Source organism: Impatiens glandulifera, chromosome 1 (assembly GCF_907164915.1).
Source record: "Impatiens glandulifera chromosome 1, dImpGla2.1, whole genome shotgun sequence".
Taxonomy (NCBI): Eukaryota; Viridiplantae; Streptophyta; class Magnoliopsida; order Ericales; family Balsaminaceae; genus Impatiens; species Impatiens glandulifera.
In genome coordinates, this window is record NC_061862.1 from 77,543,874 (window position 1) to 77,688,052 (window position 144,179).

General features: G+C 31.2%; 9 protein-coding genes, 1 long non-coding RNA gene and 1 pseudogene across 10 annotated transcripts; 6 read left to right on the forward strand and 5 right to left on the reverse strand.

Annotated features, from left to right (window-relative positions):
* The first annotated feature begins 16,350 nt into the window (after positions 1-16,350).
* LOC124918981 (probable xyloglucan endotransglucosylase/hydrolase protein 30) lies at positions 16,351-19,328 on the forward strand. The gene is made up of 4 exons (XM_047459069.1): positions 16,351-16,664; positions 16,880-16,980; positions 17,060-17,268; positions 18,621-19,328. Exons 1-4 carry the CDS (start codon positions 16,454-16,456, stop codon positions 19,150-19,152), a joined length of 1,053 nt encoding a protein of 350 aa, XP_047315025.1. The 5' UTR covers positions 16,351-16,453; the 3' UTR covers positions 19,153-19,328.
* Positions 19,329-21,839: 2,511 nt separating this feature from the next.
* LOC124921860 lies at positions 21,840-25,733 on the forward strand. Its single transcript, XR_007097722.1, has 3 exons — positions 21,840-21,976; positions 23,507-23,592; positions 25,198-25,733. It is a non-coding gene; the product is annotated as an uncharacterized LOC124921860 (long non-coding RNA).
* A 4,056-nt stretch (positions 25,734-29,789) lies between these two features.
* Positions 29,790-30,980, forward strand: LOC124933175 (uncharacterized mitochondrial protein AtMg00810-like). Its single transcript, XM_047473824.1, has 3 exons — positions 29,790-30,015; positions 30,328-30,603; positions 30,718-30,980. Exons 1-3 carry the CDS (start codon positions 29,790-29,792, stop codon positions 30,978-30,980), a joined length of 765 nt encoding a protein of 254 aa, XP_047329780.1.
* A 12,523-nt stretch (positions 30,981-43,503) lies between these two features.
* LOC124921704 (transcription factor bHLH10-like) lies at positions 43,504-45,660 on the forward strand. Its single transcript, XM_047462393.1, has 4 exons — positions 43,504-43,614; positions 43,833-44,798; positions 44,885-45,313; positions 45,398-45,660. The coding sequence occupies exons 2-4, from the start codon at positions 43,896-43,898 to the stop codon at positions 45,497-45,499; spliced, it is 1,434 nt and encodes a 477-aa protein (XP_047318349.1). The 5' UTR covers positions 43,504-43,614; positions 43,833-43,895; the 3' UTR covers positions 45,500-45,660.
* Positions 45,661-62,886: 17,226 nt separating this feature from the next.
* LOC124933191 lies at positions 62,887-64,995 on the reverse strand (annotated as a pseudogene).
* An 869-nt stretch (positions 64,996-65,864) lies between these two features.
* On the reverse strand, positions 65,865-66,592 carry LOC124933207. The gene is made up of 2 exons (XM_047473826.1): positions 66,050-66,592; positions 65,865-65,987 (listed from the first exon to the last, which is right to left on the reverse strand). Exons 1-2 carry the CDS (start codon positions 66,590-66,592, stop codon positions 65,865-65,867), a joined length of 666 nt encoding a protein of 221 aa, XP_047329782.1.
* A 5,276-nt stretch (positions 66,593-71,868) lies between these two features.
* On the reverse strand, positions 71,869-72,477 carry LOC124933223 (uncharacterized mitochondrial protein AtMg00810-like). The gene is made up of 2 exons (XM_047473827.1): positions 72,200-72,477; positions 71,869-72,082 (listed from the first exon to the last, which is right to left on the reverse strand). The coding sequence occupies exons 1-2, from the start codon at positions 72,475-72,477 to the stop codon at positions 71,869-71,871; spliced, it is 492 nt and encodes a 163-aa protein (XP_047329783.1).
* An 8,669-nt stretch (positions 72,478-81,146) lies between these two features.
* Positions 81,147-82,942, forward strand: LOC124921706. The gene is made up of 5 exons (XM_047462396.1): positions 81,147-81,268; positions 81,366-81,432; positions 81,591-81,717; positions 81,791-81,863; positions 82,528-82,942. Exons 2-5 carry the CDS (start codon positions 81,405-81,407, stop codon positions 82,795-82,797), a joined length of 498 nt encoding a protein of 165 aa, XP_047318352.1. The 5' UTR covers positions 81,147-81,268; positions 81,366-81,404; the 3' UTR covers positions 82,798-82,942.
* A 749-nt stretch (positions 82,943-83,691) lies between these two features.
* LOC124933239 lies at positions 83,692-84,087 on the forward strand. The gene has a single exon (XM_047473828.1). The coding sequence runs from the start codon at positions 83,692-83,694 to the stop codon at positions 84,085-84,087; it is 396 nt and encodes a 131-aa protein (XP_047329784.1).
* A 26,673-nt stretch (positions 84,088-110,760) lies between these two features.
* LOC124933285 (aspartic proteinase CDR1-like) lies at positions 110,761-112,068 on the reverse strand. Its single transcript, XM_047473829.1, has one exon. The coding sequence runs from the start codon at positions 112,066-112,068 to the stop codon at positions 110,761-110,763; it is 1,308 nt and encodes a 435-aa protein (XP_047329785.1).
* A 15,498-nt stretch (positions 112,069-127,566) lies between these two features.
* Positions 127,567-128,772, reverse strand: LOC124933302 (aspartic proteinase CDR1-like). The gene has a single exon (XM_047473830.1). It carries the CDS (start codon positions 128,770-128,772, stop codon positions 127,567-127,569), a length of 1,206 nt encoding a protein of 401 aa, XP_047329786.1.
* Between the last annotated feature and the right edge of the window lie 15,407 nt (positions 128,773-144,179).

A 144,179-nucleotide genomic window follows, 5' to 3' on the forward strand; every position in this document is an offset into this window, starting at 1 on the left:
GGTGTGTTTTAATTTAAAAGTACTGTTGCTAATCTTAGCACGTAACAATTACACGTAAATATTATATGAATACAATAGAATATATACAATAGATTATTTAATGAAATGAAGAAAAGTCTTCTCTTTTTCTCTAAGGCCTGTGAAATCACAGTTCCCTTAAAACAGTTTCACTATCTCCCGTTTGTGCTAGAGAGTTTCGTCGGTGACTACTTCTCAGGGTACAACAGAACCTACAATGATTTAGCACAGAAAACCACTACAACAATGAACTAGATAAAAGTACATAAATCACAATCATCGGGTTTCGTACAGAAATGTTCAAGTCAAAAACTCAAAGAACGCTCACAAAGAACATTAAGGACTTTTGGAATTCTAGAGTGAAAAATTGTAAGATAATGTGTAAAGAGGAATATATTTATAGTTGAAAATAAAAATCTAAAATCATTAATCAATTCTTTAATCCAATGACCACTAATCCACCATTCATCTCTTCAATGGTCATCCTTGCTCTCATTTTCAATATCCTTGCAAGTTACATCCATCAATAAGTATTTTGTAGTTACAATTACAATTACAATTAAAAACATTTGTTAATTGTCTCATTCAAGACATTAATGTTAATTATAACAATTAACAAATTCATTTTTATTTGGATCAATTTCACCTTAATTCACATTTGAATTTGGTGTGAATTTTATTTGAGTTAATTTTACCTTAATTCACATTTGAATTTAGTGTGAATTTTATTTGGATTAAATTTCACAATTAATTCATATTTGAATTTGGTGTGAATTTTATTTGGATAAAATTTCACCAATAATTCACATTTGAATTTAGTATGAATTTCATTTGCCCAAATATCATTTCCACTCAATTAGTGGAATTAGTTTAAATCCAACAAGTTCAACATATGAGCTTTATTTGTTAGTGATATTATTAATCACTCAAAATATTGAGATTCGATTATTTTACATGTACTGTTAGGTAAGAAAGTCACAAATTGTATTCTTAAATCCTAATATGTGTTTTGGGATCATGTGTTAGGTTTATATGTAATGGAAATTCTAATAGAGTGTATTCAGTGAGTTTTGGATATAGTTTTGCATTCAAAATCCATAACTCTTCTAGATCAAGACCCTTCATCATCATCTCAATTGCAAGGTTATTTGGAGTCTTAGATGTCCATAAAAAGTTAAGAATTTCCTTTGAAAAACTTGTCATGCATAATGCCCTCTCAACCTTTCAAAAAAAATTTCGACCACGAATCTCGTCATCCCCTATCTGTCCTAGGTGTTCTTTCAATAGTGAAACTGTTAAAAACTGATTGTTACTATGCCAAAAAAAAATCTTACTACATGAATAGATTTGACACATGGTTACTTGAGACTATTGATTGAAACTGCATTACCTTAAATGTTTGTTTTAACAATAATCTTATTGCCACATTATGTTTTCGGAATCTATGAAAAAACAAAAATCATTCTTTGTTTGATAAATCACATTATGAATCCATGGAAAAACAGAAACTACTCTTTGTTTGATGATCAAAATTCTTGACTTTAGTGTATCATCATAGTTTAAATAGTGTTTGAGACTATTTTAATTACAAGAATGATGTAGGCGTTTATCAATCTAAGACTTCCCCAAGATTTGTTGTGTGTTGGACACCGTCGGACGTTGGCAAGATAAACCTCTTTTTTTAAGATGGATCAAATGCGTCTTTTGGAATCATCATTCAAGATCATATGTGCAACATTGTTAGAGTCTTTGGTCATAATTTTAAATGTCTTATCTTTATTGTGGCCGAGGCCATAGCTATTCGTCAAGCAATGTGGTGTGTTATGGACAATCAATGACACAATGTCATTTTCGAGTCAAACATTAAAAATGTAGTCTCTATCATTCTTGATGCACCAAAATGCACCAAAAGAAGTAATTGCAACTTCAAACATCTTATACGAGATATTAAATAAATTATGTCTTGTCATCACCACTTTACAATCTCGTAGTGCTAATGAACCCACAAATTAGGTAACAAAACACTTTTGAAAATTTTACTTTTTGCTATAGTTTTTTCTTTTTTATTAGAGAACCACTGAAAATACATATTTATAATGACATTATACTTTCTTAAACTATTAGAAATAATTTATACATTTTTTTAATAATATCAAGTGTGAATTTTATATTTGCATATTCACAAATTCAAATTAGTATGATTATATATATATATATGGTTATATATATATATATATATTAGTATTATTGTCTTTAAATAAAGAGAAAAAAATATATATACATATAATGTTACAAATAAATTAAATAAAATTAATATATGAAGAAGAATGAAATCACCAAATAAAATGTTTATTCGAGACATGTGCTTAGTACATTTTCTTTAAAACAGTTTCACCGTCTCCCCTTGTGCTGGAGCTTATCACAGATGAGTGTCTTCTAAAATACAACGAATCTAGTAGTGATTAAGCACCGGAATCACTACGCAGCGAACTTGATAAAGTACCTGAACTATCATCGAGTTTCAACTGTGAGCAAAAACTCAAAGAACACTCACAAAATAAGAAGAGGACTTTTGGAATTCTATAATGAGAAAATATAAGAGGATAAAGTGAAGTTTTAGATTAGAGATGAATGATTTTATATCGTTGAAAAATAAAATCATCAATTGATCCAACGGTTGACATTGTTTGCCTCTTCATTTACCTTAACGCTTTCTCTTCATTATGGAGTAATTGTTTGCCAAAAATAATTAAGTCATTTATAATTTAATACTAACATTACATGATTTTACAATTTATTAATAATAATATTAAATTATCATAACAATTGATAATAATAATAAACTCAGGTAAGTTACAATATAATTAACAATATTTTGTGAATTGATTATCAAGACATTTTCAAATTATATATTTGGATCAAATTTCACAAATTAATTCACGTTTGAATTTTATGTAAATTTGATTTGATTTGATTTTATTATTCATATCCTAATTTCAATTAAAAGAATTTATAAAGTTAGTTTAATTCAAAATTCTAACAATATATATTGAGCATAATTTATCAGCTTTTATTATATCAAAACTTTATATATGACTATATATTTGGTGAATCATATATTTTCTATTTGGATTAGATAAATATAACGGATAAACTGTTCACTTGATTCAAATGTTCTTCTAATTTGAGCAATCAAATAAAATGAACACTTTAAAACACAACTCAGCCTTTAGCGTAAAACATTTGGCTCGAATAAGTTGAATGAAACTAATTGATATTACAAATTTATATACATGCATATTGTATTTTTTTTTTTAAATCTTAATATTTATAGTATATCTCATTCATATCTAGATTAAAATTTATTTTATTTTATTTTACAATGCATAAATTAATTAAAAACGAAATATTATGTCTCAAGGTAAATTGGTCAAGCTCTATGGTCTTTTTGGAAGTAAATGGCCACCATTACCTTTGACATTTTGCATATGCATTAAAATAATATCATGTTTGTGGTAACTTGTTTGATTTAACAGTATCATAAAATTTATCCTTTTAATAATCAAATACACAAATTATCAATAAAAATGTCAAATTATCCTTATTCATTAAGGTATTTATTATTTATAACAATGCTATTTAGTTGTCATAGCAAATATCTTAAAATATTTAAAATAAGTATTTGAATCCCTTCAATTGAGGCATATATATTAACAATGATTTATTTATCCCTTCATTGATATTTTTATATCAATAGACGGGTTTTAAGATTATTTGTTAACGATGAGAAACATATTGTTTTTTTTAATTAAGTAGAACTAGTACTGCTTTAACTTAAAATACTTTCAGATAAAATCGAACATAAAATCGAACATGTGACATTTTATTGTAGTAATATACTTTGTCTAACTATTAAAATTAACAATCAAATCAAGTGTGACATTTTATTGTAGTAATATACTTTGTCTAACTATTAAAATTAACAATCAAATCAAGTTAATCGAATCAAAGTCAATTAGACCGTTACAACATAATTTTAAACAAAAATAATTGATCATTATAAACTACCCTAAATATATGCCATACATTATTTTAATCGGGAAATTTGATTAAATAACCTCAAAGATGAGGTTATTTGATCTGGTGGTGAGTTGTTAATTTTATTGCGCTCGTGGTTCTATATTTTTTTTTAGACGATATTGTCCTTGTCGCGAAACGCTAAGTCACTTAGCGTTTCGCGAAGTGGATTAGGGTTAGTATAAATACTCTAATATTTTCATTTCCTTAGTTTTCTTTCTCTCTCTTCTCTTGTTCTCTCTTTCACGACGGCCGGCGGCGACGGAGGTTGCGGGTGGGGCGGCGGTTCAAATCTGTACAGATCTATACAGATTTATAGGGAGATCTTCTAACCTAATCCATTTATATTTTTATCTATACAGATTTACAAGATCTATATAGAACTAACCCTAAATCTATGGGAATTGCATGCAGGTCTCCGATTCTAGGGTTTATGGTATGCAAGTCACCGATTCTAAGGATTTGAAGGTCGAAAAAGATGTTCATTTCAAAATCTAATTCGAGTTAAGTTCATGTTTACATTTTCTTCATTTAAAAAACCTTTTCATATTTCGTTCATATTTGGTTCATATTTGGTCATATTTGTGGATTCTTATTTGTTATTTGGTTCATATTGGTTCATGTTTGAGCATTTCGTTAGGTTCTTATTTGTTATTGGTTCATATTTGCAGAAAATCTCTGATCATATGTGTTTCCGTTTCAGGGAAGATTTTCTAAACGTTTCGCTACGGACTTACCGTTTCGCTACGGACTTACCGTTTCGCGAAGTAGTACCTCGCGATTCGCTAAGTGTCAAGATTTTTTGTTATTTATAGTTAATAATGAACTTCATTTGACAAGGTATCTACTTCACTTCATGGTTATGAAGAGAAGTTGTGTTAGTAAAATAAACTTTATCTTTTTACATTAATGGAAACATTTAGATTCTTCAGAAAAGGCCATTTAAGAATCCATCATTGAGCTCCAGATAAGCAAAGATTGGCTAACTTTGATTTCGTTAGTCATTAAGTTAAAGAAATAAATTTCAAACAATTTTCTCTTAGCTGGAGCTCAATGATCGATTCTTCAAAGGCCTTTTCTGAAGAATCTAAATGTTTCCATGTAAAATTATAAGGTTTATTTTACTAACACAGCTTTTCTTCAAAACCATGACTTTGTTGTTGATACCTTTTCAAACGAGATAGATTACCTATGAAACCAATAAAATTTTTTGTACTTCACGATTCGCTAAGTACTACGAGCTCCAGCTAAGAGAATGGTTTGAATTCGGTTTCGTTATTAAACAAATATACTAACGAAATTGTATTCAAACCATCCTCTCTTAGTTGGAGCTCATCGACCTCGCAATTCGCTAAGTACCTCGCGATTCGCTAAGTACCTCGCGATTCGCTAAGTACCTCCCGACTCACTAAGTACCTCCCGACTCGCTACGGAAGTTAAAGACGCGCGCGTATGCACACACGCTATACCTTATATATTAAAAAATTTCAGAACATTTCATTTCAACCGCCCGACTCTCTCTCTCTCTAACCCATTGTCTCTTCACTGAATCTTGTCAAGGCCGATCATTTCTGCTCGTCGTCGGTTCTTTCTTCTCGTTCGTCATTAAGAAGGTTGGTTTATTCTTCTCCCTGCCGATCATTTTCTGCCTTTTTGTTTATGAGTTTTGGTTTTGCATGTTAAGGGTAAATGCATGTTAAGTGTTTTTGCATGTTAAGTGTTTCTTGTCTATTTCCTTGTTTTTATTAGTTTATGAAACGCATGGTCCATTTTTGCTGTCTTCTGTTCAGTAAATTTTTTCGGTATTAGGGTTTCGCTAGGTACCTCTCGATTCGCTAAGTACCTCCCGATTTGCTAAGTACTTAGCGATTCGCTAAATACCTAGTTGTGGCCGATCATTTTCTGGTTTTTTGTTTATGGATTTTGGTTTTTGCATGTTAAGTTTTAGTGTTTGTTTCTGATTTTTTGTTTAAGGTTTTTTCGCTAAATACCTAGGTACCCCCCGATTCGTTAGGTACCTCCCGATTCGCGAAGTACCTAGCGATTCGCTAAGTACCTAGCGATTCACTAAGTTCCTAGTGATTCGCTAAGTACTTATGGTGTATGTGTTTGTTCTTACATTTTTGATGATGTTGTTCTTTTTGTAGATGGTAAAAACAACAGTTATTGAGTTTCCTGGTCGGATTTCGTGGAAAAGTGCCCTCAGCCTGAAGAAGATTGTTAATAAGTTTGAGGAAATTGATCTTTTGGAGAGTGTTTACAATACCCAGTTCAGATCATTATTCACAGTCTCAGTCTTGCAGTTCTCAGAAACTATTGTACATCATATGTTGATGAGGAGGGTAAGCTCAAACTCCAAGGAGATAACTTTCATGGTGAATGGGCAAAACCTTGTATTTGGTATGAAAGAGTATGCGTTTGTTACCGGCCTAGGTTTCAACATTTTTCCTGAGTTGGACCAAGAAAAATTGCGTGGTTGTCCACCTCTCTCGGTGAAATATTTTAAAGGGAGCATGAGTGTGAAAATGTGCGAGTTGGAGAAAGCTTTTTTGAAATGTAAAGACAAGGAAGATGCATTCAAGATGGGGCTGGTATGCCTGATTTGCCAGTACCTATTTACATTTGACCCAAAAAGAGTGATATTTCCAAAAATACTCCACATGGTGGAAGACAATGACACTTTCCTCCAATATCCATGGGGGAAGGTCACCTTTAGAGCCACCCTCAAGGGTTTAAACAAGAACATGAAACATCTCAGTAGCTCATATTTTGAGAAGAAGGAGAAGGTTGAAGATCCTTATGCTCCTTTTGCATATAACATATATGGGTTCGCACTGGCACTTCAAGTGTGGACGTATGAGGTCATCGAAAACTTTATCTCTAAATTCGCCAGAAGGAATCAGATTAATGACCCTCTACGCCCAAGGTTGTTACTCTATCATTCCAACAGGAAAAACACCTCGATCGAGGTAAAGTCTGTCCTTGAGACCACAGATGTGACTGAGATGGAAGAGTCTTCCATTGAGAAGAGGTTATACAGTGGTGAGGAATTTGAACAAATCGACGAGACAAGTGATGATTTTTTTGAGGGATTTACTGATGGGAAGGTAATAAAAGATGATTTTGATGAAGATGAAGAAAGTGAACATGAAGAATGTACTCACAATCCCTCCAAACCTGCCACCAGGAAGAGAAAGGCTGAAGCTACTCTTAAAGAAGCAGTCAACTTGAAGAAGAAGCTTGCTTATAAATCAATTCCGGCCCGCATTCTTATTCCCCTCTCCGCGACCTCAAGTCCTCGGGCTCAGACACCTCCTCCTCGGGCTCAGACACCTTCTCCTCGGGCTCCAACACCTTCTGTTGGATGTAAATGTAATGAGATGAAGGAGGAGCTGAAAATAGAGTTGAAAGAGGAGCTGAAAGAGCTGAAAACAAAGCTCATCAAAGAGCTGAAAATCACAATCAAAGAAACTCAGCAAACTCACCTTGAGTTGTTCAAGAAGATGGTTTTTAGTATGTCCCAACAGTTGTTAGATAAATCCAACAAAAAGATGTCCATATTATTAACCAGATTAGATGATATGGAGGAGAATATAAAGAAGAAGAAGAAGAGCAAGAAGAAGGATTCTAAGAAGGATGTGAAGGTCGAAGATGAGAAGACTACTGAGGTATGAAGATATTGAATTTTGCACTTTACATTTCATTTCGCTAAGTACATATCTGATCTGATCAGTACCTATTTTGCAGGTTAAGAATTCTAAGAAGGACGTCGAAGAGGAGAAGAGAAAGGTTGAACTGAAGGAGGAGGAGAAAATAGAGGTAAGAGTTTCGCCAAGTACTTATCGTTTCGCAAAGTACTTGTCGTTTCGCCAAGTGCTATTTTCGACTAGTACCCAGCGATTCGCTAAGTACTAATCGTTTCGACAAGTACTTATCGTTTCGCCAAGTACTCATCGTTTCGCTAAATATCACTAGTTAAGTTCATTTCTGACCCTGACCAGAATGTTGCTATTTTGTAGGAGATGATAGCGATGCAGGGGACTGTGGGGGATGATGAGAAGGTGAATGATGTAAAGAAAGATGATGTGGCTGCGGGAGATGATGTTGCTAAGGTGGAGGATGATGAGAAGGTGGAGGACGTAAAGGTGGATGATGAGAAGGTGGAGGATGATGTGGCTAAGGTGGATGATGTGGAGGATGATATGAAAGTGAAGGTGAAGGATCTGAAAGTGAAGGTGAAGGATGAGGAGAGTGTGGGTGTGGATGTGAAGGATGTGCAATAAGGAATTCAGAATAAGAAGGTTGAAGATGACAATGATGATTTCCAGTTATACAATACTCCTCCTAAAGCGAATTTTGGGAGGAGAGTGAGGAAGCCGAAAAAATATGAATCGTACACCAACCCTTCTTTGTCAAAAATGTCAAAGACAAATGATCCGATGAAAATTAATCCCCTTCAAAAATTTGAAGATGAGCTGCTGGATAAAGTAAAAGATTGGTTGGATGATCCAAAAACAAATGATGCGAAAAAGGATGTATCGACTTGTGAAGTGGGGAAGGATATGTTTGTTAGAGTTCTAACAAGGTTGACATGGCTTGAAGACACTGTAAGTCGTGCAATTCATTATTAATGTACTTCGCAAAAATTTAAGTACCTAGCGAATCGCGAAGTATTTAGCGATTCGCTAAGTACCTAGCGAATCGCGATGTACGGTTCAATGTTGTTTGACATATACTTAATGTATTCCCATTGTACAGGAAATGGATGCATTCTGCTACCTTTTGCGAAAAAGGATTGCAAAATATCCCAAGACGTATAAAAAGTCTAAAGTCGCAATAGGGGACTACCTTTTGACCGATAGAATCAGGCGAGAGTACAAGAAATTCAGTAAAAATATTGCAAATTATCCAGTCGATGAATTCAAAGACTACTACATGGGTGCACCTCATAGAAACATGCCTGAATGGTCAGAAATCAACGATATTTACTTGCCCGTCAATATAAACCAGAAGCATTGGATTATGTGTGTTGCACGTCTTTAGAAGTATCGAATTGACGTCTATGACTGCGATGCATATCTTTATAAGAACCTGGATCCTTTTTTGAAACCGTTGTGCGAGATGATTCCACACATATTTGTACTCAATAACTGACGGTGAGAGGAAAAGGTATCCTGACTTCAACTTTAGAGACCCCATTAAACCCATGACATACAAAAGGTTCCACACCCCAAAGTCAAAATCGTAGTAGCGAAGATAAGGGAGGTCCCAAGAGCATCCGAAAGTGGGGACTGCGGTGTATTCACGTTGATGTACATGGAATATCTGACTGCTAATCTAAGAGTGCAGAATGTGACATCAGATAACATGGGGTTTTTTAGACAGAAGATGGCGGTTAGGTTATTCCATCAAGTTATCGAACCTTAATGCAGAACATGGAATATTGTAATGAAATTGTAAAATGTAAAATGTATATTATTAACTTTGGTAAAATGTTAACTTTGGTGAAATGTTAAAATATTAAGAGTTAATATTGGTTCATATTTGTGCATTTCGTTTCGCTAATTACTTGAAGATAACCTTTGAAGTTGTAAAAACAAGTGTTAACTTTGGAAAAATGTAAAAACAAGTGTTAACTTTGGTGCATTTCGTTTCGCTTGGTACTTCGCGAGTCGCTAGGTACTTCGCGAATCGCTAGGTACTTCGCGATTCGCTAAGTGCTTTCCAAACAAACTGAATGAACATCATATACAACAACATATCCCAAACAACCTGAATGTGAACAACACATACTTCAACTGACTAGTACCACCATAATTCAATTCAATTAACAACATATATTACAAACATAATAATCTTTCAAGCAAAGTATCACCACAATCAATCAATCTAAAGGCTCATACTGTTGAGATGATGGTTGTTGAGAAGATGACTCATGCTACTTAGATGATGATGCTCTTGCAGTAGATGGTGCAGGCATCACTGCTTTGCATGTTGCCCTATTATGTCCTAGTCCAGCACATGAGCTGCATCGTCTTGGGACCTTACGGACCTCACCCTATGATGACCTACGCTTTGTTTGTGGCCGGCCTTTCTTAACCTTGACATTTAGTTTAAGACACGAACGTTGCTTGATATGTTCGGGAACATCCCAATTTTCTTCATCACTAGGAGGATAAAATGTCTCCGCATATGAATTTATCCAACATTCAGTTGTGTAATACCTGTGTGCATGGAAAATATAACGATTGATCAATTGGTTAAACAAATTGAACATATGATATCTTGAACAAAAGTCATAAGAAACCAAATTCCGACTATGGGCAGCAGCCATTGCATGCGTACAAGGAAGACCCGAAACTTCAAATACTCTACAAGTGCAGTTCATTTCTTTCAAATTGACTTTGAAATGGGACTGATTGTCATGCACATAAAACTCGAATCGGTTAAGCGATTGGACTGTATAGAATCTGGCCTTCTCGAATCCCTCACGTAACACCTTCTCATAATTTGGAGATAAAACTTCTTCGTGATTTGACGCTTTTTCTCTTCTATCGTTAAACCAATGTTGTATTGTGAATCTTAAATACTCAGCTATTTCTGAAGTGGGATACTTTCTAGCTTCCCTGCTCTGACTATTGAAACTCTCAGCATAATTACTTGTGAGTTGATTGTATCGTTTATCGGGAAAAAATGTTCTACTCCATCTTTGAAACCCAATTTCTTCCAAATAGGAAGCAATCCTATGATCTTTAATCTTAATCTTGTCAAAAAACCGATTAAATTCGTGGACAGTGTACGCCTTAGAAGCCGAATCAAACTCCGCATGACACTTATCACTTTTGAATTTGTCCACAATATTCATCTTTATGTGATATGTGCACGCACCGTGGTATGCTTCTAGAAAAACAGCACAAGGCATTGGCGATGCTTGGGTGTCTGTCGGATACGAAGACGAGATCATCAACTAATCCAATTGTGTCTCTCAGTTTTTGCATAAAATAAGTCCAGGAGTTATTATTCTCTGAATCAACAACGCCGAATGCGATAGGATATAGTTTCTCATTCGCATCCAATGCAATAGCCACCAATAATTGAACACCCACCTTGTGCTTAAGAAACTAGCATCAACACATAATACAGGACGGCAAAAGGATTTGAAACCCCTAATTGAGAGGCCTAGGGACATGAACATATACTTGAAGTGGCCGAGCTCGTCTGTCTGGATGTCAATTATGGTACCAGGATTACACTTCTCCAACATGTAAAGGTATGATGGCAGTATTCCATAGGAATCCTCTACCGTTCCTCGCACCGCTATTAAAGCATTTTCCCTTTCCCTCCATGCCTTATTATAAGTCAAAAATATCCCATAAGTTGTCTGCATGTCTTCAATTATTTTCTTAGGAAAGTGGTTATGGTGATGATCCATGTACTTGCTCTTCACGCACTGCCCAATAACCCATGCTGGTGTTTGCATTTTTTTCTTGGGCCTCGACAAAACTAAGCATGAGTGTTGTTGCTCAAATTTCCGGATCTCAAACATCTCAGAAAACTTACCTTTCACAGCCCGCAAGCTCCCATTTGAGTTCTCAAAGATGTTTTCTTGATTTCTCCACTTTGAATTCAAAATGATTGGTCATTGCATATTTATATAGAGCAAGTTGAAGTTCTTTTTTATTTTCAAACAACGAACCGACTTCTAATACGGTTCACTAGTTAATGCCATCGCAAATGAGGGGTCTGGCGGTGATGTGTCTGTCGGGTCTGTCAATGGTGTACCCATTGAATATCTTCTTGCACTAGATGGTGTACCCATTGAATATCTTCTTGCACTAGATGGTGTACCCATTGATGATCTTCTTGTACTAGATGGTGTACCCATTGATGTCTTTCAACAAAGAATTCCGAGGGTACAACGGGTGGTACAAAATTTTGAGTAAGTTGTGGTGGTAGTATACTTTCTTGAGTTGTGTATGTAAGTAGTGGTATATTTTCTTTAGTAAATGCTGACTTTTCTACTACAGATACACACAATGGTGACACGGTTCGACCCAAAATCAAGCGTGATAAATATGTGTTCAAATCCCCATCATTATCAATAAAAACGGGTTTTGGATTTCTGATATTCGGAATATCATACTTGACTTGGAGCACTAAATCGTATGTAGATTTCTGCACATTAAGTCTATCGTAAAGTATATCAAGTAATTCAGCATAACGAGTACTTTGGGGTAAATCAAATGTTTTGGTTGAAGATGCATCAAAATACAGTATTCCATCAGCATCAAGTTTCCACTCTCCATTATAGAAAACGAAAACTTCAGCTGCAATAAAAAACACAATTTGATTTAGAAACGGATAAACCGAACATCAATAAAACATGCTTAAAATAAACATACCAATTGGAACAGTGCTCGTGCTCGTCGTGGAGCTCATAGTGGATTTTGACCCGTCGCCGCCGAGATCGCCGCCGCCGGAGTTTAGAGAGAAGGAGGAGAAGAGCGGGAAGAGAGAGAAGGAGAAGAAAAGAAATGAAAAAAATAAGAGAGGTTATATTAAATAGTAAGGGTAATCTGGACATTTCACACATTGTCACTTTGCGAAACGCTAAGTCACTTAGCGTTTCGCGACAAAAGCAATTTCGTCCAAAAAAATAAAAAGTCCACGAGCGCAATTAAATTATAAAATCACCATCAGATCAAATAACCTCATATTTGAGGTTATTTAATCAAATTCCCCTTTTAATCTACTTACAATATTCACATTATATACAACCAACTTTCAATGAAGAAACAAATATTAATTAAAACTTCAAAATTATAATTTTTTTTTTTATAGGTGGAGAATATCAGATATCTCATTTTACATCAAGACAAAAAGGAAAAAAACAAAGTTGCATGACAACTGGAATTAAAAACAGAAATAGTAGGCATTTCCTTCAATTTAGGGTAAAATGCAAAAATACATAAATGTAGCAATAATGAATTAGATATTAGTAATCTTCAAATACACATTAAGACACAAACAGACCTTTCAAAACCCATGGGTAGTTTCCAAAACTTATCAATTTCTTTTATTTTTTATAATTGTTTTTTCTATTTTGTTTTTGGACATGCCAAGTTGCATCCAATCACAGTCTTGACAAGTGGACATATTATTGCCACAAAAATTACCTCCTAAAGTCAGCTAGCTTCTCCCTGATTTATAATTATTTTTCATAGCAAAGTTCTATTTTCTTCTTTTATTTATTTCTTGTAGACATTGTATTGTTATTATTATAATTGGTTTTATTGCACAAAACAACACACTAATTTATTGTCACAATCATTAAGATGATTCAAATGAAAAAAAAATCCAATCCTCCAAACACATTACTTTAATTATAATTAAAGTATCCAAATTGAATAAAGTTGTATAGTTTATTTTATTTTTGTGTTTTATTGATTTAAGGGAAAAATATAATTTTAGTATAAATAAAAAATATTAAATCTATTTAGATTAAGATATATTAATATTGAAGAAAAATGTTATTGGATTCGCAATAAACAACTATTAAAAACAAAATAATACTTTATTTGAAACTTAAGCAAAGATTAGTGAACCTAAATAATAACTAAAACAAAAATAAACCACTTTATATAAAACTATGGAAGAAAACTAATCAAATCTTTAAAATTGAATCCAATTGTCCAGAACCGAATCAATGACTCATGATTTTTGAAACCGTTGAATCGTACTCAATAGTTCGGTTCGTAGGTTTAATAGCCGATCATAATTAATTTTAAAATATATATAATTTGATTATAGTAAAAGTCAAAACTTAAGTTATTTGAAATAGATCAATAATAATAATAGAAAATATTCCTTTTTTGGAAAATAAAATAAATAGATTTATTACCCGTTTATTATTATTATTATTATTATTATTATTATTATTATTATTATATTGGTGCTATTTTTTTTCTTTTAAAACAGATTTTTTGTTTGATTTTATTATTTAACAATGATTCACCGACCTTAATAGTTTAATTGTGCTTTCCGTGTATACATCAACTTAATCAAACAATTTATACTCTTATTTGAAATTAATAAAATATACAACTATTAGAACCATAAAATTAATTGTGATTACAAATAATAGCTCAATGTTCTATAGTATAATGAAATAACTTTTGTGGTGTAGGTTGTAGGTGTAGGACCAAGATTAAAGTGGTTAGCATAATCTTTACGCAAACTTTGGGAATGTGACTAATTAATTAATTCATTGGTTAATAATATTAATATTGTATAAGAATGAGACTAATCAGTATATATACCTTTCTCATTAATTATAAAACTTCATCTTTTTCTTCTATCATCATGTACATACTTTGACTTTACTTGATTAATTCTTAAACACTCAATCTAAATTGATTTATTAAACTAAACTGATAATAAATCAATTAAGGGAGATTGTGCTATTTTCTTTAAGAGAATAACCTATGCTTAAAAAAAATATTTTTTTAGAACTCAATCAGATTGGTTAGTCGACATCCCTCAATCATTTTGTTACGCAATTCAATATTTGGTTAATTTGTTTGTGATTTACTTGTGTCTTAAATTTTCAATCTACGAAGAATTGATAAATCGATAATACAAAGTTAACTTTTACATCATTCTATCGGAATGATGATCGATGACTTGTTAAAATGGTACAACTTGCAAATTTTAAAGATTATTGAGTTACGACTTTTTTTATTTATTTATAGAAATTAATAAGTTATGTTAATTCTTCGTTTAAGTCAATTAATGGTTAAAAGGATAAAAACTCCATAACATAGTAAAAATAATGTGGAGATTAATTATTGCAGCCTTATAATTACTGTATTTCTTTTAATTAATTACAGAGAACATATAAGTGAGCATTGACTTAAAACAAAATATTTATTTGTTTAATAAATATGTATTTGTATCAAAATTTGAAATGATATTTCAACTTTGTTTAAATATTTAGTTTTAATTAATTGGTCATATACATCTTAGGATGGGATGGTCTTTCTGTTATATATTGTCTTATGAAGAAGGTTCTTAAGTGAATTAATTTATTGTAACTTAGTCAATGTCACACAAGCATTTTATATATTTTGTGACAATTATGCATCCCATTATTTTAACCATGGTTGCTCAACTAACATCAATTTTTAATTAATTATCCTTAATTGAAGTAAATTAAAATCAATGAATATAACTTTATTTTGTAAACACATTTTTTTATTGTTACATTTGTAATTGTGATTGGATTTGTAAAAGAAAAACATTGGATTTACCAACTTTGTTTATCACGTCACCCCATGACAAGCTCATATTATTTTTGTACATTCTCAATTTTGCCTCTTGTTGTAAATTCTCAATTGCCGCTTTAGAGTTCATATAAGAACATTATTGTTGATGTCACAAAACTATTATTCAAATCAAACCAATATTATTTAATATCTTCACAGCCACTTTTGTTTTAAAGAGTATTTGTCGAAAGACTCTACTATCGTGATCAAATTTTACATTTTCCACAAATCAAATCCTACTTTCTTACATTCAATAAACCCAAAAAATGCTCTCTACATGTGTCTGTTTCAATTGAAGTTTATCTTTAATGTTAGTTGTCCCTTCAAACAATATTAAAAAAAAAAAATTACATACCATATTCAACAAAAATGTTGCATTAACTATACACAATTTATTTGAAAATATAGAACCATTTCACTAATCAAAAATTAACTCTTTTTTTTTTTATCAAAGCTCGAGATTCTTGAAGAGGGTGAAGTCGTGAGTGTCTCATAAACATGTTTTAACCTAAAACTTTCGTATAATCTTCCTCGCCTTACTGTCAAACTTTTTCGGTAATTCCTACAATATAATACCTTCTTCTATTGAATTTCCATTTCTTTATCTTTATCCATGAATGCACATTTCTTTAACCAATTAATTAATTAGGTTGCTCAACCAATACAATAGTTTAATTAATTAACTAGCCTTAATCAAATAAAAAATTATCAATAGATGAACTTTAAACTTGGTAGTGGAACAAAAACATAATCACTTCAACCTTATCATTGTCATACCCTCCATTTATAATAACTTTTTCTTTTAATTAGAGTTGTTCACACCCTCAATTTACTTCTTTACCCCTCAATTTCCTTCTTCTATTCAAATTAAGAAGCCCACCATTGAATATATATATATAAGTATTCAAAGTTAGGCCTCCCATCCCATACCAATTCCTCTTTCTCTCTCACCCCCTGAATAATTTCTACTAAAGTTTTTTAAGAAAAAAAAAAAAAAAAAAAACCCACATATCCATTGAATTGAAAAGAAGAAAATGGGTTTCTTTGGGCATCATATTTCCAAACGAATGGCATCTCTCTTCATCTTCTTCCTCTCGACCATCTCTCTCTTCATTTCTGCAACTGCTCTGTTTAACGTTACCACTATTCCTTTTCACAAAGGTTTCGATCCTCTGTTTGGCCCCGACAACATCTTCCGATCGCCGGACGACAGAACCGTCGATCTTATCCTTAACCAGTACACAGGCATGCAACTTCTCTCTCCTCTCTCCTCTCTCATGATCTTGATTTTCCATTTTTTTTAATATTCAATAAGTTTGATTATAGCTAGCTATCTATCTATCTATGAATTACCTGCTTTTTTCATTAGATGAGGTTTAAAAGTCAAAATTTCCCACGTATGATCAATGGACCATTTCAATTGAAGTTAACCTAATAATAAAAAGGTCAAATTTAAACAGGTTCTGGGTTTAAGTCTTCAGACCTTTACGACCATGGATTATTCAGTGCAAGGATTAAGCTGCCGTCCGATTACACCGCAGGAATTGTCGTAGCCTTCTACGTACGTTTTGTTTTTCTGTCTCTTTCTCTGTTTCATACGGATATTAATCTGGGTTTTGTTCTTTTCTTTTTATTTGTAGACGACAAACGGCGATGTATTTGAGAAAACCCATGATGAACTGGATTTTGAGTTCTTGGGGAATATAAGAGGAAAAAGATGGAGATTTCAGACGAACGTTTATGGAAATGGAAGCACGAACAGAGGAAGAGAAGAAAGATACCTTCTTTGGTTTGACCCTTCAAGAGAGTTCCACCGCTATAGTATTCTTTGGACCACCCAAAAAATCATGTGAGTTTTCTCTACTTGTTTTCCATATTTCATCTATATCCTAATAATTTGTTCATTGTTTTTGTCCACTAATTGTTACTATTTACCAAATTCTTATATATATAATCTTAGACAACACTCGGGTTTATTTAGATTCTCACTAAAACCGGCTTAAGTGAAATTAAGGAGGGTGTTGTTTAAGTTATCTAAAAGTTTAAAAAAAATAAATTATATTAATCTATATTTTGATGAAAAATAGAGATTTTTTTTTTCTTTTTAAATTTGATTTAAAAAAAAAAAAAAACTAATTAGGGTAGCTAAACTGAAAAAAGTCATGAAATTCTTGTGGTAGGTTTGTATTATGGAAAGAAATTGAATTAATAAAGTATTTTAATGACATGTGTATTCGTAACTAAATAAACATAAAATAAGGCATCAATTTTAATGTGAATATCAGGTTAGTGACACCGAGAATAAACTAAGATCAACATAAAAGAATTCGTAAAAGTTGAAACAACAAATAAAATCAATGAAAAAAAGTTCTCAAATTAACATAAAAGTGAATAAACAAGAAATCCAAACTTAGTTTTGATAATTATTTTTACAATTTTAATATATACATTTGAATTTATTTTTTATTTTGATTTTGATTTTGATTTTGATTTATACTAAGGAATTTTAATAAATTATCAGTATTAAATATACCATGTTAAATTTTAGTGGAAAACACCTAAAATTGAATTGAATGTTTATGACGAAGAGTTATTGTCTTATTGGGATTGCATCTTGATACCATAGTCATTAAACAGGCATATTGAATAACATTTAATTTTGTGGGAGCATGTATCAAAATTGAGTTTCTTGATATGAATTTGAGGGGATATATAAAAATTGTGACAAAAGTTTAAGGGCTTGTATATATTAATTATTTGACTATTTAAATGTGTCATGTCATGATTAGTTGAATATATGCATGTGTATTGGATAACTTTTAAGAGTTCTTGATGGTTACGTATTCGCTTTATAATTCATAAAATGTGACATTTTCAATGAATTGTAAAGCATATTAATTAGTTAGTTGGGCTTACACGCTTGTGGAAATCAAGAAAGATACATACATGTATTCATGAAAATGACAAATTTTGTGGATAAATTCATTGTATTGATAATGATAAATATATGTCTAAATTAACATCTGGATAAGATAAAACTCGAATCGACTTTATCTCATGTTTTATGATGAACTAACACATTTCGTGTATAAATAAAAGTTGAAAAGAAAGGGTTTCGAGTTTATCTTCTCTAAAGAAAGTTTTATTTATTTATTTGAGGATTTGGACTAATTTTTCTTTTATTTGTTTTGTACAATGTAGCTTCTATATAGATGATGTGCCGATTCGGGAGATAGTAAGAAACGAAGCAATGGGAGGGGATTTCCCTTCGAAGCCCATGGCTCTATATGCAACCATATGGGATGCATCCAATTGGGCAACATCGGGTGGGAAGTACAAGGTCAATTATAAGTATGCCCCATTTCTAACCAAGTTCACCGATCTTGTCCTTCATGGTTGTGTCTCTGACCCTATTGACGAGGTTCTTATCCCAAGTAGTTGTATGTCGGAAGGAGGAGAAGATGATCGATTTAGAAACATTGATGATATACAGATCACGCCAAGGCAGAGGCAAGCTATGAAGAAATATAGACATAAATACATGTATTATTCTTATTGTTATGATAACTTGAGATATCCAATTACGCCGCCAGAATGCGTGATCGACCCATTGGAAAGGGCGAAATTTAAGGAGACGGGGAGGTTGAAGTTTGAGGATAGGCGTCATCGTCGTGTAAAAGGTAGAAGTGAAGTTTCGAGTACTAAGAATTATGAGGGTCAAGAAGATGGTTGATGATCATCTATATTATATATATACATGATAGAGCTTGATTTTGTGATATGTAGATAATAGTTTGAACTTTGAAGTCAATTTTATACTTGGAGTTGAATAAGAAGGGGCCATGTTCTCTTGCTATTGTTGTTACTTGGACATGATAATATAGAAATTGAAATATTCATTTTTTTAAATGCGTTTTTGTATATATGAAGTGAAACTCAATTGGTTTTGATTTGTGTAAATATTTGCTTAAAGTTAATGATCTTGTTAATTATTTAGTGTTTTCTTATGAAAATGTGTTGCAACTTAAATTTCATCACAAACAAATCCTAACAATTGTCTATTTAAGCATCCAACCTACCTTTGATAATTCAATAAAATTATTAAATTAAAATTGGATGGAAAATTAAAATATATACGAATCGCAGACCAATCTCTCTAATCAAGATATATTAATTAAAGTTGTGACGTATTAAGAAATTTATATATATATATATATATATATATATATATATATATATATATATATATATATATATATATATATAAATATATATATATATATACCAACTTAATTTTAAGTCTCTGTTTACAAATAAAATTATTTATAATTGTTATTAAGTTGATATTTTATAGTTAATTATTTGATTAATAAAGAGGTTAATTAAAATTAGTTTACAAACATACATGTTGAAATTGAATTATTGAATGTACATGTTTGGTTATCTAAGAAGTTATAAAACTAATCCAATTTTTTTTTAGATACATTCAACCTATCCAACCACTAATACTAATGTCGAATTCAACTTTAAGTGATTTTGGATCTAGATTCCTCATAGAGTATAAAGTATAACAACATAGTAAATATATAATAAATAAAAAAGATATAGGATTTTACTATAGTTTATTAAGTCTTTGTAATATAGGTAAATGAAAATGTAATTGAGATGGGATGAAATTTCAATTCTTAGATTTAATAAATTATTTAAAATTAAGAATTAAAATTAAAAGTTGAATGTAATTTTATAATTTATTATTTTAAACTCATAATTGTAATTTATTTTAAATATTTTTTATACTTTTAAACAAAATATTTTATTATTTATTTTTTTAAAATGATCTATTTAATAAAAAAATCGTTTAAATGTAACGATTAAAACATATAATGAAAAAAGTTAGTTACAAAATTATTACTTTAGAATAATTAATTGACTCAAATTTTTTTTAAGAAAAACAATAAAAACTCTACACGAATCTACCTTTCAAGTCAATTAATTGTCTATCCATGTTTCAAACAAAATTTTCCATTATATCTCTATTTTCATTTTTATTCCCTTTCTCAAAATAATCACATTTTCATTTCTAACTCATTAATTATATTTTTTTTTCTCTAAATTCATTAATTAATTAATTAATTTTATAAATATAATATATATAATTAAAATTAATAATACTTTATTAATAATTTAAATATTATATATTAATAATTTAAATATTATACATAAATATTAAAATAACACATATATTTTATTTTTACTTAATTTTATAAATATAATATATATAATTAAACTAAACCCACTAAATTAAATAATTTAAATAAATATTATAAATTAAAAAAAATTATATACTAAAATAATAAATTACGTTATATAAACACAACAATAAAATAAATTATATTCTTACAAATCAATGATTAACTATTTACTTGCTCTTATTTTGATATATTAAAAATTTGAATTTATTATTATTTTAAAAATAAGGTATAATGAACCATAACTATTCATTTTCTGTTATTTTCAGATTATTTTTATTGTTATATATTTTTAATATTAAAAATTATTTGAATTTATTATAAATTTTAAATTAAAGTATCTTCATCTCCAGTTAAAAAATATGATGTAATCACTATTATTTCTTAAATCAGATCTTTCACTATAACTAATTAGATAAACCAGGTTATTGATGAAAAATATTATTTTATTTTCAGGGTTAACGTATGATAAATTAATTTGAATACTAAATTTTATAAATATTAATTAATATTAATAATAATATTAATTATAATGAGCAATAATTAATATTTTTAATTTAATATTCATATAATATATTTTATTATAATATTTTTTATTGTACTGTTTATATAATATATTTTATTTTAATTTAAAATATTTATTTAAATAATTTAATTTAGTATGTTTAGTTTAATTTATATTATATTGATAAAATTAGATAAAAATAAAATATATATTTTATTTTATTATTTATATAATATATTTTATTTTAATATATAATATTTAAATTATTAATTAAAATTTATTAATTTTAATTATATATATTATATATTTATAAAATAAAGTAATTAATAAGTTTAAAATGGTAAAATATATTATTAATGTGTTAATTAATAATTTAGAGAATTAAAATAAGATATAATTAAAAAATTTGTTTAAAACATGATTACACATTAAACTAGCATGCATTCCGGTACGAGTAATAATATTATAAAAAATTGTGAAAAAAATATTACGGTAAAACTTTTATAGGCGGATCAACCCACAATCCGACCCAAATATCCATTTACTCTCGCATATATCCAAATTAACTACAGTTCGACCGGACAATCTGAAAACTTTAAAAATTAAAAATTAAGCATCATTATATATATATATTTCCCAAAACCCACTTAAAATCATCGATAATATGATTAATTCCTCAGCTCAACAAGATTTCAACACCCGATAAAAGACCTAATTATCGCATCCATCTTAAGGATACTACGATTCATTACATGCATTTGGGAAGAATCGATGTTACATTTGCTTATGCATTGTTGAACCAGGTAATTTCTTTGATTAGTTCTCGGAATATGAACTCAATCGAACTGTATCAGCTAAGGTCTTAGCATATTCGTGTACTACGAGTTAAAGTTTTCGTTTATGAGCTTAGGAAACATACATAGAAAATCACTTTGATTATATGTAGCTCCCTGCCAAATCGAAACCATTACAATACCCAGATAGAAAAGAAGGTTTAGAGCAGTTCGGAGGAATGTTTCCGGCTAAAGATATCAAGTAGGATTGTATGTATGCATAGATTTTTTTTACAAAGATTTAAATTAGAGAAACTGTCTTCACAACCGAATTCTTCTTCCAAATGTTCAACTGGGTCAAGCTCATGTTTTGTTGATCAATGACGCCTTGTACCAACTCATAAATTTTGCTATGAACTCTGGAAGAAAACAGAAACAACGATCATTTCCACTTGGAAAGGCCAAACTCATGTATAGATGAACTTGGTTTTCAAATTTTGAATTGATATTTACCTTCAATCCTCATGAACTGTTGAAAATTGCTCCTGGAAGGGTCTATATGTCTTCTATTTGTTTCTTCAAGTCGGTTCTGATACAAGAAAAGATTTTGTTAATATTAATCCATCCTTTCTGATATATAGTTGATATCATATCGCATACTTTGTAATCACGGTAGATGTTCTTGATTTCTGTTTGTAGATGCTGGCCCAAATGCTTCTTCAATTCTTGCAGCAGTGTCTGCATACAAACAAACATACACAAATATATTTCTTAGTTAACATGTCCATGTCCCCTTTATCGTAAGTCAGATAAAGTTTAACTTGTTTATTGTATTATATGTGAGTAAGACCCATACCGTGAATATGAACTCAGGAGAAACACTATGATCTATAAGATTTTGAAGCTTCCCTCTTATGATATACAGTCTGCAGAAATGCATAATATGCTTTATTCATTCATGATGTATTTTGATTCCTGTGAATTATAATAGACTTTTGCTGATTATCAACTTACTGTCTTGGACTTTGCTCTTGTATCATGTTCTTCGCTATGTAACCGATGTCTTCTTCCCACCCCATGATGATTTCTTGGTCTTCCTTCATCTGTGGACTGCATTACACAGAGAATATAGGAATGGTGAAAGGACTTAGGGAGGGTTTTCTGTGAAATTTAATATTTTAGTTGATAATTACTTGGAATGCCATGTGGCTTCAAATGAACGAATTGCTTGTCTTAAATTGCTGTTGGAGTTATCAGCAATTCTTTTAGCCATTTCTCGGCTCAATTCTATCTCCTCTTGGCGTGCTATGCAAATCAAAACCTGAACAATCTGAAAAACAGAAGAGAAAGAACATTAAATGCTCAAATATGTATTATGGATCATACAATGTTATAGAATACATCATTTAAGTTGGTTCTTACTTCCTCGTTTGAAGGCTTTGATAGTTGAATAATGGTACAAAGAGATAGTATAGGCTGAAAGTTTGATACATCGGTGCAGCAAAATAATACATTATTACACCCTCTATACTTCTCTAATTGCCACTTAATATATGATAGGGTATCAACAGACAACTTGTCGGCCCCATATAAGACAACGGCTGCAGAATTTTATCGGTGATTAGGATCGTTCCTCATATTTGATGGTAAAAGATTTGTTTTTTATTACCTTGACATTCCTTCTTCGTGCATTTTGTAGGAGTGCTTGTTAGTTTGGTGTTGGTATCCTTTATAAGTTCAACTATGACATGCTTCTCATAACCTTTTAACTGAGCAAGATTGATTTCTACATGCTTTTTTGACATCTTTAAAGTAGCTTTGATACTCTTTATATCCTCTCCCTGCAAATACATGGTTTGTAACAAGTTCATCAAACATTGAGCCATGTACAAGATCTAGAATTTGTAGAAGAAATTTAGGTGAGGCTAAGAATGACCTAAGCCTGATAGAAGATAATTCAGATTCCATAACTATTCATTCATTTCCCAATAGAATACATATTTTAATATTTATAAGCTACTAACCCACTGACTAAGGTACATTTCATAAAATTATTAATTAAGTGCTAAGTCTCAGATAATAAATGTTGAATAAACCAAATGAAAATATTTAAATTTGAAGTAACTAGTATATAAGTTGTTATGATAAATGTGGAATTAATGTCTTGAAGACTATTTTACCCTTTTATAATGATATTAATTTGATTGTTTTTCAGGGATAAAGTTGTATTTTGGACAGTCTTATTTGATTATCAAGTTAATTAATATATAAGAGTATAATAGTGTTGATGTATTTTTTCAGATATTAGTCTTAGATATTATTAAATCAACTTAGATATTGATTACTTCAAGTTAGATGTTTCTATTTAATTAATTCAGTTTTTTTATTGCCAGTTATTTAAGTCATTCGGTACTTAAAATTCAATATTTGAGTATTATTTTCACTTTTATCAAACACAGTCTAAGTTATTTATAGCTTGCTGAATTAAGTCAATTTTTAAGATTAATTTGAGCTAAATTTAAATTATTAATTATCAATCAAATGGATTTAATTCAATGAAGTGTTTAGTCAGATTCAACTCATCTAACTTCCATAATATCTTAACACTATACTAACGACCTAGTGACATATTATGATCAAAGAAGTTTACCTTCAAAAGAAAAAGCTTGGATTTCTCTTGTCCCTGAGGAAGGCAAAAGTGAAAAGTCATTTTTTTTAAAAGTGGTCATGAAGTCACTGAGCTAAACAAGCCTTTGCAAAGTGAAAAGTGAATGTAAGTGTTGTTTGGTTATTTGTTATTTTTGGCAGTTTACCTGTACTATGTCTGGTCCAAAAGCTTCATTAAGCAGGGCACATATCATGGTTCTTTTTCCTACACCTGGAGGACCTTGAAATATGAAGTGCCCACAATGTTCTCTTTTTACCTGCAATGTTTTTAAGCATTTGGATGAAAAAGAAGGAAAAAAAAATGGAGAAATTATAAAGATGTGAGGTTTTAACCATAGCTTGCAGCTGCAATGCTATATTCCTGTTACATATGAAGTCTTTTAAAGCCTCAGGCCTGTACTTATCGGCCCATTCAAAAACTCTTCTGTTTACAATCTCCATTTCATCATCCCTCGCCTGTAGAGCTCTATGAATTGGGATTGTGGCTGTCATTAATTTTATAGTATTGGTTTGAGTTTTGTTAACTGTTGTTGTTTTGTGTTTTGTTAACTGTAATTGATCTAATGCTTCACTCTCCCTCAAAGGCTTCCTTTTGGTCAATGAAGATGATGGGCGGTTAAGAACTTCAATGGGGGTTCTTTTCCTGCGAAAAAGAATGGATTTGATTCCAGAGCTGATGATGGAGATTGTTGTTGTTGAATCTGAATGTGAAGGTTTTTTAATGGCGAGGGAATAATCGGTTAGTCCTTTGTAGTAAGGGCTGTAACCGGATAAGTTGATGTTATGAGTCTTGTTTCTTTTTGATTCATTGAATTCATGAAGAAGAAGATCTGGATTGTTCGACATTGATGAAGAATTGAGATAGAGAGAATTGGTCTCTGATGGAATGGATTTGGCAATGATTGTGGCTTGATTGTGAAAGGATTCAGGTAAATTTGGCATTTTCTTGTTTATCATTGTTTTCTTAGAAGATTCAGATCACTAACGAGATATTCAAGGTAACAAACTGTTTTTTTTTTTTTTTTTTTTTTTTTTTAACTTTTGTTCCAAATCCTTCAAAATGAATGTGGATGGTTTTATTATTACCATTCAAAACAAATCATTTTGACTGTTTTTATTTTGTGTTTTGAGATGAAGGTGGCATGTTCTTACTTTTATTTTGTTTGAAATTCAAGTTTTTTGTTTTTTTTTTGAAAAAGCTAGCACGACCCTGCAATCATGATCCCACTTGAAGTTAAAGGCGTTTTTAGTGAGAATAGAACATTTTAAGTTTATCTTTCTCTACTATATTTGCATTTTCATACTCTTATCTAATTCTTCAAAATCAATAAATTTCATGGATCCATAGTGCATAGGAAAATACATATTACTATTTTCTTTTTCTTTTTTGAATGAACATGACATGTGAAAAAATATATAAAGTTGAAAAGGGAAATTTGATGAGATGACACTAAAGATCAGTTTATTTGACTATTTGACTAGCGCATAAAATAAATGTGCTAGTGACGCTTTTTTTTGAACCAAAATGTCCTCGTTACGAGATGCAACTGGATGCCGTGTGAAAAAATAAATTGTCTCGCGATTGCCGGTTGCGTCTCGCGATTGAAGACGTCTCGCGACAGGGATAAAATCGTTTAGAAAAAGAAAAGGTATCACTAGCGCTTTTTATTTTAAGTGCTGGTCAAAAAGTCAAATAAATGAATCTTAAGGGTATCTCCTAAAATTTCCCATTGAAAAAGGTTATCACTTGACCCAACTAAATTTAATTGTTTATTTATTTATTTAGTTTGAACTTGAATGAAACTACTAGCCAATATTATTACTTGGAGGAATTGCAGCATACTGTTTGTCAACCACTTCAATCCATTTTTATATATTTCTTTTGACAAATTTCATTAAATTGCAAAATTATCAATATCAAATAAACCTAGATCGTTACATGGTTGTCAGGGTCGGCTCCGAGAGTTGGAGGCCCAATGCAAATTCAAATTTTGTGACCTCTAAAATTAAAATAAATATAATAGTTGTATATTTTATAAAAACATATTAAATATACAAAATAAATATATAACTAAATCATTGATTTAAAAAAAAATACCTATAATGGTAAGTATGGATATGTTTTTGTTTATTTTGAAGCATTGTATATGATATTTTTTATAATGAAAAAAATATGATAAATATTTTAAAATGATAAGAAATTAGGAAGATAAAAAGATAAAGAACAAATAAAAAATAAATTTAAGAGCATTAAAATGTAACCTCAAAAGTGATTTTCAGGTTAGGGTTGAATTTATGATGGTAAAATAGATACTTTATTGTTAAAAATAATAAATAATTAATAATTTTGGAAAATATTTAATGTGATGGTGAAGCTCAATAGTTGAAGATGAAGCGTGAAGGAAGATGAAGCTCAAGAGATGCATTGTTTAGTGTCATAAATTGTATTTAATTTGAGTTCTAGATCCTTCTATCTTTTCCTTTAAATTGAGAATCACTCATTAGTTTTAATATATCAAATTAAGTGAGCTGTAGTTACTTAAGAATTCTATCAATAAAATCATATTTTCTTAGTTATAATATTTTCCGCACCAACAAATTTGGTATCAGAGCAAGGTTACGTTTCAATCTTGAAATGACATCTACTTTATTCTCATACTTTCCAAGTCAAGTTCCTATCTTTGAAGGCGAATTCTATGAATTCTGGAGCAGCCAAATGGAAACATTTTTCATATCCCTAGGTCTTTGGGATATTATAGATGAAGAAGAACTCGATGTGCCCGATGAAGACGACGAAGGATACGCGAAATTTGAAAAGGATCTCAAAAACGAGATGCATTAGCTTTGCGCTATATTCAACAAGGAGTTGGGAAAACCATATTCCCTCGTATTTTTGGAGTAAAAAAGGCCCAAGATGCTTGGATGATATTGAAACAGGAATTTCAAGGTACGGAGAAAACGATCGCATTAAAACTCCAAGCCTTATGGAAAGATTTGTACAATCTAAAGATGGAGGATCGAGAAAAGGTACAAGATTTTTCTTCTCGTGTTTCCACTATTGTCAATCAAATAAAAAGCAACGGAGATGAAATCAAAGACAAAAAAGTTGTTAAAAAGGTTCTTCGAATAAAAACAACGGAGATGAAATCAAAGACAAAAAAGTTGTTAAAAAGGTTCTTCGAAGCCTCCTCAAAAGTTCGATCATGTTGCTGCTGCGATTGAAGAATCAAAAGATTTGTCCAAGATGACAATATATGAGTTGACTAGATCTCTTCTAGCACATGAGCAAAGAATTAATCACTCTTGTACTCCATCAACTAATCAAGCCTTCAAATCCAAGCAAGTACCAGAAGCGTTTTCAAGAAGTCATCACAATAAATTTAGTAAGAAAAATGAGAAGAAATTCGGTTGGAAAGGCAAAGCACCACAACAATCGAGTGATTCTTATTCCTATATCATTTGCAAGAAATCAAATATTGAGTCAAAAGATTGTTATTTAAAATGCAAAAGATGCAAAATCCCTAATCATTCTCAAAGGGATTGTCGATTTCAAAATCAGGAGAAGAAAGAAGATGATGCAAAATTTGTGAGAGAAGATTATGACGTTATGTTTGTTTCTCTAAAATGGTGAAGAGAAGTCAAAAAGTCGATGGTATCTTGATAGCGGTGCTAGCAACCATATGACCAGCAATAAAGATATGTTTGTGGAGCTCAACTCAGACATTACTTCAACCGTTGTTCTTGGAGATGGTTCTTATCAAGATGCGAAAGGAAAAGGAACCATTGTTGTTCCAACTTCGGGAGGTAACAAAAAGCTTATCACGGATTTTCTTTATGTCCCTAATATTTTATATAATCTTCTTAGTATTGGACAACTTATTAAGAAGGACTTCTCAGTATATTTTGATGATGGAAGATGCAAAATATTTGACAAAAAGAAGAATGTGGTTGTGGCAACTATCGAAATGAAAGATAAGACTTTTTCTCTCACGTTTCCATTGAAAAATGATTGTGCATTAAAAGTGGAAAATGAATATTTGTCTAAGCTTTGGCATCTTCGATATGGTCATCTAAATCAACGGGGACTTCAGCTGCTAAAAGAGAAAAACATGGTGGTTGGACTTCATTCTATTCAAGTGATGAATGATATATGTGAAGGTTGTATTTATGGAAAGACGCACAAGCTCCCATTTCCCAAAACTACATGGCGAGCAAAAGCACCACTTGAACTTGTCCATTCTGATATATGTGGTCCGATACAAACTCCTACTCCTGGAGATAAGAGGTATTTCATTCTCTTTGTTGATGACTATACAAGAATGATGTGGATTTATTTCCTTAATCAAAAGTCCGAAGCATTTTCTATTTTCTTACGATTCAAGTCTCTAGTTGAAAAGGAAAGTGGTCATATAATGAAGTGCTTGAGAACTGATCGTGGAGGAGAATATCTCTCAAATTCCTTTACGGAATATTGCAAAGAAAATGGTATCAAAAGACAATTAACCGTCAGTAGATCTCCACAACAAAACGGCGTAGCTGAACGAAAAAACCGTACGATTGTAGAGATGGAGAGAAGCATGCTAAAAGGAAAGGGAATTCCAAATCTATATTGGGCCGAAGCTATTCACACAGCTATATATATTCTCAATCGATCACCAACCAAAGCAGTCAGAAATAAGATTCCATTTGAAGCTTGGTATGATAAAAAGCTCGTCATTGATCATTTTAAAATATTTGGGAGTATTGCTTATGCTCTAATCCCATCTCAAAGTCGGAAGAAGTTTGAAGAGAAAGGGAAAAACTTGTTTTCATTGGCTACAGTGATGAATCCAAGGGATATCGAATGATGAATCCATTGACCAACAAAATTATTGTATCTCGAGATGTTGTTTTCGATGAAAAAGCTACTTGGAATTGGAAGGGGAAAGAAGTTGAAGACTTGGGATCACAACCATTTACTGATCCAATTGCATCCCAAGCTAGTACATCCCAAGCAAGTACATCCCAAGATAGCTCATCTCAACCTTCTTCACAAGACTCAGAATCTAATTCAGATAGTCCTTCAAGAAAGACCCGAATGGTTCAAGACATTTATGATGAAATTGAGTTTGAATTATTTTCTTGTGAGCCACAATCATTCTAAGAAGCTTCTCAAAAAGAATATTGGCAAAAAGCAATGAAGGACGAGTTATCTACAATTGAGAAAAATTCAACATGGGAACTCGTGGACTTGCCATATGGAAAGAAAACTATTGGTTTAAAATGGGTCTACAAAGTAAAGTACAGTGATGATGGTTTGATTCAAAAACATAAAGCTCGACTTGTCGCAAAGGGTTATTCTCAACAACCAGGAGTTGACTTCTCAGAAACTTATGCTCATGTTGCAAGAATGGAGACAATCCGTACTTGTGTAGCCATTGCAGCTTAGTTGGAGGTAAATATATTTCAACTTGATGTAAAATTAGCTTTTCTAAATGGAGAAATTCAAGAAGAGGTATATGTTGAGCAGCCCGAAGGTTTTAAGATCAAAGAAAAAGAGAATAAAGTTTATCGACTAAAAAAGGCATTGTATGGGTTAAAGCAGACACCCCGAGCGTGAAACAACAAAATCAATAGCTATTTCATCAAGAAAGGCTTTAATCGAAGTACAAGCGAATCATCTCTCTATGTGAAGACTATTGACAAAGATTTCTTGATTGTATGTTTATATGTAGATGATCTCATCTATTTTGGAACAAACAAAGCTATGGTGGCAGAATTCAAGAATCAAATGATGAAAGAATTTGAGATGACAGACTTGGGACTCATAAAATATTTTCTTGGCATACAAGTTAAGCAAAGTCCAGGAAGAATCTTTCTATCTCAAGAAAAATATATTGAAGATCTGTTTAAGAAATTCAATATGAGTCAATGCAAGCCCCTCTCCACTCCTATGGCGTTGAATGAAAATTTTCAAGTTAACGACGACGGTGAGAAAGCTGACTCAACTAGTTATAGAAAGTTGATTGATTCCTTAATCTATCTCAACACAAGACCGGATATCACACAATAGGTAAGCTTGCTTTCTAGATATTTGAATGAGCCAAGTCAAATTCATTTTGCAGCCGCAAAAAGAATCCTTAGATATCTTAAAGGCACAAAAACTCAAGGAATTGAATTTAAAAAGGAAAGTGAATGTAAGCTGGTTGGTTATACAGATAGTGATTGGGTAGGCTCGATTGATGATCGAAAAAGTATCTCCGGTTATATCTTTTGTCTTGGATCAAATGTAATATCATGGAGCTCAAGAAAGCAGAAATTTGTGGCATTGTCATCAGCCGAAGTAGAGTATATAGCATGTACTAATGCAGCTTGTGAAGCTGTTTAGCTTCAAAGAATTTTAAAGGACATGAAGTTTGAGCAATGTGAGCCGACAATTATTCATTGTGACAATATGTCGGCTATTGCAATGACAAAGAATCCTGTTTTTCATGCTCGGTCCAAACATATTGAACTACGACATCATTTTATTCGAGATTTGGTTACTCAAGAAGTAATTTCCATGAAGTTTATCAAAACAGAGGATCAGCCAGCAGATATCATGACCAAAGCCGTCGCGATTGACAAGTTCGACAAATTCAAGAAGAAACTCAAGATTACTAATTAAGCGGGGTTGTTAAAAATAATAAATAATTAACAATCTTGGAAAACATTTAATGTGATGGTGAAACTCAATAGTTGAAGATGAAGCGTGAAAGAAGATGAAGCTCAAGAGATACATTGTTTAGTGTCATAAATTGTATTTAATTTGAGTTCTAGATCCTTTATTCTTTTCCTTTAAATTGAGAATCACTCATTAGTTTTTAATATATCAAATTAAGTGAGCTGTAGCTACTTAAGAATTCTATCAACAAAATTATATTTTCCTAGTTATAATATTTTCCGCACCAACATTTATAATATATAATTAACAATATTATATACTAAAAATTAAAAATTTGGACTCTGAAAAGTGAAGGTCCTATGCAATTGCATTGGTTGCATTGCCCTTCGGCCGAGCCAGATTGTTGTTCAGGAGAAAACTATAGTTATTGCCAACTAGGCCTCCTGCGACCTGATGAATATCGGGCTGAAAATGGTCGAGAATTTTGGAAACAATCAAAAGAAGGTATAGTTGATCTTCTTTTTGACTTCATCATCTAGTACAGTTTCCTTTGTCTTTCTCTAGAGCCAGGAGGTTCTAAGTGATTAGATGATTTTTGTTATAATGTTTCGTGATGATGGAGTTATTAATCTGGTCTGCATCAATATTACCATGATGATGTTCTAATTTGTTTTGTCTTTTGTTTCTCTCCGGACCACATCTTTTTCACTCTACTAGCAACTTTAACTCATCAACTGTTCTTAGTAACTCCTTTATGTATTCTATTGCATCCAGCACTATTGATGCTCAATCACTCTATTTTTATTTATTTATTCAACATCATGCAAATTATTAACATGTTAGAATATGAAAACTTACCTAGTTTGTTTTAGATAATTGATGTTCTACAAATTGAATATGTACTACTTGATGTGCAAGTTGCCTATGAAATTTTCCATTCTTAGGGTTTACTAGGGCTCAGAGACAAATAAATGAATCATCACCCAATATTTTTTTAAATAATTAATAAAATATTTAAATTTTATTTTTTAAAAAATCAAACCATAATTTCATCCACTATTTTATTAATTAAATTATTCAAATTATTTATTTAAACAAAAATATTTTTTTATTATTATATATTAATACATTTAAAAAATAATTATTCAAAAAAATCATATCCAATTGCAGCTCTGCTATGTCAGGTTTTTTTTTCTCAAAATTGAAATCTAAACCTTTACAGAGTAAAATCAGACATTTTGGCTATATATGCTTTTTAAGTAAGAGGTGGTATGGATTTATATATATATATATATTTATATTTGTGTTTAAATTTTTTGAATTATTATTATTTTTATAAATTTACTTTTTATAAAATAAATAAAAATATTTTACTTAACAAATTAAATGATTGAATAATTAAAAATAAAATACGAGTTTTTATTAAAAAAAAACTCCAGAATCAATTACCTAATTTGATCTTTGAGATTTTTTTTTGTATGGGTTGTTTTATTTTTATTTTTTTAAAATTTGTATGGTTTTATTATATAAGACTTAAATTTTGATTAGTACTATAAGGTTTTGATGTTACATAAGTAATAAGAGAAGAGATATGTATCCTTCCGTTTTGGATAAAACCGCACATAATTAAAATTATGATAATTTCATATAACTCAATATTGAAATTGAAACAAGTTAAAACCTTAAATAGTAATTTAGTAAATTTTTTATATTTAAATTTGATAGATGTAAAATAAATATATTTAATCTAAAAAAACAATATAAACGAGTTGCAAACCAATCCGAATCTTCTGCTATCGATTCCTATTTTTCCCTGTTGCGGACCAATCAAATTGCAGCATTATTATTATATTAATAAATCAATCTGGGTAGGAGAGGGGGAGGGAGAATCCGGAATTCGGGTTCACCCCAGACGCCGCTAACGGAATGTCCAGTTAACGTACGAAATTAATATATTATTCATATGCTCCAGCGAAGATCACTTCTCTCTGGGCGCCATGTGAGAAGGAAAGTGAGAAGCGAAGGGAGCGAAGATTTCCCCGCCCAGGAGCCCTGACCTTCATGTAAATCCCCCAACTCACCCATGAGAAGACCGTTTGCATGTCATGGAAATACATTTACCATTGTATGTAAAGACCAAAATTAACATGAATTTTATATTTCTTTTTATTAAATATTAATTCAATTTATTGGAAATGACATTCAGCGAAGAAATCTTCGCTTCAATTACTTCATTCTTATTTTTAATTTTTTTATGAAAATTTTATTTACGGGGAGACGCTCAGGAGCGAAGAAATCTTCGCTTCAATTATTTTAACCTGACATTCATGTAAAACCCCAACCCACCCATGAGAAGACCGTTTGCCTATCATGTAATACACCGACTCATGTATGTGAATAACAAGAATTTAATACTTCTATTTATTAAATATTAAATAAATTTATTTGACATGACATGCAGAGAAGAAATCTTCGCTTCAATTACTTATTTTTATATTTTAATTTCTTTATGAAATGTTTTTTACGAGGATACGCTTTGGATTATTAAATATTAATTAAATTTATTAAAACTAATATGCAACGAATAAATCTTCGCTTCGATTACTTCATTTTAGTTTTAAAATTGTTTTTGTAATTTTTATTTAAGAGGAGATGATTTGGAGCGAAGAAATATTCGCTTAAATTACATATTTTAATATTTAAAAAAATTTCAATTTTAAATTTACGAGGAGACGGTTTAAAGCAAATAAATCTTCGATTCAATTATTTTTAACCTGACGTTCATGTAAAACTCTCAACCCACCCGTGAGAAGACAATTTACCTATCATGTAAATACACTTACTGAGGGAAATTACGTGCAGTGAATAAATCTTCTCTTAAATTACTTATTTTTATATTTAAAATAATTTATGAATTTTTTTACGAGGATACGATTTAGAGCGAATATTTCTTCGCTTCAATTACTTATTTTTATAATTAAATTTTTGTATGAGAATTTTATTTACGAGGAGACAATTTAGAGCGAATAATTCTTCGCTTCAATAACTTATTTTTGGAGGATTGAAACATATATTTCCCGCTACAATCTCACTCTTCATTTTCATAAGTAATTGTTCATATATTCTTCTCTCTCTATCTCACAGCGATCATCAAATATTCAACGTTGAAACCCTAGAGCTAGATTTCTTCTATTCTACAAGGATTTCTTCTGAAAATGTCAGAAAACCAAGGCAACAACATGGAAGTGGATACCTTCGACTCCCGAGAGGTCGTCTTGTCAGTTTGTAACAGCATAAACGAAAACGAAACCGCCCCCAATCCTGTATCCAACGTCAATCCCAGCAATAAACTAGAGATGTAGGTTAATCTTATTGTGTTTATATATTTTCTATTAATTTTACACCTGTTGATTCCATTTATTTAGTTGAATACTGATTTATGTTATCCCATCGAAAATAATGACTTCGAGGTTTCACTTGCTTAAATATGAAAGGAAGAGGAAGAGAAATACGAAGACGAACACGAAGACGAAGACGAATACGAAGTCATCGACTGATGAATCAGTTTCTACAGTTGATGTCGAAGCTACTGATATTGCTGCAGGTACTACACATGTTGATGAGATTTTACCACCACCACCTCCCCAAAAAACCAATGTTATTGCTACATCCACTACACTAGTCGATGAAGAGTTACTAGCACCACCCCATAAACCACTAATATTGCTACATCCACTGTCCATTCAATCCATTGTAGGTGGGTCCCACTCGTTTGATATTATTTCAGTTTAATACTGCCAGTTCCGTACCAATCTCTCATTACAATTTGCCTTGATTGGTTTGTATTATAATTATCAATGGACCAAAAAAAAAAAAGTAAGTGTTTTTCACTTATGAAAAGAAATTGTAAACTTATAAAATTTTAAAACTAATTAAGAAATTTTAAAACTAATTAAGAAATTTTAAATGCAGTGTTAAAATTATACCATGTAAGAACTTCCTACCATTAATTGTATAATACCCCAATTTTGTTTAAATGATAAGATATAAATTATATATATTATAATTTTGTGATTATTATATGGTATAATTCTGTTTGTGTAATAATGATTTAAAAAGAGAAAAACACATTTTTTTTTTGTTCCAATTAAAATGATAATATAAACTATTTTTTTCAATGTTATTTAAATTTGTACTATTATTATTTAAATCTAATTTGTAATTATATCATTTTATAAATTAAGGATAGAGTATAATTTAATGTATAAAATTTTATAATTATGGTTAAACTAGGATAGTTTACTTAATTATTAATATGATGTTATAACTGATGTAATTTTATTATATTTGGTTAAATATTATATTTGAGAATTTATCCGTCACCAAACTTATTTTTTTTCTTTTTCTTTTTTCATAATTTTATTTTTATTTTTCGATAAAATATTTTTTAGTTTGAACATTACATTTTTTTACCATTACTATAGAGCAAACATTTTCAGAAATGAAAAAAAGTGAAGACCGAACTTTGCAATAAAATAGATGATAATTTATTTATTAACTTTTTGACGATTTATAAATATATATATATATATATATTATAGAATAATTTTATGTTTTAAAATTTGGTAGAACTCAACTTATTTAAATATTTTAATATAGTTTTTTTTTATATATAATTTGTTACACTAAATTTAAGCTCACCTTAACGTGAATTCCTAGATCTGTCACGATCCTTAGAGTTATCCTGAAAAAATGGATTAGTTTCATTAGAATCTTAATCTTTACCAATTAGATTTGATTTTATAGATGTTATTTTTTTATTTGAAAATTAATGTTCTAAATTTAACTCCTTATTTGATTTAATGAGAATTAATTTTTTATAAAAAAAAGTTGTTTAAAGAAATTTAAGTTGGAATCTTTACTTAAAAATCCTATACATTAAGATAATTATGATAACCACGTTTAAAATAAATTTGAGTAAAAAACAAATTCTAGTTAGAATATAATCATTTTGAAATAAGAGGCATGTGTTGACCATGGACTCTATTAGATCTCATTTGGTTGAGGGTTTTAAAAATTATCTATGAATTATATAAAAATAAAAACAAAATTTAATTTTAAAAAGAGTTAGAAGGTATTAATATATAAAAATAAAATATGTTAAAATAATTATTAGTATTTTAGTTAATGAATTAAATAATTTGAGAAGTGTAGTAAATTAATATTTAATTAGGCTGTGATTGTTTAAAATTTTTTTAATCAAAAGTTTTATTTTAACTACTATTAGACTGAAATTATTAGACATATTGTGTTTAAATAATTCTTATAATTTTTTATTATATATAAAATATATATTTTAAAAACAGTTAAATTATATGTTACGGGATCGATTCTATTTGTAAACACTTTAAATTTAAACAGGGACATGACTATGATGTATCATATAGTTCTCTTTAATTACAAAAATAAAGACTTTAAAAGAATGAATAAACGGTTGAAATAAAAACTAGGGAGCAGAGGGATTCTGCATAGTTTCAATTTAATTTGGTAAGTTTCTCTTTCAACGTAAATTTTATTAATTCTGTTGCTTTCTCAAAAAGCTTAATTTGATTCTCATAGCGTGTTTTACTATAATTTAACTCCAATTCTAATTTCAGAATAATCAAAGATCTAAAGAAATTATAATTAAAAAACTATTAGCTCCCTTTTTAATTTTCTTAATATAACTGGTTGATCCTAATTGGCTAATGATATTAAGAAAAAAAGTTTGTTTTGTGAGTCAAATATTTAAATATAAGGAGATCTTAATTTATTTAGTGCAAATTTCAGCATATTTTTTTTAATTATGGGTTATTTCATTATCTCTTGGTAAGGTTCGGTTAGGCTCCCCCATTCTTAAAGCCTGAAGATTTTAGTTTTTTCTATTACCTCATATTGCATTATAAAAGAAATGTTTTAAAACATCTTTATATCCTCTAAAACTAAATGGATCATTCTTTTTGTTGGAGGATCCTTAAAATTTCAACGAAAGCATCATCCATTTTAAAACTCCATCAAAAGCATGATCCATTTATTAAAATCTCCCACGAAAGTTCACTCTAATTATATCATCCACGTGCTATCTATCATCTTGACACTTGCGGAGATGTGGATCGGAATGTTAGTGGAGTGGAGTGGGGTGGAGTGTGCAGGAAACTAATTTTTAATAGTATCTTGGAAGAACTTCGGACTCCATAACTGTTTTTTAAACTATTTTCAGTAAAAATGTTATCACTCGGTTATTTCGAGAAGTTCTGACCATAATAGAACTTACGAATTAGTTGTGGTTGACTCAAATGAACAATTCTAACCATATTAATGATATATTTTCTTGCTCGTCTCATTGTTCAAAAATTAAAGATAATATGAATAAAATGTTATCAATAACAACTTAAATAGTGAAAATTTGATTTATTGGTCACTTTTTGTTTATTATTTTATTTATTTTTGTCAAATAGCGACGAATAATACTATTGTCGTTATCTCTACTCTATTGTTTGAGACATTTAAATCTGGTTACACAAATGATATTGAACTTTACACAATTTCTCAAATTATAAGTTCTCATAGCACTCTCATTTAAACGTGAGTCTTTACCGTTGTGGTTTATGCTAGTTTATGCAAAAAAAAGTTAATTATCGACCAAAAAAAATGTAATTATAAGTGATTAGAAGACACTATTGCACCTTGCAGCACAAATGCATATTTTAAAGTTATGATTCCAAATTACTAGTTTTTTTTAAATGATTCCGCAAAATAAGTTTCGTTAAATCACATCGATAAAAATATAACAAAAAAAATTAGAATAAAAAAGTAAAATTTGAGAGACTTAAAAAAAACAAATCACATAGCACGCATATCCTACAAGAGAATAATAAAATCACTTGTTGATTTCAAACTACTAGTTTATAAAAAGAAATTAATGGGATTGCAATAAGACCACCACTACTACTAGAGATTTAAAAATAAAATAACATTTTGAAATCAGCTAATTATTCTCAACAAATACAAGATATTGCAATTGAAAATGATAGGTTAGTTAGATATCAAATAAAAAAATAGTTCTTGAAAAGTTAGTATATTAACCTTTCAATACATTATTGGTTAATCATATCATATCAAGGGAAATCTTCATTTTGATTTTTTTTCATTCTAAATTACACGATTTCTAAAAGTAATAATTCATGTTTTAACTTAAGTAATTTGAGTTAACCTAGTGGGTAATTAAGACACATTTATATTTGATGGTTTACATAAATCAAACTTAATTTTGAGATATTTTCTTTTATTGTTTAACCTAACTTTATTTTATTTTATAAATAATCGTTTAAACAATAACAAAAAAATAATAAAACACAAACAAAAAATTAGATGCCCATTTTCAAAGCAAATCTTGCCAACTTCAATTGATCATGATTTGTTTCATTACCTCTATACACCCACACTCTATCTATCTCAAAAGGTCATATATAAGATAAAAAAAATAATTAATGGTTCTAATAGGATTTTAAAAAATTCATAGATTTCTTCTGAGAAATATTCATAAAAGCGTTTCGAAATTAAGTTTAATTCTATCTTCGTTCTACCCGTTTGAAGAAAGAAAGGATCTCAAAAAATCGATCTTTCTCTTTTTAGTTTTTGAATTCCTCATAATTATCTTGCATATATCAATGTTAGGTAATGATTTATATTGCTTAAAAAAGATAAGAGTAACAGTTTATATTATATTTTGGAAAAATGTTCTATTCTTTCTACATTGAACCAACCATGCAACCATGAAGATAGTTAATTTAAGCATTAATTAAACTAATCTAATACATTAGAATACTTGTTTCAAATAATTATACATTGTTTAATTAAATTGAAGAGATAAATATTGGATTTTAAATAGTACCCATATTATTTATTTCCAATAGGGATGATCATGCTCTTTTGATGGTAATAGTTTACATAAGAATAAAACTAATTGGTTGAGGTTGAAAAATGCAGGACATGCTTCCCAACGGCCCTGCAATCACCATTAGAAATGAGATTAATACTAATTACCCCTCTGTAAACAACCAAACTTTATACTTTCTTTTCTTTTTATGATATTATTGAAACAATTTATATAAATGTTCATATATAAAAAAAAAAACCTTGATTCAATGTCTCGAGATTAATTCTTATTAAGAATGATCTGATTTAAATAGGTAATGCCATAAAATGAAACGGCCTAAAAAAAAGTAAATGAAACTTGAATCAAAGGACTCAATTAATCCTCCAATTTCTGAATCAGACTCTTTTTCCTTACTTTACAAGGGATCAAGAATTTAGATTAGTTTCTTTTCATACTAAGATTGAAGTGTTATAAACCAAATGGAAATCATTAAGCCCTAGGTATTCGGTATTCTTGGATGAGTGAAAAAAAAGTAAACTAGTTGATCTCTGAATCTCGAAATTATGAAAATAACATTATGTATATTTATTTCTTGTAATTACATATTAGCTAAAGCAAACCTCTCTATTTAAGAACGCTGAGTTCCTATTCCAAAAGTAAAGATGGGTTATTTATAGGGTTTTTTAAATAATTATTACAATATCTCGTTTAAAAATTCATTTTGTTCTTCATCTAAGAACTATATATGACAATGGGATGTATAATGATCAATGAGAGGTATTTCGAGGTGGACAAATGAATAAATTCAGGTCATACTATAACATTCATACTAACTCTAACAAAATTTGTATTGTAATGAGATGAATGAGCAATTGGATATTATAATAAGTTGGGTTTCCTATTATTTTAATGTACTAAAATAACTCAAGTAAACATAATATGATTTTTAATAAATCAAGTCACATATACATATCTTGTCACATTTTTTATTTTTATTTTTGAGGATTCCCTATTGGACATATATATATTCATTATAATATATATTATATTTTTTGTTCAATTTATTCGCTACTTGTTTCATTTAACTTATTAGTTTATAGTTGATGGTATGATAATGTAAAATTTATCCACATAGATCGTTTATTATGTAAAATCTATCGATATTTTATTTAAATTATTTGTCGAAGTGAATGTAAGTTGAGCGCCTAATCACATGTAATTAGTAGTATAATTTCTAAAATATTTGTAGTCTAATGCTGATTGTAGGGTCGTTGGGAAGCATGTCCTGCATTTTTCAACCTCCAACAAAGTTTATTCATGTAAACTATAACAATCAAAAGAGCATGATCAATTGGAAACAGAAAATATGGGGAATATTTTTAAAAATAGGTTATTATATATATATATATATATATATATAAATGTGAAAACTATATTGAGAATTATTTGAAACAAGTATTTTTAATGTCTAAGATTACTTTAATTAATGTGCATTTATAATATAAACTATTATTTTATCTAAGAACATTGATATATATATATATATATATATATATATATATATATATATATATATATATATATATATAGTTTATGAAAATTTTGAGATATATAGTTTGATTCTCTTGTTAAAACAAATATGTTGTTATTGCGTAATAAATTGGTACCATAATAGTTTTAGAGAATAATGTAACATTATAAATAAAATTAAATATACTCAAATGTTTAACGAATAAGCTGAATAATCTAAACAAATAAAATAGATAAATTATAAAAACGTATCAAACACATCAACGCTAACAATTTAAATAAGTTACATAATATCCTCAAACTAGTAGAATGTTGGGTAATATCTCTGATAATTCACATTTTCTTTTCTTTGGCAAGAAGTGGTTGAATAGAAAAATTAGTTCAACAACAACATATAATACAAATATAAGTATAAAAGAGAAAACAATGTAAAAATAATATCCCTTAATGAAAAGTAATTGTTAATTAAGATTAACAACATAGAACAATAAAACACAGGGCTGTAAGGATATTTTTTGCAACAACTTATCCGAACAATTATAAGTACATTTATTTATTTTTTGAAAATGACATAAATTAATCACAAAATGTTGTGTTCCTAATATTTTGCAACAATTTGTTGCTACTAAATTTTTAATAATATGTAATTACTCACAATTTGAAACAAAATTTGCAACATTTTCATCAAATATATGCCAACAAAATATGGAAATTTCATGTAACTATTTCTAGTTAAGTTTTATTCAAATTTATTCCAGCAAAATTGCTAACATGTAATGAAATAGCTAAGCATATATTCAGCCAAAACAAAGAGGACATTATATGCTTTTAAAAGATCTCATAATTAAATGTACCTTATTTCCAAAAAAATGGGATTTGCTCATGATATGATTAGATTAACCATTTAGGATTAAAAGATTTTGACACCAACTTTTCAAGAACTGTTTTTTTTATTTAATTTGTAACTAACCTATCATTTTTTATTTCAATTTCCTTAATTAAATGTATTTGTTAAGAATAATTAGCTCATTTTAAAAAAATGATATTTTTAATAAATCTTCAGTTGGTGAATTCTTATTGCAAAACTACTAATACATTTTTAATATTTGCGGTGGTTATTGTAGCTTTGAATGAAGTAATCCTTTTATTTTGGTTAGTATGAGAATTTTAACTTGAGATTTTTTGAAAAAACTTTGTTTAATAAAAATTTAGGTGAATTGAATTTTTAATTAGTTGAATTATTATAATATTTTTGTTATATTTAAAATTTATGTTTTATAAAAATAAGGAAAAATATGTCCATTGATAAATTAAGTAATAATTAAAAAATGTGATAGTAGGATTTTTAATAATAAAAAATCCATATGATCGAACAAGCCCTATGAGTGAGGTTTGCATGGAACAATATTCTTGACCCACAAGATAAATTATTTAGTTCATTTTTTTAAAATACTTGCACTCAAAATTAAAACAAATAACAAAAATAATTTGAATTTTGTTTTCAATTTTTTTTTTTTAAATAAGGACTTCATTCAAATAAATTAATAATAATATCAATCAAATAATTCCAATTAGCTAGTTAAGTTTTCTAAATGAAGAATATTCATAAATAGTCATCACCCCTCCTATATCAAAAGTTAACCACAAGAAAGAACAAATCAATACAAAACCTTATTTCATTAAATTATAATATAGTTAACCTATTCAAGTAATTCAAAATAATCTTATCTAATAGATCACATCTCAATTTTAATTTATACTAAAAATATTCTAAATTAATGATATAACTATATCATATTGTACTAGCTTTGTGCTTAGTATAAACTATAGTTTAAAAAAAAAATCAAATTATATAGTATGTTAAGTTTGTATATTATTCTCTTTATACACAAAGATTGTTTGAAGTTGGCTATTGAATCACTTATCTAATAACTAAAATAAAAAATATTTAATTTTAAATATAAAACACTAATTCTGATCAATTAAAAACTTCAATAATCTTTTTTTTTATCAAATAAAATATTTAAAAAATAAATCAAATAAAACACTCCTAAATAACCATTAAGGCCTTGTTCGGATTGAGTTTTTTGAAAAAACTTAGAGAGTGAAAAAAGTAATGATTGATGATGATTTTGAAGAGGCGATGATTATATTTGATAAAAAGACTTAAAGGGTATTGATATATATGAATAAAATAAAAAATAATAATTTAAAATTGAGGGTATTTTAATATTTTGGTTAGTGAAATTAGTGATGTGATTGTTAAAAAGTATTTTATTGGAAAATTGATTTTAGATGGGTTTTTTAAAAAACTCAATGAGAACAAGGCCTAAATGTGTTTGCTTGATATTTACGACAACAAGAGATGGATATTCTCAGTCTCCCTGAGGTTTTGAGTTTGAACCCGTCATGTGACAAGTTCTAGTTAGGTGTGTTTGCGAACTATTTACTTAACCCCGCGAGAATTATTCGCACTTAAAAGAATAAGTATAACTCGACGTTCTAACAAAAAATAACCAACATCAAACCAGCCCTTACATTTTTTAATCACATATAATTTGTTTCAATTCATTAACAAAAACATTTTTATTTTACTTTCATAAAATTTAAATTTAAAATATACAAAATATTATAAAAATTAAACTAATTAAAACTTAAATAATTTAATTTTTCATTAAAAAAATATTAAATAACCAAAATTCAAACCAAACAAGACTACTGCAGAGATGAGAGAGAGTGAAACGGGACTGGCAGTAGAAACTGATAAAGGGAATGGGACCCACCTAAAAGGAATCTCCAGTAACAAACTTCCTTCCTTTGGTTAAAAAGCATATAGCCAAAATATCAAATCTTTATTCTTTCTTCATCTTCTTCATCTCCTTCTTCCTTATAAAAAAACCCTTTTTACAGGTAAATTAAGATATCCCTTTCCATCCCCATCTCTAGTTTTATGTAATTTGGTTGTTTTGGGTTTCAATTTCAAGAAGAAAGCTATTAAAAGTCGGTCTTTGTACTTTGAAATTCTCTTTCTGAAATCTTATTCTATTTGTATACTAGTCTAGTACGATTCTTGTAGTTGCAATTACTGTCCTCTGCTGATTTTGTCGCTCTGTATCGTCGATTTACAGCAGACAGAAACCCAGAAAGATAGGAGAGAGATACCCAAAGAACAAAGTAGAAAAAAAGACAGAATGTATGTAGAGAGCGGCTGTTTTGATTCAATGGAGACGGTGGGTTCATCTCAAACTGCTCCAAATGGTGAATCTGCATTAATTTCCATGGATGATATCTCATTTCATCATCACCATCATCATCAAACGTCTCCTCCAGGAGTTGAAGAAGAAGAAGATGTCATTAATGGATGTTCTGGAGCTGTTTCAGCTGCTATGGCGGATTTTCATCAGCGTCTTGGATTGGAGATGGATCATTGCTACAACCATCATCCCATCAATGGAAATAATCTCGATGGGAATCATTTGGGTACTACTGATGAAACGCAAAACCAGGTTCTATTCTATGACGATCATCAATCTAATAATTGGGATCCTAATAATGTTAACACCATTGAAACGCAAGATCCTAATAATAACATATTGTATTACCAAAATCATCATCTCGAAAACCCAAATTCGTATCTAGGCGCTAATCCATCTGATCTTCTCAATCTTCTTCAGCTACCAAACTCCCCTGCCCCTTCCTCTTTCTTTCCCAATTCGTCAATCTCCTTCCTGAAAACCGCGATTACAGGGGATTTTCCAGATGGAACTCAGAACGTTATGTATGATCCTCTGTTCCATTTAAACCTATCCCCACAACCTCCTTTTTTCAGGGATTTGTTTCAGTCTGTACCTCATGGTGGTGGTGGGTCTTTGGTTGATCATGGAATTACAACTGGAGGTGGGTTTCAAGATGGAGATGGAAGGCATTTTGATAATGGTGTTCTTGAGTTCAGTAGAGAAATGAAGAGGGTTATTAAAGGTAAAAACAACAATGGCAAAGGAAGAACCACTCATTTTCCAACAGAGAAACAAAGGAGAGAACATCTGAGCAAGAAATATGATGCTCTCAAGAATCTGGTACCCAACCCAACTAAGGTACTATACAAATTCTCTTTCAATTTCTCAATTTAGATCTTCATATATATGTTACTAACATGATGATGATTTTTTTTGCTAAAAAGAGTGATAGAGCATCAATTGTTGGAGATGCAATAGATTACATCAAGGAATTATTGAGGACAGTTGATGAATTAAAGCTGCTGGTTGAGAGGAAAAGATGTGGTCGAGAGAGAAACAAGAGACAGAAGAAATCAGAAGATCATATTAATGATGCAGAGCAAAGTAATAGCTCGATGATCATGAAAACTGATCAGTCCTACAGTAACAATGGCCCTAATTCACTTAGAAGTTCTTGGCTCCAGAGGAAGACAAAGGACACTGAAGTTGATGTTCGAATCATAGATGATGAAGTCACCATTAAGCTTGCTCAAAGGAAGAAGATCAACTGTCTTTTGATAGTTTCAAAGGTTCTAGATGATTTTCAGCTCGATATTCATCATGTTGCAGGTGGCCTAGTTGGCGATAACTACAGTTTTCTCCTTAACAGCAAGGTAACGAATGATTTTTCGAGTTTTCTATGGTTTTAATGATATGGGTTTTCTTGAATTTGTGTCATTTGTCAAAAAATTGTGCAGATTTGTGAAGATTCTTGTGTTTATGCAAGTGCAATTGCTAACAAGCTTATTGAAGTGGTTGATAAACAGTATGCTGCAATTCCACCAGGTAATGGCTATTAGGTTGGATGGAGAATATGAACTTTAAATCTTACTTGGTTTTAATTCTAGGGTTATAAAATATAATATGTAATTGTAGTTCTTGATGATTATATATAGATATTGAGTATTATTACTCATCTTAATTACTACTTTGGGTTATTACTAAAGATTCATTTTTTATTGAGTTCTTTTGTTATCTCATTTTATGATTTGAATTGAAATCCAGGAACCAAATAAATCATTTCAGTAATAATTTTGAAAACAATTTTTTATGATAAATGAAGTAAATAATTATAAATAATCTAGATGATAATTGGAAGCCAAATATGTATACAAAAGTAAGTTAAAAAGAAAATTTTGAATCTAAATCTAGAAGTGAGCATCCCACTTGTCATATTACCTTTATATTTTTTAAGGATTTCGTTAATTTATTAAATTATAAAATTCTTAATTTAACTTTTAAAATTCTATCTCAGTTTTCTACATTCAAAATAATAAGAAAGATTGTCAAATATTAATGACTATTAAGATATTAAAACAATATCTTATTATCGATGTTGTATTCTTAACACACTTATTATTTTCGGTGTATTTGGGTTATTAGATTATACTTAAAATTTTGATTAAATTGTATAAATCAATTTTTGAAAATAGAAAACAATTTCAAGTTATTAAAACATATAATATTTATTTGTTTATTATTATTTATTAAGTTTTGGTTTGTTAAGAAATTAGAGGATTCATTCTAATAATGTTAACTTTTGTGTTAAGAAAACTAATTATTATAATATTATAATTTTCAAGAAAGTTAGTATTGTCTCCTTATTCATAGTACATTACATAACTAATATTTTTCAAATAATTAATTGTGGGCTTGTCAAAATGGGAACTAATTAACAATCATAAAGAATCAGTATTTTTAGGCATTAAACTCGATTATTTTTAGGAGGCAAACAACTCATGGGTTTTCTTTCTTATCCACTTTATTGTTATTATTGAACACCTATCAAAGTAAGGTTCTTTTTCTTAGTTCATCAAATTTTATTTGAATAATAATAAGTTAGAATAATTCTTTTTTTTTTTTATCATGAAACTATAGTAAAATGAGTAAAACAAAAATTTACAATGTTAGGATTAAAATTGTGAGGGCATGACTTGTCCTAACTTTTTTTTTTTCAAGAATTAGTCGAGCTTTGTAAAATCTAGAACAAACACATTGGTTACATTAAAAAAAAGTTGTTTGTTGTTTGCACGTCAATTAATTATCCATCGGGAAAGTTATCAAATGAACTTTGTTACTCCAAATTCAATTTAGGTGTTTATTTTATTATAAATCCAAATTAGTAAGAGTACTATGGCTATTGAGTTATTCTTACACTAATTTTCAAGGGATTAGATATTGATGCAATTTCAAGTTAACACATCTTTTCCTTTTCTTATATTTTTTAATTATAGAAATATAACATGAGTCTAATACTTTATTTAGTTAACGAGGCAAAATGAGGGCAAGGGGTGCATTATTAACTCCGATCTATTCTATTTTAGAGATTTTTTATTAATAATTTTGCTCTGTTAGTTTCAAAAAATTATCGACGATTTTTACCATATTCTTCGGAAAAAAATAAAAATCATGATAAAATTATATTTTTATAAAATATATTATAAAATATTGAAATTCATATTATTATAAGAAAAAGTAAATTTACAACTCTCATAAAATAAAATAAAATAAAAATATTTGTGATATTATATATTTAATTATGTTTATTAGTATTCAGAACATAATCTCCGAACGGAGTCGGGGTGGAGACACAAATATAATTTTGTGTCAACTACCCATGAAATGAAAAAAAAATCATCCCAAATTGTCATCATTAAGTATGACCCTTTACTGTATTAATCTCCACTAGACGAATTCAGAAATTAAAACCTGGAAGAACTTGAATTTTTTTAATTTTTTTTAAAGGGAGTTTAAAATTTTTCTGGAATGGAGTTAATAAAATAAAGAAAATATATGGATGAATGTTAGTTTAATATTTTTTTTAGATTTATAGAAGAAAATAGTAAATAAAAATGACAAAAAAAAAAAAATTTGGTACTCATGTCATTTTTTTATAATATTTTTTTTGGTTGGTTTAAATCTTAATGTAGATGTGATCCCAAAAGAGAGATTTATGGAATATTAAAAAATATATGTAATGAAACCTGGTCGGCCCGAAGTTTAGGGGTGTATGTAAAAAAAAATATTTTTATTTTTTATTTAACTTGTTATATATAATTTTATATTAAAAAGATTAATAATTTTTTTTTATTATATTTAACCTAAGTAGTTTAGTTGGTTAGAGATATAATAGTTTTTAAGAGATTTTAAGTTTAAACCTTGTTAAGATTTATTTTTTAAAAAAAGAATTTGGACCATAAGATAGAAGGACGTAAATTGCTTACCCTAGGGCTGTGATGAAACCGAAATAAATTTAACAAAATAAAACTTTAACTAAGTTTCTATACCATAAATATAATATAATAAAATTCTTTCAAATTCAATTTATAACATTTAAAATAATAAAAAAAAGTCATCCAACCAAATCACTACCAACTTTTGAGATATGTTTATAGGGAGACATTTGCTATTGAATATAAATTAATAAACAATAATTGATTAACACACAAAAACAATCAAAAGGTATATATATATATATATATATATATATATATATATATAATATAATATAATATAATATAATATTATTAAGGTGGTTTTGAAAAAAACAAAAAATATATTGAAGGTAAACTCAAAAAATATGAGAAAAAATAATATGTAGCTGAAAAGATTCAACACACGATGATAAATAAAAATGGTCACATTAGACACTAGCTACGCTACTAGATAAATAATAATAATATTATTATTTTTGAAAAATTGAAATATGATATCTTAATGTTAATTATTTTTAAAAAATAATTATTAAATATTGTTTGGACAAATAAAATAATTTAAAATATAAAATACCTATAAATTATAAAAAAAAAATTTCTAACAAACAATCATATAAAACATCTAAAATCCAAATAATTATAATCAAACTATCTCTACAAATAATAATAATAATAATAATAATAATAATAATTAACAAGGTTTTAAAATAAGTGGGGATCTATCTGACTTGACTGGTTAAACTCTGTAAATGAATGTTTTGAATTTTGACTTTACTACGATTACCTCTAGACACAGTCAAAATTCGGTTCAATCAGATGATTCAACCGAAATTCTGTTCCGGAGATATCCTCTTCGAAACCTATAACACAAAATCATACAAGTCCTTTACAAATTAATAATTATATCTTTACTTTCTCTATCTCAAAAACTTTACTAAATATCACTCTCTTTTATGTTGGATAAACTTTTGGATGTTCTCTTAGGTAGTTGTTTAGTGTTTGGTAACCAAGTATAAATTACATAGAAGTATAAATTGTAAGGAGATATAAATAATATAGGGTAATATGAGTGGTATAGATTATTGATATTTGGTAAGAATTATAAAAAATGGTATAAGTTGTATATGATTTATAATTTTGTGTTTGGTATAAAAATGTAGTATAAGTTGTATAAATAATAAATATTAATTTAAAATTATTATTAATATTATTATTTTATTCATTTATATTATAAATAATATTGTTTATTATTATAAATTATTGTTTGGTTATTATTTAATAATTAATGTAATTTCAATTAAAATATAAAAAATTAATTATAATATAAACGATAAATTATGTTTATTTAATTTAAATATTATTAATAATTTAATAAAATAAACTAAAATAAAAATATTATTTATAATATAAGTAAATATAGAAAATAATAATTAATAAAATTATCGTTATAAAAATAAATAAATATTTTTTAATTAAAATATTGACTATTTAAAAAAAATATATATATTAAAAATAATTTTATATAATAATAATAATATTAAAAATAAATAAAATATTTAATATATTATACAATAATAGGTTATATATAATATTAATAAAAAAAATATAATAAAAAATTAAAAATTACACTATACACGGATACGTGTTGTATTTAAGGGGACTAGTTACTATTTTATACTAGATATGAGGCATAAATTATATAAGGTATAATTTATACCAACAGTAAGAATACAAAAAAAGAACACCATATTAAAACACTATTGGTATAGTTTATACTATACCAATAGTGTAGTACCCCTCTACACCTCTAACCAAACATACCCTTAGGTAGTGTTTGGTATGTAGTATTAAGTATATGGTATAAATTGTAGAGGGGTATAAATTGTAAAGGGTATTAGAAGGTATAAATTATATAAGTTATTAGTGTTTGGTTGGAAATATAAAATATGTATAAATTATATATGTTTTATTATGGTGTGTTTGGTTGGTGATATAAAAAATGAGTAAGAAGTATAAAAAGACTATTTTACCCTTAAAATTTATATAAATTATTTTTAATTATTATTTTAATATTTATCTTATAATTAGTTTGTATTATTAATTAAATTAAGATTTATAAAAATATAATTTATAATTATGCGTAAATGTAATTTAAAATAAATAATATTGTTACATGTTTTATCATATTTTATATATAATTTAACTTATATAATTATAAAATATTAATAATAATATAAAATAATATTTGAAATTAAAATGTATAATTATAATTAGTTTTAAAAATAAATTATATAAGTTGTATTAATTAATAATAATAATAATAATATTTAGTTACAATTTATTATTATTATTATTATTATTATATTTTAAAATACAATAATGAAATTAAAATTTTATACTTTTAATTAACATTATTAATTATGTATATCATTTTTATATTTTTAATTAAAATTATTAATTATTATATTTAATTATGTAAAATTATAACTTTTAAATTCTTATACTAAAAATAATATAAATTTTCTATCTTATATATATTTATATATAAATTAAAAAAAACCAAAAATTATGTAATTATTTATTATTATTATTTAAATTAAAAAAATGATATACAGTTAAATATAAATAAATATATACTTATACTTTATTATTATTATTATTATATTTTAAAATATAATAAAAAATAAAATTTTATAAATATAAATGGTAGGAAAAGAATATTAATTTTTTTTTTTAAACTTATACCATCTTTGTAACTAGTATTAGTAGGTATTATTTTGTACCTGATTCAATGCATAAATAATACTTGAATAATACTGTACATATAAATATTAATAATTCAAACAGCTTTTATAAATTCCTGTAGATATAGTTATGCTATATCTACAGTTTTGTATATCATAACAAACGTAGCCTAAGGTATAATATCAGATACAATATCAGACTGAATTTAAATTTTTAGAATTTAAATTTATCTAATTTTATAAATCGAATTCGAAAAATTGAATTTTAATTACATTTTTGGTTTTTGAATCGAATTCTAAACTAATTCGATTTTAAATATAATTTTTTGTTTGATTTTCAAGTTTAGGTTTCAACTCGAAAACCAAATCGAAAATCGAATTTATTTTTTATTATTTATTTTTAGTATATATTTTATAATTTATTACATATTTTATATTAAAAATATTAAATTATCACGATCCTCTTACTAAATCTCTAATTTCCAGCCCAATAATTCAGTAAATCTATAATTTTTCATTCATTTTCCACTTTCTCTAACCCATCGTCCACCTTCCTAGCCTTTAGTCCTTCCAGATGTCCACATAATTTTTAACTTTAATAATATCTAAATTATTCACATATCTAGCTATTTCACTAGTAATATCACCAATGACATCAACACCTTTTCACCTCCATATATTGTCGTTGTCAACACTGTTTTACTTTCGTGGTTTAATTGCCGAATATTGATGGTGAATCACTAAGTTTAGTTTGTGTGATTTATAATTTTTTTATAATATAAGTAGATAAGATCTCTTTAATAACTTATTTATTTTGTTAACTCTTTTAAAAAAAATTATTTTATCTTATAGGTAGGTGATGTACAATATTTGGTATGAATCGAATATCCGACCAAATTCGAACCGAATTTGAATTCATCGGATTCGAATAAACCGAATTCAAATGTATTCAAATCGGTTCGGTTTCCAACTTTGCTTAAAAGAATAAAAAATTCAAATAACCCGAATCGAAAAATTGAATAACCTAAAAACCGAACCGATAAACACCCCTAGAACTTAATCCTCATCCATTTTGAATAAAATTCTCAAGCAATCGAGCATCCTTTTTCTATCAAGCAGAATAAGTAAACGTCATTTTTGGATAACCTTCTCAAGCAGTAGATGCAAACAAACATCTTTTTTGGATAACCTTCTCAAGCAACAAAGACAAGCAATCATCCCCTTTTAGATAAACTTCTCAAGTAGCATCGGCAAGCATACGACAACATTAGGTTGTCTTGATTTCCATTAGGCTAAGTTTAAATCTCCTAAAAATGTTGTAATTGTTTAGATTCTTATTCTAGATCTAGATCCCATGTTTAAATTTTTATTCTAGATCTAGATCACATTTAAAAAGTCATGTGTTGCATCTAGGTGATAAGTAGATTTGAAGGGATATGTATGTGATGGATCTTGGTTATTGTTATGGTTAATATGACTTGTCATTATTGTGAAGCTTCTGAGCTATATTTTTGAGCCATTGGATTATTTGAATTTTAAAAACTTGAATACACTTATGTTTTCATATCTAACTCGTATTAATAAATTTGAAAAAAGTTTTTTCTTATGGTTTTAGTTGGCTGAAAATTGAGTTTAATCGACATTTATTTATTTGATGGTTTTTAATGTGTTATATATACCATTTATCATTTATGTATCATATTTATTTAAAAAAAAATTAAATCCGGTTCAACCGGTGTTTCAATTGGTTCAACCGAAATTAAGAAAAAAAAAGAGTTGATATCTAAAACGGTTTTCAAAACCTTGATAATTAACAAATATATATGTATTTTTTTCTCACTTTGAATGAAAAAAAAATCAAGAAAGGACACTTAAATACTTCATGTTGAGCATTTTCTCCATTGCGGTCCAGATCTTCTACTACCAAATTTGATGATTCCCTGTTTTAACTAATCAAATTTCACCATTAATATTATATTAATAAATCAACTTCGGGTAAAAAAAATATATCTGGAACCCGAATATAAGACTGCTTCCTTCCGGGTTTAACTTCATTTTACGATGTAAAAGAAAGTAAAGCAAATGCGTAAGAGTGCAAAAGGAAGTAAATCAAGCGCAAAAGAGTGAAGATTGTTTCACTTCACTTTCTTTTACATTGTAAGACTGAAATATTGATGAATAGATTGTATGTTTATATATATTTTTGTAATTTTCATATAAAACTATTAACACATTAATGTAAATGCATTTATACTTTAATGTAAAAATATTTAAACCTTCATGTAAATCCTATATATATATATATAAATATTAATATAAATAATATTATCACAATATAATTAAAACACATATATTAATAAAATTAACATAATATGTATATATTTTTTTTACATGAATGTATTTATTAATAAAACACATAGGAATGAAATTAGATTGACTGAACCTTTAAAAGATTTAAGATTACATTAACATCATATTAATATAAATATTAACCCATTCAGGTAAATGCATTTATACCTTCATGTAAAAGCATTTGAACATTCGTGTATACCTTACAATTTTATATAAATTACAATATAATTAAAACACATATATTAATAAAATTAACATAATATATATATTTTTTATATGAATGAATTTATTAGTAAACAAATAAAAATAAAGTTAGCTTCACTGAACTTTTACAAATGTAAAAGGAACATAAAATGAGTATAGTGAAACAAACTTTATTTATTGTAAATAGAAGTGTATATAATGAGTGAATCATGTGCACTTACTTCACTTCCTTTTACATTGTAAATAAAAATGAAGCCTTCTTCACTCATGTGTTTGCTTCATTTATATTACATTGTTAATAAAAGTGAAGTTAGCTTCACTGAAATAATAATTTAAATGAACCGAAAATTTTCAAACTGCACTCTCATTATTCACTTTTTCTCTTATCGATATTTCGAACTCTAGCACAAATCTTCTCCGCTACAATCTTTTTGTGAAAATGGCCTTTGTTGGGGTGGATTCGAAGGTTTTTTTGGTCTTTGGGATGATGCTAATGCAATATTGGATTCCTTGAAGTGTGTAGCGACTTGCGGTTGGATATATGTTCTCGACTAAAAATCGTCCGTTGAGTTTTTGCCTTCTTTTTTCAGATTCCGGTTAACTAGATCTGCATGACTGTTCTTCTTTTCTGATTTTTTATTTTCTGTCTTAGTCTGTGTGAAGTAGTGACATTGTTGTGCTTTGATCTTTGTGGTGTCAAATGGCCTCGACTTGTGGTTAGGGGTGAGCATAATATGGGTTTACCCAAACCCAACCCTAACCCAAACCCAAAATATTAATTTGGGTTGGTTAATATGGGTTGGGTTGAGTATGGGTTGGGTTGAGTATGGGTTGAGTTTAATTTGGGTTGGGTTAGGGTTACCCAAATTACCCAAATTATATAAATTTACTTTAATTCTCTATTATTAATCCAATATAAACTAATCATCTTCCAACTATAAGGCGAACACGTTTTTGACATGTTTAACATATTTTTCACACGTTTAATACGTTTTCTACGCATATAACACGTTTATAATTTTTTTAAACACGTTTCACTTATAACATGTTTTTCACACGTTTAACACATTTTTCACACGTTTAATACGTTTTCACATTTTTGACACGTTTTTACGTTTTTGACACGTTTATCACGTTTTTGACATGTTTAACACATTTTCACACTAATAACACGTTTTTCACGTTTTTGTTACGTTGAACACGTTTTTGACATGTTTAATACGTTTAACGCGGTTTTGACGAGTTTAACACGTTTTTTACGTTTTTGGCACGTTTAACACGTTTTTAACATATTTAACACGTTAACACGTTTTTGATAGGTTTAACACAATTTTCATGTTTTTGGCACGTTTAACACGTTTTAAACATATTTAACACGTTTTTGATAAGTTTAACACGATTTTCACGTTTTTTGGCACGTTTAACACGTTTTTGACATTTTAACACGTTTTTTATATATGTAACATGTTTTTCACACGTTTAACACATTTTTAATATTTTTAACACGTTTTCACACTTAAAAACATGTTTTTCACAAGTTTAACACATTTTTACGTTTTTGGCACATTTAACACGTTTTTGACATTTTAACACGTTTTACACATTTAACATATTTTTGACATGTTTAACATATTTTTTTGCACGTTAACACGTTTTGATAAGTTTTAACACGTTTTTGTCACGTTTAACACGTTTTTGGCATTTTCGACACGTTTAATACGTTTTCACACGTTTGATGTGAAAACGTGTCAAACGTGTGAAAACGTATTAAACGTGTCAAAAATGTGAAAAACATGTTAAACGTGTCAAAAACGTGTTAAACATATCAAAATATGCTAAAAACGTGAAAAACGTGTTAAACGTGCCAAAAACATGGAAAACGTGTTAAACGTGCCAAAAACGTGGAATATGTGTCAAAGCGTGTTAAACGTGCCAAAAATGTGAAAAACGTGTGAAATGTGTCAATAATGTGAAAAACATATTAAACGTGTCGAAAACGTGAAAACGTGTCAAAACATGTCAAAAACGTGAAAACGTGTCAAAACGTGTCAAAAACGTGGAAAACGTGTTAAACGTGTCAAAACGTGCCAAAACGTGAAAAACGTGTGAAACGTGTCAAAAATGTGAATGAAATGTTAAACGTGTCAAAACGTGCCAAAAACGTGAAAAACGTGTGAAACGTGTCAAAAATGTGAAAGACATGTTAAACGTGTCAAAACGTGTTAAACGTGTCAAAAATGTGTTAAACGTGTCGAAAACGTGAAAAAACGTGTCAAAAACGTGTCAAAAACGTGTCAAACGTGTTAAACGTGTTAAACATGCCAAAAACATGAAAAACGTGTTCAACGTGTCAAAAATGTGTTAAACGTGCCAAAAACGTGTTAAACGTGTCAAAAACGTGTTAAACGTGTGAAAAACGTATTAAAAATGTAAAAAACGTGAACAACGTGTTAAACGAATAAAAATATGTTAAATGAGTCAAATACATGTTAAATAAAAAAATAAAAATAAAATAATTTGGGTTACCCAACCCATACCCAACCCATATTAGTAAATAATATGGGTTGAATTATGGGTTGGGTAAATTTAATTTGGGTTGAATATGGGTTGGGTAATACGGCTTGGGTTTACCCGTTTGTTCACCCCTACTTGTGGTATCATCTCTTTTATGATTTTTTAATCCAGCTAGGACGTAGTGGTCTTATACCCACCCATGGTATCTCAAGAGGTAAGTGTTTTTGAACTAAGAGATTGAGATCTCATGTTCGATTACCACCTAAAACACTTTCATTGAAGTGGGAAGTCACCGAGGTGAGATTTTTTGAAAGCCTCCTCTATGGAAAAAACCTTAGTCTAAAAAAGAAAATAATAAAAAGAACCACTGAAATAGTTGCTTTATCAACTTTTTTATATAGGTTTTTCATATATATGCAAATTTCCAGATTTGTTTATGTTCCCTGTGAAGTGTGTTTGTCTGAAAATAAGACTTCAATTAATTAAGCTTGTGATAAGAATCTTGAGATATTAGATGAATACATTATATTCAAAAACCGTGATGATTTTATCTGTAATATGTAATATTTTTCTCTTCATCAGATTTTTCATAACTATGAATAATATTAAATTTGTTGTCCCATTTGGCAGCAAATCATTCTCTTTTGGAGGAGATAAGGAAGATAAATGAGCGACTTATAGAAATAGTTGTGGATATTAGTGATGATGCGGAAGTTGATCCTATTGCATCTGCTGCTGCTGCAGCTGAAGGTGGTGAAGGAAATATAGTTAAATGCTTTTATGCAGTTGCTCTCAGCCCCACCTTTAAAGCGCATTATGCTTCCGCAAAAATGGTAAATGTTTTCAAACCTAGTGATGATGTTATTTTTCATTTTATTTTCATTTTTATACTTATACAATTTCAAATTTGTGCTGTGGTAGCAAATTTAGCCAAGTTATGATTGTTTGTTCCCAATAACTACCCAAATTGCTCTCCTATGTTCATGGACAAGTTCCCAACTTAGCCAAGGTGAGATATTCATCATTATTATTTTGTAAATGTTGGGCCTTATGGGTCCAGCCTAATTAGGCAATAAAAAAACCAAATAAACCCTAATTTTGTTTCTCTCTTTACCACAATTTTCAGTGAGAGTTCTGTGAAGAGATCAAGAGAAACAGAGTGAAGAAAATACAGAGGAAGAAAAAGAGAAGAAGATATAGAGGAAGAAGAAGAGAAGGAGAATAGAGTATCACCTTCTTTGTCTTCATTACCCTCAGGTTCTTTTCTCTCTTACTTGTAAAGGGAATTTCATGTTTTCTCAAACCTAGATTTGTTTGGGTTTGAATGAAATTAGTTTCTCTGTATGTATATACCTCAACTTTAGGTTTAAAGTTGAGAAGAACAATTGTATCGGTTTCTTACTGATTAGTGAAATCTGTTGGTTTTGCCCCGTGGTTTTTTACCCTCCGTGTTGAGAGGATTTTCCACGTAAATCTGGTGTTCTTTATTACTTTGCTGATCTGCTAGTATGATTTGGTTGACTTGTGAAATTAATCAGATCAATTGATTTCAATAGGAAAATATTATTCAACTTGAAATTCCTAACAAGTGGTATCAGAGCTATTAGGTTTACTTTCTATTGAAGGACATCCTTTATTGTAAGGATTTGTATGAGCCAGTTGAAGGAGATAGTGCAAAGCCAAAAGAGATGGCTGAAGCTGATTGGATAAAACTGAACCGGAAAGCAGTCGGCACAATCAGACAATGGCTTGATGATAGTGTTTATCATCATGTAGCAAGTGAGAAAAGTGCTCATGAGCTATGGAAGAAGCTAGAGTCATTGTATGAGCAGAAAACGACAGGTAACAAAGCGTTTCTGATCCGAAAGTTGGTAAATCTGAAATTCAGAGAAGGCACAGGTGTTGCTGAGCATTTAAACGAGTTCCAGAGCTTGATTAATCAATTATCAGTGATGGAGATGACCTTAGAAGATGAGCTACAAGCCTTATTGCTATTGGGATCATTGCCTGACAGTTGGGAGACATTGGTTGTGACATGTTAGTAATGCAGCTCCGAATGGTGTGCTTACTATGAGTATAGTTACTAGCAACTTGTTCAATGAGGAGACAAGAAGGAAGTCAACTAATACAAATAGTGCACAGGCCCTAGTCACATAGAACAGGGGAAGAGATGAACACCGACAACAATTAAGAGGCCATAGCAAGTCAAGAGGCAGATCAAAATCTAAGGGAAGAGAATGTTATCACTGTAGTAAAGAAGGTCACATGAAGAAAAATTGTAGAGCCTGGAAAAGACTACAGAATGAAGGCAAAAATCAGAAGAAAGATGATGAAAACAGAAATACCACAGCCACAGTAACTGCAGAGGATGTAGTTATTCTTTCTTGTGAAAAGGAACAATATCTACATGTAGAAAATCACCAAGGAGTTGAGTGGATAGTTGATACAGGTGCTTTCTATCATGCTACACCGAATAAAGAGTTCTTCACCACGTATAAGGCTGGAGATCTTAGTACAGTGAAGTTGGGTAATACTAGTCACTCAAGCATTGTGGGTATTGGTGACATTTATTTGCAGACAAAACAGGGGCATCGGTTAACACTGAAAGATGTGCGGCATATTCCTGATTTGCGTCTAAATTTGATATCAGGTGATGCATTGGACAAAGATGGATTCAAGCATTATCTTGGTGGTGGTGAATGGAAACTCAGCAAAGGATCAATAATTGTAGCAAAAGGGAAGTCGTGGCACTCATTGTACAGAACACATGTGAAGGTACTCAAAGATGATCTGAATGTAGTACAAGCTGAAAGCTCTCTAAATCTGTGGCATCAACGCCTTGGCCACATGAGTGAGAAAGGGCTGCGAATTCTGGTGAGGAAGCTGCACATCCCCTCAACCAAAGATGAGGTTCTGGATCTATGCGACTACTGCCCATTTGGTAAACAACATCGAGTCTCTTTTAGTCATACATCAGAAAGAAAACATAATGTGTTAGACTTGATTTATTCTGATGTGTGTGGTCCTTTTGAAGTGGAGTCATTGGGTGACAATCGATATTTTTTAACATTTATTGATGATGCGTCTAGAAAGGTGTGTTTATTTTATGAGAACAAAAGACCAGGTATTCAATTACTTTCAAGAGTTCCATGTCATGGTAGAAAGAGAGACAAATAGTAAGTTGAAATGTCTTCGCTCTGATAACGGGGGAGAGTATACCTCCAAGGAATTTAAAGCATACTGTACCAAATATGGTATTCGATATGAGAAGATAGTGTCTGGAACTCCGCAGCACAATGGTGTGGCTGAGAGAATGAATCGCACCATTGTAGAAAAGGTGAGATGCATGCTGAAGATGGCAAAGTTGCCAAAACAGTTTTGGGGAGAAGCAGTTCGCACATCCTGCTATCTCATAAACAGGTCGCCATCTGTTCCTTTGAAATTCGAGATACCAGAAACAATATGGTCTAAGAAGAATGTTTCATACTCACATCTAAGGGTGTTTGGATGCAAAGCATATGTGCATATTCCAAAGGAACAAAGATCCAAGTTGGATGATAAAGCAACTCCATGTATTTTCCTTGGATATGGAAATGAAGAATTTGGGTACAAGTTATGGGACTCAGAAAAGAAGAGAATTGTCAGGTGCAGAGATGTTGTGTTCTTTGAAGGTCAGACAGAGATAAGTCCAGAAATCAACGAGAATTCAAAGAGGGTTGATGAGTTCATAGAACTCATACCAGTTCCTTCATATGTACAGTCAGAAGTAACAAATGAAGATGAACATGATGAAGAAGTTGCTGAAGAAACCTCTGACATGAATGATAGTAATGATGATGATATTGTTAATGATGCTTCTATGCAGGGGGAGCAACATCATCAAGTGGAGCCAGAAGAGCCCCAAGTAAGAAGATCAGAAAGAGAGCACAAACCTTCTAAAAGATACCCTTCTTCAGAGTATATCTTGTTGACAGAAGAAGGAGAGCCAGAAAGTTTTCAGGAGGCACAAGCTCATAAAGATAAAGTTAAGTGGCAGAATGCAATGAAAGACGAGATGAAGTCATTGCAAGAAAATGACACATATGAGCTTGTGGAGCTTCCTAAGGGCAGAAAGACCTTGAGAAATAAATGGGTGTTCAAGCTAAAGAGAGATGAAAATGGAGAACTTATGAAGTACAAAGCCCGACTGGTTGTAAAGGGTTTTGGACAGAAATAGGGCATCGACTTTGAGGAAATTTTCTCACCAGTGGTAAAGATGACTTCCATTCGTGTAGTGTTAGGTCTAGTATCTGGCCTAGATCTTGAACTTGAACAACTTGATGTAAAAAATGTATTCCTTCATGGTAACCTTGAAGAAGAGATCTATATGGTGCAATCAGAGGGATTTGAAGTGAAAGAAAAAGAGAACATGGTTTGCAAATTGAAGAAAAGTCTATATGGTTTGAAACAAGCCTCGAGACAGTGGTACAAGAAATTTGACTCCTTTATGATGAGTCATGGGTACCAGAAAACCAAGGCAGATCCATGTGTTTTCTTCAAAAGATTTCCTAATGGAAAATTTATAATCCTTTTACTTTATGTTGATGATATGTTGATTGCAGGACAGGATGCTCTGTTTATAGCTATGTTGAAGAAAGAGATGTCCAAGACATTTGAAATGAAAGACATGGGTCAAGCACGCCAGATATTGGGCATGAAGATTACTCGTGACAGAAAGGCTAAGAGACTTTGGTTGTCACAAGAGAAGTACATTGAAAGGGTGCTTGAAAGATTCAACATGCAAGGAGTAAAGAAAGTAAGTTGTCCACTTCCTAGCCGTTTGAAATTGAGCAAGAAGTTGTGTCCATCAACAGAAAAAGAAAAGGATGAAATGTCAAGTGTGCCATACTCCTCAGCTATAGGGAGTTTGATGTATGCAATGGTTTGCACTAGGTCAGATATAGCTTATGCAGTCGGTGTGGTAAGCAGATTTCTTTCTAATCCAGGAAAACAACATTGGGAATCAGTGAAATGGATTCTTAGATATCTAAGAGGCACTTCCAATTTGTGTTTGAGTTTTGGAAATGGTGAACATGTGCTAGAAGGTTACACTGATTCTGATATGGCTAGAGATCTGGATCACAGAAAATCCACTTCAGGTTATGTGTTTACTTTTGCAAGGAGAGCCGTGTCATGGCAATCCAAATTGCAGAAATGTGTGGCTTTGTCAACCACAGAAGTAGAATACATTGCAGCAACTGAAGCTGGTAAAGAGCTATTGTGGTTGATTAGATTTCTCTTGGAGCTTGGTATGCAACAAGAAGATGCGGTTGTTTTCTGTGATAGCTAGAGTGCTATAGATTTGAGCAAAAATGCTACATATCATTCCAGAACTAAACATATTGATGTGAGATTTCATTGGTTAAGAGATGCAATAGAAAGCCAACAGATGAAGCTGAAGAAAATTCACACTGATAAGAATCCATCAGACATGTTTACGAAGATAGTTCCAAAAGACAAGTTTGAGTTTTGTTGTCGGCTTGTCGGCGTGAATACCAAGTGATGACTTGAAGATCGGTGTGCCTCTCTCCGTGGGCTGGAGGGGGAGATTGTTGGGCCTTATGGGTCCAGCCCAATTAGGCAATATAAAAACCAAATAAACCCTAATTTTGTTTCTCTCTCTACCACAATTTTCAGTGAGAGTTCTGTGAAGAGATCAAGAGAAACAGAGTGAAGAAAATACAGAGGAAGAAGAAGAAAAGAAGATATAGAGGAAGAAGAAGAGAAGGAGAATAGAGTATCACCTTCTTTGTCTTGATTACCCTCAGGCTCTTTTCTCTCTTACTTGTAAAGGGAATTTCATGTTTTCTCAAACCTAGATTTGTTTGGGTTTAAATGAAATTAGTTTCTCTGTATGTATACCTCAACTTTAGGTTTAAAGTTGAGAAGAACAATTGTATCAGTTTCTTACTTATTAGTGAAATCTGTTGGTTTTGCCCCGTGGTTTTTTATCCTCCGTGTTGAGAGGGTTTTCCACGTAAATCTGGTGTTCTTTATTACTTTGCTGATCTGCTAGTATGATTTGGTTGACTTGTGAAATTAATAAGATCAATTGATTTCAATAGGAAAGTATTATTCAACTTGAAATTCCTAACAGTAAATACCGGTCAGTCGAGCCCTGTGTGTATCTTTCTTTACAAATTATTTTCTTACTGAAAATAGCTGCAAAGACAAAATCAAGGTTTAACATATCTCTGTGAATCCTTTCACAACCAATTTCGCTTGGAGAAATTGCAAAGATCTGGGATGTATGTGCTCGTACAGTGATCTTAGAGTATGCACAACAGAATGGAGGTGGGAGCTTCAGCTCGAAATATGGATCTTGGGATAACTGCTTCAACACAGTGGGATGATCAATTCTTTCACCAAGTTCGGATTGAAAAAATTAAACTGTTTATTAGACTTTGCATTATACAGAAAGTGATATATATATGTAACAAAGTATTATTATCTTTTCTGTACCTTATTTTTCTGGGTGTAGTTTTCAAACTCTAATGTTTGTGTTATTGGTTGCAGTAGTAGTATTGGGGACAATGAAAAACAGGTGTTTTACCTTTTAAAAAAACAGTATTGGGGAGGATGTTGTAATGCTCTATTTATTTTATTTTATTTACAATTTGGATAATGATATTTAAACATTTTGAAATGTATGATTGTTGGAAAGTAGATGATTTTTTTTTTATCATGGTTTATTTCTTATTGACTATATTTATGATCTTAGTTGTTTTATAATATATAATTTTCATTTCACTTTACATTTTCACCATTATTTAAGAAGGTAAGATGTAGCCTACAAGATAGGTCATCATTTGTTGACCTAATAACTCAACTTTGTTTGTAGTTTGTGAACCAACAAAAAAAATCTAGTTAATTTATACTTTTATAATTAAAATAGAAACAAACTTGATTCAAATACAGCCAAGTGGGCAGTCTATTTGGAAACACTATTTTTATTTGTCAAGTTTCTCATTTGAATATGAATCTCAATGAGACACCATTTTATAATAACTAATAAGGAACCATACCTAAAAAAGTACTTGGAAATGTGACCATTACTTGTATATAAATAGACAATAGTTTGGTTTGATCAGGAGAAGAAGAAGGATTGTTCTTTTTTCTTTATGCTTTTTCATCATGCCACTTAACAAATCCTTGGAGAAGGGCATCTCTCATCCAAGAATGTCGACAATTCTCCACTGCTTCTTTTACGGACCAGCGTACTCTGCTCCAGCCATGACTCAAGCTCCGACTTCACTAGTAATGCAAACATTGATGCTTTACATAATCCTTTCTTGTTATATTCATCTTGGTGGTTTCTGCTCTTAAACTCATAATACCCCAGCAATCCCTATAATATATATCATATTTTATCTCTTAGATTAATTTTTTTTAGGTTGCCCCATTTGGAAACACTTTATGGATCTAGATGCGAATGAGGAAAAATCTATGAATTTGTTTGTCATTAAGTTCTGTTTCCAAACGTGATATAACATTGATCCACATTTTTCATCTAGATCCAGAAAGTGTTTCCAAATGGGCACAAGCTAGATTTGCAGCTTCAAAGTAGGTCTAATACAAAAATGAAGGAATTCAGAAATATGGAAATGAAAAGTTAAATAAAACTCACCATTAAATCTCCTTTAATTATGGCTTCTTCCATGCTTCTATTGCTGCAACTTCTTCAACAGTTTCATCAGTCTCCCATCCTCCCTGAAAAGCAAGAGCAGCATTCTTGTACCATGTCAGTCATCCATTCATAACTCTTCTCCGAAATTTTAGGAAGTTGACAAAGGAGAGACAGTAAACTGAAAGTTTAACAAACATTAGAGAATCACAATCTCATCACTTAAAAAAAAGACCAGTTGTTCTAGAAAAATAATGATTATTTCTCGATCAAAGATTTGTTTGAAATACTTTAAAATGAGTCAATTCATAGTTTCCCATGATGAAAATAAGGAAACTACAATCCCCACTAAGCTTTTATTCTTTTCATAGTCAGCAATACAAAATAGGATGATTTTGATCGGGGAGAAAGAAAAGAGAACATCTGAAGGAAAGACTCTCAATCAACATTAATCTATCTAAAAGATTCTTTCTCATAGTTTTTAAAGAAAAGAAGAACATTTGAATGAGACATTCAGACACTTCACCAAGTGAACTAAACATACTTTTAAGTTATTTCTTAGCTTGAACATGAATTAGGAGAAGTAACAGAAATATAATGGGATAATTTCCCTTTCAAATGGGATAATAGAGATCAATTCACCTGATCAATTAGACAAAAATGAATGTATCTTAGGAAATAGAAGACCTGGTCCACTAATAAAGGTTATCATGAGAACCTCAACTACCTTATTCGAGTTAGCATCACTATTTTCAGACTCTCTATACCTATAAGGAATGCACCTGCAACAAAAAGGTCATTTACAAGTCAAGATTCACATCTAATCTAAAAGACAAAAAACAACATGTCAAAGAAAGTTGCATCTAAAGAAACTTGGTTCTACCACAAAGATCTGCAATGTGTTTGTATAGAGGTACCTGCACAACAATATCACTACTTCACAAAGACTAAGACAGAAAATACAAAGATTGTAATTATACAATAACTCCATTCATGCCTCCTTTTCAGCACCTCCAGCTTTGCAAGAAGCAACTGATACAGCTAAAATTGTATTTGCACCAAAATCACCCTATCAAATGGGAACAAATGGAAGATCAGGGCTAATAAAAAAAAGATGAAACACCTGCACTATTGTTAACAAAGAGTCAGTTCCTATAAAGCACAGGTAGTCCTCTTTGTACTCACAACAGAGCTTTAAGTAAGTCATGGAATCAAAGAATGTGTTTGGGAACCTAAATAAGTTTGCAATTCAAACTTTCAATGCTCTTAAAAATATTTCTTCTTGGAGAATTATTGAAAGTGTTCTTGATTAAAATGGAAAAGGAAACCTTTATAGGATACTCTCAATGGGAAAAAACAGTATTAGTATAAAACTAGGTTTTTAACTCCTGGAAAGGCAATTAAAATCAGAAAAAAGAAAAAAAAAGATAGAACAGTCTCTTACGGATCTGATTAACCCAAATCTGCAAAAAGAAGAAAAAAACTCGACGGACGATTTCTAACAGAGAAATCGCAGATGTCCAACAGCAAGTCACTATACACTTCAAGGGATTTAAGGTTGCATTAGCATCATCCCAAAGACCACAAAGAACCTTCGACGCCATCGCTAGTAAAAGGCCATTTTCGCAAGAAGATTGTAGCGGAGAAGATTCATGTTAGGGTTTGAAAAATCGATAAAAATGAAAGTGAATAATGAGAGTGCAATAGGAAAATTTCTATTTATTTAAATTATTACTACAGTAAAGCTAGTTTCATTTTTATTAATAATGTAAGTAAATATGAAGCTAAGGCACATGAATGAAGATAACTTCACTTTTATTTATAATAAAAAATAGTGAACCAAGCACACATGAGTGAAGTTTGTTTCACTACAATTCTATTTACAATGTAAAAGAAAATAAATCAAACGCACTCACATGAGTGAAACTTGCTTCACTATACTTCATTTTACATTTCTTATACATTTATAAAAGTTCAGTGAAATTAGTTTCATTTCTATGTATTTTATTAATAAATGCACTCATATAAAAAATATATATATTATATTAATTTTATTAATATATATTTAATTATATCGTGATAATATTATTTATATTAATATTTTTTTTTGGAAAACGGTTTAACACCATTTCATTAAAAAGTCCAAAAGTGGAAGGGGTCAATAATTAAAACTAGACAAACCCTAGTTTTGATTGTAAGATGACAAACAAAAGACCCAAAAGTTTCTGAATGGTGGCAGTTAAATCACATTACAAAACACAGATTAAAATGAATAAAGACTACAATCTAGATATTACAACATATGTTGTCTCCATATCCGCCTTTTGACCATATTGCCTTATTCCACGTCCCAATCTTCTCGCATTCTTCATGAAGGGAGATTGAATTGGAGTAAATGATGATGTCTGTATGCTCTTATTGTTTAATCTTCCTCTATATGAACTCGTACTAACATAGTAAAATGTATTCTTTTTCAGGATTTAAAGGTTTTGTCATTATTTTTCTCTGCTTCAGTTTTCCGTGTTTGAGGATCACCAACCTTAGTTTCCTTCTCCTCTGTTGTATCTTTGCTTTCATCTTCTGTATCTTCCTCTTCCTTATATTTAGGTTTATCTTCTTCAGAATCCCCTATTTCATCAATTTCCTTTCCTTTCTTACTTCCCTCTTCTTGAGTTTGATTTCCTTTTGTTCCTTCATCCGAATTCTGAACATTTTCCCTTTGACATTGATTTCTTTTGCTGCTTGTTTTTCCATAACTGTTTCATTTGTACTAGGAACATTTTGTTGCTTGGCTTCTCCATTATGCATTTGTTGTTCCTGGTTTGCTTTCTCTTTGGCCATTAATGTAGGGCATCTCATTATAGAATGTTTAAAGGTATTGCAGTTCACGCATCTGTACGGTCGCCATTCATAGTGTATGCCCATCTTGGTAGCATTTCCCTTTTGATCCACCATTGTAATTTCGTTGGGGAGAACACTTCTGGGTTGAACTTCAATGCTCATCCTAGCATATGTGAGATTTTCGTTTTCCTTAGTGATTTTGTCCATGTATAGCGGGTTTCCTAGAAGGCTAGCGAAATGGCTTAAGGCTTCCGCGTTGTACATGTGGAGAGGGATATTTCGCAACTTGAACCAGATTTGCACTGTTTCTTTTGGAATACTGTCATAGCTCGTACCCTCTTTCCATTTTTCGAGTTTCATGCATTCTTTCCCACGTATGTATGTCCCAACTCTAAAATTTTCTCAAGATTAGCCTCTTGATTGAATTTCAGGAAATACATGCCGTGACTGTTAGAGGTGACCTTCATTAGACATTCTTTTCCCCATTGCTTCATGAGTTCTTTCTTGGTGGCATCAAAAGTGGCAGATTCTTTCCCAATATAATTACCCACTATCACATGTTCCCATGATCAAACACATTTTTCTTCCACGTCTGATGGTAGCTTGAACTCAAAGGGATTTTCGAGTTTTTCCACCTTTGATTTGAACGCATCTAGGAAAAATTTTCTATTTTTTGGGATTTTGTTTTCACTTTCTTTTGCTAAGTTTTGACCCTACTTTGTGTCTGGATTCTTCTTCCAGACTTGATCAACTTGACAATTTGGGTTCTTCTTCAGAGTATAAACCTTTGTCTTGGTACATTTTGCCAACTCTTTCATTGTGTTGACGGATCAGCTAACAATAATGTCATACTCCTCTTTCTTTAGAAGGTTCCAATCTTGGAGTTAGTGCAAGTTTACCTGAATAATGATTTGCTGATCCCTTTCTTTGTTGAGAATCATTTCTCCATTCTTAACTTTCATGAGCATCCTTAAAATTTGGTTTCTCAGCCTTTTGAGGTTTGTCCTCTCATTAAAACCAACCCTTCATTTTCCTTTTGTCTTCTCTTTGGCTTCCCCTGTTTCCCCTACTTTCTTGTTTACTGCATTATTCTGACATTTGTTTCCAACCCTGATTTCTTCCAGACCAACACTATTTCCTTATGTTCCTCTGTAATTTCCTTCTTCTTACTGGTCGCCTCTGTTTTATTTTGATTTCACTTTTTCCTTTTTCTCCAACAGTGACATACCAATTTTATCGGATTGATTCTGATTCCCAAAAAAATCAGCAACAAATTCATTTGAAAAAGTTTGTTTATTTGGGCAATCAATATTTATTTCATTTTTGCTCTTATCTCCGTTGACATCCATCTTAACAGAATTATCGAATGCTATAGTGTAAGAAGGCATACCAGGAGCTTTTCTAGAGTTGACATTTATGCTCTTGCTCACGAACTCAGGGGTGCCATCTTTTCCTTCTTTAGCTAGAGTGCCTTTGTTTTTATGAGACATAATGGGGTATGTGCCCCTATTTCCTTCCTGTTGGTTATCTGCATCCTAAACTTTCTTTGGGTGAGTGAAGCAGGAATTTGATACCTCAAGTGTCTGCTTAAGAGAATTGGTCAGGCTTGAGCCAAAGATTAATAAAGAAGAAAGATTATCTATTGTAGAAGCTTTCATGTTTTCTGATTTGAAATGGTAAAAGTAGAAGGATTTAAACAACGACGTTTATCGCAATGCACGATTAGAACGGTTGAAACCCTAGCGGCGCTTGTGAATGATCTAATAAGGGTTTCCGCGACAGTGCCGATCGTGCCGTTCGTGGCGATCGTGTCGTTTGTGCCGATCTTGACTTCGATTGTGCGATATTGACTGTGCCGCTCGTGCTGCGGCGAATACAACGAAGCGCGATCTGTACAATTGAAACCCTAGTAGCGCTTGCGAAACAGGAGATTATGTGGCTATGTAAATCGTGCCATTTTTGCGAATTGTGTCGTTCGTGCCGTTCGTGACGATCATGTCGTCGATTGTGTTGTGTCAACCATGTTGATCGTGCCATCGATTGTGATGTGCCAACTGTGCCGATCATGCCTATTGTATCTCCAGAGCTTTTTTCTCACATGTGATTTCTGATTATATTTATTTATATTAATATTTATATATAACTGTAGGGTATACATGAAGGTTCAAATGTTTTTCCATGAATGTATAAATGCATTTGCATTATGTATAAATGGATTTACATGAATGTGTTAATATTTATACTAATATGATGTTAATGAAACCTTCGATCCCTTAAAAGATTTAGTGAAACTAGCTTCATTTTTATGTGTTTTTATTAATAAATGCACTCATATAAATATATATATATATATATATATATATTATGCTAATTTTATTAATAAATATATTTTAATTATATTGTGATAATATTATTTATATTAATATTTATATATAAAGAGGTATACATGAAGGTTTAAATGCTTTTACATAAATGTTTTTACATGAAGGTATAAATATATTTATATTAAGGTATTAAGGTATAAATGTATTTTACATGAATGCGTTAATATTTATATTAATATGATGCTTATGCAACTTGGATCCCTTGAGGTTTAGTGAAGCTAAGTTCATTTATATGTGTTATATATATATATATATATATATATATATATATATGGACGAATCTAGCTTAGGGCTACTCCTAAAATTAAATAAAATAAAAAATCCTCTTTAATCTTTAATTTTTTTTTAAAATTGAAAAATATATAAAATATATATTATAAAATAAAATAAAAAATATAACATTTCTAAGTATATTAACAATACATACCTTAATCTTTTCATATATCTTAAATCCTTCTAGTTTATCGTATCTTATATTTTCATTCTACTAATTTTCTATTATTTAATTATTTCATCAAAATTCTCATATTTATTTTTCGAATTTCAGAATAGATAAAATATCTGTCTCTTTAATTGTATTATTTTAATTCTCTTCATAGTTTTCATATTCTTTATTAGTATAATCGTTAATTTAATTATGTATATGATATTTATAACTGATTTTATATATGATTGATAATGTAGAATTTTGAGAATCTATCATGTTAAAATTACTTAATTTTTTCTTATACTTTTTTTAATGTTTTTTTAACCTTATATTCAATTGTTCGATAAAATATTCAATCTTGAAAATTATGTACATAAAAAAAATAGAACATCAATATGCTATGCAAAAAAAAAAAATTAATATCTTCATTTTTAAGAAGATAGATTGTCAAACTAGTAATGACTCTCCACATACACCTACAGTCTCTACAATCCAAAATTCATCTCTTAGTAAATCTTTAGACCAAAAAAACCATCTACTCATTTAATAGTGATGATATTTATAAACTTGCAACAAAATTTTACATTAAAGATTTTAAGATCAACACATTATTAACTTTGGAATATGAATTGGTACATTATAAACTTGATGATGCTGAATTTGAAGGTTTCTACACTTGTTGAGTCGTGTCAATAATTGACCGAGAGTGGATGATCAAATATTAATGTTATGTTAACTAAATTGATTAATCTTGTTTTAACATTGCCTGTTTTTACCACTACTACTAAGCGAGCATTTTTAACAATGTAGGAGATGAAGGCAAAACATCACAATAAAATAGATAATGATTTTCTTACTAAACTTATTTAAATATTATAATATTTTTAATATATATAATTTATTACATTAAATTTTAGTCCAACCCAACTTTAATTCCTGAGTGTTTACAATATATGTGTTTTAACGATAATATTATTTATAATAATATTTATATTTAACTGTATAAGTTAAAATTATATTTTTAATATATTTGTTTTAATTATATTGTGATAATATTATTTATATTAATATTTATATATAAATGTAGGGTTTATATGAATGTTTAAATTCTTTTACATGAATGTATAAATGTATTTACATGAATGTGTTAATTGTTTTACATGAAAATTACAGACATGTATATAATCCTGTAATTTATTTATCAATATTTCAATTTTACAAAGTAAAAGGAAGTGAAGTAAAATAATCTTTACTCGTTTGCGCTTGATTTACTTCATTATACAATGTAAAAAAAAGTGAAGTGAATCAATCTTCACACTTATGCGCTTGCTTCACTTTTTTTACATTGTAAAAAGAAGTTGAACCCGAAAGAAATCAGTGTTTAAAATTTGTTGTTCCTTATTCCGAAATAGGAACAACAAATTTGATAGCAGAAGATTTGAACTATTTTCATTGTACCTATGTACATAAAAGAAATCAGGGATGAGCTAGGGGTGTCCTTAAGCCCCACATCCTTAAGTTGCAGGAACGGACCTAAAATTGTATTGGACCTAAAATTGTATTGGTGTGAACTTTAATTTTGTATAATAAATTATATATCAAAAGAAGACGTTATATTATAATATTTAAATAAGTTGAACTCTACCGAATTTTAAAACATAAAATTCATATATAATAAAATATACATTTACATTCTTAGCTAAATCTTATTCAATATAGAAGTGCCAAAAAGTCGGTAAAAAAATAATCTTATATTTTATTGTAAAGTTCCATCTATCTTTTTTTCATTGCTTAAAATGTTTGTTACGTATTAGTAAAAAATGTAATTTTAAAATTAAGTAAATATTTTATTAATTAGTTAAAGTGAATATATATATATATATAATGTCAACCTAATAAATTCGTAATATTTAATCAAACATAATAAAATTAAATAAATAATAAACATAATCTACATTAACCAATACATCAATTAAGAAGATACATATTAGTTTAGAGAATGAGGAATAAAATGAAAGAAAATGACTTCTATCTTTTAAGAAATAAGAAAAATAAATATAAAAAATTTAAATGAAAATAATTAGATAATAAAAATGAATAGATTATGAATTAGTAAAATAAAATTTAAGATATTGAAATAGACAAATTACAGATAAATTGTGAAGGAAATCAACTATTCATAGTGTAGAATATATATATTACCGAAGAAACTTTAATACATGAAGGAATATTCATCTTCTTTATTTTCCTGTCTTCTAATTCTTCAGAGATTAAATGAATATGAAGAGCAAAATCACAGAGGTATGGTAAATTGTTAAACTAAAAAGTGAGCATCAATCAATTAAGCCTTACAGAAATACAAAGGAAACAATTTAAAACAAACTAAAAGTAGGGAACTGACTCCATTACATGCTACCTCAACCTCATTATTCTAATACATGATCTCATAAATAACTTGACACTATTGACGGTTACAAAATAACCAATAACTTATTCAATGTGTAACATAACCTCTCTTAAACTAACTCCTCTCAATTTAGCTTACTTCACACAATCTAACTATTCCAAGCAATTCACGTAGTTTCTCGAATTGCTCAAGCTTTAATGGTTTGGTAAAGATATCTGCGACTTGATTCTCTGTTGCACAATATTCTAGCTTGACATTTTTTTCATTCACCAACTCCCTTAAATAATGAAATCTTACTTTGATGTGCTTACTTTTCCCGTGAAGAACTAAATGCTTTAGCAATTGTATGGTGGAATTGTTGTCACAATTAATCCTAGTTACCGATTCTTCCTCAGCTCTAATCTTCTCAAAAATTCTTCTAAGCCAAACGCACTGACAAGCACAGAATGCATTTGTTATGTATTCCTCCTCGGTGGTAGAAAATGCAACAACTGGTTGTTTCTTTGATGCCAAGATATTGCACTGATGCCATCAAGAATGTACATCCGATTGTGCTCATGCGATCATCTAAGTCGCCAACGTAGTCACTGTCTGTGAAAGCCAAGAGCCTTGGACTGTTGCTCTTGCTTCTCCTGTAGAAAATACCAAGTTCAGTCGCACCTTTCAAGTATCGTAGAATCCTTTTTGTAACAAGTCAATGTGACATCCTTGGAATTTCCATGAATCGACTTATGATGCACACTCCATACATCAAATAGGGTATGGTCATTGTTAAATATATGAGGCTCCCAACCAATTGTTTGAACATGGTTTCATCTACTTTGTCAACATTTTCATCATTTGCGAGTTTCGTTCCTGGAACGTTGGGATTTTTAACCGCGTTGCTTTCCTCCATCCCAAATCTTTCTAAAACTTCACGAGCATATCGTCTTTTGCAAATATAGATTCCTGCATCACTTTGTTTCACTTCAATCCCAAGAAAATGCTTCAATTTTCCTAAATCTAATATATCGAATTCCCGCGTCATTGACTTTTTAAACTCTTCACACATAGTCTTATCATTCCCGGTAAATATTAAATTATTGACATATAGGTTAACAATGAGAATATTACCTCCTTTTTTCTTAGTAAACAAAGTGTGTTCGCTGGGACATATTTCAAATTCCTCCTTCAGAAAATATCCTTCAATTCGGCTATACCACGCTCGGGGGGCCTGTTTAAGCCCATAGAGTGCCTTCCTCATTTTATACACCTTTTCTTCTTCTCCTTTCTTTATAAACCCTTCTGGCTGTCTCACATGCACATCCTCTTTCAAATCTCCATGTAAAAACGCACTCTTGACATCCAACTAAAAAATCTCCCAATTCGATTGTGCAGCAATAATAAGTATGGTTCGAATTGTGTCGAGCCTTCCAACTAGAGAGAAGACTTCGATATAGTATATGCCGTAGAATTGAACATAACATTTTGCTAACAACCTTGCCTTGTGTTTATCGACTTCACCATATTCATTCAACTTGGTTTTATAAACCCATTTCACTCCAATTGGTGTGACACCTCTAGGTAAAGTGGTTAGCTTCTCTCCAAATATTGTCTTTCACTGCCTCATCAAATTGAACCGGATCACTTTCTAACATCATCATCAGCAACATGACAGAAAAGTCTTCATCTTCTCTATCCCATACAACATAATCATCCAAGTATTTTGGTGTTCTTAGTGTTCTGTGTGGACGTGTCCCTGCAGTTGCTTCTCTTTTAGATGCTCTTGGTGAATTGTTGCTTGAGCTTGGAGGAGACGTCAAACTTGGACTCAAAACTGGACTTGGTGTAGTCGAGCTACCACCCGATGCACTCGACGTAGACGAATCTCCACTTGACATCATGAGACTTGTAACAATTGTCGTATTATCTCCTCCTTCTTCTACGTTCTCTCATTCTTTGTCTCCACATTCAATAATTTTTCCTTCTGCATCAGTTTGATTCCAATCCCAGCCTTTACTTTCATCGAACACAACATCTTTATTTATTACAATTTTCTTTGTCATTGGATCATATAGCCTCCATGTCTTTGATTCATCACTGACCCCTAGAAAAACACATTTCTTGCTTTTATCATCCAATTTACTTCTCTTTTTGATTTGGTATATGCACATACACTATGCACCCGAACACGCGAAAGTATTCCAACACCGGTTTTGTATTGCTACAAGTTTCTTCGGGAGTCATTCCCTCTACCGTCTCCATTGAAGATCGGTTTTGGACATGCACACTCCCTATGGTAGCCTCAAACCAAAACATCTTAGGAACTTGTTTGTCTTTGAGCATAGATTAGGTTGCGTTCATGATTGTCTGGTTTTTTCTCTCCGCGACATCGTTCTGCTGTGGTGTGAATGCTACTATTAATTGACGATTGATGCCGTGGGATTTACAGAATTCTCCAAATTCATTAAATGTAAACTCTCCACCCCGATCTGTCCTCAAGCAATCTATGAATCTATCATTTTCCTTCTCTACGCTCGCTTTGAAGAACTAGAAAGTAGCGAAAGCTACAGATTTTTCATGGAGGAAATACACCCATGTTTTTTGAGAAAATTCGTCAATGAAACTCAGTATATATTGTTGAATAAACTTAAATTAATATGTTATTTGGTTTTTTGATGTTTAATAGAGTAATAACTAGGGATGAGTGGGATAACCAAGAGATTTGGGTGGGAGCTATTTAATATGTAGAATAATTTTGTTTTGTCATTTGAAGAGTCAAGCATATGAAGAGTCTATGCTTTCCTATAAAGAGTTGTAAAAATCTATTTGAGAAATAAGAAAGATATATTTTGCCATCTTGTTATCAACAAATTGGTATCAAAGCTATTGTGTGTGAGGTGAGCGTGAGAAAACCTGTTAGTCTCAAAAGAGAATGCCGCGGTGTGCGCTGGCCGAGAGAGAAAAACAAGAGCGATCGAGAACCTTGTAAGGTGTGTGTGTTGAGTGTAAACACTTGAGAGGAGTGACAGGTCTAACCAATGGCATCCCGCTACCCAAGTTGACAAAAGGCGTCAACTACGACAACTAAAAGGTGTAGATGAAGGCCCTTTTCGTTTCCCAAGATAATTGGGATGTGGTCGAGACTGGGTATGAGGAACCGGAGAACACAGATGGGTATTCAAATGCCCAGTTGAACGCGTTGAAGGTCGTTTGAGCTAAAGATAGGGCGACTCTATATCTACTATATCGATCTGTTGACGAATCTGGTTTAAAGAAGATAGCTGACGCAAAATCATCCAAAGTGGCATGGGATACACTCGAAATAGAAAACAAAGGAGACGAACGGGTGAAGCAAGTCCGACTTCAAACCCTAAGGGGCGATCTGGAAAACATGAGGATGAAAGAGTCTGAAAGCGTATCTAAGTTCATTACTCGAGTGAAGACTGTGGTGAACAAACTAAATCGGAATGGTGAGAGTCTTTCATCAAACCGAGTTTTTCAAAAGATTCTGAGGTCATTGACAGATAGTTTCGAAAATATTGTGTGCGCAATAGAGGAATCTAAGGATCTATCAACGCTCACCATTGAAGAGCTTGCTAGGTCATTGGAAGCGCATGAGCAGAGAAGGAAAAAAACAAGAAGGGGGAGTCTCTTGAACAGGCTCTTCAGGCGAAGGCGACAATAAAAGAGGAGAAGGTGCTCTATGCTCAGAGTACCAGAGGCAGAGGAAGAGGCAGAAGCCTAGGTGGTAGAGGAAGAGGAAGACAAGGAAGTGAGAAAGTCGGCCAACAGAACTGGCATGGCAGAGGTCAATCTTGGGGTGGCTCGACAAACACAAATAATAATATTGAGTGTTATAATTGTGGAAAGAATGGGCAAGTTGCCAAGGATTGTTACTTGATAAAATGATACAATTGCGGAAAGTTGGGTCATATTTCCAAAGATTGTAGATCCGAGAAGAAAAATGAGGAACCAACAAACTTCTTTGATGAGAAAGAAGATGAAGGGTTGTTGCTGGTGACAAAAATTCCAGAAATTGAGATCAAACCAAGTTGTTCTGATAACTCATTTTGGTACTTGGATACTGGCGCAAATAACCACATGTGCGGCGACGAGAGTTTATTCAAAATACTCTCAAAGGTGGAGTCTGGATCCATTTCTTTTGGCGATGCTTCAAAAGTAGCCGTCAGAGGTCGAGGAACGATCAGGTATTAGCAGACAAATGGGGGAATCGGAGAGATCAAAGATGTTTACTACATACCTGATCTCAAGAGCAACAAACTGAGCATGTGACAGTTGATGGAGAAAGGGTACTCGGCTATAATGAAGGACCGAGAAATGCAGCTGAAGGATAAACTTGGGAGACTCATTGCCTAGGTAGAAATGAAGAAAAATCGTATGTACAAACTTGAGCTTAAAATAGTTCAAGATAAATGTATGCAACTTGATCTAGAGGATGAGGCCATGAAGTGGCATTATCGGTTTGGTCATCTTCACTTCGGGGGGTGGAACGAGCTGGTGAAAAAGGAGATGGTTCTTGGACTTCCTAATATTATATTCGTAAAGAGGTTCTGTGAAGAATGTGTGATTGGGAAGCAAGCGATGACTTCTTTCTCAAGCAGTTCTGAATACAAAGAAAATGAGCAACTCAGACTAATTCACACTAATTTATGTGGGCCAATAACTCCAGAATCATTTAGTGGTAAGAGATACTTTCTTTCTTTAATTGATGATTATTCAAGAAAGACATGGATTTATTTTCTGAAGGAGAAGTCAGAAGTGTTTGAAAACTTCAAGAAATTTAAAGTGATGGTAGAGAAAGAAACAAACAAAGTTATCAAAGCAGTCCGATCTGACAGAGGAGGTGAGTTCACTTCTAACGAGTTCAACAAATATTGCGAGGAACATGGAATCAAGCGTTTCTTGACTACTCCATATTCTCCGCAGCAAAACGGTGTAGCAGAACGAAAGAACCGAACTATTCTCGATATGGTTCAATCTATGTTGAAAGGAAAGAATATGCCGAAACAGTTTTGGGTAGAGGCGATGCAGTGCGTAGTCTATGTGCAAAATAGATGTCCACATGCCAAGCTAGGAGAGAAGACGCCTCAAGAGATTTGGAGTGGTATGAAGCCGAATGTCTTTCATCTCAAGGTATTCGGTAGTGTGGCTTATGGGCAAGTACCAAGTCAGCATAGGACAAAGTTAGAAGATCGAAGCAAGAAGTACATATTTATCGGGTATGATGAAAAATCTAAGACATATAAATTGTTTGATCCTATTAATAAGAAATTGGTGGTGAGTCGAGATGTTCACGTGGAGGAATCAATGACATGGAACTGGAGTAACCCGATTGAGGAAGAAACAAGTTCAGAGGTTGTTATGCCTTCGATATCAACAACCACCGAGCTTTCAGAAGATAAATCTGAGCCTCTACAGCCCAGAATGAGAAGTATACGGGAGATATATGACACTACAAATGAAGTCCACATTGTATGTCTTCTCGCCGACTTAAGAGAATTTAAATTTTGAGAAAGTCGTACAAGACGAGAAATGGAGATCGGCTATGGATGAAGAAATTGGAGCAATTGAACGCAATAAAACCTGGGAGCTAAGCGACCTTCCTGAAGGAACTCGACCCATTGGAGTAAAATGGGTGTACAAAAAAAAGATGAATGTCGAAGGAGAGGTTGAGCGTTATAAGGCTCGACTTGTGGTGAAGGGCTATAGACAAAAGGAGGGAATCGATTATGATGAAGTCTTTGCTCCTGTCACGAGAATGGAGTCAATCCAACTTCTGATCTCGTTAGCTACTCAAAACCAATGGCCGATTCTACAGATGGATGTAAAATCAGCCTTTCTAAATGGAGTGCTGAAGGAGGAGGTGTACGTCGAGCAACCACTTGAGTATATGAAGAGAGGTGATGAGAAGAAGGTGCTGAGATTGAGAAAAGCCCTCTATGGGCTGAAACAGGCTCCTCATGCTTGGAATGAGAGAATTGACGAGTGTTTCAAGAAAAATAGGTACCAGTAATGTCCGTACGAGCATGCATTGTACACAAAGAGATAAGAAAATGATATGATGGTAGTCGCTCTCTATGTCGACGACTTCATATTCACCGGAAGCAACACAAAACTGATTGAGGAGTTCAAGGAGGTAATGAAGAAGGAGTTCGAGATGACAGACTTAGGTTTGATGAAATATTTTCTTGGCCTAGAAGTGAAGAAGTCGGAGGAAGGGATTTTTATATCCCAAGAGAGGTATGTGCTTGAAATTTTAAAGAAGTTTAAAATGGAGGACTGCAACCCAGTTTCAACTCCAATGGAACCAGGCACTAAACTCTCAAAGTTTGATGGAGGAGAACGAGTTAATGTTGGGAGATATCGAAGCTTAGTCGGAAGTCTAAGGTATCTTACAAGCTCGAGACCCGACCTAATGTTGAGTGTTGGGATAACAAGCAGATTCATGTAGGATCCAAGCTATACACATTGGAAGGCCTTGAAGAGAATTCTAAGATATATTTGAGGAACTCTTTCACTTGGTATTTTCTATTCAAAATCAGATAACTATCGATTAGTGGGTTACTCTGATAGTGATTGGTGTGGTGATGTTGATGACCGGAAAATTACTTCGGGTTATGTATTCCTACTCGGAAATACGGCTTTTACTTGGTTGTCAAAGAAGTAGTCTATTGTAACTCTGTCGACCTGCGAGGCAGAGTATGTGGCGGCCTCTTGGAGTGTGTGTCATACAATATGGCTTTCAAATTTATTAAGGAATTTGGGAGTGATCCGAGATGAAGGGACTGTGATTCGAGTTGATAACAAGTCGGCGATCGAGTTGGCAAAGAATCCAGTTAATCACGGAAGGAGAAGGCACATTGACGTACGATTTCATTTCATTCGAGAACAAGTTAAAGAAGAAAAGGTTGAGATGGAGCATGTTAAAAGTCGAGCTTAAGTCTCTGACATATTCACCAAGCCATTACCGACCACACTGCTGGAGAGTTGTAAAAGGCTAGTTGGAATGAGAGATGAGAAGAATATTTAAGTTTAAGGGGGAAATTTGTTGAATAAACTTAAATTAATATGTTATTTGGTTTTTTTATGTTTAATACAGTAATAACTAGGGATGAGTGGGATAACCAAGAGATTTGGGTGGGAGCTATTTAATATGCAAAATAATTTTGTTTTGTCATTTGAAGAGTCAAGCATATGAAGAATCTATGCTTTTCTATAAAGAGTTGTAAAAATCTATTTGAGAAATAAGAAAGATATATTTTGCCATCTTGTTATCAACATATACCACTTTCCATTGTGCAAAATTGGAGTGATAGGTCCACATATATCTGAATGAACCAATTGAAGCTGTCTTGATGCTCTCCATGAACATTTTCTCGACATCGTCTCTCTATGTTGTTTTCTGATCAGGCAAACATCGCAGATCTCCTTCGTGACCTTCAGATTAGGCAGCCTAATAACCATCTTCTTTTTTGACAATGATTTTTTCCCTTCCTGGTTTAAATGCCCAAACCGACAATGCCACAAATTCATCTCCTTCTCAACCACTTCTTCTGTCTGCAAACACGACAAGTTTTTCTGTACTTTGGTGGCTATAAGAAAAAACATCATGTTTCCACTCATGTTAATCTCCATGATTGCACCTTTGCTAGGGTGATATACTTTACATGTTCCATCACAAATCAGAATTTCTAAGCCCTTTTCTTGTAATTGTCCAAGGCTTAACAAATTGTTTTTTAGCTCCGGAACGTAATAAATATCGGGTATGACTTGAGTGACACTATTGCCTTGAACTTTTACACTACCTTTTCCCACCACTAACAACCTCGTGTTATTTCCGAGCTTAACTGATAGATTGATTCCTTCGTCAAGATCATAAAACCATTGTTTACTCCCGGTCATATGGTTGTTACATCCTGAGGCTAGAAACCAAACATCTTCTCTAATTTCTTGGTGTAGCTCCACATAGACCATCAAGAGCAATTTTTCTTTCTCTTCTAATTCAGCATAATTTGCTTTCTTCTCCCAATCTGGATATTCGTTTTGGTAATGCCCCAATTTGTGATAATTGTAACACTCAGCAATGGCACGATTAACGATTTTTCTTCCTCTACCGCGACCTCCTCTAAACGATCAGTGACCTCGTCCTCTGCTTGGTCTATCATCTTGGTCTATCATCTTGAGACACTTTTAACGCCTACTCTTCTTGCACAGGTCCATTCAATCGATGCTAACGAACAAGAAAGCTCCCGTGTGACTCATCAATGCTCAATGTGATTAGATCGTTTGACTCCTCAATCTAACACACCACATAGTTAAATTTCGGAGTCAAGGATTTGAGAATTTTGCTCACAATTGTGCTATGCTCCCTCGTTTCATCATTCGCCTTCATCTTGTTTACCACCGCCAAAGTTCTTCCCAGGAAGACATCAACTTTCTCCCCTTCTTTCATGGCTAGCAACTCAAACTCTCTCCTCAATACTTGCAGTTGTGCCCTCTTTACCTTTGTGAATCCTTGATACTTCTTTCTCATGGATTCTTAGAGTTTGTTTTGTCAAGAATAGTCTCCAGTATCTCTCTATCAATTGACTGGAAAAGAAAATTCTTGACCTTCAAATCCTTCAGTTTCTCCTCTTCCACAGATTTTCTTTACGTCTCATCTGCTCCGATGGGCATCTTCAGAACTCATTCTTCCACCAAACTCCATAGCTCTCTGCTTCTGAGAAAGTTTTCCATCGTCATGGACTAGAAGTCATAATGACCGTCGAACTTTGCAATGGCTGGCTGCACAAACTTTTTAGATATATTTTTTTTTCTGTTTTTTTTTTTTCCATTTTTTTACAAATGGTTCTGATACCAAATGTAAATTGTTAAACTGAAAAGTGAACTGAAAAGTGAACATCTATTAATTCAACAACAATGGCTATAAATAGTCTTACAGACATACAAAGAAAACAGTTTAAAACAAACTCAAAACTAAGGAACTGACTTCACTACATGTTCCTCAATCCCATTACTCTAATAAATGATCTCATAAATAATTTGACACTATTGACGACGGTTACAAAATAACCAATAACTTATTCAAACTCCAACTGGTACATCTACTCGACTATAAATCATGTTACTATTCTTAAGGTTTTCTTCTTGTTAATTCATATGATGTTCTTGTTCTCTATTAGAGTTCAAGTTTAGGTTCGGTCTTTAGACTAAAACATAATCTTAAATCCAGGCTTTGATGATGGACTCAAAAATTGGTCTACAAGATGTTGTAAGATTGCTTTACATTGATTCATGATACATGCTTTGGAAAGGAGAGAGAAACAGTAATCTCAGATTTTTAATTTTATTATATATATATATATATAAATAAATAAAAAATTAAAGATGGGCTTAAGCCCACCTAACCCCTTATGTGTATTACGTCGCTGTTCATACGGCTGTCTCTGTCTCTCAGGTGATAATTAAAGGTAACATTTGTTGTCTTGTTACTAGTTATAAATAAACAAATAAATAAATATGATCAATATTTAGTTTTAACAAAATTAATGAATAAATAATTTAAACTTTATTTAAGCAACAAACTTCAACCTAAAACCCTACAATAATAATAATAATGATGATAAAAAATAAATTCAGTGAAATTGAAGAAAACTGTGGCAAAAAAAAGGAAAGAATAAGAATAAGAACAAATACAAGTGTGCCGTAGAGATTAGTTTTCTCTTACACACAAAAATACATATTATCGAGGATGTTCATCAATGGCCCTGAATCCTGATTGCTTCAGCGATGCAAAATAACCAAAACTAAGAAAGGTAAGAGATCGATTCTTAGTACACGAATCTTCATCGTTTAATCAATTATAAGCCACTCCATCTTCCTTTGTTTCTCATCATCTGTCTTTTTGAACAGAAATCGATCCATAACAGGTCAACGTGATTCATCAAATCCATGGGACAGGTTCTGGATAAACTTCAAGGTCTCTCTTTAATTCATTCACATGTTTCTAAATCTGGGTCATTGGATAAACTGATTAAAACCTAAACCTACAATAATCTTCTAGACTTCTAGTTAGCTATCTTGATCTACGTTTCATTATTATAAAATTTAGCTTGTGGGTTTCATTTTCGTGTTCAGGTAAAGAATGGAAACGAAGACAAATAAGGAAGATAACAGACAAAGTGTTTGACAAATTGACAAATGATTCAGAAAGGGCTACTTTATCATTTGAAGATCTATACATTGCTGTTCTTCTTGTCTACAAGTAACCATAATTAGTTTAATACTTTCAACTTCATCATTTTGATTATAACTTTGTTCTGTTTTTCATTCTGCAGTGATATCAACAAACGTTTGCCTGGACCACACTTTGATCCTCCTTCGAAAGTCGAAGTTAAAGCCTTGATTCATGTAAAGTAACTTACTATCTCTATTCCCCATCCATGAATCAACTGTATTCACATTTCTTTACTCAAACAGCAAGTGCCATGTTTCAAAGCGATTTCAAAATTTGTATTGAATTTTGATGTAGAAAACATTGATTATGTGCTTTTTTCAAATGATCAAAGAGGGTGTATGCTCTCATATCACCAAACTTACACCTTAATAGTTAGTTTTTAAAGTTGGAGAGTCTTAAAAGGGATTGATTAGTTTTATTTGGAAAAACTTTATTTTTCTGAATTTGGACCAACTGCATATGAAGTTTTGAATCTAGGTCACACTAAGTTGAAATACACTCATTTTCAATCGTGGTACCATTTAGATCCATACCTGTATAAGAAATTTGAAAGAAATAAACTTTTCAAATTAATCCCTGCAATGGGATTCAAGTAACCACGCTTCATAAGGTAGTTGTGAAAGTTACCCTTCCCACCTAGGGTATTCAAGTGGTAAGAGTCTTGATCTAACATGCTGAGGTTTCAAATTCGTGGAAGTTATGATCGTGGGATGCTAAATCATGCCTGAAAAATAAAGACTTACCCCTCTTGGACTAAAGATTTTACTATCTTAACATGTCATGTTTGATTCTCACTGAGAGCTCTTGGATTGTGACAATTTCATTCTTTTTATGCAGGAGTGTGACATTAATTTAGATGGTGAAATTGACCGGGTAGAATTTGGGAGGTTCGTTCAGAAGCTGACATCAAACACAATAGTTATGGTGAGTCAGGGACTTATAATAACAATGGCGATTGCACCTACAGTTGCAATACTAACGAAAAGGGCGACAGAAGGGGTACCTGGTGTAGGAAAAGTGGTGCAAAGGTTGCCAAATTCAGTTTATGCATCTCTTGTTACACTTGCCATTATAGTGTTCCAAAATGCAGGAAGGATTTCTGATTAATAATTGAAAATCCACCTTCTATTTCAAGTCTAATTTCCTGATCCTCCTTTTACTTTGGCTAAGTGACAAAGTTTACTTATATTGAAATATTACTTGATAGCCTGGTGTTAATAAATGTGGGATTTTAGCTTTTTGAATGCTTGCAGTTTTTGTTGTTTGTTGTTCATTAACTTCAAGTTTTGAATATTGGTAATGCTAGCAAAGCCCTAGTCTCTTTAAATTCTTTATGATGACATGGTTTAATTATTGTTTTAGAGTATATATTTTAAGAATTCATAGGTACCTCATTTGAAAATAGTATTTTTTTTAAAACTAAAAGTTAAAAATTCGATTATTACTTTTCTACCCTTGGGAATATTATGGGTTGGTTATTTCAATAACTCAAATTAAAAAAACATTCTCAAAATTATTATCAATCTTTTTTTTTTTTGCTTCTCTTTCGGAGTACAATTAATTCTTGCGGGTTAAATACATAATCCGTAAACACACTTAACGAATTAACTAGGCGAGCGAAATTTATCGTCAAACAGGCTCAAATTTTGAACAAAACAGATTCCGATGTTACATTTTAAATAAGTCAGTTACTTAAAAAGAATCTATGATTTGAAATTATAATTTTATAGTTTTATTTTATGAAAATGAATGTATTCCTAAATATTTCATTTTTAGAAACATATATGTTCTAAATATTGCTATTATTTATCTAGAGATTATTTGAAAGAATCAAACTTGCATGCAAAGACGAACATCTACCCGCTATCCCCGCCTGCACTCTCTCTCTTTTACTACAATCCCGATACCATACACAGAGAAAGACAAAAGATGAATTCTTGAATCTGAAAAAACAAGCTGATATCTTCAAAAATCAAGAACTAAAAAAACAGATCAACAAAAATGGAAAACAGGCAAGGAGATCTGATGATTCCTCTAATCTCCGCCCTGTTCTGCCTTTCCGTCATCTCCGGCGGCATTCTCCTCTGCCTCTGGCTCTTAAACCAAATTCAAGGAAACTGGGTTCCAATCACAGCCCTCATCCTCACCGGAATCCCATGGGTATTCTGGTTTGTCATCTACATCTACACCATCGCTAAATACTTTCTTTTCGATGAAATAAAGAACTCAAGGCGACAATCCCATTCCCGACCCCCGTCAGCTCCTTCTGGTGCCGGAGCAGCGACGACGACCAAGATGTCGGAGGTGGCAATGGAAGAAGGCAGTGGAAAAGGGGATATTTCGGTTGCTTCTTCTAAAGAATGCGAAGTTCCATTAGCTCTCTCGGCTGCATCTTGATGATGGATGATGAATAACAAAGAAATTTTTAATGAAAGAATCAGGAAAAAGGAAATATAAGAATTATTGATCAGGGCTATGATAAAAGAGACTATTGGGTTATTAGAGAAGTCACAAATGAAGAGCTGATCAAGAACTCATATTTGTTTTTTTTTTTGTGTATTAAAAAGAATTACATAATATTGTAAGGAAAGATACTTCTACTGTTTGTTCATATGGATACATTTAAATTCACTTTTTTTGAAAAATGATTTCATTAAGTTATAGATTGGTTCGTATATATGTAAATATTAGACTTATTTCATAAAGAACCAACAATAGGTAATTAATGCCACAAAGTGACAGGACAACTATAAAATAATAAAAACTGTTAGTTAATTACTTACTAAGTAAAATTCTGTTTGTTGTTCAATATTTTTATTTGAAAACTACTTGAATAATAACTTTCTAGTTTACATCTTCTTCTTCAAAAATTTAAGCGTTTTAAGTTTGAGAAATTTTGGAGAGTTTTCTAGCTGCACCATGAAGGGTTTATTCATATTAGTTTTATTCTATTAATATTGAAGAAGAAGATGTATAAAGACAGTGATTAAACAATGGCCTTGTCTTCTAAGCTCCGCTGGTTGATTTATATAAAGAGCACAAAGCTCTAGGATGACGAAACTCATGAATGATTCTGAAAATTTCTTATGTTAGAGCCGCCAAAGATTCTTTAAGATGAAGTCTAGAAGAAGTGAATTCTCAATCTTGATCGCGTACGCTTTTGTCCTCTGTTTGATTCTCTCAGTGGCCTTCGAAATCGATTTCTTGACATAGTCCGATTTCTGTTTCAAGAAACTGACGGCATTTTCAAAAGATCATTCAGCATGGAGTGAAGAGGAAAGTATGTTATTTCTATTATTTCTAGGATCCAAAACTTGGAAATTATTATTATGGGCAGGGTTATCCTATGAAGCCACATATAACTCCTCGCACATTATGATCTCTTGCAAAATGGGGAGGATCAGCTGTTCATACACTGTCCAACTTTTGTATCATTTGAAAAACAAACAGAAAACCACCTATTTTAATAATTAAATATCTGTCTTTATTATATCTTTTAATACTTCATTTTAAATTATATATGACTTGCAAAATATGCACTGGGAAGAGATCAGTTGTTCCCCCAACATGTACCCTCTCTATATCATTTGATAATTACAATTAATAGTTTAATTTTATATATTTGTTTCTTTAATATATTTTATAATTGTTTTTCAAATGATATGTAGGAATAAATATTTAAAATGAATTTTATATATTTGTTACAACATCTATAAGTTCCTATTTATACAAGTTTCACAAATATGGGAGGAAGAAGAATAATGCCATAAATTAAGCAATATAATTTGGGAAAAAATTATGTTTCCTAACTCTACCAATTTAGTCTAAATAAAAGAAAATCAGATAACTAATTATTATAATTGATATCCTCCCTCAAGTTGGACGATCAAGAAGAGAGAAACAAGTTGGACAATAAGGAGTCAAATCTAGGTCAAAATAGTGGCTTTGTGAGTATATCAACTATTTGATCATTAGTAGACACAAACATACCCGAAACTTGCCTTTTTGAACATTTTCACGAACAAAATGATAGGATAAGACTATATGTTTTATCCGAGAGTGGAAAACAGGATTAACACTAAGATACGTGGCATCAAGATTATCACAATAGATAACTGGATTGAATGTGGACATGTGACCAAGATCAGTGAACAAGGATAGGACCCATAAAAGCTCACTAGCTGTGTAAGCTAATGCTTTGTATTCTTCTTCGATTGAGGAATGAGCAACAAAGCGTTGTTTCCGGGAGCTTCAAGAGATATGAGTGCTACCGAGATACAATAAGTGACCAGTGGTGGAGATATAATCATCCTTATCATCCGCCCAATCTACATCTGAGTAAGCATGAAGGGTTAGTGAAGCAGTTGCCAAGATGAAGATGTCTTTGTCGCAAGAGCCCGCCAAATAGGACGCACCCATTTGAGGGCATACAAATGTACTATTCTAGGGTGGTGCATGAACTGTGCAAGTTTATTGGTGCTGAAGGCAATGTTCGTGCAAGTAATACTTAAGTATTGAAGACTTCCCATAAGTGCACGATACTTAATTGGGGAAGGTAGGAGATCACCAGAATCTTTGAGTAATCGAGAATTGACGGACAAGGGAGTGGATGCTAATTTGGTGTTAGCCATGCGTGATTTATAGAGTATATCAGTGATGTAATTACTTTACGAAAGAAAGAGTTCTATGGAGGAACGAATTACTTCGATGCCCAAGAAATAGGTAAGACATCCAAGATCCTTTAGCGAAAACGGAGCAATAGAGGTGGAAATAAGGTTGGACAACTCTATAGAGGAACTCCTAGTGGCAATCATATCATCAACATATACTAATAAATAGAGCATGGAACCTAATTTTTGATGGATGAAGAGAGATGCACTTGTAGTTGAATTGACAAAGCCAAGATAAAGGAGAAACGTGCGAAGCTCCATATACTAGGTGTAGGGGCTTGCTTTAGGTCATAAATTGCCTTTTGAGGAGGCAAACATGATTAGGAAAACTTTTGTTGATAAAACCAGGGATATGGAGCATGAATACGTCCTCTTTGAGCGTCCCTTGAAGAAAGGCATTGTTGACATCAAGTTGGGAAATAGACCATCCTTGATGAACTGCAAGTGTGAGGACATTGTAGATGATGACCGATTTAACAATCAAACTGAATGTATCTGTATAGTCCCTACCAAGGCGTTGGTGAAACCTTTGGCGACCAGTCGAACCTTGTACTGATCTATCAAGCCATCCAGATGTCATTTGATTCGAAAAACAAATTTGTAGCCAACCAAATTTTGAGTAGAGGACCGACTAACAAGTTTCCAAGTGTTGTTGCGGTGTAAGGCGTCAAACTCAACTTGCATAGCTGAGCGCCAATTAGGGTCGCAAAGAGCTTGGGTGATGGTGCTGGGTTAGAGTGGAAGAGATGGTTGGATATGAAGATTAAGCTTCTTGATGGGTTTGACAATGTTATTTTTAGATCGGATGATGATGTCACCCCATCGGGTTGGAGTTTCCTGTGAGAGTTGACAATGGGTTGAGATAGTGGCATAGAATATTATGGGATGGTGAGGAAGGGGACTCAAAGTGGCCATAGAAGGGTGGGGGAGCCGAGACCTCCTCTAAGGGGTTTAGGGTGGTACAGACCATGGGTTGGTTTATGAGATGGAGTATGGAGAGCTGAAGTGGGCTTTGTTATCGTTTTGTACTCGGACTAGTTTGAGGGACTAAGGAGCTACACGGGAACTTAGATTCAACGAACTTGACATGACGAGAGGTGTAGATCCTTCTAGTGGTTGGATCAATGCATAAGTATGCATGTTGATCGACCGAGTAACCTATAAAAACACACACAATAGACTTTGGTGCAAGTTTATGGTTAACATATGGTTTAATCTAGGGAAAACACAAACAACCAAAACACTTTAACTTATGATAATCCGGGAAATTTTGAGTAATTTGGAATAGGGTGACTGATACCCAAGAATAGATGTTGGAAGTTGATTGATGAGATATGCAGATTTTGTCATGACGTGAGGCCAATATGTGAGGGGAAAACCTGAGTGATGCAGAAGAGAGAGTTCAGTTTCGACAATGTGCCAATTTCGGCATTCAAAAATTCTATTGTGTTCCGGTGTATGAGGTGGTGTGGTGTGATGACTTATGCCATGTGTGCTTAAAAAGAGACGAAGACCAAAATATTCTCCACAATTATCTGTGTAAAGAATTTTGATGTTGTGATGAAAGAAATTTTTAACAAACGATTTAAATTTGGGAAACAAAGTTTGCACATCAGATTTGCATTTTATCAGATAGACAAATATAGCGAGTGAAATGATCAACAAACATGCAATAGTAGCAAAGACCATCAATTGATAAAACATGAGAGGTTCATACATTAGATAAAATTATTTCCAGAGGATAAGATGATTTAAGAGTGGATACATAGAAAAGACGTTTATGACTTTTGCTTATTTGACATGAGTTACAATCTAATTGTTGGAATTTATTTGAACCCAAAGAAAAATGTTGCTGAATAAAAGTGAAGATGGAAGAGGAGGCTTTCCTAAGTCTATGGTGCCATGAAGTAGAGGAGTCTGTGCAAACATAGTGGATAGACGGGGGGAGTTGGCTGGCCAAAGATAAATTCTATTCACGCACGAGCCTTTTATGGGTTGTTTGGCCCGTCTACAAGTTCTTTACATGAAAATAGGTTGGCAAAAAAACAACATCAAAGTTAGATTGTTTGGTAAGTTGAGAAACAAAAAGGATTTTTTGTTGCATGGAAGGAATGCACAAAGTATTTGAGAGGGATAAATTATTAAGTAAAAGTATTCCAAAATGAGAGATGTTAAACCCGAACTGTTACCCATAAATAGTGAGTCTGGACCCATATACGAATGATGAAGCACTAAATTGGCAAGATCATTGGTCACGTGATGCATCGCGCCACTATCAATCCAGAAAATTATTTTGAGATGTGCCAGCGGTTGTAGAATGGACCTGAACCTGTCTAGGATTAGAAAAAGAGTCACGAGAAGGCGGCGAGACACTAGGATGCTTCTTCTTGAAGGTGTGACACTGAGACAGAACATGACCCTTGACATTGCACAACTGACAACGACCAAGAACCAGTTTGTGATTGCTAGAGCATTAAGTGGATGATGCAAAAAGTTGCCCGACTGAGTTTTATCAAAATGGTTGGGTCGAGTCTGTGCATTCAAGGCTGTCATGGGAGCAGGAGCCTGACGTTGAGCAACAACAATGGAGAGTTATTGAATGAGAAGTTTCTCGAGAAGGTCATCAAATGGAATGACAGTGTCCCTTAAATTGACTCCATCAATGACAAATTTGTAGCTGTTGTTGAGGCCAAGCAATACATGATCAGTCATGTCTTCAACGAAGACAGGAGAACCAAGTGGAAAAGGAGATCTATAACTTGCTTTAGAAAATGCATGTAGGTGGTGATGGATTGGGTACCTTGGGATGCTGTGTGGAGACGCTCCTTTAACTACTTGAGGTGGTTGCGGGATGCCTTGACATAAGTGCGCTGGAGAAGAGTCTAGAAATCATGTGATGTTTTGTTTGTGATAATAGGGATATCACTTCAAGGGAGAGTTTGGTGAGGAGAAAACCGCATATAAGACGATCTTGTCGATGCCAGGTTTGATAAACAAATAGTTGTCGGTGGCCACGAGAGGAAAAACAAAAATGGAGCGATGTCTTATGTTGAACGAAAAAAGAAAGGGAGAAGAGGATCGTGTATTACTCTAATACCATGTAGGAAAGAATGTTTAGAATGAATTTTTGTATATTTTTTACATCATCTACAAGTTCATATTTGTACAAGTTTGACAAATATGGGAAGAAAGAGACTAAGACCATAAATTAAGGACTTTGAATTTGGGAGAAAATTATGTTTCCTAACTCCATCAATTTAGCCTAAATAAAAGGTAATCAGATAACTAATTATTATAATTGATAATAGGGAGGGTTGCATTCTAAGAAACATTTATCCCTCCCCATGAAACTTGTTTTTGGAGATAGGGATCTTGGAAGGTTTCATGTAAATTACATAATCTTCTTAAGAACATTAACCTAAAAAAATTACCAGGATCCAATTAGGAAGTTGAAGATGTTCAATGTAGGGAATATTGTCTGTGTTGGCGGTCTTTATTTTTTCTATCAAACGTGATGGAAAAATGTATTTATTAAAGCATACGACTTTTTCAATTAATTGAGTATAAGAAATGAGTAAAACATAATAAATCAAAATGACAATTCAAGACATGTTTTAGCGTAAAAAACCTCTCAAAATCAAGAGTAAAACCACATGACCTGTATAGGCTACTTAACAATCCACTATCATCAACAATGTTACAAGTAAGAGTTCACTATAGTTATAACCAAACTAGATTCACTAATCAGTTATATCAAGATCACACAACAATATTGACAAATAATAACAAAGAACAATAAAGAGCAAGATCACAAATTCTGTTTTTCGTTGGACCGACTTAAAAGCCTCCTTATACAGATCTTTACCGTTCAAAAAATAGCTCCAGAAATAACTAACAAGTTGTCAAAGTTTGAAGTTAATTAAATAGTGCAAACTCTGACAAACTGAATTTTATTTTTGGCTGTTACCTTAAACTTGTATCTGTTTTGTGTTCTCTCTTTTCTAGTTTTCTACAAAACCAAAAAACCTAGATGAAAATAATGTCATTCACATTATATTACGTGGGCCTAAATAAAACCCAAACTAAGTTGGGTCTCTTTAACTAGGAGAGAAAAACCTAATAAACTCCCCGATCAATTAGTTAGAGGGCAATGTCAACCCGATAGCCGAGCAACATTTCTCAAACTTATTTCGTAACAACTCCTTTATCATCATATCTGATTAATTATTAAGAGTATAAATCTTTTCATTTTATCATCAGAACATCACAAACTTAGTGATAACAGACTTTAAATGTTTCGATTTTTAGTGAATGAAAGAATTTTTGACAGATGAATTGCACTTTAATTATCATAAAATAAGACGTACCTTTCTTGTTTCAACTAAAATTCCATTGTAATTTTTTCAACCACAATAATTCTTTTATTGCCCCCCAAACAATTATAAGCTCAGTTTCGATAGTAAAAAGAGCAACATATTTTGTAATTTAAATTGCCAAGCAACTCCCTTGATAAAAATCACCAAATATCCTAAAGTAGATTTTCGATTATCCAAATTTTGCCAGATCCGAATCAATATATCAAATTAACATAGACTTATCACATCCCAAAGTTAGTCTAAGATTCTTCATTCCCCGTAGATATCTCATAATCCACTTCACAATTTCCAATGATGTCTTCTTGGATTTGATAAACATCTACTCACCAAACCAACAATCTGTCATATATCGGGTCTAGTACAAACTATAGCGTATATAAGACTACCAACTGCTGAATAATATGAAATATTCTTCATAGACAACTTCTCATCATCAATAGAAGGACAACTAGTATGACTAAGCTTAAAGTGAGAAGTTAAATGTATACTCACCACTTTAGTTTTGTCCATATTGAAGCGTCAAAAAACTTTCTCATTGTACATCTTATGACAAATGAAAATTTTCTATTATATCGGTCACGGATAATTCAAATCCCAAAAATTTAGCGCGTTGGTCCTAAATCTTTCATGACAAATGACTTACTCAAATTCTCTTTTAGCTCACTAATTTTAGAAATGTTTTTTTTCCAACATCAATCGACATATCATCTACATAGAGCAAAATAATAATAAAATCATCATCAAAGAATTTTCACACAAAAACACATTGATCGATTTTGTTAATCGTGTACCCATTTTCAACCATAACTGAACTGAACTTCTAATACCATCGTGATGCTTGTTTCATACCGTAAAAATTATTCATTAATTATTAAACATTGTCTTATTTAATTTTTTCTTGAAAACCCTATAGTTGCTCTATATACATATCTTCTTCTAAATATCCATAAAAAAAATACTATTTTCACATTCATTTGTTCAACCTTTAGGTTAAGACCATCAGTTAAACCAAGAATCACGCGAATATATTGCATTTTCAACATAGGAGCTAAGATTTTGCCAAAGTCAATACATTTTATTTGTGAGAAGCCTTTTACAGCCAACCAGACCTTATATTTAGATTAAGAAGTATGCTCATCTTGTTTCAAACCAATAAAATTATCAATTTTTTAAAGTCTTCTTGCCCTTAGGAAGCTTTGTTAGCTCAAAAATGTTATTCACACGAAAAGATTGTATCTCATCCTCCATGACATCCATCCATTCTTTTTTATTTTTATTTTCCAATGTTTCTTGATAGCTCTTGGGTTCTCCAGCATGAATGAAAAATACATACTCATTTGCTGAGTATTTAATTGAAGTACATCTCTCTTGAGTAGACCGTCTTGATTCATTAGAAGAAATTAACTCATCAACATTTTCATTCCCTTGATCATTGTCATTTCCAGCATTAACTTCACTACTAGAGCCAACATCAACAAAATTATTAGTATTTAAAGGATTACCAAAATTAAAATCCATACCTTGATTTTTTAGTTTGATCGTTTTTGTGCTTACCGAGTTAGGAGCAACTATAATTAGATTCTTTTCAACCATCTCCTTATTTATTTGAGTGTGAAAAACCTCATCCACATTGTTGATATATTCAATAGTATAATCTGAAAGGATCGGTGCAACCAATAGAGAATGGGGTCTAACTATTGTTAGCAACTTCTGGAAAACGGTTTGATATAAATCATGTTAGGGATTGATATCACTTTCTATTCTTAGCAAACCTTCACAAACTCTTGAAACGATTCAAGTGCGGAACTGTTTGTTTGAGTTTAAAACTTTGAACCAATAAGAAAGGAAAGATAGAAGGAAAGAACACACCAAGTTATTTATGGATGTTCCGAGCGAACTCTCCTACGTCACCCTTCTTCCAACAACCAGAAGGATTTCACTATATACTTCTTTTAATCAAATACAGTTTACTGATCTAGCTAAACACTCTCTTGAACAAAACACCCTCTGTTCAACTTAAAATATTTAGAACAATATTCACTCAGCTAGACAGTTTTTGATTCTTTTTCTCTCTTGAACTTGGAAGATGATAGATATCAGTAAGTGCAAAAGTAAGCTTGTAGGAATGAGAAAAGTAACTAATGATTCACTAGTTGTCCTTGAGCATCTATTTGTAACAGAAGGACACCAACGGTCGAATATTCTTCATGGACACGTGGCAAACGTCCATTAGAAAGCCCCCATAGTACAAGAGTACAACAGACTCTATGCTCATGGATCGTAGCCGTACTGAACAGTAGTGCGCCGGATATCCTTCTAGAACTGTCCTGTACTAAACAAGTCGTGGGAAGAATATTCGTGTACGTGGAGTTCATTCATTTGATGCAAATAGCTGGCGTACTGAACTGCAAGGAAGAGTGGAATAGGAGTAGCGTACATCTAATTGATTGTGGATAGACGTATGCTAACTTTAAACGGCTGCTGAAGCGAGGAATTAGACGTGCTCCATTAGACCGCCAAGTCCAAGGGAGTTAGACGAAAACATCTAATAGCGAGTTCCATTAGACCACCAAGTCTAATGGAGTTAGACCGCAACGTCTAACTTCACATCCCATTAAACTACCACGTCTAATGGAGTTAGACTGCAATGTCTAACTACGTATCAATTTAGACTTATCTGAAGGAGTTAGACGGCAACGTCTAACTATGTTTCCCATTAGACTACCACGTCTAATGGAGTTAGACTACAACGTCTAACTACATATCTTTTAGACTTGCGCGTCTAACTACGTATCTGTTAGACTTGCGCATCTAACTACGTATCTGTTAGACTTGCGTGTCTAACTACGTATCTGTTAGACTTGCACGTCTAACTACGTATCTGTTAGACTTGCACGTCTAACTACGTATCTGTTAGACTATCACGTCTAACTACGTATCTCTTAGACTTGCACGTCTAACTATGTATCTATTAGACTTGCACATCTAACTACGTATCTGTTAGACTTGCACGTCTAACTACGTATCTGTTAGACTTGCACGTCTAAGTACGTATCTGTTAGACTTGCGCGTCTAACTACGTATCTGTTAGACTTGAATGTCTAACTACGTATCTATTAGACTAACACGTCTAACTACGTATCTGTTAGACTTGCACGTCTAACTACGTATCTGTTAGACTTGAACATCTAACTACATATTTGTTAGACTTGCACGTCTAACTAGAAACACGTCTAATTAGCCTACTTAGACCATATCTAAGTTAGCCAATTCTAATGCAACTGCACATAAACAATTAGACGACTTAACTTCGTTTATTTAATCATAATTAAGTTTTAATCACATGTCATCAAAATAAAGTTGGCATAGAATAGACTTATTCTCTTAATTATTTCAATCAAAATAATTTGACCCAATAATTTTCCCCCTTTTGATTATTTAAGCTAAATGATGAAAATTAGATGAGTTCATTTAATCCATAAAACTTTTCATTTTTGATGATGTTAAAACTTAAATAAAAGATTAAAGAGAATAGACACAATCGATAAGCAGCAAAGCCGTAACAAAATATCATATATTTATTCAAAATATTTTGGGAAAATAAACAACATAATCGAAAATTTCCCAAGAAAAAAAAGATTGGACTCTTTTCTTATCCCTTTCTATCCTTAGTTCCCCCTAGGCCTAATTCCAAATTCTTTTACTTTTCCCCTTTTTAACATCATCAGGAGATGGATTTCTACTGATCTCTTGCAGCCAGATAAGCTGCTCGATTTCTTCTCTTCAACTTAAGCCTACCTATCCGGAGAACATAGTCAAGAACCTTTTGGTTGTTCAAGAATCTGGATGGATTGAAGTGAACACCGTGTCCAGCTTCAGAGAGAAGACAACAAAGAAACATGCTGAGAGGAGCATCATACCCATAATGTTTCTTTGGAGAAGAGATCATCTTCACCAAATTATTGAAAAGAAATTTCGACCAATTGATGGTCACACCCCTTGTGATAGCCACCATCATTTCAAAGACTTTGTTGTAATAGATGTATGAGGAGTCCTTGTCAAGGAGGGATTTTGAAATGATGTCGTTGTGTAGGGCGAACTCAACTTTTAGACAAGAACTCTTTCCGTGAGAGGCGACAGGAAATATGTGCCCTTCAAAGGATTGGTCTGAGAAAACGAGTTTCATCTCATATAGGATTTCATCGGAGGAGGAATGGAACTTAGAGATCCCTTCCGATGGAAGCCTGAAGAAAAGAGAAAATGTTTCCTCGTTGAAGCAAACGCGTTTACCGAGAATGGTCGTACAAATATACTTGTTTTGGTAGAATCCGATAGTTTCAAAGAATTCACGAACCTCCTGTTCGTGAAAGATGCAATGAACACGCAGAAACTTTTTTAGACTAGAAATTTCTAGAGATTTAAACACAGTGACCATTTTTGGAATCATTAGGGAGGAGACATATACAAAATCTATTTGGAGAGATTTTTCAGTGAGAGAACCTATTTCGATAAGTTGAAAGAAGAACTTAGGGATTTAGAATATTAGGAGGCACGAGAGGGTTTCTTAGAGAGAGAGCACTAAGATCGATATTCAAACCCTCGAATATATTCATTATTTTATAGAAGAAAACTGATGTTTGATCATTAAACGTAATGATTATATGAACCGTCAAAAACATAAAAACATGTTCCCAGAGTACATCATTTAAGATTAATCATGAAAATTGGTCATTAATGCAATTCGTGTAGTAAAGGAACATTAGAGATTTTAATCATTCTTTTAACATTGAGAGACACTTGTCTTCAAGTTATTGAAGGAATGCCTTTTCGATTTTTGGCGGGAATAGTACATAGACCTTTAATGTAGTAGTGGACAACTGTCCCACTAGCCTAAGGATGAACAGTCCAAGTACACACGTAATTAGACGTTTCAACTTACTGTCTACATTAGATGCATCTAAATTGGATAAGCGTCTATTAGACGTCGACGTCTAGTCACGCATGTCTTCTAGACAGCCAAGAGTCTATTACACTTTAGGTATCTAATTACGCATGAACAACACGAGCTAGACGTGTGTCTGGTTAGACATTAATGTCTATTTATGCTAGTCTTATAAACGTCTAAACGTCTATTAGACTTCACACGCCTAACCGCGTAGGTTTTAAACCATGACATTCCAACCTGGAAACATAGATTGGTTAAGTAAGTATACGTCTAAGTAGATACATTCCTTAGATTACTAATTCATTTGACAGATTGACACCTCTATCTACATAAGTCTGTCTAGTTATATTTAAACAACATGTTCCCCCTCATTTTATGCATTTATCAGTTCAAGTAAGTCCTAAAATATTTCTAAAGTGAGAAAACTTAGTCTCGGGTAGTGGCTTCGTGAAGATGTCTGTCATTTGTTGATCTTTAGGGACATATTCAAGGTGAATATGCTTCTGACTGACATGCTCTCGGATGAAATGATGTCTGATTTCAATGTGCTTTGTCCGAGAGTGCAGAATTGGATTATAGGTGATTGCAATTGCACTTGTGTTGTCGTAGAAAATCGGAGATTCCTCTACTTCAATTCCATAATCCCTCAATTGTTGTTGAATCCACAAGAGCTGAGAGCAGCAACTTCCTACTACAAGATATCCGGCTTCAGCTATAGACGTGACAATAGACGTCTACTTCTTGCTGAATGAAGAGATCAAACGATCACCAAGAAACTGGCAAGTTCCACTGGTGCTTTTTCGATCAATCTTGCAACCTGCATAATCTGTATCTGAAAAACTCGTTAAATTAAAACTGGATTCCTTCGGATACCACAATCCCACATTTTGAGTCCCCTTAAGATATTTCAAAATACGCTTAGTAGTAATAAAATGAAAAAGTTTAGGATTAGCCTAGAATCTTCCATAGACACCGACCACAAACTGAATGTCTGGCCAGCTGATAGTAAAATAGAACAAAGAGACGATGAGTCCTCTATAGGCAGTGATGTCTACACTTTGTCTAGCTTGCTGGAAGAGCTCATTGGAGTGGCTGCAGCCGAGCAACTCTCTATTTCAAACTTCTTTAATAATTCCTTAATATATTTGTCTTGGTTGATGAGTCCCTATTTCAAGTTAACGAACTTGAAGGCTGAGGAAGAAGGTTAATTCTCCCATCATGCTCATCTCAAATCTGTCTTGCATCATCTTAGCAAATTTCTCACACAATTTGGGGTTAATTGACCCCGAATATAATATCATCAACATATATACTTGAACCAACAGAATGTGAAAATCTTTAACAAATCTAAACAATGTTTTATCAACTGAGCCAATAATGAAATCATGATCAAACAAGAATTTAGTCAACATGTCATACCAAACTCTTGGAGATTGTTTCAAACCATATAAGGCTTTATCAAGTTTAAACACATGATTTGGAAATACATGATTTAGAAAACCAGAAGGTTGTTCAACATAAACATCTTCATTTAACTTGTCATTTAAAAATGTATTTTTCACATTCATTTGAAAAACTTTGAAATTCTTAAAGGATGCATAAGCTAGGAAGATTCTGATTGCCTCAAGTCTCTCTACAGGTGCAAATGACTCATCAAAGTCAATGCCTTCCTCCTTGAGGAACCAACCGGGCCTTGTTTCTTACAACTAGGCCATCTTCACTGAGCTTGTTTCTAAAAACCCATCTGGTTCCAATGACCGATTGATCAGTCGGTCTTGGAATTATATTCCACACTTTATTTCTCACAAATTGGTTGAACTCCTCTTGCATGGCATTGATCCAATCTGGATCAAGCACTACTTCACCAATTTTCTTAGGCTCAATTTGAGAAATAAAGGCAGAATTAGTCATTTCATCCAACAATTGACGTCTTGTCCTACGAGGAGAGTTAGGATTACCAATAATCAATTCTGGTGGATGATTTATGTTCCATCTGAAGTTTGTTCCTAAAGGATTAAATATCTGAATATATGATCCCGCGACGTTTGAACTATCAACAACCTGTTGAACGGAAGTTTGGACGCCTGGTTGATTCTCAACCAGATCAGCCACTTGATTAGATAAATGATCCTTTTGAACAGGGGCTTCATCTTCACTATCAGATTCAAGATTTACAGCTTCTAATATGCTAACAAGATCGATGGGATCAGTAAATTTGTTTTCAACAGATTCATCACAAACAACATGGAAGGATTCCTCAACAGTTTGTGTTCGGTTATTATATACTCTAAATGCCTTACTGACTGAGGAGTAACCTAATATGATTCTAGCATCTACTTTAGCATTAAACGCGGCCAAGTACTCTTTCCCATTGTTATGAATAAAACACTTACACCCGAATACTCAAAAGTAAGAAATTGTAAGAATTCTTCCATAAAACAATTCATAGAGGGGTTTGTCAAAGTGTTTGTTAATTATTAATCGATTTTGTGTATAGCATGCTGTGTTTATGGCTTCTGCCCATAACTTTTAAGGAACACCTGATTCAGCAAACATAGATCTCGCTGCTTTCTTTAGTGTCCTGACTCTTCTCTCAGCAATACTGTTTTGCTGTGGAGTTCTGGCACTAGACAACTCATGTCTAATACCAGACTCCTTGAGATAAGAAGTTAGGCATTTGTTTGTAAACTCGATTCCCTGATCACTTCTAATTGAAACAATGCTTAAGGATTTCTTGTTTTGAATTCTTCTAAGGATCTGAATCAAATTTTCAACCGTTTAATCCTTAGATTGCAAAAATACTACACAAGTAAATCTTGAAAAATCATCAATAATGAATAGGGTGAATCTTTTTTCTCCTAAGCTCTTTACAGTAATTGGACCGAAAAGATCCATATATAAAAGTTCCAAACAGCGGTTGGATTGAGACTTCCCTTTACTTTTGAACGATGATTTGCTCTGCTTGCTTAACCTTGTCTTTTGAAAAATGCATATTAGGTAAACCAAAATCCAGATTAAGCGAACAAATGTTGTTAATTGTTTTAAAATTAAGATGATTTAATCTTTTATGTCATAGCCAGTTTTGATCATTTTTGGCAATCATGTATAAAGAATCAAATATCTTATTTTTCCGGTTAATCTTATAAGAGTTTCCTACCCTACTTCCGGTCAACAGAATGTTACCCTGTTGATCCTTAACCAGGCATGCATGAGTTTGAAAATCACCAGTAAATCTATTATCACATAGTTGACTGATTCTGATCAGATTATAACGCAGCTTTCAACAAGTAACACGTTGTTTATGGTTAAATTACCATGGATAATTTTATCCATACCCATGGTCTTACCCTTCTTGTTGTCACCGAAGGTGATTTTAGGACCTGAGCAATCTACTATATCAGTTAAAAGCCGTCTATCTCCAGTCATGTGTTTGGAACATCCGTTGTCTAGATACCAAACTGAATCCTCCTGGCAGTTATTCTGATGTACCTACACAAAAACATATTTACAATCTTTTGGTACCCACATTCACTTGGGTCATCGGTCAATCAGTCCCTTAGGAATTCATATTTGAGTTATTTTGATGGATTTCCCTTTTTATGTTGTGATTAATGCGTATGATTTAGGCTTGACAGATGTCTTCCTGCTAGCAACTGATCCCTTAACCTTGGAGGATGGTTTTGATTTAAAACTCATTGACTTCTTGTCAGGTTTTAGTTTGCCAAACTTGATAGTTGTTTTCTTCCTAGGTTTTAGCCAACTAACAGATGACGGAACACAAGTTATCTCATCCTTTAAAGTTAGATCCTCACAACTTAAGTCAGTTCTATTGTCTGTTAAGCTCCCTTTGACAAAGTTTATAGGCTTAAACTTATTAGTTTTTGGGTTTAACTTCTTATAGGGCTGGTTTGGGTCATTGTTGTCAAATCCTAGACCAGATTTGCATCCGACAGGTCTCAACATATAGATTTAATGTCTGACAGCGTCTCTAGACTTTGTCCATGGACTGACCACATACGTCAAACGTTGGTTTTCAGAAGATAGGGTCTGAACTTTTTCTCTGAGTGTCTCATTCTCAGATGAGAGCTCAATTACTTTGTTTTCAGAAAATTCTAGTTCAGCAACTTGAGATGAAGAAGAGTTATTAGATTCATATTTTAATTTCATTTCATTAAATGAGTCTAAAAACTTCTTGTACTCACTAACCATGTCATTGAGTGTAGTAGTTAACTAATCTCTTGTAAAATATTTTGAGGAAGAGTCAAGTACCTTAGATTGGTCATCTGCCATCAAGCATGTGACGACTTCGGTATCACTTTCGTTAGATGAGTCCTCTGAGTCACTATCGACCCACTTAGACTTATTTTCGGCACTTATAAGAACATTCTTCTCTTTTCGGTTCTTCTTTGTTTGAACATTACATCCATAGATTTGAATCAGCTTCTCCCACATTTCTTTAGCGGGGGAGCATGACTTGATCTCATTAAATATGTTCATGTTGATCTACTTGAACAAGACATCTTCGGAAACATTATCTAGGTTGTTCATCATTTTATCTTCAGTCGTCCAACTATATCTTGGTTTTTCAATTTTTATCGCACCATTAGTGATGACATTCCACATGTCACAGTCAAGGGAAGCCAAATGAGCTTGCATTCTCATCATCCAATAATCGGAGTTTTCTTTTGAGAGCACAGGAATTTGGTTGATGACAGACATGATTCATGTTCTTGTTGCTTGAGAATAGAAAACGAGTTGTTTATGGATGTTCGAAGCAAACTCTCACATCCATAAATAAGTATCTATTAGACTTGCACGTCTAACTACGTATCTATTAGACTTGCACGTTTAACTACGTATCTGTTAGACTTGCACGTCTAACTACGTATCTATTAGACTTGCATGTCTAACTACGTATCTTATATACTTGCACATCTAACTACGTATCTATTAGACTTGCACATCTAACTACGTATCTGTTAAACTTGCACGTCTAACTACGTATCTATTAGACTAGCACGTCTAACTACGTATCTATTAGACTTGCGCGTCTAACTACGTATCTGTTAGACTTGCACGTCTAACGACGTATCAGTTAGACTTGTGCGTCTAACTACGTATCTGATAGACTTGCGCGTCTAACTACGTATCTATTAGACTTGTGCGTCTAACTATGTATCTGTTAGACTTGCATGTCTAACTAGTAATACATCTAATTAGCCTGCTTAGACCATGTCTAAGTTAGTCAATTCTGATGCACCTACATAGAAACAATTAGACGATTTAGCTTCGTTTATTTAATCATAATTTAGTTTTAATCACATGTCATCAAAATAAAGTTGGTATAGAATAGACTTATTCTCTTAATTATATCAATTAAAATAATTTGACCCAACATAATCCTTCATATATACAATACTGCGACTATAAATAAACTTCTTATTAATCAGATCAAAGAACCGATATTCATACTCATCCATAATTGACAAACACACACTTCTTAGTTTTGTCTTCCAACTTTGATTTCTCATCTTTTGGAACATGCACATAAGTCATGCACCTAAATACTCCAAAGTGATCATAAGAGACATTTTTACCACTTCAAACATTGTTCAACACATCAAAGTTCAAAGGAACACATGGTGTGAGGTTTAACACATTTACCACTATACTCAATTTTACCTCAAAAGTATCTTGGAAACTTTGTTTGTGAAAACACACATCTCACCCTTTTCACTAGTGTCAACTGTGTCATATTCATTCTTGCAGTCAACATATTTAACTACGGTTTACTCAGAGGCGAATTTTGGTGACGAATACCTTAATTTTCAATGTAATCTCTCCCGGTATTCGTTCGAATACAATTTCACCTTTTTTTTCAATTTCTCTCTCAACTAAGGCTTGAAACACTTTGAATGTATCTAGCACTTGATCTTTCGTCTTCAATATATATGATCAAACATTTCGAGAATAATCATTAATGTAGGTTACAAAATAATACGCACCACCAAGTGATATTGACTTCATTGGCCCACTTACATCATAATAAACTAATTCTAGTAATTCTAACTTTATTTTCGATTCAAATGACCTAAATGACACTGATCTTTGTTTTCCAGCCAAACAATATGGATAACTTTTTTAGTGCATATTTAAAAATATCACATTCTTCTACTAACATAGGTAAACATTTCTATTTAATATGAGTCAAATGTTTGTGCCATAACTCAAAAGAAGAATTAGTTTCACAAGTGTTGATGTAACATTTAGATATTTCAAAACTAATAATATAAAAATTCGAAAGCCTCTTACTTTTAGAAACAACCATCGATCCTTTTTTAAACTTTCATTCACCATCCGAAAATGAATTACATAAGTATTTCTCATCCAATCTTCCAACTGATAAAAGATTAAAGAGAATATCATTAATATGCTTAACCCTTTTTAGAATAAGAGTGGTGCCATTGGCCATCTCAACACAAAAATTGTCATTATATCTTGACTAGTATCTCCATACCAACAATATCAAAATTACCAGCCTCATATGTTGAGAAAAAATCTTGTCGTAATATAGCATAAATAGAAGCACCGCTATCCACTATTCACAATCCAATCCATCTCATCACAAGACACATTAACATTAACATTCTCAACATCATTATAACAAACAATAAGGAAATCATTAATAATAACAACATCATCATGATTTTTACCTTCTTTGTGGTTGGAAGTAGTGATCGTGTTATGATTTTTCTTTTTATTCTCAATCTTCAATTTAAAACAAATTTTCTTAATACGACCCTTCAGACCAAAATGATGACACTCAACATTTTCCCACTTATTAGAAGTCTTGTGAGATTTTCTATGATTACTTATATCTCACCATTACTTCTCCTTTTGGATTTTATAACCAAGACAACAGATTGCAAATAATTGTTTTGTGTCTTTTGTGTCATCTCTTCATTCATCACAATACTCTATATTAAATCCATCGAGAGAACACTATCTAGAGGAAAATTGGACAAAGTTGTTCTAAAAGTCTCTAATTAGTTAGGTAAAGTACCAAGTAGACATAAACCTTGTATCTCGTCATCAAAGATGAGTTTCATCGCTTCTAATTGATTAATAATTTCCACAAAAGTATTCAAGTGGTTAGTCATCGGAGAACCAACTTTATACCTTAGGGACAATAATTGTTTTATTAAAAGCAACTTATTATTACCAGTCTTTCTCTCATACATTTTTTCAAGTTTAGTCCAAAGAGTACGAGAATAAAAAAATATAGTACACATGGTTAAAAATATAATCATCAACCCATTGACAAATATAACCACATACTTGTCTATACAAAGATTTCCAATCATCCACACTTTTTATTTTCTGCAGGCTTAGTTGAAAGAACACTAACAAGTGAAAACTTTTCATATAATGCAAATATTTCATTTTAGTTTTCTAGATATTATAATTAAAATCATTCAAACTCAACATTTTAGATGTAGTTAGTCATCAATAATGTAACAAATAAGGTTCACTCTAATTATAACCAAACTAGAGTCACTAATCAATTGCATTAAGATCACACAACAATTTTAACAAATAACTAAAGAATAAGAAAGTGCAAGATTAACAATGAACACTAATTCTGCAATTCTGGTTTTTGTTGGACTGACTTAGAAGCCTTATAATATAGATCTTCACCGTTTAGAATGTAGCCTTAGAAATAAACAACAAGCTAACAAAGTTTGAAGTCCATCAAATAGTGTGAATTCTGATAAACATAATTCTTCTCTAGTTGTTACCTCAAACATGTATTTGTTTCGTCTTCTCTCTCTTTTCTTGTTATTTACAAAATCCAAAAATTTAGATGAAAATAATGTCATTTCAGATTATATTATGTGGGCCTAAATAAAAACTTGAATGAAAATAATGTGTTGTAAAATTAAACCAGACATACTGTGATATTATGATAAATTGGTCAGGTGGTCTACATCATGCAAATAAATGTGAGGCTTATCATTTCTATTACGTGAATGATATTATCTTAGCGATATTGGAGTTTCTTAAAGTGCATGAGTATGTTCTATTGTTGGTGCGGAAAATATTATAACTAAGAAAATATGATTTTATTGATAAAATCTTTAGTAGCTACAGCTCACTTAATTTTGATATGTAAAAACTAATGAATGATCCTTAATTTAAAAGATAAGATAGAAAGATCTAGAACTCAAATTAAATACAATTAATGACACTAAATAATGCATCTCTTGAGCTTCATCTTCCTTCACGCCTCATCTTCAACTCTTGAGTTTCACCATCACATTAAATGTTTTCCAAGAATTATTAATTATTTATTATTTTTAACACCCTCTCTTAATTATTAATCTTGAGTTTCTTCTTGAATTTGTCGAACTTGTCAATCGTGACGGCTTTGGTCATGATATCTGCTGGCTGATCCTCCGTCTTGATAAATCTCATAGAAATTACTTCTTGAGTAACCAAATCACGAATAAAATGATGTCATAGTTCAATATGTTTGGACCGAGCATGAAAAACAAGATTCTTTGTCATTGCAATAGCTGACATATTGTCACAATGAATAATTGTCGGCTCACATTGTTCAAACTTCATGTCCTTTAATATTCTTTGAAGCCAAACAGCTTCACAAACTGCATCAGTACATGTTATATACTCTACTTCAGCTAATCACAATGCAACAGATTTCTGTTTTCTTGAGCTCCATGATATTAAATTTGATCCAAGACAAAAGATATAACCGGAGGTAATTTTTCGATCATCAATCGAGCCTGCCCAATCACTATTTGTATACCCAACCAACTTACATTCACTTTCCTTTTTGAATTCAATGCCTTGAGTTTTTGTGCCTTTAAGATATCTAAGGATTCTTTTTGCGGCTGCAAAATAAATTTAACTTGGATCATTCAAAAATCTAGAAAGTAAGCTTACCGAATGTGTGATATCCGGTCTTGTGTTGATATAGATTAAGGAACCAATCAACTTTCTATAACTACTTGAGTCAACTTTCTCACCGTCGTCGTTAACTTAAAATTTTTCATTCAACGCCATAGGAGTGGAGAGGGGCTTGCATTGACTCATATTGAATTTCTTGAGCAGATCTTCAATATATTTTTCTTGAGATAGAAAGATTCTTCCTGGACTTTGCTTAACTTGTATACCAAGAAAATATTTCATTAGTCCCAAGTCTGTCATCTCAAATTCTTTCATCATTTGATTCTTGAAGTCTGCCACCATAGCTTTGTTTGTTCCAAAATAAATGAGATCATCTACATATAAACATACAATCAATAAATCTTTGTCAATAGTCTTCACATAGAGAGATGATTCACTTGTACTTCGATTAAAGCCTTTCTTGATGAAATAGCTATTGATTTTGCTGTTCCACGCTCGGGGTTCCTTCCTTAACCCATACAATGCCTTTTTTAGTCGATAAACATTCTTCTCTTTTTCTTTGACCTCAAAACCTTCGGGCTTCTCAACATACACCTCTTCTTGAATTTTTCCATTTAGAAAAGCTGATTTTACATCAAGTTGAAATATATTTACCTCCAACTGAGCTGCAATGACTACACAAGTACGGATTGTCTCCATTCTTGCAACAGGAGCATAAGTTTCTGAGAAGTCAACTCCCGGTTGTTGAGAATAACCCTTTGCGACAAGTCGAGCTTTATGTTTTTGAATCAAACCATCCTCACTATACTTTACTTTGTAGACCCATTTTAAACCAATAGTTTTCTTTCCATCTGGCATGTCCATGAGTTCCCATGTTGAATTTTTCTCAATTGTAGATTACTCGTCCTTCATTGCTTTTTGCTAATATTCTTTTTGAGAAGCTTCTTGAAATGATTGTGGTTCACAAGAAAATAATCCAAACTCAATTTCATCATAAATGTCTTGAACCATTCGGATCTTTCTTGGAGGACTATCTGAATCAGATTCTGAGTCTTGTGCAGAAGGTTGAGATTAGCTAGCTTGGGATGTACTAGCTTGGGATGCAATTGGATCAGTAAATGGTTTTGATCCCAAGTCTTCAACTTCTTTCCCCTTCAAATTCCAAGTAACTTTTTCATCGAAAACAACATCTCGAGATACAATAATTTTGTTGGTCAATGGATTCATCAATCGATATCCCTTGAATTCATCACTGTAGCCAATGAACACAATTTTTTGGCCTTTCTCTTCAAACTTCTCCCAACTTTGAGATGGGATTAGAGCATAAGAAATACTCCTAAATATTTTAAAATGATCAATGACGGGCTTTTTATCATACCAAGCTTCAAATGGAGTCTTATTTCTGACCGCTTTGGTTGGTGATCGATTGAGAATATATATAGCTGTGTGAACAGCTTCGGCCCAATATAGATTTGGAATTCTCTTTCCTTTCAGCATGCTTCTTTCCATCTCTACAATTGTACGATTTTTCCGTTCAGCTACGCTGTTTTGTTGTGGAGATCTACTGACGGTTAATTGTCTTTTGATACCATTATCTTTGCAATATTCCGTAAAGGAATTTGAGAGATATTCTCCTCCATGATCAGTTCTCAAGAACTTCATTATATGACCACTTTCCTTTTCAACTAGAGACTTGAATCGTAAGAAAATAGAAAATGCTTCAGACTTTTAATTAGGAAATAAATCCACATCATTCTTGTATAGTCATCAACAAAGAGAATGAAATACCTCTTATTTCCAGGAGTAGGAGTTTGCATCGGGCCACATATATCAGAATGGACAAGTTCAAGTGGTCCTTTTACTCGCCATGTAGTTTTGGAAAATGAAAGGTTGTGCATCTTTCCATAAATACAACCTTCACATATATCATTCATCACTTGAATAGAAGGAAGTCCAACCACCATATTTTTCTCTTTTAGCAACTGAAGTCCCCGTTGATTTAGATGACCATATTGAATATGCCAAAGTTTAGACAAATCTTCATTTTCCACTTTTAATGCACAATCACTTTTCAATGGAAACGTGAGAGAAAAAGTCTTATCTTTCATTTCGACAGTTGCCACAACCACATTCTTCTTTTTGTCAAATATTTTGCAACTTCCATCATCAAAATATACCGAGAAGTCCTTCTTAATAAGTTGTCAAATACTAAGAAGATTATATGAAATATTAGGGACATATAGAACATCCGTGATAAGCTTTTTGTTACCTCCCGAAGTTGGAACAACAATGGTTCCTTTTCCTTTCGCATCTTGATAAGAACCATCTCCAAGAACAACAGTTGAAGTAATGTTTGAGTTGAACTCCACAAACATATCTTTATTGCTTGTCATATGGTTGCTAGCACCGCTATCAAGATACCATCGACTTTTTGACTTCTCTTCACCATTTAGAGAAACAAACATAACATCATAATCTTCTTTCACAAATTTTGCATCATCTTCTTTCTTCTCCTGATTTTGAAATCAACAATCCCTTTGAGAATGATTAGGGATTTTGCATCTTTTGCATTTGAAATAATAATCTTTTGACTCGTGATTTGATTTCTTGCAAATGATACACGAATAAGAATCACTTGATTGTTATGGTGCTTTACCTTTCCAACCGAATGTCTTCTCATTTTCTTACTAAATTTGTTGTGATGACTTCTTGAAAACGCTTCTGGTACTTGCTTGGATTTGAAGGCTTGATCAGTTGATAGATTACAAGAGTGATTAATTCTTTGCTCATGTTCTAGAAGAGATTCAGTCAACTCATATATTGTCATCTTGGACAAGTCTTTTGATTCTTCAATCGCAGTAGCAACATGATGGAACTTTTGAGGAAGGCTTCGAAGAACCTTTTCAATAATCTTTTTATCTTTGATTTCATCTCTGCTGCTTTTTATTTGATTGACAATAGTGGAAACACGAGAAAGAAATCGTGTACCTTTTCTCGATCCTCCATCTTTAGATTGTCAAAATCTTTCCATAAGGCTTTTAGTTTTAATGCGATCGTTTTCTCCATACCTTGAAATTCCTATTGCAATATCACCCAAGCATCTTGAGCCTTTTCTACTCCAAAAATACGAGAGAATATGGTTTTCCCAACTCCTTGTTGATATAGCGCAAAGCAAGTGCATCTCGTTTTATGAGATCCTTTTCAAATTTCTCGTATCATTCGTCGTCTTCATCATTCACCTTCAAAGATAGGAATTTGACTTGGAGAGTATGAGAATAGAGTGGATGTCATTTCAATATTGAAACGTAACCTTGCTATGATACCAAATTTGTTGGTGCAGAAAATATTATAACTAAGAAAATAGGATTTTATTGATAGAAATAATAAGTAGCTACAACTCACTTAATTTTGATATGTAAAAACTAATGAGTGATCCTCAATTTAAAAGATAAGATAGAAGGATCTAGAACTCAAATTAAATACAATTAATGACACTAACTAATGCATCTCTTGAGCTTCATCTTCCTTCACGCTTCATCTTCAACTCTTGAGTTTCATCATCACATTAATTGTTTTCCAAGATTATTAATTATTTATTATTTTTAACATCTATAAATGGACATTGATTTTCATCCTAAAGGTGACGTGGGAGAAGTTTTTTATACAACAAACATGGTTATGAAAGATTCTTTCCATAAATTTGGAGACTATTTCCCTAGAACATGTGATATACTTGATGTTAGATCAAAATTTCAAGGACGACCTTGTTGGATCAAAATTGAATTTCAGATTACTCTTCAAACCGTAAGAAAGATTTCCTTGAAATTACAAAAGAATATAATTGTTGAATTGAGTTTGATGGGCTGTTTATAATGGGTAGTTGAAAAAAATGGAGCTTGTTGAGTTGTGTTGTCTATGTTTGATAGCTGAAAAATAGAGCTTACTAAATTGGGCTTGATGGGCTATTTATATTGGGTAATTAAAAAAAAAATAGAGCGTGCTGAATTGGACTTGTTAAAGACAACATGGCTACATGATTATAACTTGATGTTTCATCGACTTATTTTGTTAAAAAAAATTGGAATTTGCTAAATTGGCTTTGCTGGAATGTTTGTATTGGGTAACTAAAAAAAATAGAGTGTGCTAAATTGGATTGGCTAAAGACAACATGTCTATATGATTGTAGCTTGATGTTTCATTGACTTATTTTTGTTAAAAAAATAGAGTTTGCTGAATTGGACTTGTTGAGCTGTCTATGTTGGATAGCTAAAAAAATGGAGCTTACTGAATTGAGTTTGCTAGGCTGTCTAGATGGGTAGTTAAAGAAAAATAGAGCGTGCTAAATTGGGCTGGCTAAAAACAAAATGGTTACATGCTTGTAGTTTGATGTTTCATCAACTTATTTTGTCAATGTGAAACTTTGTCTAGTCTACTATATTTCTGCTTGAGTGGTTGATGTAAAAATAATAAAAAGAGTTTAATTAATTATTAATTATTTATAACTAAAATTGGTAATTAATTTAGTAATTAGTTTGTTTTAAAACTCTTATATAGAGGAGAAATGTAATTGTAATAATAAAATTTCTAATTTAAATATTTTTTTAAAGAATTCAACAACAAACTTGTGTTTGATAGATGTTTAAAGTTTTTTTTAAAAGGAAATTAAACCCGAACTTAGAGAAGTGTACCATTTAAACTTTCTCCCGTCCTATCTTGAAAAATAATGGAGGGGTGACCGATATGTCGAGTCTTAATTGTTGGATCAATATTTCAATTATCTTTTGGTGTATTTGGTTGAAAATGAATTAACGTAATTTTAGTAATCATATTCGACTGATGCATCACAACTTATTAATTTTTTTGAGATTCGTTATAGAGAGTTCGTGAAATCGGTTGGGTTTCTTAGAAAGATTCGTGTTTGTTAATATCTTGATTTTATTTGTTATAATTAGCTTAGTTATGTGATTAAATTAAAGAAAAAAAATATCCTCTCATTATAGAGAAGAAGTTATCTCAATTTGCAATTTAAGAATAGAAGGAAGGTAAGTTTATAACATTGATCACAAGAATGCAGAGAAAATTGATAAAGTAAAAAAATGAAAAAGATTATATATATAGGGATTTAAGTAAAATCCACTTAACCGTTGAAACCGATCTAAACCGAATATACCTGAATAATTGAATTGAACATAATGGTTTAGTTGCTTAATTTAGTGGCGGTCAAACCCCAAATAATCATAGTTAAAATTTAAAAATATATATAATTTAGTTACAATTTATAAATGGATACATAAATATTTTTTTAATAATTAAGTTTTTAACTAATGACCTACAATATATAGTTGTTAATTATTTTCAAAACTAATTTTTTCTATAATCGTATTAATTATTTAGTTATAAGTTTTGGCTAATAAATCGACCGAACCAACCAATTATAAACCTAAACTGATAGTTTAAGGTTTTCTCAAACTTATTTCAATAGTTTAATTGTACATTTCGATATAAAACCGAATCGTTTACACCCTTAAGCTCATATTAAAACTTGAGAAAATAGATAAAGTTATGAAGAATGAAAGAAAATATTAACCTACTTAAAATGAAATTAGGATTTCCCATTTTGTAACTTTGTGTTACAACTTAATTTAATTTCTGTACCTTAGCACTTTGATGTTTTGTCGGAATCATGGTGTTTCTAATTATAATATTTTCTTCTATTTGGTATTGATTTAGAACTGTTTTGGTAAAGGATTATTTATAAAAAAAACTTGAGTTTATCTCGAAGATGCTGATAAACGGTGATTTTGATGATATAGATTATTTAATTTACTCTTTTTTAAATGAATAAAATATATTTTAGTATTTTGTTATGAATGGAATGATGTAATATATTAAAGTGAATGAATTGATTTTTAATTATACTTGAGTTTTTAAATAAACCAACATAAGATTATGTTGGTGAACACAAAATTTTATATTTTATCAAAAAAGTAGGCATGTATAGACCCCTCCCGTTAATATATAGATAGATAGATAGATTAATAATTGAAAACGCTAGAACATGTTACATCAACAAGTTCCATAACCATAGAAAGACTTATGAATTTTATTTGAATGGATTATATTAATTAATCATCTTATTCTCAAAATCATTCTATTTACTACCACATTTAGTTGGCTTAAACGAAACCGTCTTCTTCTTTAAATCATAACCCACCATGAAATTCATTTGAGCAATATTCCCATAAAGTGCAACAGTCCCAGCCGGACGAAACGCCAGGCACAAAACCCCTTCCGACGTCATCACGAAAGTATTTACAGGAGAAAGCTTTAAATCTGCTCCGGTGAAGTGTACCGTGATAATCGGAAGTTTCATCTCCTCATTAGGCTTCACCTCGTAGCATAAATCCAAAAGCCCCGAAGGATCACTTACCGACGTTTTTTTCACGGCGCTTTTAACCGACGCTATTAACTTCGAGTGAAGTGTTTCCGGGATGTAGGTCAACGTCGTTCCGGAGTCGATAACAATGTTTCCTTTTTCGACTTCGGCGAAGTCTCCGTCGGTCACAAGGTCAAGTTTTGGGCCATCGGCGACGGTAACCCCTTCAAGGGTTAGGTAATAGAAAGTGTCGGGAGTTTTTGGGATGATCGGAGTTGAAACTACTCCGGGACCGGCCACGATAGCATCGTCGCCGAAATGCATCAAGCTTGACTTCTTTTCGTTCGTTTTAAGCGGCGGCAATAAACAATATGAGAATTTTCCGTGGATTACTTCCTCCATTTGGCCGACAAACGAAACTTTTCCTCCCCCAAGTCCGATGATTCCCGACGAACTACTCATAAAAGTGCCGGCGTTGTTTCGCCCGCAACCGAAAACTACACCCTTATGTTTTACGAGTTTAGAATCAGCCGTGGTGCCTAGTCCGACAGTTTCTTCGGCCAAGTCTCCTCGGCTGAACGAATTGTCTCCGTAAGACATCTGGTACGAGCACCCTTCGCGCGTGCACATACTATGAGACAGAGTCTCGCATGAATTCGCATTGCACGAGACTCTTCTGTAGGTGGTGGATTTGTTCGTGTTGTAAAGTGGTGCATCTTGCTTATAGCAATTAATGCACGGGCTGCACTGGGTCCAGACCAGATCGCTGCCCGTGTCGGCGATTGCCAAAACGTCGACTGGCGGTGTGCCGATGGAGATCTTCATGAGAAACTCTCCCTCCGCAGGCACAATCATGCTGGTGGTTTCGTCGTGATTAGCCAACGATTCAATCGAAGACGAGAAGTGAGCGAGCCGGTTTTGAGATCGTCTTATGGACTGACCTAGACGATCGAAACGGGACATAGAAGAGTTGAAGAAGGGGGATTTTGAGGAGTCTCTTCGAATGAGATCAACACTAAAACCATTGGAGAATGTTGAGAGAAAAAGTGAGAAAACTATGAATGCCAATGGGAAGAAAGACATCATGGATTGAGTGTGAAAGATGGTATGAATTTGTGTTGTGGTTATGAGGGAAAGAAAGGAAATTAATATATAGAGATAAAATTAAACTCAATTTTAAAGGGATTGAAAAAGTTAGATTTAGAGCATCTACATTGCTTATCTACACTAATGTACTTTTTCTTGTTTTATGAGTTTATTCATATTTGCGTAATAATAAATTAATAAAGATGGTAAGTAATAAGCTAACCAAAAAAAAAAATATAATTAAACATATTTTTGTATTTAAATTATAATTTTCTCTTATAACATTTAAACTTATAATCATTCATTCTTTTTTATTTATACAATTTATTAAAATAATTATTTATATAAAATTATTATAATAATAAAATATAAATTTAAACATACATATCTGTTTTCATTTTTTTACACACAAACATTTATCTAAAAATATAAATTTAAACGTATACATCTCCTCACCTTGTTTATATTTATTATTTAAAATAAAATAATATTTTATTATTTTTAATTATAATTTTTAGAAACAAAATACTATAAATAAATTAAAAAAAATATGAGTTAAGAGATTTCACAGCTTATAATGTATCACCAAGATTAAGAAAATTAAATCTATAATTGTTAAAAAAAAATAATAGATTAAATTTTATTTTTTATAATAAATAAATTAAACAATTGATAAAAATTATAAAATGAAAATAATATATAAAATAGTGAAAAATAATTATTTCTTATTTTTTTATTATTTCTTATTTTTTTAATTAAAATTTAAAATTATATATTAATAAAACTTATATAAACTAATATATTCATATTATTTATTTCAATTTGTATTTAATTTAAGTAATTTATTAATATTTAAAATTAAGTTAATAAAAAATTTAAGTTATTTTAAATAAAACATTAAGTTTATAAATATATAATTAAATAATGAGTTATATATTATTGATAACTTATAAAAAAATATTAAAAATTAAATTGATTAATATTAATATATATAATATTAGTTATCAAATATTATTACAAATAAAAAAAATTAAGTGAGAGACACACCTCACATGTTTTGAATTGCAAATAAATGACTGCGATTTTGAACCTACCTAGACATGATTGAGATGGATTGAGTAATGCATGAGTCAATCGTCGGTTGTTTGAATAAAAATCATGAGCTTAGTTGGATTGAGTCAATAGATATTTATCTCGGTTATTTTTTATTGGGCTATTTGGCTCGAAAGAAACCGTATGACGTTCGGTGATCGCGGTTAACCAGTGCATTTACTCCACAATGTTATTACTATGACAATTATGAGATCTCTTCTGAAAAGCTAGTAGAAACGGTCGATTAACTCATTGATTTTTTTAAGTATCTTAAAACTCGTTAATGTTAGATTTTATGTTATGTTTGTTCATTGATGAACATTTTTTGTTTATATTTTCATTATTCTTCTCAAATGGTTAAAATCTCGTTGTGTTTTGGATATGTTTGAAAACAAAGTGAAACTCGTATTTTGTATTATTTTGTATAACTACTGTCGTTTATATCATATTTTTTTTTAAATAATAATAATTTGAACATTTAAACTTAATCAAATATATTAAGGTTATATATTAAAATAAGATGAATATAATCTCAATCAAATTAACAATTATTCTTTAGATCTGATTCACCAGACATTCCAATTAAAAGACTATTTTGAAAAAAATAATTCTTCTATAGGAAAGGAACGCGCGAGAAATGATTGGGAAAGAATTTATGAAATATAATTTTGAAAGAATGACGTGATGAAATTTGATTGATAAAAAATAATAAAATTTCTCTCTCTTCTCTCTCGTTACATTTTATCTTTTTTCCAACTAGTGATATAGTGACTCATTATTCCATCACTCATTCTTTCTCCCAAATTTTCTTTCCCTATCACTCCTCATACATTTAATATTATTTTACTTATTTTTATTGTTCATATATTTTTTATTTTAAAATGATAAAATTATTTGATTAAAATAAAGTGAAAATTATATTATAATATATATATATATATATATATATATATTAAATATTATAGGTAATTTCTAATATATAAATATTATAATAAATTAATAATGAAATTGGAATATATAACATTATTATCTCAATATTATTTACCTATATTATTTTATATTATATCACATTTCAATCGAATCATATGAAGTTATTTTTTTTCTTTTTTAAAACATGTGATGTTGATTTTTATTTAATGGTTTGTATCGTGCTTAAACTATTTTTATTATTTTTTTAATATATATATATATATATAATTTTTTTTATTACTGAAAAAACATTAAAAGGGAATCACATGTACAAGTGGATCTTCGAAAAAGGACAAATCAAAATAAAATGGCATTGCTTCATCGGGAAGCTAGAGAAACAGTCTCTTTTTTATTTTCTTACTTTAAGTCAATCCAAATGAAAATAAAAGTTTTAAGTCGGGATAATGCTAATTTTTTATATATAAAAAAATAGTTTATTAGTTACAAGGTATATAATCAATTTGGAAATTACTCAGATTATCATTATTTTAGAAACGTTTTATTTCGCTTCTCCTTCTCGAATTAAGCACATAGTTCGTAAATAAATTAAACTAATTTAATTAGACGAGCGAAATTTGTTGTCTTACGGACTTGAATCAGGTCTGAACTTGTCGTCTCACGGACTCGAATTCAGATCCTAAAGGAGACCGTGGTATCCACCTCTTTTTGTCACTAGGTTAAAAGAGGGATCCCTTCAAATTATCATTTTATATTATAATTTAAAAATAACAAGTATTTACCTTTAATTAACACTATTATAATTAACTAAAGTAATTTATGATATAATTAAATATTCATTCTTATTCTTAATATTATTTTGGACGGATATTTACTTATTTAGAAGGCTTATTACACAAGTTCAATTACATTTAAAACACTAAATTAAAATGTGTGATCTTGATGTGATAACTTAAGTTTATTTTATCCATTTTCTAGACATACCAATTATTTATTTTTGATATTGTCATTGTTAGTGATACATTTATAGTTTATCTTCCAACTTATTTGAACGAGCAAATGAAAGATTGACATTGTGTCAATCTAAACCAAAAGAATTTAAGTTGAATTGTTGGAATTTGAAAAAGGATGTCGCGTGAAAAAGACATTGAAAAATGAATTGAATGAGGAGATTTGGGACATCAATAAACAAGTCAAATGAAGATTTTATAAATCACAAATACAATTACAATATATGTGACATATTTAGTAGAATCCTGAGAATTATGTCTAGTTTTGTTTAGTACACAAACTATGACAATTTTCTTTGATTAATTCTTGATATATATATATATATATATATATATATATATATATATATATATATATATATATATATATATATAAAGTATACATGTTCTTAGTATAATCGGATTTTAGAGATTTTATTATAAGTAAATATTTTGTTAGTTGAAATCCAATCTGTAAACCTTTGATGTATTAGATACTTACTTTTTGTTAATTCAGTTATTCTAATAAGTTATACTTGTGTAATTAAATGGTTAAAACTAATTATATTTTGATGCTAAATTATGTTATAATTTTTATATGCACAAACAATACCTATTAATTTAACGAATGCTTTTAAATCAAAAAAAAATATTACAAGGTTTTCATACTAATATAATTCATACTCACAATAGGTTTGATATTAATTATTTTATCCTCTAACTTGATATATTATGGTTTAAACATTAACTCGCATTATTCGGCAAACTTGTAATGTTTGGCACTAGTGTTCGAAAAGACCATTTTTCTCAGATGGAACTATAAAACTATGATTATTTAAAGTAAGAAAAATCTCAACATAAACATAAGAAGAAAAAAATTACCCTAAATTCGTTAATGTATAATAAATAATAAATATTTCCACCGATAGTTGGACTAGCTATTAATTGAGGCAACCAAAGATGTTGATTCATGTGTTAAGTAACTAGAAAGTACGCCCTAATACATGTTTTAGAATTATAAAATAATGAATATTTTATTAAATGATATATTAAATTATATTGTAATATCTTAAATCAGGTATAAAGAAATATTATAATATATTTTTTTTTATTATAATTAAAATATTATAATAATATTTAAAATTGATAAATACCTCAAATTTATCCATTTAAAATCTCTCTTAAAGAATAAATTATGATTTATATATAAAAAATAAATAATATATATAATATCTGTTACTTTATATTTAATAATATATATATATATATATATATATATATATATATATATATATATATATATATTAATAAATCTTATAATACCACCAATTAGCGACGTTTGTTTCAGGTAATTTCCGAGGACGTTTTGTACACCATCGTCCAAATATCATATATATATATATATATATATATATATATATATATATATATATATATATATATATATATATATATATATATATATATATATATATATATATTTTAACGTCCAAAAATCCGGCTGTTATTTATATTATTTTGGTCGGCACTACTCAATATACGGTAGAGCCTGACAATTGAAAAAATCACCAATAACGTCCGAACTTTGTTCGGACGTTATTACTCAATAAAGACCGAATTTTCTGTTGTCGTTATTAATCAATAATAGCCGAATTTTCTTCGGACGTTATTGATCAATATATAATTGCTGTTTTCCACCTAACGATATTGATCAATAAAGTCTGTTTTCCTACCAACGTTATTGATTAGAAAATACTAAAAAAAATGTTTTTAGTCTAGAAACCTGTTATTTAAATTAAAACCTATTATATATTTAAATTAAACAACATTATATATAACACAAAAACATATAACATGTTCTAACAATCTATTCAAAAATATATATGTTCCTAAACATTAATAGACATTTACAAATTTTGAACTATATAGACATATATGTTTAGTTATTTCATTTCTTCAAACTTGTATAAACATGAATAGACATATATATATGTTCAGTTTCTTCATTTCTTCAATCTTCCTATATTTAAAAATATGCAACAATCAAATGAAAATAAAAATTAGATATTTCAAAACTGTAAAAAGTAAAGCCAATATAAGTAAAATACAAATTTAGTTTCTTTTTTTTATTTACAAAAGAGTAGAATCCAAAAAGAAATGACTCCAAAAATGTAAATGTGTAGCAAGATGTAGACAAGGTTTCTCTTTTCTCATTCTGATCTGATTATCACTCATAGTAGAATATTGTTTATTTTTTTATCCGCCACGTAGGTAGTTACGTGTTATGCATGATTCTGACCATTCAATTTATCTTGCCAGGATAACATTTTAAGCGTTTATTGTTCATGATTTAAGGGTTTTTGTAGAGAATTTATTATTTCCTCTCCGTAATATCTATTATCCTGGTCTTTTTAGATGAGAAATAGTTCAGATGCTAAAGAAATGAATACTGAGAAACTAGAGATACAAATGAAAATGAAAGAAAACATTTTACCTCCTTCCAGAGTAATCCACATGTGGGAGAATAAATGGAGGTACAATGAGAAGAGGGGTCAACTTCCACTTTTCTATCTGTAAAGAACCACTCAGTCTTTGGTTGTCGCTGTAACTAATGAGAAATCCTATAAAATATCAAATTCTCTAGATATGCACTCTGAATCCATGGCTAAGTGTATAACTATAGAATTTGATACAACAATAAAGTCTACCCAAAAAGACTATTTGTCGAGTTTCAACTAAGAAGAAAAAGGTGAATTTTGTTTTTAAAAAAATATGCAGTGTAAATTCTACTGATCTTTGCTCTAAGAGTTGACACCATTTCTAAATTACTCATAGGAAATTGTCGAGCTTATGCGGGATAGGGATAAAACAATTTAAACTCTGTTATGTGGAGTTCTTTCTTGAGATCTTGTAAAATATACAGTGAGAACATTAGTCAGAGAAGAAGCTTACAACAAATCTTAGAAAAAGACAAGACATGCCAACACCTGAATCTCCAATCAATGCAGATTAGAAAATAAAAATATTAACAAACTGTATCCTCATGAGAGGATGTAGGATTTGTCTCCATAACGAGACCATAAGCTAGAAATTCCAATCAGAATCAAACAATCGAGATCATACTGTTTCAGTTCAAATCAATAAAAATATTAATCAACATTAGCCAAAATTGTTTCATCGAATCCGAAATTGATCAAGCATCTAATATACTTAGCATTAAGACTTATTCATAATAAACACCGATCTTGTTGAATAAACTAGATCTTCACATATTAGCCAAAATTAATGAAGATAAATAAAACCTATAACGGAGCAAAAATTGTTTCATCGAATCTGAAATTGATCAAGCATCTAATATACCACACATTAAGGACCTATTCAATATAAACACCGATCGCAGTTGAATCAACTAGATCTTCAGGTATTACTTACAAGATGAATTAGCCAGAATTGACTAAGATAAATAAAACATAAACCGGTGTTAAAACTGTTTCATCGAATCCGAAATTAATCAAGCATCTAATATAGTGAGCATTAAGACTTATTTATAAACACCAATCGCAGATGAATTAACTAGATTTTCATGTATATTAGCCAAAAATTGACAAGATAAATAAAACATAAACTAGATCCACAACAATCAGGTAAGATTAATAAGGTATGTAGAAACTTACAGCAAATCTTAGAAGAAGACAAAACTTGCCAACACGATCTTGTAAAGCATCATCAGATTTATAGAACTCTTCCGATTAAAACATAGAGAAGATCGATTAAATGAAATTTGATGGTAATGAACACAAAAAAAAGAATTTGTCATCAACATGATTACTCTGAAATGAGTAAAAGAAGTCCACAACACATATCATCAAATTGTTCCATCAAAATCTTCAAATCATAACACATATACGAACATAATAGATGTTGTTTGAAAGCATAGAATTATAGGAGAGTGAAGAGAGATCACCTTTCTCTGTGAAGGGTCAAGTAGAATTATTCAGCTAGGGCTTTTCTGTCGAAAGTTCAGTTCATGTCTCAACATGGAGAAGGTGAAGGTTCAAGTGAAATGAGCCCTAATTACTAAATTTATTTAATCTTATAACGTCTGTCTGTTGTATGTACAGACGTTATTTACCCACCTCTAACGTCCATTTTAATAAAAGGACGTTATTTAACCCTCTAAAGTTCGCTATTTACACGGACGTTATTTAACCATCTCTAGTATCCGTTTATTATTCGGACGTTAAAATACTACTTTTTACTAGTATATATATATGTTTGAGTTCGTATTAACTTATTTTCTTAATTATAAGAACACAAAAAAAAATTCATTTCTAACAATATATTTACTAGAACGTCCCAAAATCCATAAAAACTTGTAGACGTTGAAAATAGGTAGAAAATTTTAAATGTCGCAAAATCCGAAACTTATGAACGTCATAAAATCGCTAAAAAGTTTAGCTGTCGCAAAATCCGTAGAAACCTAGAAACTTATGAATGTACTAAATCCCTTGGAAACTTATTAAGTTCAAATAATCTGTAGAAACCATTAACCTTATATGTCAAATACGAATAAAAATTAATACTTCTATAAAAGTATCATAAATGATAATACTAAAAAAAACTATTGAAACCTCCTCCCTGTCTGGGATTTTTTTCTGTTGAATTTGCTTGTAATCCAATTTCTTTTTAGAATTCCACCCTCTTAGTGATATAAATATATATATATATAGATAGATTTAATAGGCAGTCAAATTCGACACTCGTTGCACTTGCTAATTGGGTGGACACTGTGCGACTCCAATGGTCGCGATTTTGCTCCTGTCCAAACGAATGAGCTCCTGCTACCTTCTCCACGGCTCCCGCTTCTTCTGATATGTCCCGATGATCATGACTATCAGAAAGTAATAAATCGGTAACGGTTTTGAATTTTTTTTATAAAATGTTTCATTTAATAAAAAATCGTTTAAACACAACGATAAAAACATAACATAAAAAAATTATATAAAAATTTAATACATTAGAATAATTAATTGACTCAAATATATGCAATGTTCTACCTTTACTAAAAGTCCCTTAATCTATATTTCAGTTATACATTTAGCATTTATCAACATCCATTTTTCTAGCTTAGTGACAACAAAATGTGGATATTTTCACCTTAAGGTCTTAAGTTCATGTCTGTCAGGCGGTAAATTTTGCGCCTGATTAAGTGTGTTTGTGGGTTAAATGCTTAAACCGTTGTCTCATTTTTTAAAACATTTTTGAACAAAAATACTAAGGCTATTCCAAAAATTGCAGAAGCAGAGTGAAATGCATGCCTTATATCTTTGTATGAAATATAATGCATGACAATCCTGATTCTTTATATGATTGTTGCATAATCTTGCTCAATCTCTAGTCTTGTAAATGTAAATATACGTTTCTATAGTCTCTTCTTTGGTGTCTGTTTATCAGAACAACAAATATAATATAGAAATTTAGGTGTTAAATTATCTTTTTATTATATTCCTATGTTCATGGTTGAATTCGTATGTGATAACTTTCTTTGAGGAAACAGGCATACGACTTTGTTTGAAAAATTGAAGAAATAAGTAGAAAAATCAATGCTTTAATATTCATGTGGAGAAGGTGAGGTGTGTTAGTTCTATTTTCTTTCAAATCCTTTTGAATAATGTAAACAAACAGAAAATGACATTGTTGAGATGTATATATATATATATATGCACTTACAAGATGTTGATTTTCTTACAGGAATAGATCATGCCAAAGCTCAAATAGGGAACCCTTTTGATCCATTATCAGCTGCTGGAACAACACCTAAGGTTACAAAAGCAACTTGTTTTGGGTTTTATTGTTTTATCTATTCTTTGAGCATTTAAGAGATGAGATGTGATTCATTAGGGTGGTTTTACTAAAATAGCATCAGTTTTGTTGCTTTTCTTTTCTTTCTTTCTTTTTTTTTTTTTTGAGAACTTTTATATATTTTTTTGGGGGGGGGGGGAAACGGTTAAAACCATTTCATTAAAATTCAAAAAGTGGGAGGGTCAAGGATCAAAGTTAAACAAACCTTAGCTATGATTAGAGGATGACAATCAAACGACTCTAAAGAAAATGATTAGTAGCAATCAAACATACAAACAAAGATTATACAATGTATCAAATCCTAATTATCCCAATCAGGATTTTTATTTCCATACTAACCTGTTGTATCGACATATTGTCTTCCTTTTCCCCTTGTCCTTCCTCTTCCATTTCCTCTTGTAATAAAAAGGGGATAAACTGAAGAGGTTGATGAATACTGCATATTCTTATTCTGATTTCTTTTTTATATGAACCCGTTCTGATTTGATAGAAAGAATTATTTTTCAAGATTTTCGGGCTCTTCGCCTTGTTGTTCTGAACTTGAATTTCTAGATCAGTTTCAGGATTCTGGTATTTGTTTCCCTTAGCTTCATCTATGGTATCCTCTGCAATAGTCTTAGTAACATCTACTTCAACTTGATTATTCTGAGTATCCTCCTCTCTAATTTCCTGTATTACAGCTTGACTTGTTTGAGAATTAACTTCTTTCATCTTCTTCATTCTCTGTTTCATTACTACCTTTATTCTCTTTTTCAACAGAAATCCCCTTAATATTTTTTCTTCAATTTCATTGTTTTCTTCATTTTTAGAGTCCTCATTTGTTTCTGCTTCTTTCTGTTCCTTCACATTTTTCTCTTTGCTTTTAGACTCCCCTATTTCTTTTTCCTGATTTTTTGCTTCTTGGCCTTTCAATATCTTATGCTCATCTTCCATAGCTTGAGCACATTTTGTATTGACATGTTGAAAAGTATTGCAGAATGCACACCTGTCCGGTCTCCACTCATAAGTGATTCCCATGACATTATATTTTCCTTTTCTATCGACCATTGTCATATGATTCGGCAATGTGCTACGAAGATTCACCTCTATGCTAATTCTAGAAAATGATAAATGCTCTCCTCCTTCTGTTATTGGGTCCATGTATAATGGTTTTCCCAATAACCCTGCAAAATGACTAATGACTTCTGCTTTGTACATGTGTGCAGAAATATTATAAAGCTTGAACCATATTTGTGTTGACTCCTTAGGTTTACTTAACATTTTCAAATCTTCAGACAATCTTCATGTAGTTGGATCCAATATATGTATGCCCATGTTCTAGAATTTCATTCAAATTCGACCCATTCTTGAATTGAAGAAAATAAAGATCATAAATATCTATATAGATCTTCTCTAGCCCATTTTCCTTACACTGTTTGTTAGAATTTTGGAAACCTTTTCAACCGGCCAAATAAATACAACTTCTTTAAACCGGCCAACAATTACGAGTTTTGAATATTTATTCTAAATAATCAAAAATGAAGAAATTGTTAGAATTTTGGAAAGTTTAATGAATATATAAAACTAAGTTCAAATAAATATGTTAAACTGCTAAGTCATATCAAGTATATTAATTGGTTTAAATATAATAAAAAGGTGTTATAGTGTAGTGGTAAACACTCATGTCTGTCACACAGGTGACCAGAGATTAAATTTCACTGACTGCAAATAATATTTAAAGTTTTACTATTTCAGAGAAGCTGAACAAAATACTGAAATGGAGATCGGTCAAATGAGCTCTGGTCATAAATGAGTTCCGGTTGATTAGCTGTCAGACATGCTTGTCTAAATTCAGAAGCAACCTCCAAGAAGCAGGTAGCTGTCAGGCAGGCTTGTCCAAGATCACAAGCAATCTTCTGAAACAGGCGACCGACTAATGCATGTCTGTCAGATGTCCAAAATGGCAAGACGTGCACACCACCTGACCCCTGATCCTGACGGGCATGACTTCAGATGACCAATCCCCTAGAGAGAGAAAAATATGACCGTTGTCATATTTCTCATATAAATAGAAGCTCAAATGTGCTGAATCAAATAGCAAAAAAGTGAGCAAAAAGAAGATTACAACAAAACTAATTTTACGCGCTACCCTGATTATCGATTGAAATCCTTAAAACTGTTTGAAATATAATTACGAGAACTTTGTGTATTTTACCTTGTGTAAAAGTATTACATCATTTGTGAGTGGTGTAACCGACGAGAAGTAATAAAACTCGGTCGGAGTGTGTTTGTTGAATATTCCAGTTAGTGAATATCTTTCTCACTGTTTGAGAAGAAGGGGTGACGTAGAAGATTCAACTCCGAACATCCATAAAAACATGTCTTGTGTTCTTCATTTTACTTTCCGGCTTATTTACGTTAACCAACCGAACCGAAATATAACTTATCTCATATTAGGTTGTGTTCTAGTTGGGCCTTCTTTTACTTTTACAACCTTTGTGGGTTGAGTTTTTATGAAAACAGTCTCCACCACTTAGGGTGGTGTTTCAATTCGAACCCCCGCCCGATTCTTAAACATTAACTTCTTCTTTCTCTTAGGATAAGTTTTAAGCGAGAGTGGGGCTTCTTTTACAACCTCTACGGGTTGAGATTCTATGGCAATAACCTCTACCACTTCAACTGGTTTTTCAACTCCAACCGTTGCCCGATTCTTAATCATTAACATCCTCTTCTTCTTAGGTTATGTTCTAAGCAGAAGTGATGCTTCTTTTGCAACCTCTGTGAGTTGAGATTCTATGGCAATGACCTCCACCACTTTGGCTTATTTTTCAACTCCAACTGTTGCCCAAAAATTTCTTAATTGGTTGCTCTGTTCTCTTTGGGGCATCTTTTCCTTTCACAACCACCACTTCGGGTGATGATGATTCAACTATAAGATTCCTCTTAAGACTTTGTTCTGATTGAAGTATCTTTTCCTACCCTAACCACCACTTTGGGTTCATGATCTATGGAAACAACTGCAACTACTACCACTTCGGGTGGTGTTTCAACTCGAACCTCTACGAGTTGTGGTTCTTTTGTAGGGAGTACCTTTGTGAAATAATTGTGCATGGCATCCTTAAGAAATTGATTCATGTACATAGCCTCATACAAGACATGGATTGATGAATCAAATAGGGCATATAGGATGATAAATGGGTTGAATTTTTGTTGTTGTGTCGATGATGCTACATCTAATAATACTTGTGTTGATTTTGCTATATTCTGTGCAGATCTAGCCATGTTCTTTGTAGATATATCAATAGTGTTTAAAGCATTTTTAACTATGGAGGAGATTAATACCAGTGAGGCCTGAGTCTCATCCTCAACAATCTGAGGCTCCTCTACATGAGCTGTTAGATGATCTGCCACATTATCTGCCATATGATTTGTCAGATGATCTACCACCTGATCTTCCAGATGACCTATCACCCGATCTGTCACTATCTCAGGCTCATCCTGGTGGGTGCTTGGAAGTGGAAGGTGTCTAACATCCCTTCCATAACCAAATCCCCCTCGTTTTATTTCCATTTGAATCCTACTTCTGAGCTTATTGTTATTTCAACATTATAATATCGGAAATTATCATTCATAAGGCAGTTGGAGTTCAGGGTCCGCAACCCTATCCATGTAGCATAACTAAAACAATAAAAAAATATTTTAGAATATTACATTGACATTTTAATAAACCAATAATTAAAGTACTAACAAAACTTATTTACAATGAGAAATTCTTACGGTCCTTGAAATTATGACTTTCATTGAACTTCCACTTATGACAGACATCAACTAAGCCTTTAATTATGAATTGACATCAATTCAAGTTTTGGATATTATTGACATCAAATAAAGATTTCAGGATCTTACACCTGTATACAAAAATTAGGTAAGAAAGTGTATATAATTTAATGATGTTTTGGAATGTAAGTTTTGAGAATAACTCTATACTTGCACTATTGATTCTGTAAGGTCTAGAGAAAGTTACTAACAACATAGACTATAAAGTCTATCTTACAATTATTGTCAGTTGCTCTGTTGTTTAGAATCTACTCTGGCATTTCAGTTGTTTTAGGATCGACACTATTTTGTTTTATTCCCCATTGTCTCCTCCAGTCCCTCAACTGTTCATCATATTCGGGGTACATTGTCTCGTTTCTAATAGACTCAAGAATTTCAATGTCCCCTCTAAGGATTCCCAGTACGGACTGAATATCCACTTCATCTATTTTGACCTCCTTGTCATTCCGTAGGATGATCACACAACTACTATAGTCGAATGACCTGACGATGTGTAGATAGAGTTCGCCCGAATATTTTGAAAGGTCAAGTGCTTCAAAGATTTTTGAAGCCAATGTCCTTCACGACCTTTTTTTGTTCTTTTTTCAATTTTTGAAGTATATTGAAAGACCCATTGACGAGGTCCTAGTCAAGAAAGTTTTTTGATTAAATTTTTTTGGGGAGGGAGCAATGGAAAGTGGAGTGAGGGAGCGAAGGGTGCTGGAGCTGAGGGAGCGGATGGAGTTGATGTAGTTGTACACTCTTCATCATCAGTTGTAGCAGTAATGATCAACAATGACAAATCTGTTGTCGAGGGCCGACGATGGTTTCTTTTATATACTCTACAATAAAACAGATAAATGAACCACGATTAACAAATATAAGAGTGCTGAAAAGTCAAAGTTTTTATTTTTAATAGATAAAAATTTAAGTGTAAAAAATAGTATCGAACCTGACCATGTTCGGGACCATTTTATCAACAAGATATTAGAAATTAAGCCAAAGAACAAAAAATATATTAGTAATAAAACCTATCACGATTCACAACAATCTCAATAAAGTATTTGTATGGAAGTAAAAGAAATTTGTCTATTTGAAGGTTAGTTAAATAGGATAGCACAATTCATAGTTATTATTAGGTCTTCCTACATGGAAGAATCCTATAAAAAACATTTGTCTATGTCCTTCAATCATTCAATAAAATTTCAACAGTTAGTGAAACTCTATTCAACCAATATCAATCACTAAAACATTAGCTTGATATTTATAATCTTTAATGCTTAGGAGTTCAGTTCTTCATTCTCTATTATGCACTTGGTCAAAAATGCAGCTAAGTAAACAATGGATCACATTTTCACTGCGTATATATTTTTACGTGATATTTATGAAAATTGTCCCGATTATGGCCAAAATGTAACATTTATGAAAATGTCTAGAACCTATATAACTGCAAATTCATTGTTGGTGGCATTTTTATACCAATATAACTAAAAATGTAACAAATTAGTTTAAGATTTGGAAATTAGTTTAAGATAACTTTGGTCAGATTTGAAAATCTATTTAACTTTAGTTAGATTTGCATATTAGTTTAAGATTCTCCAATGTAACTCAGATTTGTTAGTATTAAGAGTTATTATCATTAACTTGTAATTACCAAAACAAACATATAACTTGCTTAAAATTTGTAGCATAATATCATTAGTATCAATAGGTCTATTATAATATTTAAGTTTTTGTTTGTGTAACTAAGAGTAATTTCAGTAGCCCTCGACTAAGATTTTTGTAAATGGATACAGATCCAGAAACCTAACCTTCATAAAATGTGTAATAGAAGTATGTCTATTATAATATTTAAGTTTTTGTTTCTAAATGTGTGACTAAGGTTTTTATAAATAGATATAGATCCAAAAAGCAGAAACAAAAATAGAAAAAGTTTCCAAACATTAAATCATGTTCCCGAACATGGACATGTTCGGGATAACCCTAACTACGGGATGATCATGTTCGAGAACTTACCTTTTGTTAGTGTTTGACTTGGATGTAGTTGACGATACTGATTCTTTTGAAAAGTAAAAGTAAAATGATTTTAAGGTTTGAGTTGTTCAGTAATATTGTTGTTCGCAATTGAAGGTTTACTATTTTCGAACTTGCTGAAGAAGGTACTCGAAAGAAGAAATTGTCGAAATCCAAAGTCGCGGAAGAAGGAAGAAAAAAGCCGAAGTCGCGGTAGAAGAAAGTAGAAGAGGGAAACACAGTAAAAAATGGAGAGACTAGGGAAGATACAAATAAGCGGGGGAGAATACAGATGGTGTTTGTTGGAGAGTCGCTACCCCAGCGTTGCTCTCCTACCATTTTTTTACAGTATTATATACTTTAATCTAAGACAATTTCTTGTTTACTTGTATTTCATGATGTTATGCACATGCTAAAATTTATATTTTCTTTGTTGAGTGAAGAACTAATTCATTAGCTTACAAATATGTAGAATTAAAGATATGAATCTTGCAAGGGCTGAACTTGGTATGTTAGTTTGTTTTTTACACTAATTTCAATAGTTTACAAATATCATATATTTCAGTCCATTAGCAACAATTATATTATAATTTAAATTCATAACAAATTTACTTCTATGTATTATTATTCCAATTTGAATAATTTATTTGCTTTTTATTATTTGATTCTTCATAAATAACATTAACTACTCTTAATTAAATAAAATTGCAATTTTATTACTTATACCCATTGATTAAGCTCTACTTCAATTATTAAGGAAAATAACATATATTTTAATTAAACCAATCTCATCACATGATCTAAAAAAAACATAGATCTAACATGTATGGCTCAAAAAAGAAACCGTTGCCTTTCTTATATCGTACGAGACCAAGTAGTTTGTCTGCGCACGGTTTCCCAAAATGTTACTTCCATTGGTAGGTAGAAATCCAAAACATGCAATATCACTAGTGACCATTATAAATGTATTATGAGGACTCAAACTCAATGATGCACCCGGAAATTGAAGGGTAATAGAAGGAAACCCTAAATCTAAATTTTTGGTTAGATAGCACATGTTAAAACCTCCCCAAGGAGCCCGAGCATACGGAAGCTTGATGTGACTCTTAACCAACGACGATAAACTGTTATAGAGATCGTGTTGGATAAACGTAAGCGTCGTCCCAGAATCGAGCCAAGTGTTTGCGGTCTTTACAAACGGGACAACCAATTTTGAGTTTCCAACATAGATCGCTTCCATCGTCACAAAATAGGAAATTGTTTGCTTGAGCAACGGAGTAGTAACAACTCCAGGACCTTTTAGTGTAGCTTGATCTCCAAAGATCAATAAACTATCTTTTCCTACCGAAGTGAATGGAACCAAGCAATATGCGAATTTTGTTATTTTCCATTGCGTAAGAAGCGAGAATTCTCCAGCATTGAGTCCTATTATGCCCGTTTCCAACCCACTGAATGTTCCTCCATTATCATGCCCACAACCGAAAACGATCGGCCGAGGAACAAATGATCCCAACTTCATTGTATCAATCGAGATATCTCCGTTACTATATGAACCGTCGTTATAACCCATATTGTAATGACAAACATTGTTCTTGCATCCCGGGGTCCTCATAGCCTGACATGTAGAATCGTTGCACGAAAAGGCTTTGTAACTTGTTGATTTTCTTGGGTTAAAGATTTGGGCATCTTGTTTAAAGCAAGTCGAACACGGTCTACATTGGGTCCAAATGAGTTCGCTTCCAGTATCGGCAACGGCTAGGATTTCGAAAGGGGGGGATCCGATGGTCGCTTTGATAAGATATTCTCCACCGTAGACATAAGGAACAAGATCGGATGAGTCGAAGAATTTACGTCGATGAATCGATCTTTTAAAGGAGGCGGTCATACGATCATAATTTGATAAAGAGAAGTTGTAGAAAGGAGATCGAGGAGAGTCTCGATTAATGAGGGTAACGTTAAAACCGTATGAACTAACGAAGAGAAAAGAAGATAAGAGAAATACAAGAGCTTGAGGAATGGCCATGGTTGTCTTTCTCATTGGTAGTCAAGTTCAATGAGCTAAAGGTTGGAAAGTTAGGCATATAAAGTAATAGAATGTTAATGTTTAAGGGAGGTTACAAAATTTTGTATGTTGGAATTTAATAGCTAGTTTAGAATGTCAAAACGGACCTATAACTTCATTTCCACCATAACTTTATCACGTCTATATATTCAAAATTGAACTAAACTATAGCGAGATTAGTCACCTTTTTTATTTTATTAAGTAAACCAATTTCATTAAGTATTTGTGACAATGGTATAAAGTATCCAAAAATTAAATAATTACAACATAAAGATAACCTAAGTGTGTCATAGCCATATTTAAAATAAAAATGAAATATAAAATACTTTAATGTTAAAATTAACTAAATAATTTATTCTAAATGATTAAATATCTTCTTGATAACTCTAATTCACATCTTTTCTCACTAATATTATATATAATATAATATAATTAAGAAATTAATTTCAGTTTTTTATTCAATTTAAATATTACTACTATATATGTTTGTTTTGTACTGAATAACAAACATTGTCTCTAATTTACTTGTATATATATAACAATTAATTTCTTTAAAATCCATGACCATTAATTTCAATACATTAATACAAAATTTAGTAACATCCTTGAAGATTAATTAATTCTTTTCTACTATTAATCTGCACAACATATTAAAATAGTCTAATTTTAAATATGGCTATGACACACTTAATTAGGTTATCTTTATGTAATAAATTAAATACCCAATTTATCTATTAAAATACCCAATTTATCTATTAGATTGAAATAGTCTAATTTTTTCATTGATAGTCGAATTTATTTATTAATTAAATTTTTTTGATTAAAATTTGTAATTTGTGACATATTTATCCAAATATTTTCACTTATAACGTTTTATATTAAAATGAAACTCATATGTAAAGTTTAAGGACAGATTCAAAAATTAGAGTTTTGGTCTTCACTTGTCTGCTTTCGTTCCACTCCTTTCCAACTCATTTCCGGTTCAACAATTTCAACACCGCGCCCCTTCTCCAGGGCGGCAGATGGGTCTAGAGAACCGAACTGTCTCACGATTCCCTTCCGGTTAGCTAAACCTCTCCTGAGCAATTCACCTATCACAGTAGTACGAAACCTTAAAAAAGGTGATCTACGGATAAACTTAAAAATAATTTGGGTGAGATATATCTAAAAAAAAAATTATGAATAGAACGAAGTGCATGAATTTTTATTTATTTTTAATTAGGGAAGTAAATACTTGATTAAATTTAAAGAATATAAAAATATTAAGTAAAAATGTCACATTTATATTGTAATTGTTTTTTCTAGTGTAAGAGAGGTGTAAGAGAGAAAGTAGGGTTTTTTTATATATCCTCATCTAATATAATCAAGAAATTTGACGAAAGGATTATTTCTAAAAATAATAGGAGGAAGTAAATTTTACAAATTTGACCTTTTAATCCCTGGTAAATGACTAATATACCCCCAAATTAAAAACTATCTTTCTTCTCTTGTTTCTCTCTTCTTTCCTCCACTCTCTACGACCACATTTCTCTCTTATTCTCCCTTAGCGCAACGCCCCGACAACGAGTCGTCCAAGAAAACACTTAACCCCTAACGAGACGTCTACTTCTTCTGCTTCCCCTCCCCCGACGTCTACTATCCACCACGACTAACTGTAGCATCTACATCCAAGCAAACGCCGAACTCTAGCCACTACCGATGGGTAAGTTGGTTATTGATTGATTGTCATAGCTGGTGCAAATGTATTTAGCGCAAGCGTGCATTTTGCGTAGGCGGAAATGCAATATTTTTTGCGTTCGCAAAATGCATTTTTCAGAGACGCAAATTACGTACATTTTGCTTAGGCGAAAAAAAATAAAAATTTTCGCAGACGCAGGAGTCGTCTGCGCAAATACATTTGCCTGCGAAGTCGGGGAAGCAGAAGTCGTCGGGGGCTACAACTGACTGTATCCCCACGACTGACTGTAGCATCTACGTCCAAGCAAACGTCGGCTGAGGGGTAAGTTTGTTATTTATTGATGGTTATAGTTGATATTGATTGTTATAGCTGGCGCAAATGAATTTTGCGCAGACACAAATGTATTTTCGCAGACGCAAATGTAAACAAAATAATTGCTTGTGCAAAATGCATTTTTCGCAGACGAAAAAATATTTTATTTTTCTCAGACGCAGGAGTCGTTTGCACAAATACATTTTCCTACGAAATCGTCAGTAGGGGTGAGCAAATGGATAAAACCAATCTGTTTTGTCCGATCCGTATTAAATTCAAATTAAGTTTATCCAATCCGTAATCCAAACCATTTTACTAATTAATACGGATCGGATACGGATTTGATTGAAAATTGTTTGGATAATCCAAACTAAAAAATATTTATATATATCAGCTTAAAATTAGTGAACAATCTTTTTTTTAATTTTTTTTTAAAATTCGAAAATTTTATTATTATTAAATTTGAATCTGAAAAAAAATAAAAATAAAAATAAATATCGTTGTCAAGTAACGATGAATAAAATATATATTATATTGAGATAAAATTTAATTTAAATAAAAATAATTAAAAAATATATTTTTATTTAGATAGTTTGGATAATTTGGATAATCCTAATCCAATTCGATTTAATTCAATCCGAACTCAATCCGACCCGATCTCAGTCCAATCCAAAATATCCAATCCGAATTAGTATTTAGGATTCGGATTGGATTGGATTTCGGATTAAACCACCCAATGTTCACCCCTAGTCGTCAGAGGCTACAGTTCGGCTACGGGAGAGTGGCTGAAGAGAAGGGAAATAAAAAAAAAAAAAAGAAGGAAAATGATTTTTAATTGGAGGATATATTGATCTTTTACTAGGGACAAAAAATCAATTTTACATAGTTTACTTCTCTCATGTTATTTTTGAAAATAACTCACGGTTATTTCATCAAATTTCCCTTATAGTACTGTTATAAATTACCTCTCACCTTAAACAAAAAAAAAAATATATATAAAAAAAATCTTTTATCCAACCAAACCTAAAAAATGTAACTATTTTTCGCCATGTATACACTTCAAGTCAATGACATTTAAAAGACCATGTTATGAAGCACTTGACAACAATTCATTTTTTTTAAATAATAACTATTTAAAATAACAAATAAACATTTAAAAAATTAATATTTTTTTATAATACAATTTATTATCTTCAAACAATTAGTTATTTATTTAAATTTATAAAATTCATAATTTAAAATATTATATTTTTTAAAACATTTTAATAAATTTATATATACTATTTTAAAACTTTTTAAATTGGTTTGATAAATAACTAAAATTTAACTTTTAATTTTATATTTTTAATATTATGTAGTGATATATTGTTTGTTTAAGTTTTTTCATTGTTATAAGCATTATTTATTTTATAAATATATGTATTTACTTATTTAAAATGTGTGACAGCTAATATAGCTATATTATTTTCTATAGGTAAATTAAAAATAGGACAAATTATAAAAAATTACAAAAAAAACTAAGATAGTAGTAAATGGTTTTAAAATTATGTTATTTTATAATGAAATTACAAAAAAAAAAATCAACTTAATTTAAAATTGGAATGTGGTAAGATTTTTAAAATTTTGTCAATTTTATAAATTATTGTCCTCCAAAATTTTACAATTTTAAAAATAATATATATAAATTAAAAAGTATAAAAATAACTTATTATAATTTTTTTCTTTTAAATACGTACATAATGTCTACATTACAAACAAACAGTATATCAGTAACATGATATTGAAAACATAAAATAAAAATATTAGACTTTAATTATTTATCAAGTCATTATAAATTTTTTTACAATAATATATATATTTATTAAAAATTAATATATATATATATATATTTATTAAAAATTTATTTAAAAGTATTATAAATATTTAATTTTAAATTATAAATTTAAATAGTTTAACAAACTATTTGAAGATAATAAATTATATTATAAAAATATACTAAATTGATTAATTATTTAGCTTATTATTGAAAATGCATATTTAAATAGTTATTATTGTAAATAAATTAATTAGGCTGGTTTGAAAACAACTAGATTAATTTGATTTTGAACCATTTTGTTTTAAAATGTATTTAATTTTTAAATAATTCAATTTAATATTAAATTAGATGAAATATTGTTTTGAAATATAATCTTCCTAAATTTTATTTCCTGCAATTTTTTTTTTTACTTATTACTTATTATGCAAGTAAATATCATCAGTTTTTCTCATCCGTCAATCCAAATATAAGTGTATTATTAATAAATATTTTATCGTCTCCGTTTGGTAAGGAGTATAACAAGGTGGCCATATATAGTATAACTATATCCATTTAAAACTAAATAAATGTTTAGTTGACTAATTTTATAACTAAAATAATGTATAAAGTATAATATATATCTTAAACTAGTTATAAAATTATAACTTACCTCACCTGTTATAAGTCCTTATTAAAATTGTATTCCATTAAGTCCTTATTAAAATTGTATTCCATTATTACCCTCGTATATCATTTTATTATAATATTTATCATTCTCATAAAATCTCAACTTCTCCTCTGTCATTCTTCTCCATCTTGCTTTACATAATATTCAATGAACTTATACTTTATATTTCTTCTTTTTTTTTCATTTATTTCTATATAGCAAAATCAACTTCTTATTATCCTTTCATTTTATAGATGCTTTATTCAGTTTCGTTTATTTGTTGTTTATCTTCTATCTTTTCATATTGGTATGAACTATGAAGAGTGAAAAAGAGACATCATAGATCATAAGACTATTGTGTTTGATTTTAATATCGTTAATACATTTGATTCCATAGTTTATTTCTGATATTGAAAAATGTATGTTTCATTCAGTTTTGTTGATATATTAATAACATTTGATATTTTCTAGTTTCTGATTGTTATTGTTTCATTCAACTATATTGGGCTGAATTGGGTTAGGACAAAGTAAGTGATCAGTTAGGCTGAGTTTTTATCCTAATAAATATATATTTATATTTATATTTGTATAAATTTTATTTGTGCCTAATTAAAAGAATGTTGGAAAATTTGCAATATTAATTGTTATACTCTTCTATAAACTAAAACAAATAAATACAACTTGTCGAAGGGAAACAATCATAGAGGATGAAATTGAAACTAATATATGGAGTAACAAAATGTTGTTAGAAACTAATATATTTTGTTTGTGTTGTATATTTTGTATAGTATTTATTTTATATATATATTTATATAATTATATAAGTAAAGTTAACTAATTATATATAAAATAATGTAAATGATATAATAATATTATTTTAAAAAAATCATTTATATGATAATTATATATATATATATATATATATATATATATATTAATTTTAATATAATTAATAATACAAATTACTTATAAGATAAATATTAATAATAATTAAAAATAATTAATATAAATATAAGGGCAAAATAGTCTTTTACATATTTTTACTACTTTCTTACACCACCTATTAAACACAAAATAATAAAATTTATATAATTTATACATATTTTATACTCTCAAACAAACACTAAAACCTATATAATTTATACATCATAATACATATTTATAATTTATATCCCTTACAATTTATACCTATATAACTAGTATCAAATATAATAAAAAAAAATGACAATAAAAGCAACAGTGACATGTGTTTGACCGTTGCTATTGACCGGTCAACTGAGTCATAGCAAAGATTTCTCCATTGATTTAAATCACATATAGCATCTTTCATGAAAGATATATCCTGTTATTTTGTTTTCAACAATTAATATCTTATGTTTCGAATGTTTATTTTCAACAATTTTCTAATTTTTGCATGTTTATTTTTAACAATTTTCTCATGAATGGAGGTTTATTTTCAACCATATCTCATTTTCGAGATGTATAAAGTGCCGGCAATAAGATAGGGCCACGAGTTAATTTCAACATTATTTATAGCCCTCGGTAAATTATAACTCTAAAATATTATATTTCTTCAATTTTGTTTAGAAAATACAGTGAAATAATTTCGGAGTTGATTGGGTTTTGAAATATGTATTTTTTTAATTTATTTAAAAATTATATATATATATATATATATTTTAAATATGTTATTTGGATATTGAATTTGATGAAAAAATATTATAAAATAATATACTTTAATTATTTATATATTAAATAACTTAATAATCCGTTCAAACTTACTTAAAGTATTATTAAGCAGGCCAAAATACTTTTTTTTACTACGTTATTTTAAAGGATATGATGGAGATTGATAACAAATCACATATATATTCATATTTTTAAATAACTTCTAGTTAGGCATATCTACAAATTAATCAGGTCATTATTGGATTTTTGAACCTACTTTTGTGGATTCTTGCAAATTAGTAACTACTTTTCTTTTTTCCTCAAAGAATGATTTTCAAATGTTAAATTATAAATATTTATACTAGTTGGGGATGTAGCTCAAATGGTAGAGAGCTCGCTTTGCATGCGAGAGGCACGGGGTTTGATCCCTCCCATCTCCAATAAATATTTTAGTCCCTTTTTTTGTTATCGGCCATTAAAATGACGAGTTTTCCTACAAACTGTTTTTTTTTCAAAAATGAATTTTTCTTACATGTTGTTTACAAGGATTGAAACTAATTATTTAGACATTGTCCATTTAATACTAATCTTTTTTTTTGTTATTCTTCTAAAGTGAATCTGAATATGTTAATAATAGGTACCAAAAGTCAATTTCAACAAGTTTCTTTTACTTTTTTAACAAATTTTACCTTATTTGTTTCTTTGACAAAAAAGAAGAACAAGACATTTTCAATGTTATTTTTGAAAAATATGATTTAAACTTTGAAACATCCCAGCACACATGTACAATGTAGAAGCTCTAAGTTACTTTGCAAATTTATTGGGGAGACCATTATACATTAACCCAATTATAGAAGGAGTGTATGAACTTACCTTTGCTAGAATAAACATTGAAGTGCATCCTCGAAGTACGCTGTCAAAGAACATGATAGTAGTTTACATGAAAGGAAAGTCTACAGTCATGAAAATCTTATATGAATGGAGACCAAACATGTGTAGTTTCTGCAATACTTTCCAACATGCTAGCACTAAATGTACAAAAGCAATTGAGGAATAGCAGAAAATCCTAAAAACTCAATAAAAAGAAAAGCAGAAAAATGAAACAGAAGAATCAATGATCAAATACCATATTGGGGAAGTTAAAGACAATTAGCAAGAGAAAAATGCAGAGGAAGAAATCAAGGAAGAATTAGAGAAGGAAGAAAGTAATGATGTTGAGGAAGAAAGAAATGTAGAATTAGATAATGAAGAAAGCAATGAAATTGATGAAACAGGGGATGTTGAAAATGATAAACCTTAAGAAAAAGAAGAGAAAAAGATAGAAGATGAAAGTAAAAATATAGTAGAGGAGAAAAGCGAAGAAGAAACTAAGGTTGTTGATACTCAAACACGTAAAATTGAAGTAGAGAAAAGTAGTGACAAAAGCCCTGAAATCCAGAAAAAGAATACATTTTATCATGTTAATACTGGTTCATATAGAGGAAGATTAAATAATGAAAGTAGACAAACATCATCATATTCTTCAATTCAATCTCTCTTCATGAAGAACAAGAGTGGAAGGAGACGTGGAAGAAGACAATATGATCAAAATGGCGGACATTGAGACAACACAAATTGATATAGATAGATTGAGTCTTTATTCATTGTAATATGTGTTTGTAATGTGATATGACCGCTACCATTTAGAAACTTTTGGGTTGTTTGTTTGTCAATTTACAATCAAAACTATGATTTGTCTAGTTTTGATTATTGACCCTTCCACTTTGTGAGCTTTTTAATAAATGGTGTTAAACCGTTTTTCAAAAAAAATGTTATTATTGAAAGAATAGGTAAAAAGCTTTTAAGTTGGAAATCAAAACTTCTTAGGGAACTATTTTTTGTGGAAGCATAGTAATTATAATTGTATTGATAATTTTTTTTAATGAAAAGAGAAGAAAATTACAAAAATATGGTAAATAGAGTGAAAGATTAGAGGATTGGATTGTGCTTAGCAAATGAGCACAATTGACCATGAAACTTTTCAAAGTCAATGTTGGTTTATCGAAAACACTAATAGAAGGTAAGATTCTGAACATGGTCTTCTTGTAGTTAGGTTTATCCCAAACATGACCATGTTCGGGAACTTGATTTACGTTTAATTTTTTGTTTCTGGTTTCTAGATCTGTATCCATTTACAAAAACCTTAGTCGGGACTACTGAAACTACTCTTAGTCACACATTTAGAAATAAAACCCCAAATATTAGAATAAACCTACTAATACTACTATATTGTGTGCTACACATTTTTAGCAAGCTAGGTGTTTATTTTAGTAATTACAAGTTAATGATAGTAATTCTTAAACTATAGTGAAGAGTCTTAAACTAATTATAAATCTAGCCAAAGTTATAAAGATTTACAAATCTGGCCAAAGTTATCGTAAACTAATTTGTTCCATTTTCGGATATATTTCTCAAATCCTATTTCCTTTTATATTCTAATTATCTAAGTCTTTTTGGAATTTGTAGTAATATATTCTAAAAATGGAACCAACATGCAGTCATATAGGTTTAGAATTTGCACTAATATTGAATTTTCAGTTACATAGGTCTAGAAATGACACAAATATTAAAATTTTAGTTATATAGGTTCTAGAAATTTGCACGAATGTTATATTTTGGCCATAATCGGGACATTTTAGTCCCGGACATGGCCATGTTCAGGACTTTTTTTGTCCAAATAAAACTTGAATTTTCATATGTTAATCGTAGTTGATTTTTTTTGCAGGGTATATAAAAGGAACCGTCGACCCTCAACAACAGATTTTTCACTTCTGGCCACAATAACTACATCTAATGATCAACAATGTACAACTCCATCCGCACCCTCTACTTCCTCATCTCCCTCAGCTCCAGATCCCTCCGCTCCCTCCCCCAAAAGAACAAAATTTTGTCGCAATATAATATTGACTAGGACCTCGTCAATGGGCCTTTACAATCTACTTCAACAATTGACATATGAACAGAAAGAGGTCGTGAAGGCCATAGACTTCAGAGGGTTTTTTCACTTTGCCTTTTAAAATGTTTAGGCGAACTCTCTCAACACCTCGTCAGGTCTTTCGACTGCAGTAGGTGTGATCATCCTACGGAATGGAGAGGAAGTCAAAATAGCTTAAAAGAATGTTTAGTGCATACTAGGATCCCCTAAAGGGAGATTGAAATTGTTGAGGAAATTGGAAACTAGTCAATGTACCCCTGAATATGATGAACAATTGAGGTAATGAAGGAGACTACGGGGAATGAGACAAAACAGTAATGGTCCTAAAATAACTGAAATGCTGGAGAAGATTCTAAATAATAGAGCAGGTGACAATAATTTTAAGATAGATTTTATAGTCTATGTTGTCAATAACTTTCTATGAACCTCACAGAATCAACAATGTAAGTATAGAGTTATTCCCAAAATTTACATTTCAAAACATTATTAATTTATATACACTTTTTTTACCTAATTTTTGTATTCTACAGGTATAAAATTCTGAAGTCTATATTTAATGTCAATAATATCTGAAAGTTGAATTGGTGTCAATTCACAATTAATGGCTTAGTTAATGCATGCAAGAAGTGGAAGATCAATGAAAAAAATCATTTCCTCGGACCGGAGACATTTCTCATTGTAAGTTATCTTTGTTAGTAATTTAATTCGGTGGTTTATTCAAATGTAAATGTATATGTTCTAATATATTAATTATTATTTAAGTTGTGCTACATGGATAGAATTGCGGACCCTAAACTTTAACTGTCTTATGAACGACTTCCAATATTGTCATTTTGGAAAGACAATAAACTGAAAAGTAGGATGAAAATTGAATTCAAACGAGGAGGATTCAGATTTGGAAGGGATATTGGACGCCTTCAACTACTAAGCACCCATCAGGATGAGCCTGAGACTATGGAAGATAAGGTAACATATGAGGTGGAAGAGACTAAGTTGGTGCCTCATATTATAGAGGATGAGCCTCAAATTGCAGAGGATGAACCTCATATTTTTAAAAATGCATTAAACAATATTGCTATATCTGCAAAGAATATGGCTATATCTTCAAAGAACATGGCTACATCTACACAAAATATGTCAAAACCCACATGAATATTGGCAGATGTATCAGAATCAGCACAATAACAGAAAATAAACCCATTTTTCCTATTTGATTCCTCGATCCATGTCTTGTACGAGGCTATGGACTCAAATGAATTTCTTAGGGATGCCATGCACAAATATTTCACAAAGATAACCCCTACAGAAAAACCTCAACCCATAAAGGTTCGAGTTGAAACACCACCTAAAGTAGTGGCGATTGTTTCCATAGAACATCAACCCGCAGAGGTTGGAGTAGCAAAAGAAGCCCCATTTCCACTTAGAAAACAACATAAAAGGAAGATTAAGATTAAGAAACTTCGGGCGGTGATTCGATTTGAAACACCACCCAAAGTGGTGGTGGTTGACATAGATTCTTAACCTGTAGAGGTTCGAGTTGAAACACTACCCAAAGTGGTGGTGACTATTACCATAAATCATCAACCCTCAAAAGTTAGAGTAGAAAAAGAAGTCACAATCAAAACACAACCTAATATGATTAAAAAACGGGCGTCGACTCTTTGCTCTTCATACATGACAACATATTTGAATAAATGTGTTAAATTCTTTGAATTGGTCAAAATGACTAACAAAGAGAAATTCGGTGTGCAATTAATTTTTACATATTTGGACTTAAAGCAACATCTTTAGAACTCTTTATAGTCATTATAAAGTTTTCTTAACTCTTATTAAATGTGGTTTCTTAATTTGTCTTTGTAGGAAAATTTTATTCTACAACGATCGAGTCACACTGACTGGAGTCCATATGCTTTCAATGAAAAGTAAAAGCCATGTGGACGGTGGAATAATTGATATTTGGGCCGAAATTTTCAATTTCAAGAGTAAGAGACATCCCATCACCATCCGAAGAATTTGTTTCTCCACATTAACATATGTAAGCTTTTTTTTATCTAATTATTATCTTTGTTTTTTAATATGATGTTCATTTATAAAGTACACATCCTTATGAAGATTATTTCCCCTTTTCAATTCAAGACGAAATAAAATTATTTCATATATCATCTGAAGACTTAAAGATGACTGACATTGTAAGTAACCTCTCCAATATTTTAGAACATTCTAATTTTTTGGTTACCTAACTATATATCATCTTAAATAAAATTGTCATTTTTTGCAGATTCTTCCCTGTTTTAGAACATTCTCATTTTTATGTTTTCTGCATCAACATGGTAAAAAAGGAAATCTAAATAATTGACAACCTTTCATTGCTAGAAGGTTTACGTTGGAAGGAAAAATATCACACATCTCAGGCCTTGGTAATAAGTTAAACTTCTCTATCTAAAAGTGTTTATATTTCACATCTATGTTTATATTTTTTCTTACCTTGATAAACAGAAACATGCTTTTGTAGATTTCATGAAGAGTGTTGACTCAAGTATCGTCGCTTCAATAGCTAAATTCAAGTTCAACATTTTCAAATTTCTTTGGCAAGACCCGAATAATAAAACAAATTGTGAAATCTACTATATTTGAAAAATAGAGACATATATAGGAGATGAAATAATATTGAATTATCAAATCAACACAAAAATATAAGTTATACAGTTTTAACATGTTGATTGTTTAACATTTTCATTGCTTGAGAATTCTCTATACTAACCTGCAAAAACTTTTTTTTTTGAAGTCCAAAGGAGTTATTGAGGCGTTGAGAATAAAATATGGTGCGACGATCCTAGTGTCAAAGATGAACAATGATAGGAATGAATTGTCTGAAAAATTACGTTTCACTAACCAAAAATTTAGAGAAAATGTAAATAGATGAACACAAATTATAACATAATATATGAAATGAATTGGAAATTACATTGTTTGGTTGCTACATTATATATGAAATAAATTGAAAATTAATACCATTTGTTTATATTGGAAATTGTATTATATATGAAATGAATTGAAAATTAATACCATTTGTTTATAGAAATTAATAACATTTTTTTATATTGGAAATGAATTGGAATTTTAGTCCCGAACATGGAAAATATTAGGGACATATTGGTCCCGAACATGACAATGTTGAATAGTAATGGAGTTGTATACAATGTTTTTTAGCATTTTCTTTATTAGTTTGTATTCAGTATGATTTCCAAATTTTGTAGGAAGTTTCTTCATGATATGGAACAAACAAAAACAATGATGAGCTTTAGGAAATAGATTATCAATTGCAATTGGCATAGATCAACATTGGTTTGTGATTATGGCATTTGGAGCTCGATCAAGCATACATGTCAACCAAGCTTTGAACAACCAAGTGAAAGACTCTGAATCTTCACTTGAAAATAAGCCACGTCCAAGTAAATAGATTGACCATGATGATTGATCCCGATAAATGGATAAAAGGGCATGTCATGACCATTAGTCAAATAGGTTGTATCAAAAGTGATAACATTAGAGAAATAGTCATAGTAAACCCTACACCTTTCATCTGCCCAAAACACATTTCTAATTCAGGATTCCTAGTCCAAATCAACCAAGTAGAAAAAGTTAGAGTTCCTACTTTGCATTCTTAAGAAATAATTACTAAGTGTTTCAACATTTTTCGTAGGCGACAAATGCAATTTTCGCAGGCGAGAAATGCATTTCGCTTACTTCACTAACAATAAACACAGTAAAACCATTTAGTCACCCCTAAAACCCTAAACCTAAACTCTAAACGCTAAAATCTTAAACCTTTCTTCAATTTCAGCATGAATGCAAGGAAAACTACAGAAAAACTAACCTAAAATGATGAAGGCGAATGATGTTTCCTCAGGGAGTTGATCAATCAGCTTCCTTCGCTTTGTGGGTTCGCTTGGATCGTCGAGGGAGAAGAAGAAGAGAGATTTGAGGGTCGGGGGAGAAAGGGGAGACTGAAATGAGGAGAGAGAGGGAAAATGGGTTGGGAAATAAAAAAGGGCATATTTTTAATTGAGGGGTAAAAATGTCTTTTGCCCATGGCAAAAGGTTATATTTGCTAAATTTATCCTACCTATTCTAAATTTGGAAATAACCCTATTATCAGGGTTATTTTGTCAAATTTCTCGTTCAATGACGTTGAACATGATTTTTTTTTGAAAAAAAACAAGTATTTTAACTTTAAAAGACGCTGAAAATGTAGTTCATTGGCGCTGAACATAAAAGCAAATTTGAAAAAAAAATTATGTTCTTTCATTGAAAAAGGCAATGAACATACAGTTCAATGATGCTGAATATGAAAAAAACGAAAAAACAAATGTTTTTAACTGAAAAAGGCGCTGAACATGCAATTAATTGGCGCTAAACATGAAGTTCATTAATGTTGAACATGATAAACTTTTTGAAAAAAAAACTAAGTAAAAAAAGACTTGGTTAATTTTTTTTCTACACAAGTTCATGTTCACTACTCAAAACTCTCCACTTTATCTAGCGATGTGAGATGAGTGCGGGGTTCCGCGCCATCAACCTCACATGCCTAGACCACATATGACTAGCATCACCATCTGACCTCCCATCCATATCTCCGAAACTTACTGGTACCCTCGATCCCTACGTCCTTCTCACAAGCTCGATATTTTTGTTGCGACTTCATCTTTGCGTGGAGGAAGAACCTACAAAAGTAACAAATTAATATTATTAGGTCAAAATCAATATAAACAATAAATATTAGACTAAAATTTTACTAGTACCAACAATGTTCAGAGTGGACCGGTCATCTTGATCCTCATGTTGCTCATACTTTTACTCCTACCCTTAATCCACCTACTACTCTGACTCATCCCCGGATATGTACTTTCAATTAAATCCCTAGCCTCATCCTCCTATGGATAGTGATCTGGTAGGGAATAAGCTATAGGGACTGGATTGAACACCCCATCCCCTGAAGGATCCCTTGAAGGCTCTCCGGGTCCTTGAATGCCCCCCTCGAGTTGTAAGGTCGCCTACCTGTAAAATTAGCCCCTAAATGTATTGGTGAGTTTTCTTGGTATGGTATTTGTTAATAAAGATAGTATGATCATATATATTTATTAGTATAAAATAAATAGGAAGATAAGTTTAAGGTAAAACACTAATTTAATCTTATTCTTAACTAGATATTTGTAAAACGTGAATTTATTTTTGTCACAATCTTCCAACCGGGTCGTGTTACCATATTAATGGCATAGAATACTTGTTTTTCTTGACTCGCCAAAATATAAGGTTCATGGATTTGGGTTTTTAAAATATGGTTGACATTAATACTTTCGAAACCATATTTATCCACTTTCACTCTACGTGTGCATCAAACCACTTACGCTTGAAGAGGACAACCCGTTTGTGAGAAAAATATTGTACATGGATTATGTCAAAAAAAACTCTGTTGTTTTGAGTGGTTAGACCTTCGTCGTGTTTTTCTGTACAGAATTTGTATCCGTTTATTTTACACCAAATAAAACTACAAGAATACATTTTTGGACCGGAGCCTAATATCTTAAAGTCTCTTGATATATCGATGTCGTATGTTAATTGGACGACCTATATACATTTCCAAATAATATTCTTAAATTGTAGAATCAAGTTAAAGTTATCAGATATGCATGGTTGTGGTATCTACTCACTATATGCTTAAAATAACTAGCATACGTTGGGGGAATTTCTCAACATTACTCCATGTTATTGCAATCATGCACATACTCATTGCACATGTATTGAATATGAAATTATAAAATCATATCTTTAATGTTAATAATTTGTACCAACGTAGAAATACAGAATCATACATGCAAAATGGTTCTACTTCAGGAAATTTTTCAAGATGTATGAATAAGCCCTATCTCGATCGCTTATTGAGCCTTTCGGGTGATTTTTATTCCGCAAATATATTTTCATTGTACCCATGTAATGTTCTATCAGATACATCCATCGAAACTAGACAAGACTCACAAGTATAGCCTCAAATGACAAGTGTATCGAGAGATTCATAATGATGTCGATCAACGATGGTGGGAAAATCAATTCCAATTTGCAAAGTGTCGTTATAATATTCAAGTACAATTATTCTAGGTATGATGCACTCAACACTTTAGAACACAACAAACGAATAAGGTATTCTAATAAAATGTGACAACATCATACACAGCATCTAGAATCAATCCATGGTTTGCTAAAGGAATAAGGTATT

Coding starts and splice junctions, on each gene's coding strand:
- LOC124918981 (XM_047459069.1), top strand. CDS start 16,454: ATGGGTTTCTTTGGGCATCATATTTCCAAACGAATGGCATCTCTCTTC. Junction 16,981..17,059: donor GAATTGTCGTAGCCTTCTAC/GTACGTTTTGTT, acceptor TTTTATTTGTAG/ACGACAAACGGCGATGTATT. Junction 17,269..18,620: donor TGGACCACCCAAAAAATCAT/GTGAGTTTTCTC, acceptor TGTACAATGTAG/CTTCTATATAGATGATGTGC.
- LOC124933175 (XM_047473824.1), top strand. CDS start 29,790: ATGAAGGACGAGTTATCTACAATTGAGAAAAATTCAACATGGGAACTC. Junction 30,016..30,327: donor TGCAAGAATGGAGACAATCC/GTACTTGTGTAG, acceptor GTTTATATGTAG/ATGATCTCATCTATTTTGGA. Junction 30,604..30,717: donor TGAGAAAGCTGACTCAACTA/GTTATAGAAAGT, acceptor TTCATTTTGCAG/CCGCAAAAAGAATCCTTAGA.
- LOC124921704 (XM_047462393.1), top strand. CDS start 43,896: ATGTATGTAGAGAGCGGCTGTTTTGATTCAATGGAGACGGTGGGTTCA. Junction 44,799..44,884: donor TGGTACCCAACCCAACTAAG/GTACTATACAAA, acceptor TTTGCTAAAAAG/AGTGATAGAGCATCAATTGT. Junction 45,314..45,397: donor GTTTTCTCCTTAACAGCAAG/GTAACGAATGAT, acceptor AAAATTGTGCAG/ATTTGTGAAGATTCTTGTGT.
- LOC124933207 (XM_047473826.1), bottom strand. CDS start 66,592: ATGAAACTCGAAAAATGGAAAGAGGGTACGAGCTATGACAGTATTCCA. Junction 65,988..66,049: donor TCAAACTCAAGAAGAGGGAA/GTAAGAAAGGAA, acceptor CCTAAATATAAG/GAAGAGGAAGATACAGAAGA.
- LOC124933223 (XM_047473827.1), bottom strand. CDS start 72,477: ATGACGCGGGAATTCGATATATTAGATTTAGGAAAATTGAAGCATTTT. Junction 72,083..72,199: donor ATGACCATACCCTATTTGAT/GTATGGAGTGTG, acceptor TATTTTCTACAG/GAGAAGCAAGAGCAACAGTC.
- LOC124921706 (XM_047462396.1), top strand. CDS start 81,405: ATGGGACAGGTTCTGGATAAACTTCAAG. Junction 81,433..81,590: donor GGTTCTGGATAAACTTCAAG/GTCTCTCTTTAA, acceptor TTTCGTGTTCAG/GTAAAGAATGGAAACGAAGA. Junction 81,718..81,790: donor GCTGTTCTTCTTGTCTACAA/GTAACCATAATT, acceptor TTCATTCTGCAG/TGATATCAACAAACGTTTGC.
- LOC124933239 (XM_047473828.1), top strand. CDS start 83,692: ATGGAAAACAGGCAAGGAGATCTGATGATTCCTCTAATCTCCGCCCTG.
- LOC124933285 (XM_047473829.1), bottom strand. CDS start 112,068: ATGTCTTTCTTCCCATTGGCATTCATAGTTTTCTCACTTTTTCTCTCA.
- LOC124933302 (XM_047473830.1), bottom strand. CDS start 128,772: ATGGCCATTCCTCAAGCTCTTGTATTTCTCTTATCTTCTTTTCTCTTC.